The sequence below is a fragment of the Periophthalmus magnuspinnatus genome, chromosome 23, assembly GCF_009829125.3.
Source record: "Periophthalmus magnuspinnatus isolate fPerMag1 chromosome 23, fPerMag1.2.pri, whole genome shotgun sequence".
In the NCBI taxonomy this organism is placed as follows: domain Eukaryota; kingdom Metazoa; phylum Chordata; class Actinopteri; order Gobiiformes; family Gobiidae; genus Periophthalmus; species Periophthalmus magnuspinnatus.
Window position 1 is genome coordinate 19,414,259 of NC_047148.1, and position 139,571 is coordinate 19,553,829.

The 139,571-nt window shown below is 40.3% G+C and overlaps 6 protein-coding genes across 6 annotated transcripts; 5 read left to right on the plus strand and 1 right to left on the minus strand.

The window, feature by feature from the left end:
* The first annotated feature begins 482 nt into the window (after window positions 1-482).
* Window positions 483-80,391, plus strand: lamc3 (laminin, gamma 3). Its single transcript, XM_033989951.2, has 28 exons — window positions 483-954; window positions 5,525-5,829; window positions 16,594-16,724; window positions 18,457-18,623; window positions 24,590-24,778; window positions 25,344-25,461; window positions 29,002-29,100; window positions 29,755-29,891; window positions 30,838-30,957; window positions 38,951-39,149; window positions 44,737-44,846; window positions 49,445-49,672; window positions 61,842-62,030; window positions 62,182-62,427; window positions 62,989-63,142; window positions 63,233-63,375; window positions 63,515-63,693; window positions 65,083-65,263; window positions 66,304-66,566; window positions 73,856-73,932; window positions 74,217-74,351; window positions 75,807-76,026; window positions 77,049-77,201; window positions 78,420-78,522; window positions 78,621-78,823; window positions 78,908-79,048; window positions 79,138-79,237; window positions 79,876-80,391. Exons 1-28 carry the CDS (start codon window positions 597-599, stop codon window positions 80,136-80,138), a joined length of 4,911 nt encoding a protein of 1,636 aa, XP_033845842.1. The 5' UTR covers window positions 483-596; the 3' UTR covers window positions 80,139-80,391.
* A 9,041-nt stretch (window positions 80,392-89,432) lies between these two features.
* aif1l (allograft inflammatory factor 1-like) lies at window positions 89,433-96,886 on the plus strand. Its single transcript, XM_033990309.2, has 6 exons — window positions 89,433-89,580; window positions 89,741-89,802; window positions 91,372-91,438; window positions 93,771-93,812; window positions 94,310-94,472; window positions 96,065-96,886. The coding sequence occupies exons 1-6, from the start codon at window positions 89,562-89,564 to the stop codon at window positions 96,150-96,152; spliced, it is 441 nt and encodes a 146-aa protein (XP_033846200.1). The 5' UTR covers window positions 89,433-89,561; the 3' UTR covers window positions 96,153-96,886.
* Window positions 96,887-98,018: 1,132 nt separating this feature from the next.
* Window positions 98,019-105,690, plus strand: prkaa1 (protein kinase, AMP-activated, alpha 1 catalytic subunit). Its single transcript, XM_033989051.2, has 10 exons — window positions 98,019-98,074; window positions 98,152-98,436; window positions 99,222-99,363; window positions 100,884-100,977; window positions 101,173-101,317; window positions 101,832-101,919; window positions 101,997-102,221; window positions 102,294-102,792; window positions 102,866-102,992; window positions 103,542-105,690. The coding sequence occupies exons 2-10, from the start codon at window positions 98,340-98,342 to the stop codon at window positions 103,820-103,822; spliced, it is 1,698 nt and encodes a 565-aa protein (XP_033844942.1). The 5' UTR covers window positions 98,019-98,074; window positions 98,152-98,339; the 3' UTR covers window positions 103,823-105,690.
* Window positions 105,691-105,982: 292 nt separating this feature from the next.
* Window positions 105,983-111,896, plus strand: ttc33 (tetratricopeptide repeat domain 33). Its single transcript, XM_033989052.2, has 4 exons — window positions 105,983-106,489; window positions 107,770-107,851; window positions 108,971-109,102; window positions 110,519-111,896. The coding sequence occupies exons 1-4, from the start codon at window positions 106,263-106,265 to the stop codon at window positions 110,891-110,893; spliced, it is 816 nt and encodes a 271-aa protein (XP_033844943.1). The 5' UTR covers window positions 105,983-106,262; the 3' UTR covers window positions 110,894-111,896.
* Window positions 111,897-112,469: 573 nt separating this feature from the next.
* ptger4b (prostaglandin E receptor 4 (subtype EP4) b) lies at window positions 112,470-114,792 on the minus strand. The gene is made up of 2 exons (XM_033990253.2): window positions 113,809-114,792; window positions 112,470-113,054 (listed from the first exon to the last, which is right to left on the minus strand). The coding sequence occupies exons 1-2, from the start codon at window positions 114,589-114,591 to the stop codon at window positions 112,503-112,505; spliced, it is 1,335 nt and encodes a 444-aa protein (XP_033846144.1). The 5' UTR covers window positions 114,592-114,792; the 3' UTR covers window positions 112,470-112,502.
* A 10,273-nt stretch (window positions 114,793-125,065) lies between these two features.
* On the plus strand, window positions 125,066-136,751 carry map1b (microtubule-associated protein 1B). The gene is made up of 7 exons (XM_055231654.1): window positions 125,066-125,434; window positions 126,545-126,646; window positions 129,329-129,411; window positions 129,795-129,935; window positions 130,014-134,952; window positions 135,028-135,257; window positions 135,345-136,751. The coding sequence occupies exons 1-7, from the start codon at window positions 125,248-125,250 to the stop codon at window positions 135,498-135,500; spliced, it is 5,838 nt and encodes a 1,945-aa protein (XP_055087629.1). The 5' UTR covers window positions 125,066-125,247; the 3' UTR covers window positions 135,501-136,751.
* Window positions 136,752-139,571: the final 2,820 nt, after the last annotated feature.

Sequence of the window (139,571 nt, forward strand, 5' to 3'; positions counted from 1 at the left end):
GTACCTCAGAGTGTGTAGAACAGAGCAGCTGTAACACTAGACCAACAACCCCAATTAGACAGGCGGAGGTAGTGAGAGATAATAGCAGAGTGGAGCACACCTGGGACGGCAGGTGCGTCCTGCTGGTGCGTCAATCTGAGCTGTGTGAGATCGACCAATGACACGTAAGTACGAGTGTCCAGTCCTGACCCATCTGACCTGAGAAAGCTCCTCTTTCAAAAAAAATAAAAATATGACCAACACCATACTTCATGTTCCATTGTATTAAAAAGTAGTAGTACTAATAATCATGAAAAGAACTCCATTTTGCACCATCATCAGGGTGGAGTTCTGATGAGTACCAGTAGGTGGAGGAAATTCAACCCCCCCCATTCCCTTATTAACCCCAAAGTCCCTCCTCCGAGCGTCTGGAGGGAAAACTTCCCAAACAAACTTCTTTGCATGCCACAGAGGAGAAACATATGTGAGAGTTCACAGGCAGGAGAACAAAGCCTTTGGGGAAGGGGCCGTTTCTGACAAATTCCTGCCTAATTAAACACTATGTTTTCATTTTACTAAAGTTCATTCTGTCAGTGTAATTGCAGCTCCTTGAAAACATGGATAGATCTTTTTATTTGATTTTTATTATTTCTTTTCAACTTCCTTCTGCCTGGGCTGCTATGGACTCATGTTACGATGAAGAGGGCAACCCCAGCCGCTGCCTGCCTGAGTTTAAGAACATCGCCTTCAATCGCACAGTTACAGCTTCAAACGTGTGCGGCTCTCCACCTGAGGACTACTGCATGCAGACCGGCTCCACACGCTCCTGCCACACGTGCGACACCTCGGACCCCGCGCTCAGTCACAACGCCAGCCTGCTGACAGACTGGAACGACGACCCCACATGGTGGCAGAGCCAGTCCATGTTCTACGGCATCCAGCACCCCAACTCTGTCAACCTCACTCTGCATCTGGGTAAGACAAACATGAGCAGGGTTTGAGCTGAACATCTGAGTTTTTCACTGCTTGTTCTATCGGTCGCAGTGCATTCCCCAGTCAAAAGTATGTCTGTGTTGTGTTTCCACTACAAAAAGCCTTCAAAATCACAATGTTAGAGTAGATTTTGGCATAATACATGTACAATACTGCACACAAAGTAACAGCAAATATATTATACTAATTTAAGTGCCTGAGAAAATGTAAAAATGACATTTAAGTGACAATGTGAGACACTGACATTTGCAGTCAGTGTGCTGTACCATATGACCCCACTAAATTTATTGCCAGACTACACATTTAAAATGAAAGCAATTGTTGGCTGAAGTTCAAAGTAAGCACATGATAACCTGCCTAAAGTTATGCAGGAATAAGTCTGTGATAAGGATAGCAGGGCAATCTACAGGAGCCATTTACATAAAACACATTTTGAATTCAAAACATAGTCTTACTTAGGGGGAGGTAAATCTCATTAACCCCCAGCGAGAGTCCTTTTTGCATAGCCAAAGACTTGGTCAGCAGGTCTGCTTTTATTAAAAATTATGTTAATTCTACATTTATTCCACTAAAAGTTTCCACAGAACTTTGGGAAAATCCGCCTCATTAAAGCCGTCCCCGCTGAGTGATTTACTGAGATGTGACAGACGTGTGTAACAGTGTAAGTGTCTGTAACTAATGCACCAGTGGCATTGTTGTGCTTCTGAAACTGTATTCATTATTTGTTGACTAGTTTCAAATCAAACTTAAACGTTGAATACTACTGTAAATACAAACAGAGCAAGAGCAGATCTAGAGGATCATTTGAACTGTGTTTCATCTGGTGAAACTGTTTTCTTTGACAAAATGCATCCCTTATTGTTAAAATTGTCACTACTCATTTGGCCAAATTTAATGAAACACAGCTTGAAATATTAGCATTATTATCCCATTACCAGGCAGTGGAAAGTGTTGAAATAAGAACTGAGAACGTTTGTCATAAATTAAATTGCAGCAATTCGTTTTACAACGCATTGCCTCACATCTCTTTACAAAATTACCTTTTTCACTTTCATTTTGTCTTGAAATGTGTTGCGTAACTGTCCCGACTGAGGGCATGGACTTAATATAGGTCTTTTAAAATATCTTTTGATTCTCCCCATGTTTTAATAAACATTTTATTATGAGCACATCGAAATTCAAGAACTAACTTTTAGAATTAACCCTTGGGCTTTGCTTCACCTGGAAGTCGTCTTCATATCAGAGGATCTGAACAAATACAAACATGGGCTTTACAATAATAATCTGACATAAGCTCGAGTGCATATGTCTGTCACAATAATTACTATAACGACTTACCATCAGTATTTCTGGTGGGTACTTTGTCTTTGTACAAGAGAAGACATTTTTTCTGCTCTACAGTAACGTTTGAGCTGGATAAACAGAAGAATGTTTCCTCTTCTATTTGTTCCTCATAGTTTATAGCCATCAGTTCAGCCTGAATATTAATTCATCATTCAGTTCAAAAGTGATCACAACAGGTTTATTTGTGCATAAAACACAAAGTACACATCAGGTGTTTCCCCACCAAGACTAATGACCCATTTAAATCACAGGAAGAACAAGAACAACGTCTTACTAAATATTAACACATGGCCTTGGTTTATCTGAGAAGTTCCCCGTCACAGTTCAAATATCACAGACGCTGTAAAAGGGATTCTGTAGAGTTCTTTTGTGTAAGAATATATAAACCAGATGCTGCCAGATGTCATGAACACTTATGTTTTGTCTAAAAGTTTTGTTAATCCATAAACAAGTCTTCTAAACTTATAAGTGACCTTTGCATGTGTTTCTAACCCAAATAAAAATCACCTGTAGGTACATGCGATCAGACCCTCATATTTTCATACGAATCTGAACTCCTGAAACACAATGCCCTTTGAATAATACCCCCGTGCCACCCCTTTTGGTCTTCATGAAAGCTCTGTAACCCATCTGGAGCTCTGGTGGGAGGTGTCTGTGACATGGCTGTTTTCTTTTGCCTCTCCAAACAAAACAAGCTCCCCTCTGAAGGGAATGCAGGCCATCGCTGAGCAGATAAACACAGAGGTTTGATGCGTAGACACACACATCCTGCAGCCCAAACAGTGAGGGTCCGATGCAGGCTAGATAGAGAAAGGGGGGGCTTCACGGGGAGCAAACAAAATGGAACCGAGGAAGAGGCCGGTAAAAATGAACAGAAGTAAGAAATCGGGGTCAGATTCTTTCCCACAGAAGTACACATTCAAATAACACAGTGTCTGCAGATGGTTTTCATTGAGAGCCGTCAAAGGAAAGAAACATCCTGTCCCAGATGTAGAAGGACTGGTTTGAGGTGGCTTACAGCGCCTGTTAAATGCTTTTTAAAGTGGCTGCAGTACCACCAGATAAATGACATCGGATGCACGGTGTAAATATTTATACTGTCGCGTAGAGGATCACAGGAGTGTAGTTTGGCAGGCAGATGAAGTAGTGTTGAGTCTGCGTAAGAGATTTTCCCACTAACCTAAAGCTTGCCATTGTGTCCTCGAGAAACATTTGACCCACCACGCCTCCAGTACATTTCAGTATTTGTCTGACCAGTTAGTTCCTTCATGAAGCGTCTGGAATTGCCCCAACTATTCACCAGACGGAGATTTTAACAGCATCAGTGTAATTATTATTCACATTTTCATCAGTTGTTAGTGTTTCTTGTTTCTTCCTCGTCTCCCAGTCCACTCCAGAATATTGGATTTAAACTTAAACTTATTACGTGAACTGTTTTTTTCAAGTTTAGACATTCACACAGCAGGCAGAGTTGCAGCGCTCTCCCTAATTATTTGTTTCCTCCGGGTGTTTGGCCTGCTTCCTCCATCAACCAAAACACGAACAACAGGCTCCAGCAAAAGTCCAACCTGATTCCCGGTTTCCCCGCTGCTTCTGACGCGTTACCTGCAGCACTGGTCGGACTGTGCGCATCTATACAATTACAAATCTCAATGTTTGTTGTTGTCGTCGTCTACAATCATCTTTTTCAATTAGCTGTCTTTCATTCCAGGTGATGTACCCGGGGATACATCCAACAAATGTTTCATCATCTTCAGCTTTTCTCCTTTACACCAGCAGTCCCAGCAGAACAGAGCTCATCTCATGCAAGTAGTAAATAAAACCAAAATGATCTCCGAGCTCCTAGAGGAAAGGCACAGTTAAATAGTCCTGCAGAGACAAAGACTGTGATGCTGCCATGGCACAGAAAAGCAACAGATGTCAGGATGGTGTGTTGTGTTGAAGCCATGTAACAGTGGGGACGATGTGGCTCAGTTTATCTAATGGAGGAGAAAAACACAGTGAGACAGAAACAGAGAAGCCTGTTAATAGAGTTTCTACACAGACCCCTCACTGTGGTCAAGACGACTGGAGCTTGTGCTCTGCCCAGTTAATCTTTTATCAAATTGAGGCGCACTCTGCCACAATCTGTCTACGTCCAACAAAACACTTCTGCTCCTAACTCCAAAGAACACGGATACGTTCAGTGGTTTAGGATAAAAAGAAGACTTCATTTATATGTTAAGGATATTATACGAGGCTACGAGGGCTGATATACACAATCTATTTAACATAATGATTGTTTTAATGAAGCATCTCTTTCAGGTTTAAAATACACAACTGTTTGCATATTACAGTCATTTTGTTTTGGTCTTTTCACACATCACTTTAAGAGTAAAGCACTAGTCTAGAGTCAATATAGTTTAAAACTGAGCTGGACAAAAGGTCAGAACTGGGATTTAATAAGTTTTCTTCTTCCCACTCCTTTTCAGCTTAAATACCAAGAAATGTGTGAAATGTGCATTAAGTGAACTGGATAAATGTGATCATTAATCTGCTTGAAATAAATAAAATAATATAAAATAAAAAATAATTCTCTGAAATTACTGGGCCTAAAAAAAGTTCAACATCAACTCACATCAAGTGAATTATTTTCAAACAACCAATTTCAAACAGATAAGATTCACCATTTGTGGAACATAAGTTTGCATATTTATTTCAAAAACAATGAATCTTAGAGTAATATAGACCCCTGACGTCCACCTGAAATGTCTGTCCTAGAAAATGTCTGTCCTAGAAAATGAACACGGCCTGTTCTGTGCAGACTGTAACAAAAAGAATGTATTTCTTTTTGCATTGAGTGGATTTTTCTTTCCTCTAGTTACCGTTAAAGAATTTGTTTTGTCTTTTTCCCTTTGACCTATGTTTTACTTCTGGGGCCTATTATTATGTGGATAATGAGAAAATAATCCCACGTTTTATTCCTCTCCTGCAGGGATGACATTCATTTACCCTGTGTCAAGGCAGGGGAAATTAAGCCTATCCCCCATTGTTTTCCCTCTTCCTATAATGCAATTATTATATCAGATTTTTTTTTTCGCTTCAGGGCTTTTCACAGCTCTGTTTGTGTGTCTACCATTACATGGCCCAAACTGCAGCGTAACTACAACACACTTCCGACTGCGTGTTTCCTGCTATATTCTGACAAAATCATATCTGTCTCCCACAGGAAAGGCCTTTGTGATAACCTATATAAGATTAAAATTCTACACCAGCCGGCCGGAGAGCTTTGCCATCTACAAGCGTACGAAAGAGGACGGCCCCTGGATACCATACCAGTATTACAGCGGGTCCTGTGAGAAAACATATGACAAAGCTGCCAGAGGTTATATTCGCCCAGGGGAAGACGAGCGGACCGCTTTGTGTACGGATGAATTCAGCGATATCTCACCGCTCACTGGAGGCAACGTGGCATTTTCCACCTTAGAGGGACGCCCCAGTGCCTACAATTTTGACCACAGTGCGGTGCTGCAGGTGAGTCCGTCGTATGTTTTCAGGTTTAAACAGATTTCTGCATAAAGACAGGCTGAGTATTTAAACAAACTCCTTAAACGTAAAGAGTTGGGAATGAGTCAAAAGTGGCATGCAATTCTATGTATAATTATAATCCTAGGATTTAGTGAGTGGTATCTGGATTATCTGGATTAGGGATGGGTCATAAAATACATCCCCCAGCACAGATATGGAGAATAATCTAAGTTTTACATTGGGTGTTTGGACACAAAAGGGTTAATCTCTGGTGAGTGTAATTAAGTCTTTAACGTTTTCAATTAAATCTCTTTAGTGTTTGGTAATGTCTTTGCCTGTCCATTAAAATCCCACGAGGTAAAAATAAACATCATTTTAGACCAGGGGAGCCAGACTCATTTTCACCGAGAGACACGTCAGTAAAACAGTAAGATGTAACTGTAAGGCAGAATAAAAGTAACTAAATGTAATCAAATCGAATGTAAAATAACTTTCTGTGTTTATTACTGTATTTATTCAAGTTACAAGTATTACAGATGCAAAAGTACATCCACCGACAGAGTCTCAGCCACATTAAAGCAAGTTTCACTGCCGTCTGGATTTTGGTGGCTTTTGTGAACATATTCTTTTGTGATCACAGTTTCCCTTTTAATTCCTTGACAATTTGTTGTTTGTCTTGAAGGCTAACTTTTGCATACTTACCTTTGTGTTTGGTGTCAAAACACATAACATGCATAATACAAAAAGCATGCAAGGTTTAACAGAAAACAAAAAAAAAACAAAAAAAAAAACACAGATTTTTCTCCTTGAAGCACAAACTTGCATTGGCTTTCTCACCTTTCTTGAAACTGTCCTCCATCTGCATCAATTTTCCTCTTCCTGGACATTCTGGGATCATTATTTGTAAATATTTCTTGTTAGCAATGGTCATTTATGGTCAACGCGGCATAGACTTAGTTTAAAATGACGGTCATACCTTTCAACTTACCTTCTCGCGGGCCGCATAAAACGACACGGCGGGCCACATTTGGCTCACGGGCCTTGAGTTTGACGCATGTGTTTTAGACAGACATCCATACAGCCATTTTTCACAATCTAATCCAACCATGTGTCAAAAATGTAAAGTTATTTTTGCTGAAATTTAAATTGAAACTCTCGATAAAACACATAATGCATGAAAATCTATACTGCTCCAAGAATAAACTTAATCAGTTCAGCGTCCCAGCCGTTCGCATCAACATCTTACATATCCAAATATTGAGGATAATTCGAGCCTTGAAGCTGATTATTTCGACATGCGGCTATAGGGAATCTAATGTTATGTTTAGCTATGGTTTACAGTGAAAGGCAGGCAAACGCTGAATTAATGGCAGCCTCTAGAGGGAGGCTCTGCGGGGGGGCGGGTACAGTAAAGCAGGGCTAAAAAGAGTAAATAAGGCACTTAATGCAGGCCCTCCTTCCAGTACGTGACACACACACACACATTATCTACATGTGAGAGCGGATGAGCTTCATACTGAACACGCCTGGAGGAAATACTGCAGTAGAAAATATGCTCGAATAGCCAAGGATTAAGTCTGGGTTTATTGTTTGTACACCGTTGAATGACAAAATTTAAAATGCATGGCTGAGTTTAAGACTTGCATGTCAACTACACGTTACTGCAAAAACATAACGTAACACTAAACAAGATACAAGAAGATATTACCACAGATGTACAATCCCGTAATGCAAAATAACACAATACCGACTTATAGAAAAGGTATTTTTTCCATGCATCTTTCAAGTCGCTCTGATAACATTCTTTCCACTTCAGAGAATGGAGAAAACACGTCCACGCAATCCACATCCAGCTTCCCTTTGATGCCATTATTTGCATGATTGGATTTGTATTTTATCTCATAACAACAACTTAACCCAAACATGGACTTAAAAAAACACCGGATTACTCTAGAAAAGGGCTGTGCGGCTCTTTAAAACCTCTACTTTTGCACTTTAATTGAGAAAAAAAAAAGAATATTTGGGTATATTTTATTTATGAAGTATTGGACAGTGTTTGCAGGACACCAAAGAGTATTTACTCTGTTTAATTTATTGTTTATTTATTATATTTTTTGCTATTCGTTTGAGCAAATCCGATGCATAAAACTGGAAAAAATAATGGTCATTTTGTAAAGTAAAAAGCGTCAGAATGCATGTTCAAAACCCTCTAAAAACACTTCAAATAAGTCCACAAATCTCACATAGTTACAACATGTCACTTTATAATGTATTAATATCTGCAAACAGTTGACTTACTTCTTTTAAATTATAATATTTTAGCTGTTAAACATTGCAGACTTCTTCTCTACAACATGTTTTGCACCTTTTCCTTTAAACTCCAAAAAAACAACACACACAACAATGATTTCATGTGACCTTTCTCCTTAAAGTACAGTGTAGAAATATCCATCCATGCACAGCCCCGCATAAAAAACTTGTCCTCCTCCACATCATTAAATACGGAGGGGATGGGTGTATTTTGGAAGCAGCTGCTGGAAATGCAGATTCACCACAGCACAACTAAAAGTGAGTCTAAGGACCAAAGCAGGTAATCATTTCGGACGTTATAATTGTATGTTTAGGCAAATTGGCAAACTGGGAACTTTGCAATTAATAGGATTTAGCGGCTGTAATAATTTACAATGGTTAGGAGTCAATGTTATTCAGTGGAAGAGCCGAGCGGTGTAAATCTAACTGTCGTCTGATCCCTGTGACAATATGCCATTTTTAGCGCGATATTGTAATTCAGTGTCTCTGTTAGACACGGCTCTTTGCACAAACACAAACATTCACCCCACGCTGTCCTTTTTACACGTCTCAAATCCACAATTGAACCATCTTGTTTAGGAGTAAAGGCTCTTCATATGGATCCGGCAATGTTAAAAATTAGAACTGCAAGACTCGAAAGTGCAATTCGAAGGGTCGCAATTAGCAAATCACGTTTATTTATGTCCGTAAGTCCTTTGCAAGCGACAAAATATCTTATTATCTTCAAAAAAATCAAACAAACTGCTAAATCTGTTGTTTAGAGCTCTACAAACATGTGATTTTTGTTAGTTTAGGAGTTCAGTCTTTTCAATAATGTTAGGTTTTTATGATTCTAGGTGTGTTTAAAAAGAAATTTGAACAAAATCCAAATAATAAAATGTATATAAAAGTAAATATAATTGTCAAAGTTAGGAAAAAAATGAGAAAAAATAAATAAAAATGTGTATTAAGTGTCACGGTTTTACGTAGGACCCAAAAGCAGCACACAGCTAGTACGTAGCTCAACTGTTTATTGTCGAGGCTAGTAATCGGGTAAATGTGGGAAATATCAGGCTGAGAGGGGGGTCCCGGAGGTGCAGGTACGTATTGGGTTGGCTAGCAAGCAGGTAGGTAGACAGACAGGTAGGGGACAGGCAGACAGCTTCCAGAAATAACGATATCAGACACAGGACAAAGCGATTGTAGTACAAAACCACCAAAAAAAAGTTAACTCGTCTTATGGAGCCAAATGCATCTACTAACTGGAAGAGTATCAACGACGAACTGGCAAGGAGTGGATGAAAAACCAAGTGTCTTATACAGCAGGTAATGAGGGAAATTGGATCCAGGCGTGCCAGCTGTCAGATCAGGTAAGCCCACGCCCAGGGAGAAAACAGAAAACAGCAGAAGGGAGGATCCTGACATTAACAATAACACATGTTTCGACCCTGTTCAGACCTCTAACCAAAACAATTATTGACCTTTCCTGAAACTGTCGCGCAAATTCAACCAAAGACGGGCATTTAGTTTAGTTTAGACAGCAGACAAACAAAAGCATGGCATTTTAATTAGACCTTAAGACTGAGCTTTAATGTGGCCCAGGGCTCCGTACATGCTGCACATACCTTGACACTACCCCCACCGCACACACACACACACACACACACACACCCCTACACACACATGCCAGATGCTTCTTATAGAACTTCCCCTAATATCAGCCGTGACACTTTGGATGTGGGATGTCTCCAGCGCACCTCCCGCTGAGTAGAAAGTGCCAGGGATTGCATTTAGAAAGATGGAGGCTCAGGCAGCAGCCCCATCACTTCTGAGCCATATGGTAAGATGCACACAGTGGTATGAATATATTCACTACACAGCTGTTCAGGTCCAAATGGGTGAGAAAAGAATGAAATTGAAAATGATCCACCCTACAGAATTTGTCTCCGATAATTAGTTATGATTTTTTAAGGTGCACTGTGTTGTTCTAGTAGGTCGTCCATGAAAAAGCAGGTGTTCAGACTCCCATTCCAAACCAGAAATATACACATTTCACCAGGAAAATATTATGAAATGCTAAATATAAAAAAAAATTAATACAGTATAATTATTTTGTCAATTATTTAGAAGTATGAGATTGAGGTTTGAGTGCTTTACTTCGGAAAATTTGCTTGAAAGAAAACAAAAAACAGTAAACAGTGAGGTCAAAGTATGTATTTGTGCGACTCCATCTAAAATGTCTAGAAATTTTCCATGGGCTATTACTTTGTTGGAAATGATTTGAAGTACTTATAAGTAGAAGTGCAGTAGCCTGGTTTTGAAGTCTAGACTTAATCTTTTTTTATGATTAATTCACTCCCCACTCAGCTATTTCAGTTTCCCTATAACTCCATGTGCGAGACAGTGTTCTTTGTACATTATAGATTCCTACTCTATCGCCATCCTCCCACGACTTTTTAAATGTATTAAAATTCATTTATGAGTAATCAAGTTTTACTATTTCAGCAAATACAAGCAATGCAATTTAATCAACTTGTAATGCAAAAGAAAACAACCATTTGTTTACTGTCAGAGACGCATTACTTTCTGAGACTGCTCTTGTAAAAATGTGCAACCGTACGCTTCTAATTCAAACTACAGATTGCATTTGCAGTACACCGCAATTTACAAAATGTCTCCTGTACTCTGTCAGGAAATTGTAATGACCCTTCAAAAGAACAAAACGTTGTAATTATGGATGACTTGCTGGGCAGACCTAGACCTTCTTTTTCTTACGAGCTCACAGAACAACTGATTATGAAAAAGGACGATCGATAAACGCGAGATACATGGAATGGAATCTCACGAAAGGGCTTTTCTTCACGCCCTTTCGACCCCCATCGCCGGCCTACTCGTTTCCACGCAGAGACGACCCGTAATTGACTGTGATGTGTCCAATTAGAATAAAAAACAGATCAACCGCACCACTTCTTCTCTCACCCAACGCCTCATCCGCATTCCTCGATTTCGAAGACTGATGGCGAAAAAAAGAACATTAGCCATCCACTTTGATGCAAAAACGCAAGAGGTGTAGGGCTCATTTGTGTGGAACCACTAAAATAAAAAATAAAATAAAAAGTTTGTGTTGGCAGAATGGATTTTCACTCATGATCGAACGCATCAGTGTAACAAAGATAAAGAAAAACATCATGATGGATTCAGATATCACAGTTTTATGGAACGTTAAACGAAGGAGGAGATGAAACTGAAAGCAATTGGAAGCAAAATGATAAGTTTAAGGATTTTCTTTAGCGGTACTACTGTATATATGTGTCGTTAAAAAAATATACAGTATTTGGCAGCAGATAAAATACTAAATAGATTTAAATGATGATGGGCTGGTGCTACACAGCGAGTTTTCTTCTTCCTACTTCTTATCGAGCTTAAAACTAACCATTTATTTCGAGCTGGTGAGAAATGCACCTTTGTTCGTATATAATTACAAGTTAATCAACTAACCATTGAGAAGCGTTTATTCTAGATTCTGAATGTTCGTCTTGTTCGACATCTTCGTGCTCTGGGTCAGATTCTGGTTCAAATGTGTACGGTTGGACGGTAAAGTCTTTTTGTTGTGCCATTTTTAATCCATTGTTTATTCCGTTATCTAGAGGACTACAATAATGGCTGCCGGGGGTGTGGTGCAGGTACCAGGTGTGGGTGGGGTGTGACGTAATTTGCATTTAAAAGAGTTTACGCAAAATAAGTCACGGGCCGTTAGTGCTCTGAGGGCAGGACATGAGGCTCTGGAGCATAAATTATGAGAAATTAAGACCCTGGGATCTAATATCACAATTATTATACACCATACATGTTTTGGTATGTGCTAAAAACATAATATTTGGTCTTTAAATAAGAAAAACGTGAAATGTGCATCAACTGTACTGCAGGGGTGTCCAAACTATGACCCTCAGACCATTTTTTTTTTCTTTTTCTTCTGTTGAACTGGGCCAATTGATCATAATCTGCACTTTTTATGGCAAATTTGACTAATCCTGCTAATATAACTTAAATAACATGAGATTGCATTGTCAAACAGATTTAATTTTAGTATTTCAGGCCTTATTTAAAGTCTGTTAAATGCACCATCTGAATTATCCACTGTATTGACACTTGTTGAAAAAGGTTTGGGGACCCCTGGCGTACTGGATACATGTGTACTGACTTCTTGCGTTCATTAATCTGCTCGAAATAAATGCATAAATGAAATAACGTAAGGAAATGTGAGACCTACAACCCCACAACCCACGACACAATCAGTAATCTTGTAATGCAGACAGTAAAAACCACATCGGACACCCACCTTAAAGCTTTGATATCCGGTGTTACAGCATCAAATTCTCATCAGCGTCAAAATCAAAAGTAATCAGGAAAGTGTAATGACTGAAACGATCTGCAGCGTGATTTCAGAAGGCACCAAATAGCGATCACTTGAGGAAGTTTATTCATAGAGGGCTCATTTATCAGTGTTGTTTCCCGCAGAGAGATTGACTGGGCATTTGTGTTGATGTTAGAAGCACTCTTTATACGTACATTCTCAGCAGAGCATAAAATGATCCTTGTTACTCTTCTGTGGCATGTCAGTGTGCCATTTCCTCCTCATATGGCTCAAACAGAGTTATGCATTTTTCATGAGGCTTTAAAATCCCAACTGCATCCTGTCTGTTTTATTAGCATTTTAATCCCATTGCACATTCATCGCACATTCTTATTGGAGCGTTACTGACATAAGCTTTTCTCAAACTATAGATCTACTTGTCATTTTTAGAGGTCAAATGGTAACTCAGTGTGTGCAGTAGCAGAACATGCAATCATTTTTTTTTTTTTTTTTTTTTTTCAATCTCTCAATCAAATACGTGTCTCTATTGCTGTACAAATACATACCAACACTGAAATCAACTGAAAAATGAATCATTCTCCCACTTGAAGGGAGTACACTCAGTGAAATGTGTGCACGTGGATGATTTACAGTCCAGATATGTCTTATACTGAGTGAACTGAGAATATTACAGACAGATTTACAAACATATCTGATGCATTGTAAAAAATATAATCTCATTATAATCATGATGCTGCACTTCAGCGGCTGAATCGTCCTGCCCTGGAATGCGAGGAATTATCTGAGCTGCGGTCAAGATGCACTAGGAACATGTTTTAGCTTTTGCCATTGCCAGAGTAATCAGCCTCAAGTACAACATTATTATTAATGTTTTACAAGGCTCAAACTTCACTTAACACAATATATGTTTTCTTTTACGTTAAAGCTGCTTCTGTTGAGCTTGTAAAGGTATTTTTCAAAAATAATCACACCAAAGATGAAAATTTAATTAAATTAAATTAAAATTTAATTTGTTCAGTCATCCATTAAAATTGTTTGTCTGTCTCTCCTGGCACCAGTTTGTCCTCTCGCTCCCTCTCACTCCCTCTCACTCCCTCTCACTCCCTCTCACTCCCTCTCACTCCCTCTCACTCCCTCTTCACTCCCTCTTCACTCCCTCTTCACTCCCTCTTCACTCTGTCACTCCTTCTCGCTCCCTCTCACTCCTTCTCACTCCTTCTCACTCCCTCTCGCTCCCTCTCACTCCCTCTTCACTCCCTCTTCACTCTGTCACTCCTTCTCACTCTGTCACTCCTTCTCACTCTGTCACTCCTTCTCACTCTGTCACTCCTTCTCACTCTGTCGCTCCCTCTCACTCACTCTGTCGCTCCCTCTCACTCCCTCTTCACTCTGTCACTCCTTCTCACTCTGTCACTCCCTCTCACTCTGTCACTCCTTATCACTCTGTCACTCCTTCTCACTCTGTCGCTCCTTCTCACTCCTTCTCACTCCCTCTCACTCCCTCTCCGCTCTGTCACTCCGCCTGCTTCTCTTAAAGGCTGTGTGGCCAATTGGAGCACCACTGTTGAATGACAATCAGTTAAAGGGGAAAATGTATATTGAGGGCACAGTGAACTTAGGCAATTAAATTAAAAAGTTATTAACTTTGGAATGAGGGACACTGCACACTCTGCCTGCAGCCAGACGTTTTGGAGTTCAAGAAAATACATGCTAGAGGAAGATGACTGAAAGAGGGAAATGTGTGGAAGGTGTAATAGGATTGGCACAAGGTCATTTCAGAAGAGGAGGAGCCTCACAGCAAAGTTACAGTCTATATCTCTGTGGCTGCTTAATCATCATGATTTTGTGATTGTCTTTATATAAATCAGCTAATTGCCAGTCTCATCACCCGAGCCTATTCCAAAGTCAGCATCACTGCAGCATCGTGCGTCCAAATTCCATAAGAGTGGGAATCAAAGTTAATTAAGCTTTTGCTGTGGTTTGCACAAATAATAAGTAATGGGCTGACTGCTAATTAACCTTAAAAAAGTATTTCCTTGCAGTAAACTAATATTTGCCAGTATGGCTGCTCTTTCCAACACAGTTAACAGTGGCTCTTCAAGCAAAACTAATAAGTTCTGCTCTTGTATGTTCTTGTCAGTGATGAATAAAAAAGGGACTCATGTTGTACAGTAACAGAATTTAACTGAATGTCAATGCACTGAGACACAAAACAAACCTAAAGTTACTTAAAGTTACATTAATATCTCCAAACGGTACATTCTGCAGTCTACTTATTCTCATCATTTATAGTGTTCAGCGTAATGGTACAAAAAGATGAGCTGGATTGGGTTTGTATGCTGCATTTTTAACATCTGTTCAACTTACTGGGAAAGAATTTATTGTACTGTTTAGATTACTTACAAGTATTTTTTTAAACAACCAACAGGAAAGTTCTGTCAAACTTTTGGTGTGGGTGGCTGTGTGCTCTGCCCAGGTGTTGTAAGACAAAGTGTAGCATCAACATCAGTTTTCTTTGGCTATTGCAGCGCCTCGAGGTCACCCGCCACCGTCCAAACCCCATTAGTCCACAGAGCTGTGTCAAGTGAGGCCAAAGTCGATAAGGAAGTACCGTAACAATGGCATGGCGGCCAACTGCACTCAATTTTGTAACACTGTATTTACGCTTACGACCAAATAGCAGTTCTATAAACCTCAACATGAACTGTCTGGAATTGTGAAAGCACTCAGAGCGCTGGGGAAGGGCTGGTTGAGAGAAAAGAGGAAAATAAAAGCAGATACAGGATGGTCACTTGAGGTTAAATTAAACAGCCAGTGGTACGTTTCATTGTAAATCCAAATTATATTCATTTTGAGACTGCTACACAGACTAATGTGCACCAAGCAGAGTAAGTGCGCAGAGAACATGAACGCAGGCGACGTGGAGAGGAACATGTGTGAGACATTAACACCAGATGTTCGCCCCAGAAGCTCTGACCTCTTACCTATCATGAGGCGCCGCAGGTGGTCCCTCACTTCACAAGCTCTGTTCAAGCAAGACTGACGCAGCGCTGACAAAAAGAGACAGAAAACTAGTGCGGCAACATGTGTTTACGGCACAGCACAACGGCGTCAATAAACTAAATCCACATATAACCAATGTAATTACTCAGACCTGAAATAAACGTGATGCTTATTTGTAATTCAGGATTTTTTATTGCTCGCTTCATTTGACTAAAGTACAAAAATTACAACTTTTAATAAGTTTCTTAATTCACGATGTGAACTTTCTGCAGCCAATTAGCGCGTGAGTGAATAAGCGCACAACAGTGAGGTTAGAAAATCAACAGTAAATCTTTAAAGGCTTTCCCCAAAAAGCATTTCACAAAAATAAATTAGTGCTGGAGGTATTAGCTGAATAGGTCTGTTTATTGGCAACTGCGGCTCATTCTAAACCGAAACATTTTGTGAACGCTGTGAATTAACTCTGAGCACATTTTTAACTCTGAGGTCGTCTGCTCCTGTCTCTCTTTTTCTCACCAACCTTTCCCACATCAAAGTGCGCTCAGGGGAGAGGCTTCAAAATGTACAGCCTTGCAGACTTCTTTTCAGGCCTGCCACAGAGCACACGCACACTCCATACACAATCTATTTGTCTTAAACTAGTGCCTTTGTCATTTCTCCTCCCTGCTGCCTGGCCTCACTTTCATCTTCTGCCCCATAGTGCACTTCCTGCTTCCTCTCTCCCTCCTCACTTTCTTCTCCTGCTTTGCTACACCTCGTCTTTACCTTTGCAGCCAGTTCAAACTGACAGGCTGAAATCGTAACTCAAAGCTACACCAAGAGTCGTACAATGAGCAGGAAATGTAGTTCTTTTAATGATTTCCCTTTGTTTTTCTTAATCCACTGCTTAAACAACAACTGTGTTTGGGTTGTGCATACCAAATTTTTCGAAAGCTTTTGCTCCGTCAAAGTCATAACAGCTTCATTGTCTGTCTCCAAAGAAACACCCATGACTAACGCAGTGCCTTTTCAAAGTAAGCCAGACATTTTAAGTGTTGGACTTCAAAAGCCATTTGGGGACATCATTCTCACCCTCATCTGGTCTCTTTTCATCTCTTGTCCAGGACTGGGTGACCGCCACAGACCTGCTCATCTCACTGGACAGACTTAACACTTTCGGAGATGAGTTCTTCAAGGACGCCAAAGTGTTGCGTTCGTATTTCTATGCCATTTCAGACTTTTCTGTTGGTGGAAGGTAAGAGCCAAGACTCGAAAAGACCCATTTTGTCTCTTAAAAGTGACACCTTTAAGCACCACATTGTATTTAGCATTAATCCATCATTGCATTGTGGTATCATAGACTGTATATATAAACGGACATAGCTAACCTGCTAGCCGCCGCCGCCGATGTATTCCAAATAGGAAGTAATCATGTGGCGCGCTGCATCGACTCAGACTCCAATTCACTTTACATTAGAAAACTGCTGCCCCGAGGCTCGTCGTGTTCGTATTGATCCGCTCTACATGATCCCGGTATGTTTATTTCGCAATTTGGCCTGTAACTCTAGATATGAACATTAATAAGAGACAAATCAGGCGCCTTCTTTCCCCCAAGGTCACTCCCACGTTAGCAACAGGTCTGATTGACAGTGTTGCTAAGCGCCCATCTCCTGCTAAAACAGCGTTGCGGGTGGGAAGGGGTGTTACCGTCAACAGCGTCACTCCGGATTGGCTCTTTGGTTGCTATGATACTTGCAGCTGGAAGTCCAAATATGGGACTCGGCTCCAAATTTGCCCCTATAACGGCGAGTTTTGATGAGCTTCATTTGACCGAAACCGAACGCTACGTCACACTCACTTAGTCCACTTATGTATACAGTCTATGGTTGGTATATTAGCAATAGGAGTTTTTTATTATTATTATTATTCTTATTGTTATTGACATTAGAATTGCAAGGATCCCATTAACACTATCGGTTAAATATTTCTGTTTACGGACATAAAACAGACAAATTAAAAAATGCAGCTAAAAGGCATGAAAAATAAACTATTAATGGACACCCAGTACAGTAACGTTGTGTGAGCATGCTAGCTTTAGAGGCTAATTTCCATCTGTACAATCCTCACGTGTAAAAACTGACAAAGACAAACATTTCAGCTACAAAATACAAATCCCAAAACCCTACGTCTTTGCTCTCTATAGTTCTTCCTGTCTGTCTAGTAACTATCACACGCAAAAACTGTGGGATAATCTTGCATCCTCTTTGGAGTTCTTGGGCTTTATTACTCACAGTAATGAGATAGGACATGGCGCCAAGAACCAGGCTGCACTTTAGCACCGCAAAATAAGTTCACGATTAACTAGTCGAGATGAAGCCTTCAGGAGCAATATAAACTTGATCTGACACCTGTCATAAACACTTAAGATCAGCACAGCAGCAAGACAAATTACCAGACAGTGTCACAACACCTGAGGGAGACACTGCCCATGACAACACGTTGGCCATGTAGCAGAGCTTTCTAACCGAATACTTTACACCTCACCAAGTCACTCAGTCCTGCTGGGGCTCAGAGGATCAGACATTTTACATACAGCATGTGCTAAACACTGGGGCAAAACACATTTTGTCACCTTTTACTATAGTAATATTTTTTTATGGCTTTAATGAAAATGAGTCAACAGAGCGGCGGGCGATATATCATCCCCGAGATAATATCAAAATGGCTGCAAATGAGAAAGTAGAGTTTACTTAAAAAGTTATGAAAGCTCCAAAAAGAGTTGATAACTTGCAATATAACAGTTCAAACAAGGGCATTAGGAGATATCTCTGAACATAAATATTTAATTTTTGCAAAAATATGATCTGAATATTTTATTTTGCAACATTTTAAGCTCATTGTATTCACCAGCAGAGCCTCTTTTTCTTTTGCTCCACTTAAACGTGCTTGTGTTTGAAGCTGAGTGCCCTGTCTGTGTAACCCCTCAGATGTAAGTGTAATGGCCACGCCAGCGAGTGTGTGCAGGGGGAGAGTGGAGACCTGGTGTGTGCTTGCCAGCATCACACAGAGGGAGTCGACTGCCAGAGATGTCAGCCCTTCTACCAGGACAGGCCCTGGGCTCGGGCCACAGGGGACTCGGCCAACCAGTGTTTGAGTGAGTTCTGCTCCTGGGACACTGTCACACATCAGCACTGCCAAATCCCCAGGCACTGTGAAATTCAACTGACACAGTATAATTGCCTTCAACCAAGACGCCTTATGCCCTGCATATGGAAAGTCATTTATTATCAATATTAACAAGAACCTTATACACACTATGTCACACTGGATGTTATTGCAAGGGACATTAATTACACAAGTGATATAAATATATTTTATCATTTCAAATGATAAAACCCGGCAGAGTGTATTTCAACACTGTGATGTCAGTGGTTAAAGGCAGAGTTAGATCATACTCAGACACTTTCTCTGATTAACATTTTATCTTAGAACCCACAACATCCAGAGGGCTCAACAATGATACCTGGCATCACCTCTAAACTATAAACACTTTCATCTTCATTTTTTGATCTCATTTCTAAATAATCAGAACATAGCTGTTCTTTTTCTGTGGCACATTCCCCCAAAGTATCACATACTCAGACGTGAACGACAACTCGATTTAGATATATGAGCAAAATCCCAGGCACGTGCATTTTGTTGGGACATTTTCATTCAATAATTCTTCATTTTCTCAGAACATACAGGACACATATGAGGATATATTAATCAATAAAACTAAACTATACAAAATCGTACAAAATACCAAATAACCAGGCTGTGCATTTAAGGTGAGGCCTAATCACTCCTCCAATTACAAACTGACAAAGGATAATCATGTGTCTTTTGTATCCACGTCGACTGGAGAGAGAAACTCGCTCACGCTCCTTTTTAAAGCACTTTCAGCTTTAATTATGACGACACAATATGAGATTTTGAATGGTACAGCGGAATCAAAGACAGGACAATTATGGTAGTTATTTAAAAGGACCATTATTACTTCTCAGTAATCCAGCCAGTATTTCAAAAAGATGTGGCCCAAATGTCAAGTGGCTTTAAACAACTGCATACCACCGTCCCGGATAAACCATATCGGACGCGTGACCTTTTTTCAGACTTAGAAAAAACACCGAAGCAAACAAAAACACAAATGAGTGTCTGCGTATGATTAGCGTTGACATACAAACTATTTCACTTTTCCGATTATATTTTGCTATTAACCGTTAATGTCACGACGCAACAATGGCTCATTTGCACAATTTTGCATCAGCGCATTTCGATTCAGCGCTATTTATCATTTACTATTTACTTTCGGGGGAAACTGATGGCACGTAGAGATTTCTAGAGGCTCTTACATGTCTGGGATTGTGTTTTGTAGGTATGATTGAGTGACAATTCTTTCAGACAGTTCACTTTGAGACCGCAGTCGTTCTCGCGGAGGCAAATTGCTCCAGGTCTTCATGATTTCCACAGTTTTGTTTGATGTGGTCGTGGGCTTAGCTTGAGGCTGTTCTAAAAGAAAAAAAAAAAACACTCTACCCTTTCCTAGTCACCGCTGATTTAAGCGAAGGCTGCGGGTTTAGCCGGCGGGGATAATGATCGCAGTTTCTTCTTTATACATTAAGACCAACAGCGTAGTTATCGCCGGGTCAAGCTGAAAAAAACACAAGAATGTTCTGTGAGTTAATTGCGTGTGTCGATAAAGCGGTGACGTTATCTGCGTTCTTTGCAAAACTGTAAATTGGCACCTGTCAGTACACTTTCCACTTTCCATTAAAGCTGTTTACGCTTCCTCTATAAAATAATGTGCCTTTGAGCGGAGCAGGGATGGGACGATAAACAGAGTAGAGGAAAGCGCAGGAAAAAACTACTTTTTCGTGATGATCTTTGTTCAATCACGGTTCAATTCGATCTTTATTAAGAACACAAAACATTTAAATAAAATACATTGCACGTTATGATGCATACAAACGCGAACGCTAATGTCTTTTTGTTATCACTTATGACAAAGTACAGTACGATAACAGATGTTTAAATACTGAACCTACTCATAATATTTAAGTTTAACAATTATCATGACATAATCGTTAATCGCAAATCACCAAATTTCAATATCGTCCCGTGTCTAGTGCACAGTCCACAAACAAAAAACGCTAAAATATGACTGTGTATATTAATTAAAAGCATATTAGTTAATGAAGCGGATAATTTGCCGCACAGAAATGATCATAAATGTGGAACAGTTTCGTAAACAAAAGCGAAATATCCTTGCACTAGTTTGTACATGCTGCTGTTGTTTCCTTGGGCAAGACCCTTCGAACACCTTGTCTGTGACTGTGGGCAGACAGAGAGGTGATCGGTGCGGTCAGTCCAGCCCCGAGGTTAAAGAAAATCACTATATCAACTTATAATTCCATATATGATAGCTGGAATGATATATATTTGGGCTCAGTATTTATCACGTGTACATTTTCTTTGTAAAATTGAGGAGATTTGGGGCGTTTTTGTTTATAATACAATGACATTTGAGCTGTAAGAGGTCGAATAAGCGACTTCTATTGCTAATTAATGACCAATAATAGAACATTATTTGTGCAGCTCGTGCCTTTTAATGATACCATCCTTTAAAAAATAGTTTACTGGGATTATCTTGCATTGTTATTATTGCGGCAGTGGCATCGTTTATCACTGTAAATCTTTGTACCAATATATCGTGCTTCAAAATGCGTTATCTTGGCAGGTCTAGCTACAGAAATGGGCTACTACTGTGTCCACCGCTACCCTAGAATTACAAAGACACTGCAGCCCGTCTGTTGCTCTCCAAGACTAAGGTTTGATGTGATATTTTGTTTAGATTGTTTCCGTCTTAAACACTTGTACAACTCAAAAAGCCGCAGATGTTCAATGCTTCCTACGGCTTAATACATTCGGTATTCTATTTCTGAGCCCGGCTGGTGTTCTGCTATCAGAGCTGATCTCATTTGTTCAGTAAAATTTAAGTTAAAATAAGAAATGATTGAGCCCGCAGGGTGTTTGTGCTTTTTGTGCCGTTGTCGCAGAGGTTCTGTCCAACGTTTATTCTTATTGTTCGAAGATGACGGCAATAAGTAAGAGTCGTTAAGTGTCGTTCTTTATACTTTATACTTATTGGAGCAGTGGGATTTTGAAAGAAGTGAATTGAACAACAAAATCCAGGGCTACATAAACAATTAGAGATAGACCAAAACATCAACTGGGTGATATATCGGACCTTTTTTTTTTTACTTTTTAGCGTAACGGCTATTGGCTTTAAATCTCCAGCACAGGCCGATTTTTTATTTTGGTCAATCTGCTGCCTAAAAATACACACAAAGCTTTATATTAACTCTTTATTACGGATGTCTGTGTAATTCCTCAATCGTCCAGGTAATCGTCCATGATTTTTGTCCAGTTGACGGATTTAAAACGGAGAGAAAGCTGCACAAAACGTGATTACACAGCTCTCTTATAGATTTGTGGTTAAAAAATTGGCTTTGGGGGAGTTTATAGTAAATTTAAATGACATAATTTGAGGAAAATCATCAAAATCGTCCTTGTAAATCGGTCCAAAAACATCGGCAGAGCTTATCGGTCATCAGTTGCTCTGGTATCGGCATCGGGTATAGAAAAATCGCTAGAAATTTCGGTCAATCTCTATAAATAATATGTTTGATATCGTCACTCCGAAGGTAAAAGGACAAGGAATAAAATGGCAACGTTGCAAAAAGTTGTGCAAACTGAAAGACTGAGAACAGATAATCCAGCGAAAGTGAATTTAAGTGAGTCGGTGTCACCACAAAAACATGACGTGGCATAATTATTTTTCATCCCAAGCCTCTGTCAAAGGTCAACCCCACTGAGGATATGGCAAGTATCAAACTGCTGCTGTAATGGTTTATGTAGGGCTTACTTTGACTTTTTGATTTTCACTTTAACTCTGTCTTGGATGTACAGAAGCAAGATCGTTTTACAGCACTTGTTGCACTTTAAGATGCACTAAAACTGACACCTGATAACTTTCTACATAGGACTATGGCAACAAAAGTAAAAGTATTATTCTTTACAACAGCTTAGGACTGTGCAATCAATCAAATTTTCAGTCATTCAGTCGTAATCGTCAATGATATGCTTGTGTCTTTTAATAGTAGGAAGAAATTTATACATTTTCATGCTAAGTGTTAATGGTTAATGTTAATGGTTAAAGCTTGTTTTGTTTATTTTAGGGAAATCAATACTGAAAGCCATTACTATCTGACAAAACGAAATAAAATAGAAATGAATAACAACAACAACAACATGATCGATAAAGAAAGATGTGAAAAAAGTGATAAGTTTCTTTTTTTTTTTCATCATATTGCCCAGCGCTAGTACAGGATTTGTCTTTCTAAGCTCAAGAAAATAAACACATTCCTTTTCATAAATAGAGAATCATAAAATAATGTGGGGGATGAATGAGAATTGCAAACTATATATGAAAAAGCAAGGAAAAAGCACTGTATTTTGCTGGAAATTATAAACAGAACATTTTTAAATCCATACCAAATAGAACTGAGAATGAGAACAGGTCATATGTTTCGGTAAAACTAAAATCATTCCCTGTGCAGTGACAGGCAACACACGCAGTCAACACCTATGTAAGGAAACTTGACACAGTCTAGTTTGTTGTTGACAGCATTATCAGCTTACCTGACCGGCAGTGGCAGCACCACAAGCTGCCACAGCAAACACACGAGGAATGAGAGCTGACACGTCCTACTGGTGCTCCCCTTGTCCACCGGCATCAATCAGAACCCAGTCATGCTGCAGCAGCTCTCCAAAAATCTCACTTTCTGTCAGAACAGCATCTATGTATCACAAGAAAAGCAGACGCCAGCTATTGCCACAAGACACATGTAAGAAACGTAAATGAAATCAGCTATTATTATACTTTTAGCTTAAATGCTGGAAAAAATTGTCAGTCGGTGAAGCCAAATGAAAAGCTTAAGTCCGTGTTGCTCATATTTCACATAATTTAGCTGTTTTGCATTCAAAAAGCAGCGACTCCCACCTCTCTCACCTTGAAGTTAGCTGTAAAACCCAGACGCCAGACAATATAAACAACTAAATGATATGCAAAACAGTTTACCGCTCATAAACCTCAAAAAAATGTCATAATGAGAAGTAGGAAATCGCAGCTCACATTCACTGACCTGTTTGAGATGAAACTGCTAATTCCTATAGATCAGGGACGTCAGACACATTTTCACCAAGGGCCACATCAGCAAAATGGCCACTCACATGTAAAATAAATGCACCTTTTTTAACTCGTTCATTAACTACCTCTGTATTTATTTCTTATTCATGTTACAAATATCACATATACATTTCCATAGATGTAAAAAAAAAAATGTCTGTACAACTGCATCTCCTGATAAACTGACATTTTAAGACAGTCAAGACAGTTAATTTATCTTGTTGTGGGCCACATAAAATAACGAGGAGGGCCACATTTGGTCCGGGGGCCTTGAGTTTGACACATGTGCTATAGATTATCCAAGTTATGAAATGCAAAGTGTTTATGTTCCGTTTCATCGGTCTTTCGAGTGGGTTTAGTCCAATGGGACACTTTATTAACATGGGGAAATATTCATCTCATTCCAGAACAACACAGAGAAGGGTTCATAATAAAATCTGCAATTCTCACATAAATCCGCCCTCCGGGTAACGGGTAAACTAAAGAGGGATTTGATTTGAAGGGTATGAGAGCTGTGATGGTGCGTTATCAGCTGAGTAATTTTCTCTTGTATAAACATGAATTACTGTTATCTAAGTGCCCCCTGACAGCCGATTGGCTCCTCATTAGGCCTGCGTGAAATGAGATTAGCAACGAGCCTCTAAATTATGATCCAATCCCTGAACACATAATCTCCCTCACACACATATAGCCTCGCTCTGTCTCCGTGTGAATCTATTTTAGTCTGATGAACCTTGTCCTTTCTTTCCTCGTGGCTGTTCACTCTTCACTTGACCTCTTCCTTTCTTCTTGTGCGTCCTCTCCTCCGCATCTCTATCTCCTCCTCCCAGAGTGCGACTGCAGCGGGAGATCAGACGAATGTGTGTTTGACATGGATCAGTACCGCGGCACGGGCAGTGGGGGGCGCTGCCTTAACTGCAGAGATAACACAGATGGACCCCATTGTGAACGCTGTAAAGAGGACCACTACAGGAGCTCCCCGGAGGACGTCTGCCTCCCGTGCAACTGCAATATCAACGGTGAATGCGATATTTACTTAGATTCTAATAGCTGCAAATTACTAATACCTAGTCGTCATGGAACATTTAAGGCTAAGCTGAAGGTACACTTGACTTTACTGTCCCTGTTGGAAAATTTGTCCACATTCGACCAATCTTATAATACTATGGGGCAACCTGGGACTGCCTTAGCTGAAAGATTTGACTAGTGCGTGCTCAGATTTGATGAGGAAAAGTGGAACGCCCTGAAGAAACCCACCCAGACACCATTATTTTTGCATAGAAAAATATGACATTACCCAGCGCTGCATCTGTTAATCAAATCCCATGAACAATATCAATATAGAGTGGTCATTAAATCTGAACTGTAACAAGAGACGCACACACGATTCTTTATTTTACAAGCTGGTGTGCATAGGGTGATGGTTAATCAAGATTGTGCAGCCAAAATCATATATTGCTGTACAGTATATGTATATGAAATGTTAATTACAAACAATATAGATAGAGATATGGATTTTTGAGTTTACCATTCTTATCATCCTGTTGTTGTCCTCTGCCTGTGTGTCCTCTACTGTCCTCCCAGGCTCAGTCACTCAGCAGTGTGATCAGACGGGAAGCTGTGTTTGTAAAGAAGGAGTGACCGGAGAGAAGTGCGACACTTGTACGCCCGGCTTTCATTCTCTCGGGCTCGGCGGCTGCAGGTGAGCAACGTGCATGACCGTATTACACCCGATAATCCAATCCCATCAAGAATAGAAAAGTTAATCAACGTAATTGTGCACGCGCTAACCTCGAAAAGCTTTATGAACTTAGCTAGCAAATGCCATCAAAAATATTTATAGTCCTATTTGTTGTGCGACACTGCTGTGAATCTGTCCTCCTTCTTATCAGGGAGATGTGACAACGTAACGTTTAACTGCAGAGCTGCACTGCACACAAAAACAAGGACTGGGGAAAAAAAGAAACCCATTCAAGACTTAAACAAAGAAATCAATCATAAGAGCAGAGCAGTGGGTGTTTTGTGGAAAAGCATATTTCCATGTGTCACAATATATTACACCTTACCCTACACTTTTATGTTTGCTAACTGTGTAATCAATATTCATTATGCATGCTGCAATTAATCACTCTTCATTCAAACACGGCTGAAGTTAAATCATCACGGTTTCTCAAAACAGTGAGCAATGATTTTTGTGAAAGCCAGTAAAAGCTATTTTGTGTCCAGCCAATACGCATGAACAAGACAGTATAAAAATATAGCCATATGGGACAATGTGTACACTGTGTATTTCAGAGTAGTTCATCTTGTCTCTAAATTATATGGAATAGACAGCCCTGCATAGAACTTGATATTCATAATGGTACATCTGAATGGTTATTAACAGTAAACTCATTTCTTGAGCACTTGTGAGTGGTTTTATTTCAAAACTTCTAAGCATTTTTTGAACAGAAGACTCACTAAACCACACAGACGCCAACAAGAAACTAACAAGGATTAGCCATGGATTAGATGAGCAGTACTTTACCATATAACGCAGTACTCTGATTGGCCCATGTAACAGACTGTCACAAGAAAATGAGAAACATCATTAAAAACAAATCCTACGGAAGTTTAATTGGCGATACAAATGAGAAATGTTATAAATAAAACCATTAGATCATTAAGTGCATTCATTTCCACGTGCGCTGTGACAGTCGGGTCGCTCCAGGCGGATGCAGCTGAACTTTGAGCTCGCGCAGATCCATGATGCAGGGTCAAGGTGACCGGGCACAGATGCGCTATGTTAAGTGCATTGTGGGAAATATAGTGGGCTGAGTACTGACCAGGTAGGACAAGTCTCCTCTGATGTATCCCCGGTAAAACGAGCGCCCACGGATTACCAGAGGATTTACCGAAAAGCGCCGTTTGAATTGGAATAGCACTTGGGCCGTGGAGTGTGATGTTTAAAAAGTCCACAAGCACAAGTCTGCACAAATACAAGTCTGCACAAATACAAGTCTGCACAAATACAAGTCTGCACAAATACAAGTCTGCACAAATACAAGTCTGCACAAATACAAGTCTGCACAAATACAAGTCTGCACAAATACAAGTCTGCACAAATACAAGTCTGCACAAATACAAGTCTGCACAAATACAAGTCTGCACAAATACAAGTCTGCACAAATACAAGTCTGCACAAGCACGTGGAGAAATGGCCCGAGACAAAATAGTCTGGAAGCTGATCTCGAGACCAAGATGGATCCTACACACTGCCACAGGCTCTGGAGAAAAGTACACTTGGTGGTAAATAACTTAGTGGTAAGTATATAAGACAGAGGTGCCCAAACTTTTTTTTTTTTTTTTTTTTTATCGCGGGCCACATCTCAAAACATATTCAAAGTGGAGGGCCAAGGGCCAGTGATCAATGCAGTGCGGTGCTTTAAACACAGCTTTGACAGAGCGTGTGTATTAATAAGACTTGAAACGCACTCATTTTAGGTCTGTATCACAATGCAATGTGATGTTTGAGGTTATAGTGGTAGAAATAGTTTAATTGTTAAAAGTACTGCTTATGATCAATTGGGCCGGTTCAGCAGGAGGTCTGAGGGCCAATAAAAACTGGTCTGAGGGCCGTGTTTGGCCCCCGGGCCATACTTTGGACACCCCTGATATAAGAATTTAAATATTTAGATAATCTTAATGATAAGTGATTATCTTCATTCTAAAGTGGACCAGGCCCATTGACATTTGGCATTGCACTCACCAGTGTCAGCTTTTTGTACCTCATTACACTTTTTCCACTCCAGTTAGTTTTTAATACATCCAATTTTGGCTGCTTCCTTATTCAAATCTTATTTCCTTTTAGTCTTTTCTGATCAGGATAGCTACATATACATGTGACTGAGCTGATGATGTGCTTCTTATGATCACTGCAGGAGTCAAGTGTCACAAATGAAGAGTTTAAACCATACAGGACAGGCTCTTTATGCACTCAGCCTCCAAACAACTTGTCCTTAGCTGATCAGATGAACGTTATGATGTTGTTTCATGGTGTTTTGATGCTTAACTTATACATTTACCCCAGGGTTTGTTTGTTTTAAAGCGTGGTCTTTATTGCAGCTGTAAGGGCCACTGATGAAAAGTGCATGAACTGACTGTGGAGCCGAGAGCCGTGATGTACAGGAGCATTAGTCTGAATGTAAATGTTTAAATGCTGTACGTGTGTGTGTGCGTGTGTGTGTAGTCGGTTTGATATTCATAAGAAGTCTATCCTAGCTCTCTCTGACCCTCTCTACCTACTGCATGAATGCTAATTTGTGCCAGTGTTGAATTGCATATCAATGACTGTTTGCCTTTTTATCATTTTTATCACTGAAAATATATTTTAAGGGAAGCGGAGGGAGGGTAAAGACGCCTCGAACAGGAACACCAGCCAAGCAAAACCCTATAGGCCTATAATCATTGATTTTGTGATTTCTTCAAAGATAACCTCTATATGTCCAGCATGTTGGTACATACATTATTAGGAAAACAACATCAATGCTGCGCGTGTATTTTAACCATCCTCAGAGTATCCACTTTACGTCCAAACTGAAGGGAGACCACACAGCCTCACATACAAACAGACGGCACATGTCTGATTCATGCAGAAAAATGTGGTTGTTGAGTTGAGGTGTGAATTACACAGTCCACTGGAGCACAGCCAACAAGAGAGGGTTTGCCTTTGGATAATTAAATTATTTGTATTAGCACCTCATTATGAAATAGCCTCACTAAAACAGGCACTAAATAAAAGTCATTCATCACTGAGCGTGGATAGAATAGATTTTAACAGGTAATATTAAAACTGACCAGCGATGGGGCGAGGCGAGACAATTTCATGCCACAATATTTAGTAAGATGATTTGATCAGTAGATAATCTTTTCTACAGAGAATTCACTTTTTTCTTTTTAAATTTGCCGATTGCCACCAGTCTACAAGCACGCTAAGTTACATTCAACAACATTTGCCAGAAAACTAGGCATAAGACAGTGTTTCATTATACAATTAATAGAAATATCTGATGAGTTTATCGTCTGTCTACATCTGTTTTATCTTTTTGTCCCGTATACCCATAATTAACATGTTCTTGTGACAGATTTGTACTTTTTTTTTTCATTTTCTTACGTGATCGTTTCATATTTTCAATCATCTGTAATAGTCCTTATGTTTGTATTCTCAGAGCATGTTTGTGTCGTGTAATGTTGTTTTCTTCAGGCCATGTGGGTGCAGTCCTGTTGGAAGTGTGGGACATTGCTCTGCTGTGGATGGACATTGCAGCTGTAAGGCAAACGTTGAGGGACAGAACTGTGACAGGTAAGGGTTCACATTCAAATAATTGCGGCAAGCTGTAAATTTGGGGTTTAAATCTACCGTTTGTAATTAGACTGGCCGACCTGGCTCGTTGTTTTCTCCCATCTGCCGTCTACTGGTAAAATATATCAGTTAAACCGTGGTACTTTAAGTGTCTTTTCACATCATTTTGATATGCGAGTATGATACTAGTGTCACTTTTTCCCTTTGCCTTTCTGCTTTTTCCAGTTCTATGTATACAAGAGGAGACAAATACTTGGTTAAAACAGAAAATGAAATAGTCCTTCGTTTAAACAACGGAGCAATTATGTTCACCTTGTTTGTTGAAGTTTCAGCCGATTTTATGCCTCATTGAGCAGTGTACTCCCCTTGGCAATGTGACTAGTGTGGCACTTGTAGAAAAGCTCTTGAATGCTGCTTCATTTTCACATATTCAGGCCACAAGTCAGGGGACCCAAGTTATAGATTCAAATTGGCTTGAAATACTACCATCCTTATTATCTTTATGTTTAATTGTAATAAAATCATAATTTTGTTTGATAGAATATTACAAAAATAACATTTATACTTATCTATGGCAAATAAATGAGGCGTACTTCATGATACTTGTGTCTATGTTAATATTCTTGTATGAATAGTGTTTTTGTCTGTCTGCAGATGCAAACCAGGCTCTTTTGACCTACAACAAATGAACCCAGGGGGATGTCAGGCATGTTTCTGCTTTGGTCATTCATTAGCCTGTTCCTCATCCAGCCACTACAGAGCTTTGAACATCACTTCTGACTTCACAGAGGGTAATGTCTGTAATTGTACCGTCTGATATGTTTTCATCAGACAATCTACCTGTTCTGTGGCTGATATTAGGTTCATGCATCTGCCATATAATTGTGTCGGATAATAGTGTATTATATGGCAAATGCATGAACCTAATATGTGGAATAGTGTATTATATGGCAGTGTATCCCACATGGCCCTTTGGTCTTAATAATCCAACCCACTGAACGTGACCAAATTATATTAAAATACCTAATGGTAAACCTTGTTCAGTTTACCTTTTCAACAAGTTCTTGATCTTTTGGCACTTTATAAAACTGAATGTGAGTTTTTCTGCTGTGTTTATTTAACTGAAATTTAATACATTAATTATTAATTTAATTAGTGCATGTAGAAAACATTTTGTACAATGAGTCTTGCATATTCATGCTTTGCTACATGTTAAAGGCCAAATCTCTAATGTAATATATACACACATATACATATATACACATATACATATATATTCTGGCCTGGCCCTTCATTTTGCCCACCCCTGGTACAGAATCACTTTTGACTTCATATACATATATATGGGACTCTTAGAAGGCTGCAGTCAGAACAGATTTGAATATCTGGTTTAGATTTTTTGTTTACTTAATGTGTTATTAAATGAATACATTTGCCCTCAATGCCAAAACAGCGTAGTCTCACTTTTTGCCTGAAGCTTAAATGAAAAGAAATAGAATGGACGGTCAACATAAAAATTATGTGAAATAAAAATCACTGCATACAAGGAACTTAAGTAGGAATTTTATTTAGGTATCCTTACTTCAGTTGTAATAAAATGTGGGATTTGATTTGTTTTATTATTTTTAAATGTGGGAACATCTTAAATTCACATGAGCAGTGCCTACACTTGTATTTTATCATGTTTATTTACATTTATAAATAAATAGCAGAACTAACTCATCTCCTGTTCTGCAGATCAGGACGGCTGGGTCGGGTTATTCTCGGGGGGACAGGAATACCCCCTGCAATGGAAAGAAGGTGAAGTTTACCTGCTGCCGCTGAGCCAAGAAGATACTGGCTTCTACAAAGCTCCTGGTGAGTCATAAATTAGATTAGAACTGGAAGAGATTGTTACCTCGGGTTGGGTCAGATGTATATGTATTCCAGACGGAAAATTGTTTGACATTTGAACAAACCGTCCTGATGGAAATCGCTGCAATTATTATTTGACTAATGAAAATTTAATTAACATCAGAAACGCGTATAATAGCCACAGCCTACTCATGTTGTTTTTTAATCAGGGCATTTGGCAAGGAGTCATACAATAGTTATTTTGACACCATTTCTTACAGCTTCTTATCCAGAGCTATTAGCCGATAAGGGAATAAGCCGGGCTCGCCACAGGACTTAGCGCCCATTTCTATCAAGTGGTCAGGCAGCAAAGTCCTGATGGAATTGGATGTTCTGGCTGTATTGGAGAGGCAACAAAGTTAAAATTGGCTTGGTTTCTTCGCATTGCCACTAAGTCGGTTTCAAGACATCAAACTAAACAGCCTCTCCAGTCGCAGCACAACCCAAAGCCCGAAGCAAAACAGAAGCAATCCCATTAACAACTCATCCTAGAGATTTAATACCCCTCAAAATCAGAGACAATGACTTCAGATGATCGGTACTTTATAGAAGCGTGAAATAGTTGCTGGAGTAGAGCCATATTGTACATTTGACACATTTATATAGTAAGACCGGGAACACATTTACACTACGATTTACATGAATAATTACATATGTCTGGCGCAGTGTTCCAAATAAAGTGCATGCTGTATTTTCTGGACTATAAATGGCACTTTTTTCATAGTTTGTCCAGGACTGCGACTTATATGTGAAATTATTAAAGTATATCATTTCACATCTTTGTTATTGTCACACTTAAAACTGTTTGATTTGGAGTGAGATCGAAAATAAACTAGTTAGCTTGTTTTTTAAGCTTTAGTTATCAGATTAACTGTTAATATTTTGCGTTAACAGACCAGACACGTGTTCAGTTCGTTGTCTGTGCTTCATGTATCTGAATAAATATGTGTAACGGTTGATTATACATGTTGCAGTTCACTTGTTTGAGCACTAGATGGAGCTGGTGTGTTTGTAATACCTGTAAGAAAATGTACTTGACTCATTTTCTTGTATACATTTCATATTTAATTTCCCCTTATTTATTTCCCCTTCATTTACAAGACCATAAAGGTGATACATTTTCATTTGGAACAATACTGTAAATGTTTAGTTTATCATAAGTCTAGTTTAAGGTCACGGAAACTACTTCCTGTTTTCCGGTTCAGCCTTTTTGGTTTTACACTGATATGAAGTCTTACCCGAGAGAGCACTATTTAAGAAAGAATTGAAAAGTGAAATAAAAAGTTTTAGGTTCACCGGTTTGTTTACTAGCCGGACAAAGTGGTCTGTATATGCAATATGAGCCAGAGCTTTATATTATATTTATGTGTTTGCTCGTTCTACTGTGATGAAGTAAGACCACAGTAAACATCAGTGAAAAGAACTCTCCTGTCTCTCGTGTTTGTGGACAAGCCGGTATACGTTACGTTAGCGTAGCACATCTGATAAACCATTAATATCTTACGTTAACATACCAGACACATATTCAGTTCGTTGTCTATGTGTTACGTTAGCATGTTGTACTGCTATTTTACTGTTATAACTTGCCTTTAAAGATAAAATGTCTGTTTTTCGTCTTGGATTTTGTGAAATAAATGTCCCCAAAAATGCGACTTATAGTCCAGCGCGACTTATACATGTATTTTTCTTCATTATTACGCATTTTTTGTCTGATGTGAGCGACGTATAGTCCAGAAAATACATTACACATAATGTTGATTAGTGACAAAAGTGTTGGACATAAGCAATACGTGCAGCTTTCTTATCTTAATTCAAACTTAGTGCGTTTCAAAACATAATTGATCGATAATTGATTGCTAAAAGCACATTTTCTTCTCGCTATCACCTATTAATGACCTACGGAGGCCGACGTAGCTGTTTTGAGTCTACTTGCGAGTACACAAAGTCACACATAATTCTGAGTGACAGTGTTCATGTCCAACGTCAAACCAAACGCTTTTTTAAATGGAATCCACATAACAGCATTCATTACCACGGTGCATGTTCTGAGCAGGAGCTGTCCCAAATAGAGACAGGATTCAATCATTTTCTTTTTATATCGGATTTGGTGTATAAAAAAAAATACAGAATTCAGCCAGCACTAAAAATATCAGCTTATGCCACAATGGACAAGCCGTCACACACGTTCGCTGACACTTTCTGAACTTGGGTTGGCAATTGTGTCGGATAAAAAAATCACATCACGACGAAACCAGTGACACCTTTCCGCGTCCTACGTCTTCTCATACTTCTCATCCCGCTAGTTTGGCTAAATCCAATCAGAACGTCACTCATGTTGTCATACGATGCTCCGCGTATAAAGCCCCATAACGCGGCCTTCCCTCGACGCCGTTCAATATCATGAGCGCGGGTCACGTACAGACGCAGGCGATGCGCTTATCTTCGAGAGGCATGTGCAGGGTTCTTCTTATGGATCCCAGACATCTGCTTGACAGTTGACACGCAGCGTGGCTCGGGTCCCCGTGGTGACTCGACAGACTGAACGCTCGACTGCATCTGCCAGACGCGATCATAGGCAAACATGTAGCACCTCGCTAAACAGTTGCTTTGACTCTGCTCCAAGATACTCCATCGCCACAAGAATCGGACAGTCGGACGGAGAGGCTGTCTTGGCTGAGTGTTGTTCATGCTTAAGGGGGTGGCTGCTGTGGACTCGCAACCATCTGTTCAGAGGCTTGCTACGTGACTCTATTTTAGATCTTCAGGAGGGATAGTTTGCTCCTTTCTTTGCTTGTTTGGTTTTTGTTTTGTTGTTTTGCAAAGGAAGGGTAACCGGGAGTAGGCGATTGATAGATGTTTAGCAATATTTCATTTTTTAAAACAATATTTCGTCCGTTATTATGAATTCAGTTACATGCAAATGACTTTAATATTAATCTTTGATGCGTGTCGTGTTCTACCAGAGTTTGAGTTATAAACATGTAGGAAAATGTGAGTTTATATTACAATGAATCATGTATTTTTCTGCACAGCTGTCGCAAATAATATGCATAAAGAAATATAGCATAAACCAAGGGCAGCCGCTGCTCTTGTTTCGAGTTAAGAAGTGGAGGAGTCAAAGAAGAGTCAGTATCCACTAGAGCAGCTCCGGGCTACCTGTCATTCTGACTCAAGAGGCAATTGCTGCTAAGAGTTTCACACAAGACAAGTGCTACCCTTCGCGCCACATGCAATCGACTCCTTTGGCCTTGTCCTCTAAAATGCAGCAGTCTGAAAAGGGGAAAGGTAAATAAAAGGGAAAGAGTCAGGAGAGGTTACAAAGAGGTAGGGCCGATCATATAAAAGAGAAAGATGGAGAAAACAAAATGGAAGCACTGGCACTTGTTAACAGTTGGATTTATTATATTTTAGAATTCTCAGTCTGTTTATTTATTTATTTATTTATTTTTTTTATTTACTGTTGCACATAAAAAGAAATATTTCATTAAACAACCCTAGGTTTGTGGCGATACTTAAAAACAGAACAGTTAATTGTATATATTTTGTTTGGTCTTCTCATATAAAGTTTCTAGTTTCCAGGAAAAATACTTGGCATAAAAATATATCAACTGTGCTGTGTTGTGAGATTGAACTAAAATCTGCTTTGCTACTGAAATTATCGTAATATTGTCAATTCTTGCTAAACCCTGTGGCATCCACATTCTTTTATTAAACCAAATTAGGAGCAATGTGGCATTTCTTCTGTCTCCAGCTCAGCTCTGTGTGGCTTCCAATGATGTCCGAGATAAACTCCTTCAGCGCCTTGGCTGAATGTCATTAGTATGTGGAACAGTCTATGCATAAAGTAGTGACTATTCCGGTGACTATGTGATAGCTGGTGGCCTTCAGGAGATGGGTTTTCTGCTCACGTACAGCGCCTGAAGGCACCACAGATTAGTGCCAGACAGTATGTCTTGACACTGCTGGACCTGTTTGAAAGTTTTAAGTTTGCCCATGCAGCAGTTGCCCTCAAACGGCCTGCAGTAGTCGATGTTTGTGTCTTTGGGAGATTTTTGGAAGGCAGTGATTTAATTGAACTAAAGTTGATTAATTGATAAATTTTGTCAGGTCCCAGTTTAAACCAACAGATTTATAGTGAACCTCTCCATCATCCTCTATAAGTTATAACAGTATCTATCACTCACTGTGTGAGCTTTAGGGGAGTCAACAGGGACAGGAGCAGTGAACCTCAGGTCATGCAAAACAAAATTCAAAGCTTTGGGTTATTTGAGGCCACACCAATCACATATGGCTGTTTTACACACAGTAATCCAGTGTGTACTAAATGTGTTCCAGCCTAGTTTCTAAGTCTCTAAAGTAACCCCATTAGGGATATACAGAAGTATAATAATGAACAATGTATTTACAGTGGTGCAATATGAGGCCTCTAAATAGTAATGGTGAAATAAATTGTGTTTTGTTCTGTAATGCGGAGGACTAATCAATCACGATAGATATTTTCACATAAATAATCTTTTGTTGGGCATATGATTCATTAGTTTGGGAATATCAGATCTCCAGTGGCTAGCTCCTAACTAATTACACCTCTGCTGCTCCCTTTAAAAATAATCATAATAAAAATAGACACAGACATGAAAAAATAAGTGGAGAAGCTGTAGTAATAAAAGGCAGACTCCAGCAGAGTAATGGCCGTGGAGTTTTAGTTCCTCTGAACGCGTTCTCACTTGTAACCATAAGGGAGTCCTTCAGAGGACAATATTAGCTTAGTCACACAATAGTATTACTGGGCTCATTACACACCGTTATGCAACGGGTGTGCTGTGTATTTCCTATTAATCACTTTATTGCCTGACTTTTATTTTCTTTGAATCAGAGTTTTGTACATTACTCATTGTTATTGTGTTCCCCAAATGTAATTATGCACCTTATGCTGTATCCAAAATGGAGTCTCAGCTGAGGCCTGCACTTAAATGAATAGTGTAAAGTAAATTATGAATGATTAAGGTGTACACACCAGCTCCCACTAGAATTCATTCGGATCCACATATTACTTTAAAGGAATCATTATATCTTCACTCATGAAGACCTGGCACTCAGTCAATAGTGCAAATAAAACTATTCAGTAGGTTAACAAATGAACCTTTTGGATTCTGCAGATCGATTCCCTTAATCTACACTTGAACAGCATTGAAATGTGAAAACCAGATGGAGAAAAATGCCTACACCAGAGGTTCTCAATCTGTTGTACGTGTTTCAATTTAAATATTCCATTGAGATCGACACTGTGTACATGTGTTGAATAAATCTTGTACATATTACTTTGATAAGAATTAAGCTCAGACATATGTAGGTATAATTTGCACAATAGAATTGAGTTCTACACATTTATCAATCTGGACAGGCCCCTGCTGAACACGATGGTGAGAAGGTGGAACATCATGAAGAAGCTGAAGAGTCAAAACAGAGGAACAGCTGAAATCAAACTTTAGTGAAGTCTCCCGTCCACAAATGCACAAAATAGTCCATATTTTCCTTGGTTGGTGTCACGTTTTTTTAGTTATTAGTTATTTAGTTACTTATTTTTTGTTGTTTTTGCTTCACCTTTGACCTCCGCCCAAATAACAAAGTTGATCTGTGATGAAATATCGTGAGAATTCATCTTTCTGGCCAAGTTTAAGGTAGATTATTTATTTCTTGAACGATGAGGTAAATTTTATCAGCACTTTTCCATAACTGACTTTAACGTGTATAAATTCTCTTATTTTAATCATTTCACTTTAATATGACTTACGTGAACATGTTGTATATCAAAGAGCTTTGCAAAGTAAAGCACATTTAATTGGATTTATGCGAAGCCTCGATGGCTGAATGTGTCTTTTTATTCCCATCAATCAATAAGTATTGATCAAGAAAAACGATGTTATGTGTTTTATTCAGTCCTGAGCTGAATAGACTGGGTTTCATCTGTTTCTATTGATTACAAAGTCCCATTGACACAAATACGGTCATATTTCATTAGGAAGAAAAAGCCACTGTCTATTAGTTATACATATTCAAAATATTTCTTTTTAAATGGATGAATCTCAAAATAAGATGTACTTCCGTGTTGTATTGTAAACAGAAATCAAGCTTAGGGACCTGTGAAAAGCTGCAGCTGGAATTTAATATTCAGAATATTTAAAATCCTGCAGCAAAATACTAAACATTTGTGTTCGTTGAGCTTTCAGCACAAACTGAGCAGGTTTTGGCTTCATGCCTTGACTTTGGAGCTTTATTAATTGTGGAAAAGTTATGCTTGTCTTCATTTTAAAAGTCAAAAAATCGAACAATTAAATTAAGTAAATATTTCACCTTTATGGCAGTATCATAATTCATTTAAACATAAACTTGACTTCTACATTTGGACAATAAGCTGCAGGTGAACGGCCAGGTTTTTTTCCATCGTATTCTTATGCCAGTTGAATTGCGGCCAAGTAATTATCTTTCTCCAGCACCACTTGTGTTATATCGGCCAGGTTTGAAATGGAACACTTCTCTGAGATTATGTGTCCTAATACTTTATTCAATACTAGAGTCTCTCCTTCCAAGAATGGCTCTCTCTGTGAGTGCACCGACAGACAAAAGACATGATATGTGTCCAAAAACACAGTTGTAAGAGATTTGCCTTTTTAGAAATGACGTGTGTATTTAGTTATTAGATTATAGGGGCGTCCATGGTTTTCAGAACGATGAAGAAGTTGGACCATAGTGATTAATATATATGTTTTGAATAGTCCTCAAAATGTTGCATATAACGGGAAGGCGCTCCAAAAAAACGCACATTACGTTCAGTCCATCAGCGAATTTAGTCCTGACCTGCCTAGCAACAAGATGAGGTGCCCCACTGTCAAATCCAGAGGACAAATTTCCCTACGGGGACAATAAAGTGTACCTTAATCAATATCATATTTAATAAAACGCTGGTTTCAAAATAAAGCTCCAAACACAACTTCCTAAATGGCGTCTCTGGTCAGATAAATAAAAGCTGGTGCGCTGAAGGATGTCATTGCGTGGGCTGCGGATGTCAAGGGGGCACAGCAGTGATGATCAAGGATGCTGTTTGGGCTGCTATTACAAAAGCACACAGAAAGATCTCAGTGAACAATGCCACAGGCCCCTCACCACGCAAAATCGCCCACTCAAGTCCTTAGCCCTTGCAACCCCCAGAAGAGCTCGGGATGTACTTCACACACGATTAGACTCAAAAACAAGAGAGCAGTCAACCTGTCAGGCGTCTTCATACCCACCCAGATACTTCTCCACTTTGTCAAGCGTTTGTCCAAGGACGTATTAGCAAATTGACCCGGACAGGGCAGTTATAGCTGTGTGTTTGTTTGGTTTGTTATACAGCACAACAAGAAAATAAAACAAATCTGTAGTTTTTAAATGGCTGCAGTTCCTTTTTTTTAGTCGACGGATGCACTTAATGGTACAGTATGTGACTTTCTGCATGATCAATAAGGTTAAAACGTACTTCCGAACACTGTCCATGCACATAAATACAGTTTACATCATATTGTGGAATATTATAGACACAGGAACAACATTTCCATGGAAACAAGCAGGAGAACGGTAAGCGAAACCAGGTCAAGTTTGCGGAGATCCAGTCCTTCTCGGTGTTTTTCAGTGCAATAAAAACTTGAAATGAAAAAATATATATGTTTTTTTTGTTTTGGATAAAAAGTTACAACCTGAAGTGACTTTTGCAGTTAAAAATAAATAAATCTGCACACATAAAATAGCTAAATATTGATTTGTCTCCGTCTTTAATACCACAATTATATTAAGAATTATGACTATAGCCTATATATTTGTAAAAAGCGATGAAATACGGACAGAATTTAGTCAGCGAAAGCCTTCATCTGGTTTGTATAATTGGTCTGGTAATACACTTGCCCTTTGACCTTTTTCCCTCCAGAGAAATTCCTGGGTAGCCACATCCACAGCTATGGCCAGCCTCTCGTGATCACGTTCACTTCAGAGACGCCCGAGCTTCTGCCCGAGCGAGTCACCCTGATACTGGAAGGTTCTGGACTCACCCTCACCGCTGACCTTTCACCCCATCCCACGGTCGACCTTCTGCCCGGCCTCGCACCACGCAGCTCCTTCACTGTCAGGTAAATTGTTAAAATTGTAGGATTTTTTTTTTGTTTTTTGTTTTTTTCCCCCAACCTGCTTGCAACCTTTTGACTCATGAAAAGCACTTCAGAGGTTTTTGAATTTTTTGTTGAATCGTCGGGTGTAATCCAATCAATTGCACAGTTCCACTTTAAACTAGTTCACGAATGTAGAATAGGAAAATGCACCTACAAGCACACAAGTTTGTCCAAATTATGAAACCGTCAGACCAAAAGAAAATCAAACTACTTCCACATTATCTTAGAACTTCGCCGCCATATGCTGCTCTACGGCGCTGTACGTTTGAGTGATTAAAATTCCTACATCATTTGCGTAAACTGCAGCAATCAGACGCTGGATATTGTGATAAAATTGTAATCAGAATCAAGCAGTGAAGCTGTTCCTTTCACGCAGAGCTGATGCTGTTTACACTGTTAAAAGATGGGAGTCTGCTGCTTTTGTTTTGGTCCCGACTACTGTTTGATTATAGAAAGTGCAGGCGTGTAACTCTGTATGTTTGTTTGTGATGGAGACAGACAGCTGATTAACATCTCATCTTCAATTTGAGATGCACTGCACGTAAACTGAATTATCTTCTGCCGGTCGTGACGCAAAATGTTCGGCGTGAGCAGTTTTCTGTATTGAAATGTATTGAAGTGCAGTACAGTATTAAGTAGCACGTTAAAGATTTAGGCTTTTGCTTTTGTTTCAGACGCTTTTCCTTACAGAACCTTCTTGATTTATCCAAGCTTCGGAGATTGAAATAGGCAACTTCAAAGGCTCTACTGTACTACTAGTTCAGTTTTACGCCGCAAAATATTATTTACCGCTTTTATTTAGAGTCGGTTATAGAATATTACTCTGTTATTGTTCCACTCTAATACTGAGAACTATCATTTTACGGCCCTTGTCCAACCCAATCCACACAGCTTTTAACCAGCCCTATATATCGTTCCCTTACAAGCCATTTCATTCTTCCTGCCCAGTCCAATTTGGCCGAGGACTTTCTCAGCGGGAATCCTTAACTTATAGCCTCTCTTTCAACTAATACCAGGCGTTGAGATGTTGAAACGCTTTGTTCTTCACCTGACCCCCGCAGGCTTTTTTTTCTTCTACCCTTCATGTCGAAATGGTCAGTCCAGAGGCGGGCGTGAGCGAGTGAAAAGGTCTAAATCGTGGGCTTTGAGAGGTGAGCTTGCTGCGCGTCTATAGGGAGAAATGTTCTGTAATCAGTAACATTGTTGTACAGCTTTCTCGTTAAACGCGTCAAATTATGGACCAAGACCTCGCACTGAAAATAGAAATACAGTCTCTACAGTCTCTAGTTAATTTTGGTTCCAGGTCTTTACTCGTCTTGGCCTGCTGTCTTGCACGCACTAATCCTTTCTCTTTCCACTCAGCAGCCCCTTTTGTTAAGTTTCACACAATTTGTCTTCAATTCTGCCCTCTATTCTATCTTGCATTTTCCTCAGCACGTTTTTCCTCCCAAAAGTCAGACCCAAAAATCCCTTTACCCAAAAGGAGGTTTAATTTCCTTTGTTAACATTTCTTAAGCTCAGCCACAAGTCTTATAATCAAATTAGCACCTCCACATTCTGCAAGAGAGCTCTGCACCGTCCCTTGCACAGCTTCCAAGAATGTGCTGCGGCCCATTTGCTCAAAACATTACTGTGGAGCCTCTGTACTTGTGGGATCACATTTATCCACTCCAGTAACAACGTAACGCTAGCTACAGGGCTCTAAAAGGACTAAAAGAAAAGGTAGCTTATGGGGCTGGAGGCAAAGTAGCAGCAGTTCAGAAGGGAGATGATTAAAGCATGAGCTGGAGCAGGCCAGTGTCAGGGTCCGGCCTGATGGGAGAGCGAATACAGCCGTCTGATAAAGGCCGGCAATTGAATTAGATGTGTTAATAAATTACTTTTCAACTTAGTAACAAGGACATAGCCTTTAGGGGCAAACATTTTTTATAAGCCCTCTTTTTATAAAAGTAAGGGTTTTTGAGCTGGTAATGAAGATGCATGCATCATTTTAAGCTGTTTATAAAATATAGCTGCAACTAACAAGTAATTTAGCGGGAGACTAGTCAGCAATCTTTTTTGTTTAACTGAGATTTTTCAAATATATTTGAAACAAATGTAGGTGAAAATATGGTGGCTGACTAAATTGAGAATGAGAGAACAAATAGTTAATTCTTTTTGACATTCTGTATAAATGCAGCTAGCTTTGTTAGAAAAAGTTCTTTTAGCGTGTTTCACTCCAGGCTCACACCGCACACGGTGCAGCTCCGGTGCAGCGGCCACAACAAGGTGGAGGAGGTTAGGATTATATTTTCACTGGATACCAGAGCCCAGAGTCTTTTCTCTTAATATTTATCACACACGTGAACATGAGGTCTGCGTGTGCAACTTCAAAGGCAGTGACTGCAACAGCCCAGCAGTGCACTGCTCCAAGTATCAGTGTCACACCACAACAAAACACTGCAGTCGCAGCTGGACAGAGTGAGCTGAGTCCAGATTATGATCATCAAGATCATCATGATTGTTTTAATAGTCGACAAATCAGGATTATTCCAATTGTTGCAGACTTATAAACTACCAAAGCTAGGTCCTGACAAAACTGAAAAAAAACACATCAAACTAAACTAGTCACTGGGCAGAGTCACCAGCTCAATGTCATGTCGCCCCTCTCCTCCTCCAGTCCCAGGCCTGGGACATTTGCTGGGTCTTGTGTCGCTTCTGGTACCTCCAGTGCTTTCTCTGGTGAGTGCACACAACTAATGAGTTTCCCCTAGCTAAAGGAGCCCCTGAAAAGCACTGGAGCTAGGGACCAGTGCTATCATTAAGTGTTCCTGTCTCTGGAGAAGTTCTTCACAAATCTCATTACACTGTACATGTAAACGCACAGATGCACCTCACCACTTCCATTTCCTTCTCTCATATCCAAGCTCATATCTTAAATGTATTTGACGATGATCGCCTATACAAAACATATTATTTATATCACCATCTGGTGGTTTGCCTTCAACTCCTCTCCAATGCATCAAACATGTTTTTTTGATTATATGCATGAATTGAAGTGCTTCTTTAAAGGAGGGGTGCACCATATGTCCCTTGACTGACAGCATATGAATTCAGAGCTGGTAAATATGTTAACCAGTTAAGTGTTTGTGTGTTCCCACCAGGAGGAAAATTCATTTCAGAGTTAGATAAAGGAGAATAGTAGAAAAGCATTGGGATTTGAGCTAAGGGGACTGATCAAAGGGGAGGTGAAAGCTTCATACGCTTCACTCTGATGTCCCTGATATCCTCAGTGCTCCCCTGGACACAGAGGGTTTAATTGACCTCTTGTACTCACACAGTTTGCATTTTTTACACTCAGAATATTATTTGTCTTAAACCACAGTAACAAACAAACACATTGTTACGTTTATGTCATGTCACTTTTCTACAGAGGACAAGTAAGTCATTAGTCTTTAGTCTTAGAGTCCCCAGCCTAGAAAATGGGAGGTATAGGATTTATTTTCCAAGAAAGAGAACAACTGTAAAAGCTTTTTTAAAACTTAACGGCTTCTCAGTTAACAGTGATAATTAGGTTTAGGATTTCTTACAGCTTCTACTCCATATGCTACTTCTGATATGTCTAAAACTAAACTCTGCCCAGTTGCAGCATGTGTTTGTATTGTGCAGTATGAACATAACTTTATTTTAAATCTTTCTTCTCTAAACAAGAATGAAGTGTGGTGATTTATTGGGTGTGCGTGGTTGTCATAAATGCAATACATCTTGTTGAAGCTCCACATTAAAAGTGTAGTACAACTCCATGTTCTGCAAGAGCGAGTCATGTTAACATGATGTTTCTGCTCTCATTAACCGGCCTATATATAAACATCCTGGAAGAGCACATTATTAGTGTGCTTATCCCGACATAGCACCTGCATCTGTCCGTTCATATTTCCTGAGCAGTTCTTGTGCCTGCTTTCCCTTATGCCTGTATTTATTTATGGTTTGTGTCATTTGTGAGGCCAGTGTTGGGCTGATTCTCTCCTGATGATCTGCTCTGATCCTCGGCAGAGGGGCTTAATTACAGCATGGCTCTTTGTGCTCTGCTTGGTGCTGATTAAAAGGGACACTGGGCTCCATAGGGAAAGCATGGCTGGGAGTTTGTTCACTTTCATGCACACACTGCTTATCGCTGTCTGACCAGCTCCATTACCATGGCTTTGAGGCCCAGTTTGTAATTGCCTCTCTTTATTACTGTGCCTCCATGTCAGGCCAGGGAGCGGGGAGCCCCCGCATCACTGGAGCACCTCTGTGGCAGCCCATGAAGACACACACATATCTTTTATGAACAACTGTAAATGTGAGGAGAAGACAGAGGCCAGGCACAAAAAGGCGTTTTAAATGTGGTGTTTATTGACACACTGAGAACAATTGAACTAATAAAAGGGAGGCCACAACATCCACAGAAATGTAAAGGCTGACGGGGGTAGAGGAATGGACAAAATGAAGATTTTTCTCAGACAATTGACTTTAGTAAAAGGACTTGCACACTTGCCACAACTTACAGCTTATATAATAAGTTAAGCTGCAGCTTATTAGATGTTGTTATCACTTTTAAATGTTTTAATATTTCAGAGTCATTGTCAGGGTATCAGACTGAGGGGTTAGAGGGCATTTGTTTACCCAGTGCATGAAAGGAGCCTCCAAAAGCCTGTAATGTGTATTTATCATAGAGAAAATGTGTAGTGTGGGCTCACTCTTGGCCACATGGGATCAGAACAGTCTAAAAATTCTAAAAAAGTGTAGTCTTTGTGTCGCTCATATTGAATTAAAAAGTGTCAGAAAAGTTGAAAATGTTAAAAGTTTAGTTTGTCAAATGATTAAGCAGATCACTGCACCTGGAGGCTGGCGATTTGCTGTTCAGGCCTTGGAATGGTAATGTTGAAAATAAACCAAATAAAATTACAAGTGTACCAGTGATATTGCATCAAAAAATATTTAGAAAATCACTGGTCATAAGCCTGTGCTGGTGACTGTTGTGTTGTATGACATTTATTAGAAGCAAAAGTAGTTTCTCTCAAACCATAAATCCACGAAAGTACCATTTTGTCCTTTTGGTGCCTGCATACCATGAATATGACTGATCCGCTCTACAACAACAAGGTGCAACGCTAACCTGTAGTTGGCAGTGACATTATTAGAGCCTGGTGTATAAGTCCCTTCACACTTGGGCTGGCTCCCTTTGGGACATTAACTTGATAGTAAGGGGACATTTCCTAACATAACATGAGCGGAGTGGAGCTGACGCAGCACCTGTCATGGAGATGGAGCAGAGTTTGATACCTGCAGCACAACGGGCAGATGTCAGCTGTGCACAACCTACTGCAGCAGATGGCAAAGCTCAATGATCAAGACCCCCTCTGTTTGCCCGAGTCAGCATATTTACATCATGGCCATACGCAGCCTGTTGTGCCCAGACACGTAAAAAAAAAATCAAGCATATGGCAGTTACATTTAGTTACATGTACAGAGCTTTAATTACAGTGTAAAGCAGACATTAATATTGACGTGTGTTTGTGTTTTACAGGCTACACGAACACGAGACGAGATTTATACCATCGCTGTCTTCGTTTAACTTTCAACTTCTGCTGAACAACTTGACTGTGTTCAAGATTAGCAACGCAGGAGGACACAACTGTAAGTCAGAAGAAGTAAAAGTAACACTACACCTTAATTAGCCACCATAAAGCATGGATTTGTAATGAACAAATAGGAAAAAAATCAGGTTTTGTAGCTACTTAAAGGTCTGTTTCATTCACACATGTTTGCGTTGCCCTTTATTATTCGTTTTTCTACATCTCCGAAGCTCAAAATGCTCTGTTCCACCTTGTGATGTCATGTAGTGCTAGTTTTCAAGTTAACAGCTACTTTTTTAGCTTTAATACAGTAAAGATTGACAATTCCAGGGCTGAAAATCTAGTTAAATCTGGAGTTTGGAGTGTAAAAACACAGTAGAGCAGTGCGTTTTCTGTTTGAGAGAAGAACACAGCCTAAATTTGTAGGGTTTTTGTGTGTTAAACGTGTGAATGAAACAAAAGACAACGCCAGGAAAATCAGAAAATAGTGTAATATGGGCCTTTTAATGAATGATACTAACCCTAACCCGTTAATTAAGTCTTTCTTAATGCTTAATTAAGGCTGTAGATAGTCTCATTATTATTGTTATGTTATAAGTTTTACCCAAAATTATGTAATATTGTGTTGTAGGAATGGGAAAGTTACCCAAAAAAAATGGTATTAGAAGTTTTTGTGATCACGGTTCTGCTGCTATCACACTCCCTGTGCACTAAGTATATCAATATTCCATTTGAGAGGCAACTTTAAGTTCTCTTCTACTTCGGAAAGTTCTCTGAGAGCAAGCTGCAGTCTGACCAGTAGCATAGTGAGCGAAACATCACAGGGATTAGATCATGATGAGATTTTTAGCCTATATTGTAACCGCAAACACAAAAACAACTATTCCCATTTTTTGATAATACAGCCGTAGTGTCCTAGTAACATCCCCAAAGTTTCACTGCTTTTAATAATAAAAACTGTCAGCACAAGTACGAGCATGAATTGTTAAAAAGTGCAGTGGAGCCAGCAGCAAAAACGGTGCCAGCGTTTGTAGTTAGGGAATAGTTGAAGTGAAACTCAAAACAGGACATTTATTCCCAAATGTAACTAACTAGTTCTTGAAACCTTCTCTTATTTTTATATCAGCCTGTTCCTTGTATCATCTGTTGTGCTTGAAAAGTACAGGATCTAAGGCAGATTAGAGGGCCCTGAAAACACAACAGCTGGTCTGAATTACCATATTGCCACACATTCACTTCGCTTCACTTTAATCAGTTTATTGCAGGCCATTGCGACACAAAATAGCCATGCATATTCCATCAAACAACTCACCCTTATGAAGCAGCAAACAATTTACTCAAAAAAAACAACAACATTGCATCATGGGAATAACGTCAAAGTCATTCGAAAATATTGTTAGAAAAGAGAATCAGGCTGCTACGAATGTAATTATTTACCAACTTATTGTGTATCTATGAGCTATGAATAATTATCATCTATAGACTTCAGAGATAATAATACTTTACATGGTATTTTTCAAACTATAAGTCGCTCTGGAGTATAAGTCGCACCAGCCAAAAACGCATAATAATGAAGAAAAACACATGTATAAGTCGCGCTACACTATAAGTCGCATTTTTTGGGGGAAATTTAATGTGAAAATGTGTTTTTATCAATCAATTATTAATCAATTATGTTTTAAAACGCACTAAGTTTGAATTAAGATAAGAAAGCTGCACGTATTGCTTATGTCCAACACTTTTGTCACTAATCAACATTATGTGTAACGTATTTTCTGGACTATACGTCGCTCACATCAGCCAAAAAATGTGTAATAATGAAGAAAAATACATGTATAAGTCGCATTTTTGGGGACATTTATTTCACAAAATCCGAGACCAAGAACAGACATTTTATCTTTAAAGGCAAGTTATAATAATAATAATAGCAATAAAATAGAGAACAACAGGCTGAATAGCAGAACAACACAGTAATGTAACACATAAACAAACTGAATACGTGTCTGGTATGTTAATGTAAGATATTAACTGTTAATCAGAAAACTACGCTAATGTAACATATGCCAGCTTGTCCACAAACACGAGAGACAGGAGAGTTCTTTTCACTGATGTTTACTGTGGTCTTACTTCTTCATCACAGTAGAACGAGCAAACACATAAAATATAATATAACCTCTGGCTCATATTGCATATACAGACCACTTTGTCAACAAACCGGTGAACCTAAAACTTTATATTTTACTTTTCAATTGTTTCTTAAATAAGGGTAAGACTTCATATCAGCGTAAAAAGCTGAAAGTAGTAGCAGGAAGTAGTTTTTTGTGACCTTAAACTAGACTTAAACATTTACAATATTGTTCCAAATGAAAATGTATCACCTTTATGGTCTTGTAAATGAAGGGGAAATAATTAAGAGGAAATTAAATATGAAATGTATAAAAGAAAACAAGTCAAGTACATTTTCTTACAGGTATTACAAGCACACCAGGTCCATCTAGTGCTCAAACAGGTGAACTGCAACATGTATAATCAACCATCACACATATATTTACATATTTATTCAGATACATGAAGTATAGACAACGAACTGAACACGTGTCTGGTCTGTCAACATAAAATATTAACAGTTTATCAGATCACTAAAGCTTAAAAAAACAAGCTAACAAGTTTACTCTCGATCTCACTACAAATCAGCGCGACAATAACAAAGATGTGAAATTATATACTTAAATAAATTCACATACAAGTCGCACTCCTGGACAAACTATGGAAAAAAACGTGACTTATAGTAAAAAAAAATACGGTACTATTTTTACTGTGTTATATTGATTGTAGCACTCGTTATTCCAGATATTCCCTGAAGTACTACTTGCCTCAACACTTTCAACGTGATTAAAACATCTCCAAGCACTTTCTCCACGTGTTTATCGCAATATAGCACGTATCAGACTTCAAAATATGCTACTGAAGGCTTTAAAATGTTAGATTACCATCAAAATATCCAATTCTATTAATAACATTGAAGTTAAACTGAAACTATAAGGATGGGTTTTGTCAGCAGTCAAATGATTTGGGCTCTCTATCTTTTCCCCATAAAAATGTAGTTTTGAAGTTGGCGAGTATTCATACGCAGATTTTATGAGGAATCAATGGTTCAATGGCTTAATAAACTGCTACTTAAATTGACCTAAACTGCCACACACCTCTGCAGTCAGCCATTCAGAGAAATTAAAATCCCCACTTGTCCCGACAGGCGTTCTCACGAGCAGGATTGATGGAGAGGGCACAGGCAGTGTGACGTAAAATGAAATATGTTTAATTTAACCAGGAATAGGGTTCATTTTCTAAGAAGTCATTTTAATTGCACATTTTCCCCTGTTGAATGGGCTAATAGAATTGCTTGGATAGAGAAGGGGCTAAAAGGGTAGAAGCTAAGGCGGGGAGAAGTATGGATGTGCCTACTGATGGTCCTTCTGAGGTGCAAATGAACCGGTTTCATCAGCGCTCAGGCAATTTCTCTTATGCTCTTGTAAAAAAGTCGATGTCCGTCCACACTCTGGCCACTCTTACTTCTTTCACCGCACTTTCTTTATGTCGCATTGGCTCCACTGTGCTGGCTCCCTTTGTAAGTGATGTAACAAAGCAGCCCGAAAAAGCAAAGTGAAAGAGTTGAGACAGTTTTATCATCTAATCCAGAGCGTAGTTTCAGAGTAGTCTGGTGGCAGGTCAATAAGCAACTATTCATTTCTTTGTTGTTTTTTGTTTGTTTTTGTGTGTCAATATGAAACACAATGGACTGAACACATTATAATAGATTTTTGAACATTGCAGGACAGATCTATACATATTTATTCTTTGAAATTTGCAGGATTTTTTATTACTAGAGTCATTTTAAACACATATGTTTATTATGTTTTTTTTTTTAAACTACATAAACAGCAGAATCCATTTTGTGCTCATTATTCCGTAAATGGAAACGTGCATAAATCAGCTGCACTTTACTATTCTGTGTACCTGTCTGTCTATCGCTCTCCACCTGCCTCCATCTCTTCTGAGAGCACAGCCTCCGTAATGAAGCAGGAACAAAAGTAATTTAGTGTTTGCAAGGCTGTGCTTTGGAGAGTGGAGAGTTAGGGGGATTCGGTTCAGGACGGGCCTGGCCCCATCACTATTCATGAGAGTGGAGAGGAATGTTGAAACCCCACAGGAGCTGCACGTCTGACATACCTCCGCCAAGCCTCCTGTCTTCTTTTCTTCTTCTCGTCTTGCTCTGCTGCAGTGATTTATTCATTTGCTATATCAAAGATTCCCCCGGTGACGAGCGGACGTGTGTGGGCACATGTGGCATGCCCACGTGTGTGTGCAAGTGAGCATTAAGTGTAGCATTTATGGACTGGTGGGTGGATAAATGTGTTACTGCCATCCATCGATGAGAGAAAAGAGGAGACTGTAAACACTGGCCCAGTGCTTTAATGAGACAGGGAGGGAGGGGTGGAGCAGCCCAACATGTGAATAGCACACTGTTTTACTAGCTGTGTATTCATAAGTATTCACACGTTGAATGAAAATCATGTTATTCAAAACTTCATCCAGCATATGGATGTTGTTTAGAGCTTTTTTTCAAGCGTCACTTTGCTCTAACTTTCATTCTCATTGCAGACACGGCACAGCTGGCTGGGGTGATCCTGACCTCAGCTTTCATCTCCACTGGGGCAGAGAGTCCCCCTGCCCCATGGGTGGAGTTCTGCTCCTGTCCAGTGGGCTTTATGGGTCAGTTCTGTGAGCAATGCTCCCCAGGATTCACCAGGGAGCAGCCTGGTAGAGGACCACTCTCAGCCTGTGTCCCCTGCAACTGCCACCATCACGGGACATGTCACCCGGAGACTGGTAAGACAAATATGACTGTAAAATGCCATCAGTGCCCTGGGCTTTTGTGTCACATTAGAGAACAATCAAACCTGGGTTTAAAAAGCCTCTGTTTGATTTACTGAGTCTACTGCAATAGTGTCTGTGAAAGCCTTTTTATGACATTTTGAGTCGCTATGCGAAGTTTGGTTTAGTGCAATAAGTGCAGCTATAGTATCACTTGAGTACCACGGCTCTGACTTTGAGACCAGAAAATATGAAAAGAAAAACTGACTGGCCCTGGATTTTAAAGAGAAGATGAGCAAAGGCACTTTTACATTCAGTTCCAGGATTTGCACTGTAGTCTCTAGTTTTGTGCTTTTTGTTGCATTTTATTCATGGTTTGGTGTATTTACCATCCCAGTGCTACTGTATGTGTACTTTTAGCTCACTGCAGTTTACTCAGCATAAACTTGACATCACCAAGTCATTAAATCAGTTATAGTTTAATCAAGTAAAGTATATGTCATGTTATATTAACAGGGTGCAGAGCCAATGAACAAACCACATTTACACAGTCCACTTTTTGAGTGGCTTAGAGGATTCTAATACTGGATACTGGATAGTGCTGCACTATCCACACACTACTTAAACAATTTTTTCAGTAAGGCTGGAGGAGCAAAGGGAGCACAAATGACATACTGAGGCATTTTTGTGTCTTTCTACAACTGACATCCCGTCATCACCACTTCAAGGCTGCGTAACCGTGTCATCCCTCAGGAACATTGGCAAGCCATCACTCAGACTGAATAACTTCACTAACACAGCTACAGTATCATTGTTTAAGCACCTCAAACTAGCAGTATAAGAAAAATGATTTTAAAAAAGCCAAATACAGTTTTATTTCATTTGACTCTCACTTGGTGCATATGACGGGTTAGACTCATTTTACTCTTTTCACTAAAACATAGTTAACATTATTATATTCAAGAATTTACTAAGCTTTCCTAGGTTTCTTTTCTAGTTTTTAGGTTTACTTATGATAACTATTGCCAAGACCTACCTACACTACACAGTCGTTAGCTCAAACTAATAAAAATAAATGACAACGCCTTTATTTTGCTGAAAAGTGACTCTCGTATTTTTCTTCTCACCTTTTATCCCCACACACTGACACTAAAACAGGCGTAAAACTATGCTAAATATTTGCAACACGTACAATCTCACCGAAATTAGAAAAAAAAACACGAAACCTCTCATATCTACTTTAATGCAAAAAGGAGAACTAAAGCAGCAGACAGTAAAAAATAACTTCGAACGGCTAAGCAAAATGACTCTTCTTTTCCTTATTTAAACCTCAATCTCACCAAATACACCCCATTGGAATAAAAAAATCCTACACCTTTTATCTTTTCTCAATATCTCTTTTCCACTCCGCTCCTGCTTTACCCGATACCTTAAACTCTCAGGGATTTGACCTAGTTACAGGGTGCCCTAAGCTTCAGCTGGAAATCTTTAACTGACTATAAGTGTGTGTGTGTGTGTGTGTGATCACGTATTGGATGAAAATGTGTGCAACTGAGGTCCGGAAGAGGCTGGTGTAATTGTCTGGCTGCCTACGCCCCTAATTGGACTTGTTAACCACCTCTCGGCTAATGAGGTCTGATGTGCTTGCAGATTTTCAGTGTCTCTCATGTCTCCACTCATTCTTCTGATTCGGTTTCTTACATCACCAGCTCCTGCTTCATCACCTTGCCTTTCTTTAAACGCTCCTCTGCAAATCCGTGCTTGTTTTTTTGCGTACTTTACGTGCAGATATTTGCGTAGAAGAGACCGTAGCGTATAAAATGGCCCGTACTATTCCGTTTTAAGTGAAATAGTGAACATTTGAAGCACTTTAACCATGATTTTTATACGTCTGACCCAGTAATCCTGCAAATTATAAGCCGTTGCATCACGTAAGATCATTTATTTTTTATATATAGTTCGTTGATTATATATAGATTTGATTATTAGTTAATTATTTCGACTCGCTGTTGCGTTCGGTTCATTAACTAACCCAACGAAATTGAATCCATAAGTCCAGGTCAAGGGGAGTTATCAAGTCATTTATAGACACAGTGTTGATCATTTGTCACCGGGAGGGCGGACCAACCTGCTGTTTCTCCTATCTGAATCTTAATTGCTGTATAATTACCTAACGGCATGGATTATGATGCAGGGTGCGCTCGCAGACAAGAGCCGGGATGCAGTTAGTTTACTCGGTGGCTACAGAGGCGAGCGGCAGCCAACAATGGTGCTCTATAATCGTGATTTATTAACACTTTTGAAGTCGCGGCGTTTCTGTTCACCACGGCGCTACACAACAGATTGCAAATGTTATTATTATTCGTGGTTGGACTGGGATAGTATATGCAGCAGACTTCAGCATTTGGGTCAGTGAAATTAAGCACAAGCACAAGCGCACTGTACAAATGTTTTGTTTTGGGTATGGAAAAACATCGAATCTACAACCTATTTCCTCTCAGCGTGAACGAAATGAACAGGTACAGATTCACAGTCATTGTCTTTCTAATTGGTTTGTGCTGCACCTGTTAGTCCCTCCTCGAAATTACAGTATCGCGCGTCTTTCTATTTAGAATAAAATGCGAAACTGTTCATCGGTTCCTCGCTGAAATTCCACGCAAACCAAGTAAAGAAATAAAGCTTCCTTCTCTGTAAAAGCGACGCTACGGCTAGAGAGTGATGCCATCTTGCGCTGATGACTCTAAAAGCTACACTTTGACTCTAAAAGCTAATTATTTGCGCCGTATAAACCTTAAGATTTTCATAACTGGGACACACTTTCATTTTCTCTGCATATACCCCATATATGTGCTAATTGTGTGCATACCATCCATTAAAGTAGCCAAGGCCATTTGTAAGCCCAGGGGAAGCGGGAGAGGAATGAGGGAGATGATTGTATTGTATGTTTAAGATGGCGACACTCAATTTTCCGTGCAGCCCAGCCCATAGGGAACAGTTATTAATCACCTATATGAAACGTACAAGCTGGATGTTAGACACAAGCTGCAGCGTTAGAACCGCTTAACCCAGCTTCTGTTCTGCCAATAGCCAATGTTACACTCATTTTGTTCAATCAAAGTCACCTGCGCATTTTTCAGTATCAAATAATCCCCACTAGCTCCGAAATCCCATAACAAATTGTAGCGTTCAACGAATAAATAGTACAGCGATATATCTTTTTTCGCTAACCGTGCCCTCGTGTTAAAAAGGTGCGAACGCCGTAGAGCCAAGAGAAGTACGGCGTATTTGCACTAAGCTAAGTGAGGGTAAAAGGGGAAATATTACAATGGACATTTATAGGCAAGCGCTAACAGAAAATGTATCGTTCTGAGAGAATAAAACATTAGTCTGGATTATTTAATGTTGTATATATATATTTGAAGCACTTCCTTTTGCAACCGTGTGAATTTAAACGAGAGACATTATGCAAAATTGACTTTTAACAGCTTTTAACTATATTATAATGGTTTCTCCTCATCATTAACTCAGTGCAAGTTGTATTTAGTGTCTTAAGCATCTTGAAGTAGCTTTATTCTCTTATAATCAACATGTTATTGCTGTGAATATTCTGAAATTCAAGCCTTAAGACGTCACTGTTGTTGTGATTTTGGGCTTTACCAACATAAATTTAATGAAAGTATTGAAAAAAAATCTTGTTTTTCTTACTTCTGTTTGCGTCCTGACCTGTACTTAGTTCATTTAAGTCTTTTTTCCGCTCTGAAATAGTAATACATGTAGGATTCTTCAGCGTCGCATAAATCCACTGCTTGCTTCGATGAGTTTTTGATTCTGAGTTTCTGATTATATTCACAGATTTTAAAACTATTCATCTCTCTTCAAAATGGGAAAGGTTGAGGTCTTTCTAAAACCAGTGACCCTTGAAACCACAGCGTGTGCTCCGCGTGTGCACATGGTTCATCTTTCTGTTTACTTTTATGCAAAATAACCCCACTGACCATTGTGCTGGGATCATTAAAGTAAGCTGAATTGGATAAACAGACAAAATTACATGCTGAGACTCATTCTGACTGACGACATCTGTCCTCTCTCTGCTTTTCTCTCACTCCTCGGATGCGTTCATGCCAGTACTGTCCAGGCATCTGGGGGCTTACCCTGCAACAAACACAGCTCACCAGAGAGATTAAAAGGCTGGAGAAGTCTGCTCTAGAGCCAACTCAACTCTCTATCATTTTGTCTGAACCAACTTCCTCCCACAGATTCTTAAACTAATGACCTTTGAGAGCTGAAGATGGCATTTAGACAGGCTTTGGGGAACACATGCCCTGGCTAAATCATTTTTAGGTCTATATGTGGTACACACTGACACATAATATCCTCCATTTCTGAAGTGGAATTGTGTATTTGTTATAGTTAGTTCCTGTTTGATGCGATGAGACAGGTACTATATTCACTGGCATTTATTGGAGCCATTTTAGTGTGTCTTGCTGCAGGAACCCCCACGGTCCGTTCACTTCACCAGTCAAACACAAAAAGTGCTTCTGTTTCTTCTCCTCCTCTGCCAGACTGCAGTGGGCGTGACATTTAGTTATGCAAAACAACTGTGCATTGTTCACAAAATTTGGCCTCGTACAAATGTCAAAGGGACAAACAAGCATATGCTATTACGAAACAAAACAAGCCACACAGAGACCTTCTGTTCTGCTGCGGTTAAAGCTTAAAGCACGTCTTGGCCCGGTCATTAAATGTAAAACGCCTTTACTTTCAGATTTATACTCGTTTTTTACAGTAATATTCGCTGGACCGAGGTTACGACGACTGTGAGGTGAAGTGGATGATTGATGCTGGATGATTTATTCGCGTTCGTGTCATTTCCGTCGCTTGGTTCTAGGGCTACGTTACATTACATTAATCTCTATCGAGTTCTCCGTGATTCCATATTGCGCAATTATTTACGGAACACCAAATTCCCCCTGTGCATCATGGAATCATATTACGTACAAACCAAACTACAAACTGTGCGAAAAATGTGTGCAATTATGGTGTTAATTTAGCAGCTCAGTTTTCAATTTCTCAAGTGTTATTGCTGCTGGACGTAATTAGTTTTAAACGTGTACTCGGAATAAATCCTGATTTTGAATGAACATATTTATCCTGTTCATCTTTAGCTTTTTTCCCCATAGATTATATTGATAGAAGTAGGTTTCTAAGGTAATAATAGGCACAAATGTTACTCTGAAAATGTTCCATGTTTGTAGGTAAACATAAAAAAAGCACTGCACTCTCTACTTTGGTCTCGTTCTGCAGAACCCACTCCCGACATGAGGCACATCTGCGAGCCCACGCTGCCAGCATATCTGTGTTAAATTAGAGAGCATCAAACAGTCCCGCCAGCAGATTTAGCCCTGCTCGTGCCCCTCAGGCCCTGTGAGCTGCACTCCAAATTTTTCTCTCTGTCTGGGCCGCTCTATTTCGGTTTTGTTTTCATTCGGCTTGTTCATTAAGGCTGGGTGTTCACATGCATTAGTAAATAGGTTTCCTTGGCCCAGAGCCTTTTTAATGTTCCACTGGGCAGAAGATAGAAGTTAAGCCTTCTGGAAAAAACATCTTGAAAAGCAGAGCATGACTGTGCATTCACTGTACATATTTGTGTCGTTTGTGTATCTGCAGCTGGTACCCCGTTTCTGTGCGTGTCAAACCGTGGAGCAGGTACTTGTTTCGATCATCACTAGTGTTTTGGAAATGACTTTTTAGTGCAGCAATGGCACAATCAAATCAAGTATGGAACAGTATGGATGGAATTAACAAGGTAACTGGGATAATAATGAGGAATACATGCATTTTACCACCACGTTTTCATATGATTCCTAACAAAATACTTACGATTTCTTTGCTGCTGGCTATATACAGTCTTTAGTTAGGGCTTAGGCTCAATTATATTAACGTGATATAAAGTGGAATAACAGGTGTGCTCCTTTCCAGTGAGTAGCTACTAATTAATTCTCGTAATTACATTTAAATCCCATGCTTTACTATTACTGCTAACATTTAAAATACGGGCTACATTGTGTTACTTGGTTGGGTGCGAACGTATTTAGTTTGACGCTTGTTCACTACAGTTGAAATCAGAAGTTTACGTTACATAAAAAGACACAGACTTGTTTTCACACTGTCTGACATTAAATCAGATTAAACTCGTCCCGTGTTTGTCTTTAAAATCAGAAGTTTACGTATTACGCCTTTGGAAAAACCCAGATGATAATGTAAATGTCCTGTTTTTGGAAGCTTCTGATTGGTTTACCGACAATATTTGAGTAAATTAAAGACGCATCTATGGCTGTATTTGAACTCACATCTGAAAAACACTCCTGGAAAAGTTTAATCTGATTCGTGTTTCCAAAAAGCGCATGAGTCTTTTTATATTTTGTATGTAAACTTCTGGTTTCCACCGTAACTCTAGCTCATTATGATCGTCTTAATATTTGTTTTCATTTATTTTTGCAGCTCATGTTTGTTTGGGTAAGGACGCTTTTCATTCAGACCTCCCAGAACACAGACAAGATCCTGCAATTCAGTAAATACTCTCCCTATTCAATGGAGGAAGAATAAAATAATAACAAGCTTTGATACATGTCGAAAGAAGTTTTGTATCTCAAGCAACTAAAAAAACGAAAAACAATGACAACGCCATTTTTAGCAGAATAATCTCAGCGGAACAGAATGATTCACGACCGAGCAGATGTGAGAGAGCTGTATTTATTTTATGGCGAGTGTCCGTGCCCTTGCAGCTATCACTTATTGATGTATTCCAATATATTCCATCTCTCAACAAGAGGTGTGTGTTAATGAAGTGCATTAGACACGGAGGCGTTGGAGACTCTACAATACGAGATGGGAACGTAAAATGAGTGGTGGTAGAATGAGGTCTTTGTGTTACCGCTCTCCTCGATGGTGTGTTTGTGCGTAAAGGGACCTGCAGAGGAGTTTGCACTGGGCTGGAGTGATATCTGCAAAGATATAGGGTGGCTGCGTTGAGAATTGAAAAGGTGCGGAGCTGTCAGGACTTAAACCAAGTGGAAGTATGTTTTTTTTTAAAGTGCTGTAGGTTTGTTTCTCTGGAAAAAAAAAAGAAATATTAGTTGGTAAATGTAAAAAAAAAAAAGTATACAGTGGTCTCTCGCTATATCACGGTTCACATTTTGTTGTTTTGCGCATTTTTTTTGTTTTTTGTGCAATTTTACAGCGTGTGAACGTGTGTTGTGTTCAGATTTATGTAAATGTTGGATCGCAGTGTGACTCTGAAGTGCTGTTTGTTTGCAATTTGTTTTCTCCCCGACAAAACCCACAATGTCGATGAAACATTCTGCACCGACAAAGACACCCAAAATGCGATGATAAAATGCAAAAAAAGTTGGACTTCTGGACGTGCCGAGGGAAGGCAGAAGTTACGCGGCTGTAGGGGGCGTCATCACGGGATAAATTAATCTTCTGTTCGACACGTAAAGGAGGAAAACAACATAAGGACGACAGCAGCAATACGTTTTAACAAGGATGCAAAAAGGGTTGTAAATGCAGCAACAAGACCATCGAGGGAGTGGATCAGTGACTCCAGGAAAAAGAACATTACTACAGCGGAGCGGCGCCAGAACGAAAAATCGCGGTCAGAGGAAGTGTGAAATACGCCTGAGTCACTATTAATCACTTCTTATGTGTCCAACCTCGTAGGTCGATCATTAACATTACATTTGTTACGGTATTTCTAAAAGCTGCAATTTTTATTCACAGTACAGTTTAGTATTTGGTTTCGTTCTATAATACTTTGCTTATTTTTGAAAATCGACGAAGGTTTGAACTTTGAGAGAGTTTAAACGAGAGAGAAATGTGAGAAAATGTTAATGCCTGTGTGAGAAAAGTATATAAAGTGTGTGGTGAGGGGTTTTACAGCTGCAAAACATATAGAATTACGCGGCAAACAAGGGATAAACGAGGGACCACTGTGTATAGAAAATTAAGACCGTTCCAAGCCTCATGTCAATACAGTTTATATGAGTATTATGGCATGTTTTCCTCATTTTACAGCTTGTTTAATCTCATGACATGAAATACAATGAGCTGTAGAAATATTGAATTAATAACTATAATATTAATGCAAAATATTAAAAATTTTACTCAAGTTACAAGTGAAAATCAGTTGCTTATAAGGAAATTGTTAATAGACTATTACACACAAACTGATTAAACGTAACTAATTTTCACTGTCATTTGAGGAGATTTCTTTGAGTGTCTTTCTTTTTTTTTTTCCTGTGCAGAATAGGACTGTGGCAGCTTAAAAGTGAGCCGAGTTCAGCAGAGATGTGCGCCGGGGTGTGGTCCTCCATAACAGATAAGATACGGCTGTATTGAGATTTGTCACACGGAGGCTCCGCGGAGATCGCACTTCATTAGGGGGGGCAAATGAACGGCCATTGATTCATTGATAAAACGATACTGCGGGGATGTTACAGTATATGTTGTAGAGTAATAACACTGATTAGCACATCCATGAGGGGAAAGTCGTATGAACAGCCAGCGCCCCAGAACATTCATTCATTGGAGCACGGTTTGTGATGCATGCCGTTAGCTTTTCTACGCCGCAGCCGATGGAATGATAATAGTGTCGAGGTGGTCCTGCGTGGCGCCGGTGCCTCATATCGCAGTCAGTCATCTTCACACCCGGTAAAGTCAGCACATTTCAGCGGACATTAAATTTGGCACGGCTCATTGGGGATCGACGCCACGCACCATCAGTGTCATTGTGAAATCCTGGAAAGATTCACTTCTTTATTCTCGGGATGATCATTAACGGCATAAATACGGCAATGAAATGACTTCCCGCTTAATCCCGAGCGCGTTCATTCACCGGGTTTGCGTTGAAAGAGTGAAACGGTAAAGAATGTGTCAAACATCAAGAAGAATCGGATATGCGGGGATCAAAGAGGGCCTCTTGAAGACAAAGCTCTCTAGTGACATTTGTCTTTTTAGTCAGTGTATAAAAACGTATTGATAAAAGTTGGTAAAAAAGCAAAATATATATATATACCTGTAGGAATAGCACTGAGACCCTGTAACAAAGCCAAGTTTGTCACCAAGTTAACAGCAACTTTCACTATACGCACTTTAAATCGCACGTAAAATCCTGTAAAATTGCACACAGCACTTTGAACATTATTTGCACAAAAATACAATTGCACAAAAGGATTTTAAAATATTCATTTAACTTGTCTTCTGCTTTTACCCAATTTTAGATCTAGAGCAGGGGAGTCAAACACATTTTCACCAAGGGCCACATTAGCAAACGGGCTGCTCTCAAAGGGCCAGATGTAAAATAAATCTAACTACTTTTTTACCTTGTTACTTAACTGTTTCTGTATTTATTACTTATTCAAGTTACAAATATTATATACGCATTTGCCTAGATGTAAAATATGGCTCTGTAACTATCTCCTGACAAAATGACATTTTAAGACCATCATACCTTTTAATTTACCCTGTTGAGGGCCACATAAAATGATGTGGAGGGCTGCATTTGGCCCACGGGCCTTGAGTTTGACACATATGATCTAGAGGAACAGTGGCACTTTAATTTAAGCTGCAATATTAGTGCAATGTTTGTTTGTGAATGTTTTTAAGTGTTTGCAGCGTGTAATTTGTAGTGTTTTAAGTGAAAGTGTTTTAGAAATGTTTAACTTACCACCTCCTTGTCCTTGTGTCCGGGTGTCAAAGAGGTCCCCAGGGAAACGAGCTCCCTTATAAAGGTTCCGGGGCAGGACCAAGGCGGGGAATGTGTAGGGGGGAAGCATGTTGGTTTTTTTTTAATGATTTATGGGTTTTAAGTATATTTGGTGTTTGGTTTTCGGGTTTATGTGTTTAATACATATAAAATTTGGTTTGATTATGGGTTTATTTGGTTTTATGGAGGCTGGAGTTTTAAAGAGCTACTGTTATTTTTTAAACACCCCTATTAATTGTAGTTTAATCCAGTTAGTGGGACAGGATAAAAAGTGCCTGAAACAATCATACCATGTTCTGCTGCTCCTCTAACCTCCATTTGCACTTTGCACTTTGATAATTGATGAAAAAAAGAAATAAAAATTATGGACCACACCCATGCTGCTGTCTTCTGTCCCATCCTAGCGCTAACGGCCAGACCCTTTTACATTTTTAATCCATAATTCCCCTAATTGTCCATATTAAAGGCAGCCCAATTAGCTTGATATTTCTCATTCTTTTGTATACGTCGTTCTACTTGAAAACGCCTCAGTTCGCGAAGGGGGACATTGGTCGCAGTGACTCCCATAACTTAAGGCGAGAATTTTCTTTAGTCTGATATGTGGCGCTGTGAGCTGACTTACTAATGCAACGGCAAAGAGCCTCTTGCTGAATCACACTGTAGGCTATGAGGGGAGTAATGGAGAATTTTAATGAGAACTCTGTAAAATTGCACGCCCCGGGATTATTTGTACTGCGCTGGAAACGTGTCGGTGTTGGTGTTCTCTTCAAAATCTCCACTATTGTTCTGGTAATCATTTGAAATAAAAAAGAAATTTAAATTAGTTGTACATTTTCTGTTATTGGATTGTGAAAACACGGGCAGAAATGGATCGTTGCGATGTTGAAATACCGATTTGCAGCACAAAGCTCTGCAAAACCCGTTATTATTTTCGTAACAGTCTAAAATGCATAAATGTTGATTAAAATTTAATGAATGTCTGCTCTTTGTGACTCAGTCTAAGCTTCTCAGTCATACATTAGCTCACACAATTATGTTTTTCATTGGGATTTTGCTGTTCAGTTATTGCTCTTCTCGTGTGGTTTAAGCTTTAGCCAGTCAGTTATTAAATTAAATGCCTTCACAATATTTGACGTTAAATTGTCTGCTTTGAAGCTGCGGAGCTCGTTTGAGATTTCACGTGTGCGAGTAGCTAAAGCTTTTAACTTAAATTTCCCAAGCCCTTCTTCTCTGCACTCATAGTACCTTTTGTTTTGTTTACTCGCATGGTCTTTATGGGCAGCATTATTATGTTATCCTGCGCTGGCTGCTGAACTGAATTTAAATTATGTGTATTGGCGAGGAATGAAAGTTGGGATTTGGTAGATAAAAACGCAGAAATCATACTGTATTTTTTTTTTTTTTTCACTTCATACCAATCCTTTCAAGTAATTTACGCACTGAAGACTTGCTTGAGAAAACAGTTTGTTTTTAGGACTTCATAGAAATGCTAATCTCTCACACATGGGACGGGAAATGCTTTACTACTTGAAGGTTTCTGGACCACATTTCCCAGAGCAATTATACTCGGGGTGAATCTAGTTGTCTCATGCTCTCTGTGGTGGGCTATATGGGATGTTTCCTTATACCAATGTAGCCCTTGTATCTGCAAAGAGCCACTGTGGACATGGACACAGAAACACAGCGCCCTCTGGTGGAGCTGAGGGAAACGCCAGCGTAACCATTCATGAAGTCCTGGTCTTTACAGAGTTCATTTTGCTGCTGGGCCCTCCATTTTTGATTTGGTCCAATCAGTCAGTGCCACTCTTTTGAAGGATTTGTGTTTAAGAAACTACAATGCAACAATCTACATATATTTCAGTGGCAAACAAACATGTAGAGCTGTCCATTTTTTATCTTTGTGACTATTAAAACAAATATGCATCTGTAAGGGCCCAAGCGATGTATTTCTGTCTACTGTTATTGGCCATTAACCAATCTATTTTCATCATTCTCATTCATAATTTCATCTAGTTCATGTAGTTTTCATGTAGTAGGCGTCAAACAAGTTAGACATTTCTTTTAGATTTTCACCATTTGGGCACGATAAATAGTTTTACATCAACCTGCAGAGGGTCTGAAGAGGGAAATTGGCCACATCGGCACTTACACATATACACTTTACATATTTACATTTTGAATTTTCATTACTATGTGCTGTCCCTTTACAAATAAATAAGAAACTGTTTAAGTTTTTAGCCTACATAAGTGTCTGCATACTCTGATGAATGTGTGTGTGTGAATGTGTGTGTGAATGGGTGAACGGGTGAGCGGCTGACCATTTATCAAACCCTTACAGACGTTTGCCTGTATTTGAAACTGTTCACCAACAAACTTTGGACATGTCGGATCTAATTGTGATCTTTCGGTCTGTTTCAGGTGTGTGTGACTGCACTGATTTCACTACGGGCCTGACCTGTGAGCTGTGCCTCGATGGTTACTATGGCAACGCTCTGATTGGCACTCCTGGCGACTGTCATCCTTGCCCTTGCCCGGACCACACCAGCTGTGCTCAAATTGCAGGGACGGGACAGGTGGTCTGCACCAACTGCCCTGCAGGACAGACAGGTGAGTTCAGCAGCAGAAACGTCAAATTATTATGATGGCGCTCCGCTGTGATGTTACGTACTAAAGGAGAAAACCATATTTGATGAAAGGCTTTGGACGCCCGCTGTTTTCTATTACATTATGACAAGTGTTCATCTCTGCATTTACATAGGAACCCGCTGCCAGATGTGTGAAGATGGTTACTATGGTGACCCCCTTGGACAGTCTGGACACGTTCGACCCTGCGTCAGATGCGAGTGCAATGATAACGTAGACGTAAACGCATTAGGCACATGTGACCACATCACCGGGAGATGCCTTAAGTGTCTTGGACACACAGAGGGTGACCACTGTGAACGATGTCAGCCGGGTTTCTACGGCGACGCTCTGAATCAAACTGTCTTTGAAAAATGCAAACGTAAGAGAATATGCTTCTCAATTATAAATGTTTATTGTTTATTACAAAATAAACTGGGCAACTAAAATGTCATTACTAGAAACGAAACGAAAGAAACCTTTATTAAAAATGAAACTCTGATATGCAGATGTATGCATATGTTAATGTCTCGATCAAATAGCCATCACCAGGATTTCAGAAAAACTTTTATTTATGCGGCGCTTTGGACTGAGTGACAATGTTCTGAATTTCTCTTGCCAGATATTGTGATTATTCATATAAAAAATACAAGCTTTTAAATGTCTCTGCTGTATGTTTGACACCTTCCATTAAAAACATCCTAATGGGCTAATTAATTCACAAGTTTAAATATAACAGCGTGCATGAGTCATACGACTCACAGGCTGAGAAAGCTCACAAAGAACAGCCATTATTAAAAGTCTGAAATCATAAATTTGTCAAATTAAAAGCAAACAAGTCTTTACCTATAATTATTATCTTGATTTGGTGACAGCCTTTTCTTAGGGACAAGTCATTTGTGACACCGAGCTCGTAATAATTAGGTGCCATCAATGTCTGTAGCCTGCAGGTGCAATCCTGGTGGTACGTTTGGACTCGCTAATGAATGCCACCCACAGACTGGAGACTGTCTCTGCCTCAGTCATGTGACCGGACGCGACTGCAGCTCCTGTGAAGTGGGATTCTTCAACCTACAGCCAGGTTTGGGATGTGAAAGGTAAAATTCACAATATAAGCAAAAGTGCTAAATATACTCCCCAAACAGACGTGTGAACTGTGAAACTGCTTTTACTCTTCTATTTTTTAGATGTAAGTGTAATCCAATTGGCTCATCATCATCTGCGTGTCATCCAGTCATGGGCCAGTGTGTGTGCAGAGCAGGAGTAGAGGGGAGGCTGTGTGAGACTTGCCGCCCGGGTTTTTTTGGATTCTCCTCACGCGGCTGCAGAGGTACAGGACTGCGTGGAGAATCACAACTGCAATCTAATCCTTTAATGCATTGTCTAATACAAAACACACATAAAACAACCTCAGACTCCTTACTCGTTTGTTCCATGACCCGACTCCTCTTGTCCTTTCCTCTCTGCAGCTTGTAATTGTGACCCGATGGGCTCCGTGTCCATGCAGTGTCACAGCAACGGCACCTGCCACTGTCGACCGGGCTTTGTGGGATACAAGTGTGACAAATGTGAAATGAACTACTTCCACAACAAGGTTACTCACCAGTGTGAGGAATGCCCTGTTTGCTATGGTCTCATCAAAAAACAGGTAAGGAGAATCAAAGCAACATACACTACAAACTACAAGATTCTGCAAAATTCTGTTGACAGTTAAGGTTTTTTTTTTAAAGATAAACTATTTCTAGAGTTCTTCTGTGAGAAAACGCACTATCCTTGTTGTTATTATTTTAATTTGTATTTATTTAGCTAGCTTTTTTTAATAAAATAAGTTCTTGTGAGTCTGTTTCTCCTGTTGTAATCTTGTGGCTATGTAAGAATAGCTGGATTTTCTATATTTCTTTCCTACTATTTATGCAGCATCTACCTGATTGTATATGAGGTACATTTTCCTCTCGTAAAAACATGGCCCATATGGCTCTTTTAAGCAGATTGCTGGAAAACAACGGATGTGCATTGGGTAAGAAAGACATTTGGCCTAATGATCTCCTGTGCTGCAATTCTGTCCCTTCAGATTTGTTGCCGACTCGGAACGCTTGTTAAAGTGCTCCACCTATGCATTTGCCTTGAGAGACCAATCTAATAACACGGACATATTCTGTCTTTTGCCCCCGCTAAACCTCACTGTTCCTTTTACCTGGCGGAACACAAGCTCTGATTTCCACAGCGTTAGCAATTCTGGCTACATCCAAGACGTGTCTGCTGTGAATACCTGCTATTACTCTGACTGTCCTCAGACTCCCCTCGCTCTCCTCTTATGCTGTGCACATTTTCTCTTTGCCTCACATACAGGAAGCAGGAAGACTAACAAGCATAGTAACACAAAGGTGGAAATTGTAAGAGATGTGGGATCAATCATAAAAGATATGACATTGAAACCTGAAATAAAACGCAATGGATATAAAAAATAATGAAATCTTATATTATGGTTCTTGGTCCAAGGTAATTGTTATAAAACAGTTTTGGACGTCGTGAATCTCAGATGAAAACATTACAGCTACAAAGCTGGACCCAGGCAGGATGTGAGCTTGTTAAGCCATGTTATTTCAGGTGCAGTGCATTTTCCTGTTTGATACAGATGCCATGATTTTGTGCAGAGCCAGGGTCAACAAATTGTTGTCAGTTAAAGATACAAGTGTGTTTGCATGTTCAGACAAGGATTTCAATTTTCTTCAAAAAGTCTAATCAGGTTTTCTTGTGCTGGCTATGCACAGAATAGTGTGAGTAAGCGTGGCTATAAAAAAGCACATTCTTCCTTTATCTTGTTGTTGATATTCATTTATTCATTGCTTTTTGTAGAAATACTACATTTTGATGTTATGGTGTACCAAGAATCAGAGTCTTATCTCAATCCTGGTGTCTGAATGAATGCACGCACATTTTGATAGATTGATTTGTTGTGGTTGCAGACGTGTTTTTATATTTGGGTTGAGTATTTTCATTGTGGCTGTGAGGGTGATAAATGTGGTTTCTTTTATAGGCAGAAAAGCTGCAGACTCAACTGCAGGATTTGGAGAAGCTGCTGGCTCAGTTTGATTGCAGAGGTAGATCTGGGAAGCAGCCTCACCTGCTCAAGTATCACAGAAGCAGGCTTTATGGGCATGAGCACCAAGGGGAGGATACTCTTCCCAACGCTCTGGAGGATTTCCTGGCTTTCCAAGGTGTGTCACTCTTTCATTTAACTACGGAATGTTAGAAGACACTACACAAAAGGGAGATATAGTATGTTTTCATAAGGGCCCTTAACAGTGGAAACAGTGTGGAGGGTTAAGAATAATTGATTGTGGAGCACGTCTTGGCCTGTGTTGCTCAATTCCACAAAAATCTACTGTCTCAGCTGTAGGTTATGCTGCTATTTGTGCGTCAAAATACACACTGCCTCATTTACGGGCTGCCTCACAACCTTTAGGCAAGAAGTTATATTGTTAAGCCTTTGTCTGCAAGGCAATAAAACATTGTATCGTGACTAAGAATTGTAGCACCTCTGGCGTTTTCTCCCCCTCAAAAAAAAAGAGATTGAATAAGGAGGCGGCAACGCAAAACCTCCCCCAATTACTTTAACACAATGCTAATATATCCTCATTATCTTCAGGACCAAAAGTGCTCACAGGCTCAGCCACGCAGACCAAATGGAGACAAATCATAACAATATAGCACCAGCCACCATGTGACCACTTCTATGGCTAATCGCTATTATGATCACAGCTGTATTAACGTTATATCATCACATTAAAGCATTAAAAGACACAAGACCACCTCCACTATTTTATTTTCTGTCTTGTAAAATAATGAATTAATGCGCTATGTAATATATAGTAATGGTTGTGTGGGCTTACTCCTGTCAAACACTTTTCACTTATTCACTAACTCAATAGATGTTGTCAAAGTGAAATAAAATAAAATACAGTGACAACCTTTTCCAGCATATTGTTGAAACTGCTTTATATTGGCTCTACTGCCAGTCACTCCGCATACAATACCAAATAAAAGGAAATCCATTTGGCACAAACATCTGGACATATGCTTTCTGTTTGTCAATTCAAAACAAAAAAGATCAACTTTATGTCTGGATTCCCACAGCGAATTAAAGAGCTGTTTTGAGAACGCAACCACAAAGAGAAGCCAGACAAATGAGCTGAGTGAAATAATCCGTGAAAGACTTACTGTGAATTTATTTGCCATGTGTTCATTGTTCTCGCAGAAGCTCGGGAGGCCTTCATAAAACAATTTGCCTCACTGGAAGCGTCCGCGGGAATGCTCTCCGCCCAGTTACATGGCGTTACGGCGACTTTGAACTGCACCGACGCCAGAGGTCTGACGCAGAGGGGAGAAGAAGGGTGGAAAGAGATGAGAGAGAGTGAAGGAATTAGAACTGCTCTGTGTCAAACGTTCACGAGTACCGGGGTCATGATCGCGGCATCACAGAGGCGACTTAAGCAGGCGACGCTGGACATGGATGACATGGTGGTTACATATTTGTCATGATGTCAGTTTCCCTGTCCTCCCGTGCTCTCTCCCCCTCCCCTACCTGTGTGTCTGGAGCTGGGTGGAGTGCCTGACTCCTCCCGTGCACACCTGGGGTGCATCAGCCTAATCACCACCACCTGCTGCTGAGTACAAGAAGGCTTGGCAGTCTACACTCGGTGCCAGACCGTCCGCGTGTAAAACGTGAATGTTTCTTGCTAAGCTTTGTTATATGGTACTTTCCGGCAAATGCTCATTTGGATTTATGCACCCTCCAGATTCCTGCCTCTACTCGCCCAGCTCCTGCCGCCACGTTCCAGTCCCGGTATCGCTTCCAGCTCGTCTTGTCTCCTGCTCGTCTCGTCTCCTGCTCGTCTCGTCTCGTCTCCTGCTCGTCTCGTCTCCTGTCCGGTCCTGGTCTCTGGTTTGTCACCCGCTCCCCGCTCTGGTCTTCGTCTGATCCGCCTGCCCTGGTACCGCACCTGCTTCTATCCCCGTCCTGGTCCTGTCCTGCCCGCCTCTACCTGCACCGCACCCGCCTGACCCGTCTCCCGCTCCCCGGTTCCTGTACCTGCTCTTGTGACCTGTTTAAAGACTGCATTTTCACCGCTGTAAATAAACACTGTTAAAACTGCTCTGGTCTGCATCCTTTGGTCCTATCCGCACCGTTACGACAGAACGGTCTGGCCACTATGGACCAAGCAGGCTCAGATCCGGACCAGACGCGCCGCCTCACGCACTCTCACCCCGAGGCGGTGCTGGGTCAGCATGAACAATCCATTCGGACTCTATTGGAGCTAAATCAGACATTGTCCCAGCAGGTGGCACAGCTTAACCACCAGGTGGCCGCGCTCCTCGTCACCCCGCCTGCTGCAGCCGGAGCGCCGCCACGCCTCCCGGAGCCGAGAGGCACGGATCCGGAGCCGTATGCTGGACAACCTCACCTCTGTCGCGGATTCCTGTTCCAGTGCGAGTTCATGTTCCAGCAATGCCCTTCTCGTTTCAGCTCGGGGGCCACCAAGATCCGATATATATGTGGATTACTCCGGGGCAGAGCTCTCCAGTGGGCAGAGGCGCGCCTAATGAAGACGTCTGTGGATAGCCTGGATTTTAATGAATTTGTGTCCACGTTTAAGCTGGTGTTTGACCACCCGCACTACCAGGACAATGCTGCCTCCCGGTTATTGACTCTCAGCCAGGGCTCCAGGACGGTAGCGGATTATTCCATTGAATTCTGGACACATGCGGCGGAGCTGGACTGGACGGACAGCGCGCTGCGGGCTGTGTTTGTGCGGGGCCTGAACGAGACTTTGAAAGATGAATTGGTTTCCCGGGACGAACCCCCCGACCTGCGGACCCTCATCTCCCTCACTCACCGTATAGACAACCGCCTACGGGCTCGTCGCCGAGAGAGACGCCGGTCACCGGTCCCGCCGGAGCCACGCGCTGCCCCGCCCCCGCCGGATGAGCCCATGCAACTCGACAGGACCCTTGTGTCGGCCGAGGAGCGTCAACGGAGGCGTCGTCTGGCCGGGGCTTGCCTCTACTGCGGTGAGCGCGGACATTATGTGGTCACTTGCCCAGTTCGGCCAAAAGGGGGGGCCCACCAGTAGCACTGGGAGTACTGGTGGGCGAGCAACACATCCTGGACTCTTCTAATAGACTGCGGCTCAGCGCCACCCTGTGCGTTCGCACAGAGACCTTATGCGTTTCCGCCCTTATCGACTCCGGGGCTGAGAGGGACTTTATTGATGCCCAAGTCGCGGAGCAGCTCGGGGTCTACCTGGAGCCCCTCGAACGCCCCTTAAATGCCCAGGGGCTCAATGGACGTTTTCTGGGGCACATCACTCACATCACAGAACCTGTCACCGTGATTCTGTCCGGCAACCACCAAGAGAACCGTCAGTTTCATGTCCTGTCCTCCTCCGCTTCTCCTCTGGTCCTTGGTTACCCCTGGCTACGCGCCCACAACCCTGTTTTCGATTGGGCCAGGGGCGGAGTTTCGGGCTGGAGTCCCGATTGCCACGCCAAGTGCCTTCGGTCCGCCCTCCCTCCGGCCGGGAGGTCCGTTCCTGTCGCTGATCCGTCCCCAGACACCCCCAATCTGTCCTCGGTGCCTGCTGAATATCACGACCTGGGGGAGGTTTTTAGCAAGAGCAAGGCCCTCTCTTTACCGCCCCACCGTCCATATGACTGCGCCATTGACCTCCTGCCGGGTGCCCCACTACCATCTAGCAGGCTATATAACCTGTCTAAACCTGAACGCGAGTCAATGGAGGACTATATCCGTGGGTCCCTGGCTGCCGGAATCATCCGCCCGTCCACTTCACCCGTGGGAGCGGGGTTCTTCTTTGTGGCTAAGAAGGACAAATCCCTGCGGCCTTGCATTGATTACCGGGGTCTGAACAATATAACTGTAAAGAATAAATACCCGCTTCCCTTACTGGACTCGGCATTTACGCCCCTCCACGGTGCGACCATCTTCTCAAAGTTGGATTTGCGGAATGCGTACCACCTGGTGCGCATCAGGGAGGGAGACGAATGGAAGACGGCCTTCAAGACACCCCTGGGACATTTCGAATACTTGGTTATGCCCTTCGGTCTCACCAACGCCCCTGCCGTATTCCAAGCCCTCATCAACGATGTGCTCCGTGATTTCCTTAACCGATTCGTCTTTGTTTACTTGGATGACATCTTGATTTTCTCGCGGTCCCCCCAGGAGCATCATCAGCACGTTCGCCAGGTTCTCCAGCGCCTCCTCGAGAATAAACTGTTCGTGAAAGCTGAGAAATGCGAGTTTCACGCAGAGGAGGTCAGCTTTTTGGGCTTCATTGTGGGGCGGGGCCAAGTAAGAGCTGACCCTGAAAAGATCCAGGCTGTCACTGAGTGGCCCGTTCCTACCAGCCGGAGACAGCTCCAGAGATTTATCGGCTTTGCCAATTTTTATAGACGTTTCATCCGGGATTTTAGTAGGGTTATCTCGCCCTTAACTAAACTCACCTCTCCTGCTTTGCCGTTTGCCTGGTCTCCTGAGGCGCAGACAGCCTTCGAGAAGCTTAAGAGACTATTTACCTCCGCTCCCATCCTGCACCAGCCCGACCCTTCACGGCAATTCATCGTGGAGGTCGACGCCTCCGACTCGGGAGTGGGGGCCGTGCTTTCGCAGAGGTTCGACCCCCACAACCGCCTCTGTCCCTGCGCCTTCTTTTCCCGGCGATTGTCCTCGGCCGAGGTCAATTATGACGTGGGGGATCGGGAGCTCCTTGCCGTAAAGCTGGCCTTGGAGGAGTGGCGCCACTGGCTCGAAGGGGCGGAGCAACCATTCATCGTCTGGACCGACCATAAAAACTTGGAGTACATCCAGTCCGCCAGGCGCCTCAATCCCCGTCAAGCTCGTTGGTCCCTCTTCTTCAGCCGCTTCAACTTTCTCCTCACCTACCGCCCCGGATCTCGGAACGTCAAACCCGATGCCCTCTCCCGCCAGTTCGCCCTGGAGGATAGCCCGGTCACCGCAGAAACAATTATTCCCTCCTCGTGTGTGGTGGCCGCGGTCCATTGGGATATCGAGGACACCGTCCGAGAGGCCCAGACCAACGACCCCGACCCAGGTAACGGCCCTCCAGGTAAACTGTTTGTTCCCGATTCTGTCCGGTCTCAGGTGCTCCAGTGGGTCCATGCCTCCCGTTTCGCCTGCCATCCTGGTGCCGGTCGCTCTCTCTCCCTCCTCAGGAGACGCTTCTGGTGGCCCACGATGGACACAGACACCCGGGCTTATGTCGCCGCCTGCCAGGTATGTGCTCGGGCCAAGGCCTCCCACTCACCCCCTTCTGGTCTCTTGCATCCTCTCCCAGTTCCTCGTCGCCCTTGGTCCCACATCGCCTTGGACTTCGTGACGGGCCTTCCCCCTTCCCAGGGGAACACGGTGGTTCTCACCATTGTGGACCGCTTCTCCAAGGCCGCCCATTTCGTTGCCCTGCCTAAGCTCCCCACAGCCAAAGAAACTGCCGACCAGCTGACCAGTCATGTCTTCCGACTCCACGGCATCCCGGTGGACATCGTGTCCGACAGAGGGACCCAATTCACCTCTCAGGTATGGCGGTCTTTCTGCGACGGTTTGGGGGCCACGGTTAGCCTCACGTCCGGGTTCCATCCACAATCTAATGGGCAGACGGAGCGGGCCAACCAAGACCTGGAGTCGGCCCTACGGTGCACAGCCTCCGCCAACCCCGCGACCTGGAGTACTCACCTGCCCTGGATAGAGTATGCTCACAACTCCCTCGTGAGTTCCGCCACTGGTATGTCCCCCTTCGAGGCATCGCTGGGATATCAACCCCCTCTCTTTCCCACGGAGGAGAGGGACCTCGCCGTCCCGTCTGTTCAGCGCCATCTCCAGCGCTGTCGCCGGATCTGGAAGAAGGCCAGGGCGGCCCTTCTTCGGGCTGGAGCGCGCACTAAGGCGACGGCCGATCGCCACCGTGTCCCGGCGCCCGTATACCAACCTGGCCAGATGGTTTGGCTCTCCGCCAAGACGGTCCCGCTGAAGACGGACTCCCGTAAGCTGTCCCCCCGATTCCTGGGACCGTTTAAGATCATGAGGATCATAAATCCATCGGCGGTGCGCCTCCAGTTACCCCCGTCTCTCCGGATTCATCCGACCTTTCACGTCTCCCAGGTTAAACCAGTCCGGACCAGCGACCTGTGCCCTCCGGCCGATCCCCCACCGCCCGCCCGAGTCATTGACGGCCACCCGGCGTTCACCGTCCGCCGCCTGATTGACGTTCGTCGCCGTGGTAGGGGCCTCCAGTACCTCGTCGATTGGGAGGGTTACGGTCCGGAGGAGCGATCCTGGGTGCCCAGGGCACGCATTCTGGACCCCGACATGGTGAGAGACTTCCACCGCGCTCATCCTGACAAGCCTGGGGGTCCACCAGGAGGTGGACCTTAGGGGGGGGGTACTGTCATGATGTCAGTTTCCCTGTCCTCCCGTGCTCTCTCCCCCTCCCCTACCTGTGTGTCTGGAGCTGGGTGGAGTGCCTGACTCCTCCCGTGCACACCTGGGGTGCATCAGCCTAATCACCACCACCTGCTGCTGAGTACAAGAAGGCTTGGCAGTCTACACTCGGTGCCAGACCGTCCGCGTGTAAAACGTGAATGTTTCTTGCTAAGCTTTGTTATATGGTACTTTCCGGCAAATGCTCATTTGGATTTATGCACCCTCCAGATTCCTGCCTCTACTCGCCCAGCTCCTGCCGCCACGTTCCAGTCCCGGTATCGCTTCCAGCTCGTCTTGTCTCCTGCTCGTCTCGTCTCCTGCTCGTCTCGTCTCGTCTCCTGCTCGTCTCGTCTCCTGTCCGGTCCTGGTCTCTGGTTTGTCACCCGCTCCCCGCTCTGGTCTTCGTCTGATCCGCCTGCCCTGGTACCGCACCTGCTTCTATCCCCGTCCTGGTCCTGTCCTGCCCGCCTCTACCTGCACCGCACCCGCCTGACCCGTCTCCCGCTCCCCGGTTCCTGTACCTGCTCTTGTGACCTGTTTAAAGACTGCATTTTCACCGCTGTAAATAAACACTGTTAAAACTGCTCTGGTCTGCATCCTTTGGTCCTATCCGCACCGTTACGACAATATTTCAGTTTATTCTTTATTTGACGATGACATGTGCAAATTTATTAAAAAGAAAGAAAATAAAATGGTGCTACTTTGCATCTGCAGTCCCTGGGCAGGTGCACACACATTAAATACACATTATGTTACAGTTGCTTAGCTCATTATTAACATTATTTCAGTAAATCAAACTGTATTTAAGGATGTTGAGTTTGTATTTTTTGTGTTTGGTAACTTAAAGGGCTCATATTACGCCATTTTCTGATGTTATAATGTTGTTTCCTCATCAAAAACATACCCGGAGTTTTAGTTTTATCCACACAAACCTTGCATATTTAGCCTGAGTTCTTCTCTCAAACTGAAAACACTCTGTTCCACCTTGTGATGTCATCATGTGGTAATACAGGAAGTGCTTCATTGTGTTTTTAAACTCCATAAACACCGTCACTAGAATCATTTGGATGATTTCAGCTCCGGAACTGCCAATTTCTACTGAACAAATGGTAAAATGCAGCTGTTAACTCGAAAACAACCACTTTGTGACATCATAAGGTGCACAACAGAGCATTTTAAGCTTTGGAGATTTCAAGAGACTAATAATAATGGACTATTCTGATGATTATGTGGAAGCAGCAACATTATAACACGGCTTAAAGCTCATAAAGAGTCAGTTTTGCATTATATAGGACCTTTAAACACTGACGATTTGCTTTTTTTTTTTACCTAAACCTTTTTATTTCCACTATAACAGCAGGTAATGAGACATATTCCCTTATTTACCTGTAATGTCCAGCGTTAAAACTCTACTGGACCCCACAGGTTGCATGTCGTGTGGTGGTCTCATACGCTCTGCACACTAGAGAGGATTGTACGACCATCGATTTCTTGTCCTCATTTGGGATGCTGCAGTTTAATACCGTTCGCAGAGCTCCTCAGTATACCCCTATAGACCCCCAAAGCAAAACAATATTTCTTCCTCGCACCTCACCCCTCTCTGAGAAATTGTCTTCATAAGAAAGTGTTTGATGGACGTTTAAATTAACAGCTTGTTCTTTCCTTTCTGCGAGGCCTTTCTTGTCGTCTTTTGGGACACTGTAATGAATCCTTGCCATTTTTTTTTTTTCACAACGAGAGGGATGAGGGGGCACATTTTGGAAATATATCCGCATTTAGTATGTGTGTGTTGACATACCTTCCCAGGCCTTATCACTTGGTTAAGCCCGGAGCTGCAGCAATTTAATTCCATATTAAAAAACACAGCGGCACACCAAAATATTATGCAGTTCTGTTGTTTATCCCATTTTTTCTTTCCTTTTATTTGCATATTTCACCATTAAATGTCACCCTGGGAAACATTCTGTATGCATAACATTTATATTTATTTGGGAGTAAACTAGACGGCCGATATAAACTGGGTGTATTTTCAATAGCTTCACCTATGAACTATGTAAATGCACACAATATATTTGAGTTAAAACCCATTTATACTGCATTTCAAAAAGCCATTCCGACGATTTAAGCTGCTCTCATGTAGATTATTTATTTGCAGGTGAACAGGTGTTTCTAAATAGCCAGGTAGACGATGACATCCATTTGTTGTACTTTATAATGATGAGGATTGAGACGCCACTGGAAAATGTATATTAGGAATCAGATCTCCTCATGTTTTTTGTGTGTGCATGTGTTCCAGGTCTTTCCTTTCGAGATGCCGTCACTCCCTAACAAGTGGAACGTTATGGTCAATGATTCACATGAGCTAATGAAAAGGTACGGTGCGTCTCATTAATTATTTAGAGCAGACGATTATAAGCAAATATCACCTTGGCCGTTACCTCAATTTCCTGGAATTTACTATGCCTGACATTTATTTTGCTGCCTGGCCAACGGTATGCCCTCAGCTGCTCTGGGAATGTTTCTCTGTGATGTGGTATTTAGAAAAAGCCGGACAGGCTAAAGAAAGTTGTCAGTGCCCGAATCTTCCCCTTCCATTCCTCCTCGGGCTGTTTAACGACTCCCCGTTCACTCAACTTCAAATCCGTCTTGTCTCGCAGTCACAAAGACGCAGCAGACCACGTTGAGGCCATCGCTAGCAGTGCGCTACAAGCTTCAAACCGGACCTTCGTTCTCTTGATGGATCTTCTAATGGACAGTTCCACAGAGGAGTACATCAGGAACCTAACCGAGCAGTAAGCACAAAGTACACCAACACTCGGAACAAGCATCGCACTCGTACACATAAAACATGTTTATTGCCAAATTCTTACACGCTCCATGACTCCCTGGATTATTGCTCCTTCTCTATGTATATTTTGAACAAAAGTATACCTATCGCAGTACTACAGTTCAAGGTCCCATTCTTCACAAGAGCCTTATTGCATCCCAGTGTTCAGAAGTAAGACATTTAGCCACAGGGGGATAGCTCCTCTCTCCACTGTAAGCCTATTGCTTTCCTGGATTTTCTGCACTCCTACTGCATCCTCTAGCGTGAGATTGCTGCGAGGATTATCCCAAATGCCAGACAGAATGATGCAAAATGCCCTCCAGTGGCCATGATGAGAAGAAGAAGCGAGACACTCAAAATTGATTACCCCTCCCCTCCTCTGCCGCCATCACAAACAGTAGTTTGTTTGGTTTAGGACATTTGAGCTAATCTCTGGAGTGACAAGTCTATATTTTGTGCTTCTTATATAATGCCACTCAAGTTATTAGCGCTAAAATGGGTAGCGTAAAATTGAATTCCACATGCATTCTTATTGCTATTAGTGCTAAGAAGATCAAATGAGTTTTATTGACATGATGCAAACTAGTGGCATAAATGATTAAGGCGAGATGAAGTCCAGAATAGACCAGGCTTTAGATAACCCCATATGGAGCTCGATTTCCTCCCACACACTCGTAACTTATTTTGCAGATAGCGGCTCTCTGGGATATATTACAAATAGATGCTATTAAGAGCTTTGTTTCGTTTCTGAAAGCAGTTTACAGTGGAAACGTTGTGCCCAGTTGTATATTTTATGTGTAGCTAGGTAATATTTGACTGGATCTTTTGCGGTAAGATGTTGTTTTAATTTTTTCCAAGGATAAACACACCGTCGCTACATTAAGCTCCTGTCACCCTGTAATACATTTACTTCATTTGATGCTTTCCTCTGCGCCCAAGTGGTTTAGATTTACTCTGTCCGCAACTGTCCTGGGGCAAACTAATGGAAATGTGGCAGCCAATTGGCACTAACAGCCCTCTACCACCACCACCACCACCACCACATCTTGAAGCATCAATGACTCACCAATTTAAAGTAGCTCAGGATCCTATAGTATTGTGACTGTCGCCTCCATTTATATCAATGACATAAATGACTTTTCTTTTTAGTATACGTGTCTATAGAGGCTTGGTCTATACGCCAGCTATATATGTAATACTTAATCATTATGCAGAGCTACATAGTTGGAAAAAGGCGCTCTAATGGTTGCTGCTGCGCGCCGTTAAATCACGCTCTTTGGTACATAAATGGCCAATCTTACTCATATAATCAAATACAATCAGGCTGCTCAGGGAAAGTCAATATATTTGCTTTACATATAATTTCAGAATATGCGGCTCGGTAGTGCAGTTTTAATGACATTTTTCCAACTGCACGCAGAATAACCGGAATGCAGCAGTGGAAGGAGGATCTAGAGGTGCAGGTGAATGAAACCGCAGCCGCACAAACAGCCGTGGAGGAGGAGGCGGAACGCTGGAACGCCGCTCTGGGAAACCTAACATCATCCTTACATCAGCTGGGCCCGGCATCTGTCAACACATCAGCGGAGTCAGGCCAGGCATCACTCAAGCAAATACTTCAAAGCAACCGAACAACAGCGGTCAGTGTGGATATTACAGAGGACTACCGAGCACTTTGTAGTCAATTTTAGGAAATACATCTTGAAAACTGTACTCTTTACCCATCTAGATTATTAATTTATGTTTTTTTTTTTCTTTACCACTGATTATTTCATGGCTGTATTTATAAATCCTGATCCTGGGCTGCGCTTCCGGCTCTATCAGCTCTGGCTTCAGTTCACTTTACATTAAAAAACTGTGGTTCCTCTCTCCGTAAATGCTGCTGTCACGCTCGTCATTTTGATCTCAAATTGTTCGTATTCATCCGCTGTACATGATCCTGCTATTTTCATTTTGCTCTTGTGTCCGTAACTCAACATATGAACATTAATAACAGACAAATCAGCTGCTTTCTTTTCCTGAGGTTGCTCCCGTTGGCGTTAGCAACAGGTTTGGTTGTGTCGGTTTCTGTTTTGTTGCGTGAAGAACAGGCAGAGGCACAGGGAACGTTCTGTAGATGTTTATTGTCAGTTTCAGCAATACAGCGGGTTAAATTGAGGAGTCTGAAGAAGGTTTTATATAACTCGAACGTTTTACACCATTATAAGAAAGTAAGCAATATTACATTTATATATTGTCCACAGTTGACAGCGTAGTTAAGCACCCGCCCCCTGAGAAACCAGCGGAACGGGCTGGACAGGGCGTTATCTTCAACAGCCTCACTCCTGATTGGCTCTTTGGTTGCTATGATACCTGCAGTCGTGATTCTAAATATGGAGCCCGTCTCCAAATTCACCGCTATAAACGCTAGACTAGCTTAATTTGACTGGAGCTGAACACCGTGGGTGACGTCACACTCACTTTGTCCACTTCTTTATACAGTCTTGTTCTTTTTTTTTTATTTTGTATCATCATAGGATTCGATTATCGCCATATTTCTGACTTTATCCTTTATATCTGCAGAATAATTGCGCTTTACTCTGCCAATATGTGTACGTATGTGTTTTATTTGAGTGTTAAACTACTGCATACACATTGGTTGTAACAGTATATTTTTTCTTAGCTGGACTTGGAGAAAAGGGTTAAAGCTCTGGACTTTCGCGTTGAGACTGCAGACAGCCACATCAGTGAGATCAGGACCAAGATGGAACCACAAACACAAGCTGCTAATGAGAAATTAGACACGGGAGACAAAGTGGATCAATCAATCTATGAGGTATGTTTACTAGGACTCACTGAGGCATGTGCGTGTGTGTTGTGTTCTACCCTTGGATCGTTTGCCCTTTAATGCGTCATTTTCTTTGCAAAATTATTTTTAAAAATTCAATCAAACATTATCAAAGGCAGGGAAAATAAAGGCAAGGCAATTCGTACACAAAGTAATTCAAAGTGCTTTACAGAATAAGAAAGACACTGAAATCACACAAATCAAAACATAAATAATCACAAATAATCATCATAAATTTACCATTAAAACAGAAGAGTGCAGAATAAAAACCTTAAAGCATAAAAGTTGTCTCTTCGTCATAGTAACAGCGCAGTGACATAACAGGAGTGTTTTGTCTGACATAGTTGCGCCTGTAAAAGTGTGAAAATTGTGACTGTAATACAACTTTAGCATCTTTAAAACGACTTGTGTTTCCTTTGTTTACTCTTCTGGTGATAAGGGATGTCAGAGTGAATCCTGGGCTATGCAGTCACTTTAGCTCAAGTTATATTCAGTGGTGCAACTTAACGCAGTAAACATTGTAACGCACTGTACTTACGCAAAGTACAGACACCTAAAAATTCTACTTAAGTCAGTTTTACAGTGGATACTTTTACTTTTTCTTCACTACATTTGAAAGCAGTATCTGTACTTTCAACTCCACTACATTTTTGAACAGGACAGACAAGTAAAAAGTACTTTTCATACGATTTTTTGAGGGTTGTTTTGACCATGTTTGTAGTAACATCCTGACTAAAATTTTCTAGTTCAAGTTTTGGCTTTGAGCAACAAAAATAAATACAAAAGTCATAAGAAAAATGTAACAATTAATTCATAGTGCAACTGTTGACCAAAATATGTATCATGAATAATCAAAATTACTACATTTAACACTTTAAATGACAACAATTTAGCAACACTTTTGTGAAATACTTGTACTTTTTACTCATTAAGTACATTTTTCAACAGGCACTTTTAATACATTCACATTTTTTACTGTGATACTTTTACTTGAGTAACTTTTTACCTCTGTAATTGTACTTTTACTTAAATAACCAGAGTACTTCATCCACCGCTGATTAAATTAAGTGGTCCTTTCATGTAACATACTAATACAATACAAATAATCAGCATACTACTAACTATTTATGTTTGTGTGTGGGTTTTTAATTATTCCTGCCCTACATTATCTTATTTTAATTTATTTTCACTGTCCTTTTCCTCCAGCTGCAGGCTCGTGTACAGGAGGCGAAGATTACAGCACTGTCATCTGTGGTGTCAGGCAAAGAGGTGGAATCGGAGGCAATCGCCCTGCGCCGAGGACTGGAATGTGAGTCTTCTTTTTTCCACATTTGAATATTTCTCGTAAAATTGAACTGTCAAGTGCAAAGACAAACAGTCCAATTTGTTTGCGCTACAATTTCCCAGACACGGTGAAGGAATGGCCCCGGCAGCAGCTCCAAACCAAAGCTGTATTGAAGAAAGAGAGACCACTGCGAGAGAAGGTTCTAGCCGAAGTGAAAAGAAAGGTGGCACAGGTGGAAGAGATGCTTCAACCAGCACTTAAGAACTCCAGTGACGCTGCCAATAGCTCTGCCACAGCTGAACAAATTGCACAATCTGTCGCTAAGGTAGTATGACTTATTTCTTTTGCAGATTTTGGCTCATTATTTTTAGTTAATAGTTTTTCAGATACCACTTCCATCTGTGCGCAGGAATCGAAAAACCTTCTGAGTCAAGCCAAGCATACAAGGACAGCATCCGCTCACCTCAGCTCACATATAGATTCGGTAATGCGCAGGTTGACTGAGCAAGAGTTGTTAAGCCGAAAAAACGATTCCCAGCTTTTCACTGAGGTACACATGACACAGACCCACGCGATCCATGCATATCGATCGTTTGTGTTTCGATGAAGCGTTATTCATTAGGTTTTCTGTTTTTCCAGCCTGAAGTGTCGCTGAAGAAAGTAAAGGAGGACATGAAGTTGGCTGAGATCCAGTTGAAAGCCTATTCTGCTACACTAACCGAACTAATCAGCAAAATTGGTATGTATTTTTTTTCCCAGAGGATTTCCAATATGGCCAACTTTTAGTCTTGCATGCCTAAGATGCCCATAAATCTTCATTATACCTCAAATGTCATATCACTAAAGATCTCTGTGCTCTTTAATGGCTCATTTAACATGGAAATATTTCCCACACTTTTATCCCCACGGTAAAGTAAGAATAACTGCTGGTCACGGAGACCTTTGCTTTGGAATTTAAAAGTGCTGAGATAAATTAGATTTTACAGCCTGACCTAAACATTAAAAGTCATTATCCTTAATAGGGTAATGCATTGTATAATTTGAGAAATTAATAAGGAAGTGAGAGTTTTGCGCATCTTGACCATTTTCTGTAAGATTACACAACATATTAGAAAAATTAATAGGCTACAAGAAAGATAGAAAAACAAATTAAACTAAAATTAAACCATAAACTGTGCTGAAATTAGTAATAACATAACTGGGGTTCATTTAGTAATATAATTTATTCAAGGATTTATTATATAACCATAGACATAGTACACACTAGAAATTTCATCTTCTGTATTATAATATTTCTATTGGATACATTTTGATAACTGAAGTACATGTTTTTATGTTTACTGAACAGAGCTGTTTTGTCTCTGTGTTTGTATGTAGATGGGAGCATACCCCTGGAGCGTTTTGACCGCATTTTGAACAGCACAGCACAGCGACTGCACATGCTCCGTGGGAGTGTGGACAACCCCGCGCTGACCCTAAAGATCCACAAGTTGAAATCAGCTGCTACAGAACAACAGACTCACCTGTCTCTCATTGAACAGGACATACATGAGATCACAGTGGAGAGAGACAGTCTGAGGGACATCGCCTTGACTTTACCTCAGTCCTGCGCTCAAATCTCAGAGCCAGGGAAGGTCTAACTGTGGAGGATGATGATGATGGTGATGATTTCTATATTAAGTCACTGCAGACTCACAGTTCGTCGGATTCGCTTGTGGAATTTATAGACTTGTGATTTTATATTTTCACTATCACTGAGTAAAACAGTTGCATAATAAGGGACAAAGTATGAACAAAACCAAATATAAACAAAAGGAATACAGGGTGTCCATAAAGAAAACATTTATTACAAAGACAGTTTATAAGATATCTGAGTCAGACTTGTGCTACTGGACTCTGGAAGTTTCTGGAATGTCTGGGAATGTCTGAGGAAAAATGCAATGTGATTAAAAACTTTTATAACTACTGAGTACAACAGAAAAAATCTAATTAATATACCTTAGCAGTTGCTTTGTAATAAAATGTTTAAATTGTGAAGAGACTTTCTGGACACACTGTATAATAAACTGGTTCTAGGACTCACCAAAGACTAAGTAGATATACAACAGCACAATTCTTTATCACATCGTTAAAATAAAAACTTTAGCAATATGTGTATGTGTTTAAAAAATATGGAGTTAACATTGTAATAAAAGAACTATTGTCTATTTAGGAGCAGCTGAGTTTTCCTGAGTTACACACTGGTCATATCGGCTCATCAGACTTTATGATTATAACACATAGTCTGCTTGTCATTATTGAAACACACAAAAAAGTCTTTTCAGTATTTTGATCCAACTTCTTATAGACTCATTGTACCTGAATAGAACAGACTTGACAAGCGCTCACATTCACACCTAACACTGTCATGTGAGTGCACCAAATAGAAGTAAAAAGTATCAAACATCCTCATTCTCATCGTGCAGAGGTGTGCATTCATTTTCATCAACTCGGTACGTTCATTTTTACTGTTTCATTTGTCCAGATTAATAATTACCTCTGTAGCCTCAAAAGGGTCGGGTTCAACCTCAGACACCAGAGTCTGTGTTTAAGACCCAGCACCTCCCAATAAATGTTTATTTTAACCCATCATTTTCAGACAGTTACAAACATAGTTCACTGGTAAAGAGTTTGGGATATTTGCAAGTGTTCATACTTTTTATTGCATATTTCAGTTAATGGTTCACACAATGCAATAAAATGATTATTTTATTTGTGATGATTCTGTTTTACAGTCGCCTGTTACTAAAATATATTGCCGTAGTTGCTCTGTGTTTACAAAATTTCTGATTCTCTCGAGAGGGGGTAGATTTCATTGGGAAATATAAATAAAAACGTGAGCCTGACAATACCTCACATGCTGGTTAGATGTATGCTTGTGAATATTTACTATCCCAGTCATGCTGTTGGTAACTGTAAACATGAGCTTGAGGTCTCAAAAGCTGATGCTGCAGTGTGCACAGCCTGCATATATCACGCACAGGCTGCCTCTCTGCCTGTGATTTGTTGCTGCCCAGGGGCTTGTACTCTCAGTGTTTATAGCCAATATTGCCAGGTTACCAGTTCAAGCGTCAGCACTGCTCGTGCTCCAGTCATTTGTCAAATGTTGCAGACAAGAAAAACTGCTCTCAGATCTCGATGATGTGACACAAGTGTCAGAGTTATGCATGTCTGCCCTAACACTCTATAAACGTGTCTTTGTGCAGTGGAGAGGCTGAGATCAACTTGAGTGGTCTTTTCACAACTTCCATTCTGACTTTTAAACATGTCTCCAAGACCTAGAACACTCCATTAATTTTCCATGTAGATTTCAAGTTAAAATAATCTATTTTTGTAGACAATGTGAATCTGGGCTCATAGTTTATTTCTGAAATAGGTTCAATTGTATTGAGGAAAACTTCTATTTCTATTTCTATTCTAGAGAAATACAGTGCCCAAACAGATCTGAAATGCTGTCTCCACACAACCACTTTTGTGAAAGTAAAGTTGGAGTTTGTGTATATGTAGAACAACATATAACTTGTGTAGTTATCATTAGTTACAAAAAGCACTGGCCCTACTCCCAACAGTAACATGACCTAAAAAATAAAAATGTTCAAATATATCATGATATTTGATCCACAACCAAAATTGTCTCAGGTCACCCAGTAAAGAAGTTTCAAACCACATATTCATAATATCCAACCTGCAACTGCAGTTTGCTGCAATGTTCCCTTCTGAAAGTAGCTCCTCACATTTATGACTCAAAACAGCAGCTCCACAGAAGGCCTCCAACTCGCCTGAAACAAAACAAAAGAATAGCGATTATGCTATTCCACTTCCATCTTTATGAAGGCATTACTTCCCCATTAAGTATTTGCATGTCACCACTGCTGTTTATTGCTTACTTTGCTGAGACTATAAAAGCAATTGTGTTTATCAGCTATCAGCAGAAGATAAAACCCGGTGTGTGCATTTTTCCTGGTATTTCACCTTTTCTACGTTGCCTTGAATCACAATATGAAATGTTCAAGGGTGACGTACAGCCTATAAAACATTTTACATTTAACAAAAGCTTTCGGTATTTGCTCTTCACAATATTTGAAGGTAAAATATTGTTTGATTTATAGTTGTGTAGAGGACTACTTTTGCACTCTACACGAAAAAAAAGTGCATGCGAGAAAAGTGAGTGCTGTGGATGAGTTTATAGCCGACACCTGCCTCCTTCTGCCCCCCTCCCGTGTTCAGGTGCACCCTTGAAAACCATGTCAGATTACTCAGAACGGGATAGATGCTGAATTATTAATGGATGCTATGATATCTGTCAAATTAGCAGATTTAAAACCCACTCAAATCTGTGTGAAAATGTGGCAGTAAAAGCAGCTGTCAGGGAGGACACAGCAGCTCAAATCCTTAACATCAAAGATAGTTAGTGACATAACCCCTACTGCGCCGCTCTCCCGCTGCACAGCCGGTCGCCAAATGAGAGCAGGAATGCAAGCTAAATTTAAGTGGCCCCAAAATCTGTTCCCCGCCAGGACTACCACTCTTCATGCTCTGGAAATATAATTGTTGACTTTCTCATTATTTTGTTAGACCCAATAGTGCCACGGAAAACAGGAATCTGAATGAGGATAAAAGGCATCGCATTTAAATATAGATTCTCCCTGTGGTTTCAGGCTTTGTCAGGGCCGTGTGAGAGGAGGGGAATTAGAAACTTTGTAAAATTGTTTGTTTTGAGAGATGTAAGTCGACATCTAGGCAGCATTAAAACATGTTTACCCCTATAAATTAACTGATAATTGTTATTTTAATAGTGTTTTTCTGCAAATTTGTTAAAAAGTTATCAGTGAATATACAATCTGGCTGAGCACTATTGGGTTTAAGATGTGGAAATACCCTTTAAGATATACTTTAAGCTTTACTAGAGCAGTAATTCCCAGCACTTTACCTCAGTGAGCCCTTGTTTACCAGATCCAAACTATAATCTCATGCATAAAACAATTAAAGATAGGTGATTATTAAATATATTATCAACAATATTCATTTAAAAACGCATCTCCTCATTATAAAACATTTTTCTTGTATTTTTCTGTTGTCTTTGTGCCAAAAATACTCGTACGGCCCCACTTCAGGTCCAAAAAACAGGTCCCATGACGTCCTTAATCTATTATTAAACTAACAACATGGTTTAAAGTTAAGATCTGGGTTAAAACAGGACAACGCTGATACTGTGCAACATGAAACATTAAATAATATTTCTTCTCTGCGTGATAATGAAGGTGAAATCACAGTACCTCACTTTCGCGTCTTGCAAAAGCGTTAATTAGGCGGTAATAATGTGACTATGGTTTTCTACAAATGAGATCAGGATTTGAATGCAGTAAATGAAATGAATGACAAACGTAAAGGCAGCATCATTAGACTACACAGCGTCGCTTTTAAATTTGATTATTACCTTCCCGTTCTCTCAAGTCTGTGCGAATCAACAGAACTCTCAGTCGGCTGTAGTTTGAAGCAGATTGGCCTTCAGTTCGCTTTCAGTTATCTCAAGTGTCTACTCTGAACCGCTGCTGCTTTATACTGTACGACACGATATTTACTCCGTCTCCCATTCCTTCTGTTGCCTGTTGTAGCGAATAATAATCATTTTTCAGATTAAATGTAGAGCCTACTTCAGCGAACAACCTCGATGTGCTGATTTGGAGATGAGGCTACCATCTGTAATTACAATGCCCCGACCTGCCCCTGGTGTATTCTCACATTTCACCACTAGATGCTATCTGCGTTACTTCTGTCTGATGGTGTGCCGGGTTTGACCTGACAGAAGAAGAGCAGAGAGCGCAGCTGGACCTGAACGAAGGCCAGGTCAGCGGAGGGGGAACAGGTTTCATATCTGCTATCAAATCAACTCGCAGGTGGTGGCTTTAAACGTAGAGAGCGGTTTTAAATACATAAGAAATGAACCCAGGTTTTATACATTTATTCTCTGGCCCCACAGGGAAATGTCTGTATTTGACTTATCCCTCTGAGCTGCAGGACACAGTGCACCTTCTTGCTGTGAGGTATAACCAATGTGCTTTGTGCTTATCTGAGGCTTAATACATTTAAAAAGTTTGAAGAGCACCAGTGTAAAGATGCCCGGTAGGAAGCGGATGACTCTGGAACGACAAAGCAAGCATAACAAAGAATACCATGAATACAAAAACCCCCAATGTTCCCATTCTTGTTCATTTTTTCCGGCTCGAATGTGCCGTATAATGAAGGTGGGATATGCACCAGGTGAACAGCCAAGCTAATACCCACTTAAAACTCCACTTCCCACTAATCCCTGCGTGCTCTCCACATTTAAACTGCGCGAGGGGGGCCGCTCTGCACCTATACGGACACCAAGAGCCCCTCGCAGCAGCACAGAGCCGAAACACACAATCATCCGGTGTGAACAAAAGAGAGTGAGTCTGTGTGAGTCTGCACTGATCCCCATGTGCTGCATAGAATCAGGAATCACTGCTGTCTTCAGTCAGGCTTTTCGCCGCTCACTATAGCAACAGGTGATGCAAACTCACATGGGACTGGCGGTGGAAGCATGTGACTCATTTGTCCATTGCTGAGAATAAAATACTGTCTTTCATAAGGAGCTTGGGAAATGGAATTGATCATCGGTGTATCTTAAGGCAGAAAATGAGACTATGAGATCGTTCAGTCTGCAATCCTCAGATGTTCTCATTGTGCACTATCTGGGTAAAAATCCTGCTTATTTTCATGGCGTGTCCACATCGCTCACTGTGGATGTGGTGTGAGGATGTTGTTGGTGGTGGTCAGTGCGGCCGATGGCGTCGTTTGGCTGCCGTTGTCAGTCTACCCCAGGGCAGCGCGATAGTAGTTTGCCACCAGCGCGTATAAAAATGGGAGTGAATGAATAATGCATGAAATTGTAAAGCGACTGGAAAAAATTGTTATATAAGACTAATGCATGAAAATGAAGGAATACGACTCTGGGGCTCAGCTGCTGTCCTGATGCAGAGGACCTTACATTTAACTAGATCTACTAACAACTCAATGGATAGATATGGATAGATAAACGTATTCTCAAGATTAGTTTAGTCAGGATTCTGTTAGGATTTTATGATTTTTGCATGTTAACATAAACAAATGTTGGTAAAACCAGCATCCAGTTCAGTAATAAATGAAGCACAGGACCAACACTTTATACTTGTAGACTTTTTGTCCTTTGCATTTGAGCCAACGAGTTCCTAAAGTGCAGGGTCAGGCGACATCTTTCAAATTGTATCAAAATATTGTTTATTTCTACAGCAGTCTGTTGCTTCTCTGTGGATTCTGTACTTTTTGCTCATCTCTGCGGTCCATTCCCCAGCCGGGCTCCAAAGATGGGCCTCTGGTGTCTCTGTCTGATATTGTGTGCCCCTGGTGTCTCTTGCAGCAGCTCATGTTCTTGAAAACAGTGTTTTCAGGGTCACTCAAAGCAGACACACACATCCCTGAACCTCGCCAAGCCTGAGATTCAAACAGCCACTGAACAAAACCACACGTGGTTTATTCAGCGCCATCAATAAGACAGACATCTTTTAAAGAGTTGAGGAAAAAACAAACTTGAATCAAACATGAACATGCAAACAGCTGAGGAAACCATGTACAAATGGAGAGGGCTGCAGTGCAGAAATGAAAGTGTTTTGTACTTCTGTGATAGTAGGGCAGCGGGAGCGAGGTTACAGACTTCATAAATGTACAACTTCGCAAAATGTGCAGTGTTGAAAAACTCGAAAGCTCTGTTTTAATGTGCCAGGCACTGATGCCAGAGATAAGTGCTGCAAAGACATGCTCTGGTGTGAGAATAATGCTGGATAAATGAAGTCTAATTTTTATGCTCAAATGAGTAAAGGGCTGAGACAATATGAACAATAAACAAAAGCTCATTTTTTTGCACACACTGGACAATTACAATTTAAATCAATGTCAGAGCAGAAACGACTAAACTTTTAAACTGGGGAAGAGCTTATATTTTCTTCTTATCATATTCTATTATTTAAGGAATTGCAAACTGTTTCAATTTCATTTGTAATGATATGTAATCTGATTTTAATACTTTAAAATGAGTTTGTTTTTTTTTTGTTTTTTAACAATACTAATTGTTAAATGCATGATAACTCTGCTTTACAAGTAAGAAAGGATAGGAGTAGATATGTTTCATAATAATCCTCGAGTTCACGGTTTTGCAGTATTGGTTAATAAAAATATAACAAAAGTTAATTGAATGGATTTGAATTAATTAGAATTAATTAGATTAATTGCACTGTCCTGAAACAGCATATGACAGATGTATGTAAATATAAAGCACATTATTCTCTGTGTAATCAAACTCGTTACACACTCAACTGTACATGAAAATGTGCATTAGATTTAATGTACATTGCGTTTATACTTTGGCCATGACCTTGTAACTCAGTTTGTACAGTTAAACTGATATACTCAGATAAACTTAGAAGAATCTTTGTGGGCAGATTTGATGCAGTGTCTGACACTATAAATGATGCATCAGGTGAAAAATACGATGTTTTGTGTGACATTGGGGCATTTAGAGGGCCCCTCTGTGTGTTCCTGTCACTGGACCCTGGATCAGCAGATGTGTGATGGATTACACAGGGACTGGACGGATGTGACTGATCTCAGGAAAAAGACACAGTGCAATATCTGTTAAACTGTATCAACTGTTGTGATGGTTGAAATGAGAAGGAACTACGAATATACAAGTTTGTATTGTCAAATAGGTGCTAATTGGATCAGGAACTGTCTGTTTAGGGCTCAGTACCAGTGAGCGACTGCAGTGTAGCACCTCCTGATACTGAGCTACAGTTTAGCCTCGGTCAGGAGAACTCAACATCCACACCTGCAGTGTACTACACCACACAATACTTCTAATCATGAGGAGAATGTGTCCTGAGGAAGAGAGAAGGAAATTTTCCCTTCATGTACATTATATGTAAACTCTTCTGAACTCTGCATATAGGTTACCTGTTAAAATACATTTTACTTTTGCAGCTGTTTTGTCGCCCTGAGACAGTCCAAATGCATTTTCCTTCACTCTCTCAGTCTGTCACGGCGCTGCACAGACACACTGGACTTTACGGTGGACTACATCTTCAGTGCACTCTCTCTGAAGCATTATGTGCACCTTTCTCTGTGCAGTCCCTTAACAATGGTTTTCAAGAAGGGTTTGAGTTCACAAGGTCTTGGCTCTGCTTCATCTTTAATTTAAGCACAAGCAGTGCAGAAGGGCTGGAGGGTGCACAATATTCTCTTAGCCAACTCCCAATCTAGAGTAAGGTATACGGGCTATTTGAAAAGGTAAAACTTTTGCGATACGAATCGATCTCGTTCAGAGTTTTATTTGGCTATCCATCATAAAGCCCATCTCTGAAAACAGTGTTAGAATATTTTCTGTGAATCAATACTGCCCTCATGTGGCCAAAGTTTAAAACTATAATAATTATTATCCAAGACCTTGTATAAATATGTGGACACTCCAGGACAGGCCTGGTGTTTAAACCACATGTCACCAGACAATCACATGTCTAATAAGAGGCCCTGCTCTTTCTGCTGTTTTTCTGCGCTCTGTTTGTGGCCACGTTTAAATCTCACTTAAAAACGCCACTGCTGTCTGATTATTATTGAACAGGTTTTAACAGTGATGACTAGACATAAGACAGCTTTAATGTCAATAAGAGCAAGATGTTAGTTTGGGATTAGGTATCAGTTCATGTATCATGTTTGATTTGCAGCTGTTTTATCTTTTATTCAAGGCACTGTGCCACAGTGCACTGGATTAACTCACCATAAGATACAGATACAGATGTACTTCACCTCTGTGTCCATATACACTTAAAACAGGGTAACACAGAGAGCCACTTCTCCTGACCTGATATGTTATAGTACAGAGCTTGGTTATTAAAGCAGTCACTGTGGCATTGTGGGTAGAAACATGGCACACATAAAGATCTCATTGATGTCTTTAGTAAATCATCAATGAATATTACATTTCTCACACACAATAAAAGGGCCACCTGCAGGTGGAAATTTACTGCATAGGCTCAGATATGATCTCCTCTTACACCTACAGAGAAAACAAATGGAGCCTATTGCAACTCACAACCGCGAGGTGGCGTCAGAGAGCCACACTGTAAACTACACCTGCCTACAGATCTAAGTCTCCTCACATGGACCTGCTGCAGACTGAAAAGACTCACTACTACTACAACACACAAGTACTAGCTCTACGTTATAGTGGTAGAAGTAGTAGTAGATGTAGTAGTAGTAGCAGTAGTGGTAGTAGTAGTAGCAGTAGATGTAGTAGTAGCAGTAGATGTAGTAGTAGCAGTAGTGGTAGTAGTAGTAGCAGTAGTGATAGTAGTAGCAGCAGTATATATATGCACATATATCTATATATCTATCTATATCTACCCACCAGGTACACACACACACACACACACACACACACACACACACACCCACACACACACACCCACAGAGGATACTCACACACACACACACACACAGTCACACCCAAAGCCGTGCGTCTGTCTCCTCGCGCACAGCGGAGGATGGGGGGGAGTTTGCGCCTCTTTTGACCAAAAAATCACCAATTAAATTTGAAGGAAGATTAACCGGAAATAAACAAACATTAAAAACATATCACAGTAATGTCCAAAATGACAGAGTAAACCTACACGCGCTGGTTTTAGCTCCACAGTGCGCAAAATCACCCTAAAACACATCTTTGCAACTTTGATTTATTTTAGATTATGTTTAAATAAAAGCAGTTTCAGACCAGTGTACTTTATTTTGAAGGACATTTCCGGATGAGCTGCTGCCAGTGCGTGCGTTTGACTTAAATCCAGAGCGGTATTGGCTGCAGCTGCTGAGCTCTCCACACCAAAGAGGAGCAGAGTGTCGCCTTGCCGTGGTCAGTGTGCGCTTGACCTGTGCTTGAGGATATTTTACCTGTCCATAGCAAACGGGGAAATACCATCATGCCTTCCAATGCTCAAGGTAAAAACTGCAAAAAGGCTCTTGTTTTCCGCGCGCATCCATTATGTCCAGTGCGCTATCCCCGGCTTAGAGCGCACAATAGAGCGCGTGCAGGCCTAAGGTGCCGCTAAGCCAAGAAAAGTAGCTCATCACTAACATTAACCTCAATATCTGTCTTCAGGTGGGAAAGCATTCGGTCTCCTAAAGGACCAACAACGACAAAAACTGGAGGAGGTAAACCAGGTGCGTGTGCGTTCGCCTCATCTCATTGTCTTTTTTAGTGCACCTCATGGGAATGTGGGTGTAATGAGGGCGCTTACACTTGACTTGGCAATGGCCTTGTTTCTAAGCCTGTGTCTTTCCAAGCCTACTTTATCCTCTCATCCTGGATTCATTATGTCACTGTGGTTTTGGTGTTTTTGTTATTGATCTTTGCAAGGGTGACCTCTTGTCCGTTGACACTTGTTGCATTTGGGTTGATTGGGCTTGGACTTGAACCTTCTGTGCGGGTTGTTCTTATCAATGCAGGAGCTCTGGACCTGAATGCAAGTGTTATCAGTGAGTTTGATACCGGATAAGGCCGGTTTGTGATGAAACAATAGGGTAACTCTGCTGTTGGCAAGCCTAGACTGTTATTAAATCTGTTTAATATTCAATAATGCCTCAATATGTATCATGTTGAATCAGAATATTTGGGAATGGCCTATAGCAGGGGTGTCGAACTCATTTTCACAAAGGGCCACATCAACAAAATGGTTGTTCTCAAAGGGCCAGATGTAACTAACTGTATCACTAAATGTAACCAAATTTAATGTAAAATAAATGCATTTAATCACCGTTTCTATATTTATTACTTATTCAAGTTACAAATATTGCATATGGATTTGCACAGATATGAAAAAATGGCTGTTTAACTGCGTATCTAATGATAAACTGACATTTTAAGACAGTCATACCTTTTAATTTACTTTGCCACGGCCTACATAAAATGACGTGGTGGGTCGCATTTGGCCCACGGGCCTTGAGTTTGACACACATGGCCTATAGGGTTTACTCGATACAAGTGGTATTCACAAGCTTCTATAGGGTCTAATCAAAATGTGATGAGGAAATAAAACAAGATGTAATGAGACAGGAGCACATTTAGGACCATTTTGTGCAATATTCTGTTCAGTGTTCTGTCAATACAAGAATTTGGGTTTATCCAGTGTGTGTGTTCTATTGTCTCACACATCTACAACATTTAAAGTGATCTGCACTGAAATATTACATGCTGTGGAATAAAATAGTAATAAATTTAGTTGGCATCTTTCCTGTACGTAATATAACCGAGGCTTTGCTCTTTGGTCATCCTTGTTCTCCAGATAAACTGTGAGATAGGACATTCCTTTGTGAAGGCTGTAGCTGTGGCTCATTTGGTTGAGTCATGCAGCCTCTGTACACATCCACACAAGAGGAGTTTATGTCTTCACCCTTAATTATAAACTACAGACACATCAGGGTCAACAAGGAAAATCTAAACTGCTTAAGTCCTCCTCTTTTCCTGTTCTGTGTGAAGATGGAGGCGACTCCCACAGCAGATTGCTCCATTATAATTTCATTAGCACTGGTTCCTCTGGGTATTATGTTCTTTCCATTTTGCCTCTTGTGAAGTGTTCCACTTAATCAGCAAACACATTTACAACACTAGATATGAGATGAGGTTTAGATTTGGCTTTATTGCTCATGTATATACACATTTTGAACCAGCTTGATCAGAGAGATGTTATCTTGTTTCATTTTTACAGCTTTTTTCTTCTGTTTTCTTCCTAGGAATACTTGGAAGACCAGAAGTACAGTGATGAAGAGGATTTGGCTGAGAAATTGGAAGGTTTTAAAAGTAAGTTTGCTGCACTTTTTTTGTTCTTTCTTATCCTTTTCTCTTCCTGTCCTACTTTTTGGGAGCGTAAAGCCTAAAGTATTTTGTTTTCTTCTGTGGTCCTGCATGGTCTGAGAGGAATGTGCCGCTGGGCGCGCCACAGCCTTTTGTTATACCATTCCATTTTTTGTTTAAACTCTTCTCTCTCCTGGGGATAAGAAAAAATCAGTTTGGATGGAGCGATTAAAGGAATATTACACGTTTTATTTCTATGTGAAACCGTTGATGTGAGACGGACCTGTAGCAGGCTGTGTTCTGTCTTTTGACCAAATTAAACAGAACAGAAGAATGCATATTATGGGACACATACTTTAAAGTTCTACAAATAATCTTGTCGAGCTGAAGGAAACGGAACAGTAATGTAAACATCAAGCCCATACATCTTTTCCCCTTTTCTGTGATCCTGTCCCACTGACCCAGAGGTGGTGGGAAATATTTATGTCTATCCTCTTGTCACAGCAGACCTCCAGCCAACAAAAACACGCCTGGATAATGCATAAAAGTGACTAACAAAACTGTAGGAATATTAGAAATCGTTATTGTTATTTTTTTTATTTCTGCCTTTTTTCACTTTATTAAGAGATGACTATGCCCATAGTCAGAGCGATATCCTTTCCTTCTTGTTTTCTAATGAACCTGTCAAACTAACTATACTGGGAAATGTATTGAGGAAAAAATATATAATCTCCCTATTGTAGCTTTGGAGAATTGCAAAATTACAATATCAAGTGTATTGTCAATAATAAAATCTATACCTAAGCCAAGCAAGAAGGTTCTGGGGTCAGTTTCTGGGTCGACTGGCCCTTGTTTGGGTGGGTTTCTTCAGACACTCGTCTTTAGTCCCATCAATCCAAACCATGTACAACAGATCAAAACCTCCAGTGAAGGTAGTCCTGACCAGGCCTAGCTCGAGATCATGAAGGTCCTAGAACATTGTTTGGCAGCAATGGTTCTGTTATGTCCTTTGGCAAGACGCTTCACTCATAATGCCCAGCATAAGCGCACGTGTGTGCACACACAGGCGCAAACCAGTGATTATTGGTGGTGGTCAGAGCGCCTGATGGCACAAATTGACAGTATCGCTTAAGTCAGTCTACCCCAGGGCACGTACCGCTTTGACAAGCGTGTAAATGTAAAGCATGTGTGTTACAAGTGTAAGTTATTATTATAAATGAACAGGAATTTTCAGTGTAATGTCCCTAACCAAATGAAAGTAAAACATGTACACTCAAAGTTGTATCAAATGATTCTAAAAACACAAAATTGAGTATTGTGTTCATTGTCTGGACATCTGGATACTGGATCCTTTCAAGCCCTGCAGACAGGAAAATGCTTTTTTATCTGACAGCTAAAGGTTTCAGCCATTTCAGACTATTAAAACTACACATTCTCTGATGTGTTACAAATATAATCAATGACTTGTAAGCACTGACTTCCTCCTTTCAAGAACAGTTAAACATCCCAGTTGCTTAGAACAGATGCCCCTGTCATTTCACGGCCAAAGGTCATTGAAAATCATATAGACTTAAGTTTTGTCTGTTTTTCTGTGGCTGTAGAAGATGATAAACAGGCTGCCCCCGGACATCTTTCTCTTGAAAATATGCTCTGTGTGGGTGTGTGTGTGTGCGTATGCGTGTGTGGGGGGGGCTCTCTTCTGACTCGACGAACAGGCGTAGCATTGTCCTGTCCCATTCCCCAGGGCTTCAAAGAGTTAAGTTTCCTCCTCTCTCCCTGCCTCCCCATACAGAGCTCCCATTGTGAGATTGAAAATAGCAAGTGTAATCGGACCAAAGTGGCCCAGAGAAAAGAGGTGACGAAATTTAGGAAGACGCGGGAAAAGGGTCCCCCACTATCTGCCTCTGCCATTTTGAAAGTGTGTGATTCACGGGCTGCATTTGCCATAACTAGATGTAACTTAAGATAAATCTGGGCATTTTGATGTTAAATGTTTGAGTTGCCCCTTTAAAAATCTGTCAGCGCTCTAGTCCTCCTTTCTTTTAAAATGCTGCCAACTTCAGCTGTGCCAGTCTCAGCTGCGCACGGCTCACTCACACCTGTCATTATCGGCTGTGGACTCTCCCTTTTGCTGCACCAACTGTCTGACATGACTGCAGTGTTTGTGTGGCTGCCAAAGATTAATTGGTACCCAAATATGAATCAAAATGAAGCAATGTCTAGAGATGTCTTTACTTCATTTTTAAACATAGATTTAGTAAGTGTTTTTTTTTTTCTTATAAGCATGTTAACAGGTCTTTCCAAATAAGTATTCCTTACCCAGTCTGTGTTTTTACAGATAAATATGCTGAATTTGACCTGAACGACCAAGGAGAGATTGGTGAGTACATTTACATGCACAGCGCAGCAGCTCTTGTACACGTGTACTGAGCCATGTGAAGGCCCTCACCAAAACACAGTAATTAAACACGCATGTATTATCTGGGCCATGAGATCACACCACTTGGACTGGCCTAAATTTCAGGTTAGTGTTGTTTGTAAAATGACACCAGTCTGTTACAGACATGAGGTTAACACAAAAGACACAAACGTAATTGTTAAAAAATGCTTACATATATATTTTAAAACTAATAAATGAGGCTTAATTTGCATTGAATAGAGTGTGCTATAACATAAATATCAATCTTCTTCTTATCAATATTTTTTAATAACAAAGTACATTGTTTTTCATTTGCTGTAAGCCACAGTCGTCATAATCCACAATTATACGCAAATACGTTTTGAAATGTGTAACTGGACATGTACCTGCAACCTAAGTTTTAACTTTAAATTTACTTAAATTGTTTCTGGCTAAATGTTTATTGATTTCCCTTTTAGATTTGATGGGTCTGAAAAGGATGATGGAGAAGCTTGGAGTACCTAAAACTCATCTAGAACTGAAGAAAATGATTGTTGAAGTAACGGGAGGCAGCAGCAACACTATCAACTACAGGGACTTTGTGAAGATGATGCTCGGGAAGCGCTCTGCAGTACTTAAGCTGTAAGTTCACTTGTGCATAACATTTTTGTATTGTCCTGTTGACATTATATATAGACCATCTGCTGTCAGTGTGAGCCAAAGCGTTTTTCAGTGTCAGCAAAAGGATTTGCAGCCGTTTGGGGAATATAATGATGTCACTGGCCACATGCTTCAGTAGTATTCTGTTTGTTGATGGTCACAGTCTTTCACTCTGTCTTAGGATCATGTGCTTAAGTCACTGATTACCAGGCGATTAAGCGACTCACAAAAGATTAGAGTAAATACAGGTTAAACTTTCTAACCATTTGTTTGTGAAATTCTGGATAATTTCCACTGTGTATTGGGCTAGACACTTAGACAAATCTCTCAGATTTAATACTGTAATATTTAAAACCCACGCTCAATCTTTAAGTGGACATCTTCACAAATAGCACACAAACATAATACCTGACCGACTGCACTGAAAACTGTCATCAGGGCCTGACGAGCCTAGATTTTGTGCCAGATTTTTCTCACCACTCTCGGGCTTAGTGAAGCTTTGCTGAAGTTTCCCAAAAAAGGAAATTAAAAACAGTCAGCGTGACTAGCTCCTGTCAGATGCCTCACTCTTCTCAGCCGCACCACTTTATCAACTATTTTCTTCACTTCTATTTTGACATTACTTTCCTTTCTTTAAATACACTGCGCAAAATGTCTCTTGAGAGCTTTATGCCATGTCAAAACATGCCTGGAGTTGTGTTTTGTTGCTTAAGTAATACATTATTATTATTAGTCTGTCTACATTTCCAAAGCTCATAATGTTCTGTTCCACCTGATGATGTCATGAAGTGGTTATTTTCACGTTAACGGCAACAGTTTAACTTTTGTTTGGTAGAGATCTACAATTCCTGGGTTGAAATGAGCCAAATGATTCTAGCAAAGTTTAAAAACACAGTGGAGAACTTCAAGTATTACTACATGTGCTTTCTGTTTGAGAGCAGAATTCAGCCTAAAAATGCAGGGTTTGTCTGTTAAACATGTGTAAATTAAACAAAACACAACTCCGAGCATGTTTTTGATGAGGAAACAACATAACATACATCATAAAATAGCATAATATTGCCCTAACTACAACTGACTTACTTGGTTTTAGAAGACATTTCAAAATTAAAATAAATGTAGAACCGTTACAGGCAGAGTCTAAAATAAACTCAAAGGAACAATGCTATAGTGCTCATTTTCCAATTTGGCATCATTTTCTTCCTTTTGGCCTTTCCATGAGATTACGACAGAAGGTTGGGAGGTACTTAAGGTGCCCTTTTGTTATCGAACTCTATTTATCTGGACAAGGAATCTGTATGACATTTAGTTGTGCTTAAAGTTACAAAAATAAACCCGTAAGAATACACATTTAAGGTATTTTTGAGCAATAAATGTACTTATATTTGAATAAATGTAAGAAATTTATCAGCAAAGTTACAACATCCAGAGAAACGCACCAGAAAATGACCTAATGCACCTTTTTTTTAAGTGACATTTTGTATCTATGTCTAGTGTGTTTTTTGTGTTTCATGACTGTATCTCATCTCATACGCTACTGTATTTTTAACAATCGGGATTCAAATGTTTTTCAGTGTCTTAATCTTCGAGGACAAGGCCAATGGCTCCCCGTCCAAGCCGTCAGGACCCCCTCCAAAGCGGGACATTGCCAGTCTGCCTTAAGCCCAGAGTCTCCAGCCCACAGTAGAAGGACTGTTAGTCGTCGTGTGTAAATGAGCCTTTCTTCTTCCATGATCTTGAGTGTTGTGTTGCGGGAACAGTCTGTGAGGATTTGAACTTTGTGACTTTTATCATAAATGGCCCCAGTGTTGTGTATTTGAAAGACACCTGGACTTCATGTTGGACTGTGAATATCTTTTACCCATTTATTTTAATATGTAGCAAGGCTAGTTGTGGAAGTACATTTTGTGTTTTATCGTTGCATTTTAAGGGAACTTGTCATTGTGTTATTTTACTATATACTTTTTGAATAATTTAATCTCCAGACACATTTTTGTCACTGTGCTCAGTCTTTTTGATAGGCTCTTTTTTGTAACTATGCTTCAGGTTAGGCACAGTTGCGCTCTCTATATTTAGGCCCATTGAGAAGCATGGAAGAATACTGATCCAATTGGCATGGGTAACTACTGAATGTTTTAATGATCACTTAAGTCTTGTGGATCGTCTTCAACCTCAGATGGACAACTTGGATGACAATGTTGATTTCATGTTGAAATGTCAGTAGTTGCACATATAAGTAACATTATTCTCTACAATCATTTTCTCCAAGTGCCTCAGCTTGCAACTTGATTGAGGAAATGCATAAGGTATTGAATTGATAACATTATTGTTATAACTTTTTAACCTTTGTCTTTTTAAACATACATTTATTGATTAAATTCTGTATGTTGTACATATATTTAATGTGGATTTTCTTAACATCTGACTTTTCTAACATTGTCTTGTTTCCTTAAATATTAATGAAGTAATTTAGTTTTAGTTTTTTTTGTTTTTTTTACACTGCATTCCCACTCATTGTTTTATCAAATTTTATATTTTGTTTTGTTGTTGTGCCTCATTTTGTCTTTCTTTTCCACAGTTGTGTGATTTTTGAAATTATTTTTAACCCACCTATTTTTATAGGTTAAATGCAGTCTGCTTTACACATTAAAGATACATTAAGTGCAGGCACCAAAGTAATAAAAAATCTTTCACTGCAGAAGCGAGTCATTATTCGGTGGCACTGGTTGATTGTTTAGCTCTTTGCCCTCACACCAACAGGTCATGGGTTCAACTCCCAGGCAGTGCAGGGCCTCTGTGCAGTTTGCATGTTTCTCTCCCTTGTCTAGGAGGGTTTTTGTCCGGACACTCCAGCTAAGATGGTCTTGACCTAAACCAATCACAAGATCTTGAAATGACTGTCTGCAAACATATGACAGGCGGCTCCAGCTGCTGCATTGAAGTATGTGTCTAATTTCCCCACAGGGATTCATATGCCTATACACAAAATTAAAACATTTCTGTTGATTAAAATGCAGCCACATTGATTACAATAAAAATACTGTGCAAGTATAAAAACATTGCAAAAGAAAATTTTAATTCTGTCAACTGTACAAACGTTGACTGCCAATTTGGGAAACTTTGACTCTAAAACTTTTGTCCAATTGACAAAATTAATTTATTTTGCCCAAATACCTGTAGCACTGAGGGATTACACAGAGATCTATCAAAACGATAAATGACACAGTAGAAAAGCAGTTTAACGGTTGTGTTAAACCGTTATTTTTAACAGATCCATGGTTAATCTCCATGGTAACACGCGGTTTAAGCTCTGCCCTGTCTCTACAATTCTGTCACCACACTGACATCTACTGGTCAAAAACTGTTTGTAGAAATCAAATTTAATAGACTACTGTTATATTTATAATAAAAGTTAGTTAATCTTTAACATACACGCAAAACATATACATGGAATATTGTAACAAGATTTTGTAAAGCCTCTAAATTTGTAGAAGGAATGACACAGCCTAGTGCTAACAAGCAAAGGCTGTGTTTAATGCTGATAAAAATGCAACAGATTCACTTCGCCTTGGCCTTTTTTAAATGTATTTATTTTTTGTAAGTAAATTGTCTGTTGTTTACGTTTCCGCCATATATAAATCTTGCTAACTTTATATTTTAGTCCCAATGAAGTGGACCGCGTCAGATTACGTGGTGTGGTGTTTGTCGAATCACGGCCGCGCTGCACTGCCTCCCTCCAGCCGCCGTCCTCCGCGAGAGGCACCGCGGCTCAACTAGACACGCACGTCGCCCAGCCTGGACCATCTCTACCCGCCGCATAAAACCCTGCCGCAAGGCCACTGCGGGAAGATGGCGACAGACAAAACGAAACACGAAGGAAGAGTTAAGATTGGACATTATATTCTAGGTGACACGCTCGGAGTGGGAACATTTGGGAAGGTTAAAGGTATGTTTCAACTGCGTGCTGCTAACTGAAAGATGGTGGCTATTAGCTCATTGCTAATTTAGCATCAGGAAAGCTAACTTGCGCCGCTTGAAAGTTAACACACTTGTTGTCTTGTCGCTTGTCTTCTCAGTTGAATAAAAACGGCGTGTGCATATTTTTACTCATAGGGGATAGATGTTAGTGGTGTCAAGAACATTTTTGCTTGTTTACAACAGGATGTTCATTGACTGTGTGTAGCTCACTGCGTATTGAGCGAAACAACGAGCCACAAGTCGGTTCAAAGCAGGCATCAAACCGGGAAGTGAGTCTACATCTTTAACCCATGCTCTGAACGCAGACTGGGTACAAATTAACCAAGGTGTCCTCCCACTCGAAGTTGTCAAAGTAACTGCCACTCGACTTTGTACTCTTCAAGTTGCATTTGTGTAGCTGAGCAGACGCTTGGATGGCACAGACAGGACCGTGCTGTGTGAACCTGAACTGATGCCCCGGGCTGTCATTAAACAGGAGGCACAGTGCGTCTCAACAAGGCCTAGTTCTGTGTTTGAAGCACTTTTAGACGCGTTTATCTAAATGACCTGACAGCCACATTTGGGGTTAATGTGATTTGTCATTGCCACAACCACAGACCAACGTGAAAATGTGTGTCATGGTCATGTCAGTGTCTTTATGGACTTTCTCTGTCTTTCTCTTGGCACATAACTATTTACACTTGACACTCCCTTGTATTAATCATTGTTTTGGGCAGTTTTATCACGTGTTTTGCTTTGCCTTTTATTTCCTAGTGGGCCAACATGAACTGACCAAACACCAAGTGGCTGTGAAGATCCTGAACAGGCAAAAGATCCGCAGTTTAGATGTTGTGGGGAAGATCCGCAGGGAGATCCAGAACCTCAAGCTCTTCAGGCATCCTCACATAATTAAACTGTAAGTGCTTCATTACACCTCTTCACTGTACTGTAATCCCAAAAATGTGCATTCATGTCTCCCACTGAGCTTGTGTTATACTTCTACATTATAGCAAAAAAATAAGGCAATGATCTGCCAGAGTTTGCCATAGTAGTTAGAATCTATAAATATATGTATCCTTAAAAGTAAATGCTATCATACAAGTATGTTAGTTTTTGGAATCACTGTCTCCCTAAAATAGCAGTTTCATATCGTGCATGGAGAGGAATGTAAACTGTGTTTACTTGTGTGAGAGTGAGAGAGATACCATCTTGTACAGTTTCAGTACAAAACACTGGGGCAGGGTCCAGGCTGAACCTCACCTCCGCTGAACATGGTTTATTATAATGGGGTCGTCGTTCTTTTTTCATATTTATGATATATTACCAAATGATGTTGATTCACAGTTCATATGTAGGCAAATAACTTTTAAGTATCAATAATACTATATGAATATGATCAGAAATCACATTTGCATGAACTGTAGGCATTATAACTGTTGTCTTGTGATTGGTCAATGGCCTTTTTATGTCGTTGATTTCGAGCTTTGAATGCTTTGGATTCTGAGTTGTAGTAGTCAATCATTAATGTCTGGCAAAGTGTTATTTCTTTGCTGTTGTTGTTAGTTGGTGGGTTTCTTTTTAGGATTTAAGTGAACTCTACACACTTGTAGATCTAATACATGTAGTCATATAATATCAATATTCTTTTACCATATTTTTGTATATATTTGCCATCTTACCCATTTAAATGAAACTGAAAATTCAAATAAAAAGTAACATGAGGCCTCAGTGGTAAATTTATTATGTTGATTATTTTTACATAAATGAGAATAGAGTTTAGATGAAGCTTTTTCAATATTCGTAATCTAAATGTGTTTAGTGGATACTTGTAACCTTGGTTAGCTTAATGATCTGCTGGGGGTTGACAGCACATTTGCCTTGAAAACTGAGTAATGACCAATGAGACGTGTGCGTTTGACCTTACGTACTTTTTGCTGAGATATATATATATATATATATATATATATATATATATACATATACACTATGATCCTGAAGCACAATACATCAATTGCCTGGCGCTGGCACCATTCAACCCTAGTTTTTCATGGTTTGTTTGAAAATACCTTAGAGCTAGTGTTCCGTCTGAATACAGAGATTTTGTTTACAAAAGAGAGATCTGGGAAAACCATATGCTGGAAATGTTTGGGATTTTGGATATTGACTAAGTTTTTGGGAACTAATGGATGCCATATTATTTTATGTAAATGGGTTGACAGAATATCCATATCAATAAAAACAAAGTAAAAAATAACGTGGCTTTTTCCTGTTTTGATGACATTTAATTTCAGCATCTCAAAATAGTCCCCGTGTGCTTCACTGTCTGCTTGAACCTCCTTTTGAGAACACGGCTGGTGCCAGATCTACACCACTGTATCCTGAGTGAAAAGTGTTCCTTTACATTATATTATTGATATTTGTTGTTGTTTTGTGCAGCTATCAAGTTATCAGCACCCCCACTGATATCTTCATGGTGATGGAGTATGTGTCAGGTGGAGAGCTCTTTGACTATATCTGTAAAAATGGAAAGGTAAAGCCTCACCTTTTACAGTTTTTTCTTTTATAGTACATATGACATTTTGTGATATTCATTCTTGCCTATAATACAGCTAATCTATGGCCAAACAGTGACTGTGAAAAATCTCACCATGATGTGCAGAGCAGTCAGCTGTGGTGCGACGTGTTGATGAGTCACAGAAATAATAGGCCTCCTCTGTGTTGACAGTTGGATGAGAAAGAGAGCCGTCGCTTGTTCCAGCAGATCATTTCAGCCGTGGATTACTGTCACAGACACATGGTGGTGCACAGAGACCTCAAGCCTGAAAATGTTCTACTTGATGCACATATGAATGCCAAGATCGCAGACTTTGGTGGGTGTTGTGAAACTTGTGAATATCAGAAACGACTGTTTTGATTCCAATTATTTAATGTAAAATTAAATGACAATATTCATTAGAAAACCCCTTTTTCCCACTTGCCCAATGTGTATGTGGTTCCCTGAAACAAGACAAGGCACATCTACCTCTCCTCTACCTTCCAAGTCATCTTGCAGCCCTAGCTTAGTGTCCGGTCCTGACCTGCAGTTTGGGAACAACTGTCCTATACAAGTGTTAAGCTCAGTACTATGCATCAATCCACCCTCCATCACGTACCTAATGGATGCAAAGTGGCCCCACTGTCGCTATGCGTCTCATCTTGCTTTAACCAAGGTCCAAAGTTTTGTGCATGCACAGGACATGCTCACAGTCCCCCTTGGAAAGCTCTGACGCGATTGTGTGATTGAGCCGTTGTGTCATGTTCATGTCTCTGGCAACAGAGACAGCTGTATGTGAATTTTTACTTTAAGTGCTTCTATATAATGCAATTTGTTTATATTGTTTTCAGGGCTGTCAAACATGATGTCAGATGGAGAATTTCTGAGAACAAGTTGTGGTTCTCCAAACTATGCTGCTCCTGAGGTCATATCAGGAAGGTAATGTGTAAAATTTTAAGTGCATTTTTAAGTTTTATTTTCAAAACAATATAATAATCCAATGATATTGTCTTCAGATTATATGCTGGACCAGAGGTGGATATCTGGAGCAGTGGGGTCATTCTCTATGCTTTGCTTTGTGGCACTCTTCCCTTTGATGATGATCATGTGCCAACACTCTTTAAGAAAATCTGTGATGGGATCTTTTTCACACCACAGTATCTGAACCCCTCGGTCATTAGTCTGCTCAAACACATGCTGCAGGTCGACCCCATGAAAAGGGCCACCATCAAAGAAATTCGGTGGGTATTTTCAAAAACACTATTCAAATTTTATTCAGATTTGAGAGATTACAACATTTATCATTCCAACAGGGAGGACGAGTGGTTCAAGCAGGATTTACCAAAGTACCTGTTCCCAGAGGATCCTTCCTATAGCAACAACCTCATTGACGATGAAGCCTTAAAAGAAGTATGTGAGAAGTTTGAGTGCACAGAGGAAGAAGTTTTGTCCTGTTTATATAGCCGGAACCATCAGGACCCACTTGCCGTTGCGTACCATCTTATCATTGACAATCGTCGAATAATGAGCGAAGCCAAGGATTTCTACCTTGCCTCTAGCCCCCCTGATACCTTCTTGGATGATCAGCACTTTGGTGTGGTTATAAAGCCCCACCCCGAGCGTGTGCCCTTCCTTTTGGCAGAGACGCCTCCAAGGCCTCGCCACACTTTGGATGAACTTAACCCACAGAAGTCCAAACACCAAGGGGTCAGGAGAGCCAAGTGGCATCTGGGTATTCGCAGCCAAAGCAGACCCAATGACATCATGACAGAAGTGTGCCGTGCCATGAAACAGCTGGACTACGAGTGGAAAGTAAGAGAGACCAACACAATCGCTGGTTGAAAATAATTATTGATGCTTATCTCTCTCTTTTCCTTTCAATTAGGTTGTGAATCCATTCTATTTACGTGTGAGAAGAAAGAATCCAATTACTGCGATGCAAACCAAGATGAGCCTACAACTTTACCAGGTGGACAGCAGAACCTACCTCCTTGACTTTCGTAGCATAGATGGTAAGATGAAAAGTTACAATATAACTAAATGTTACCGGAGGTCAGCTTTATTTTAAGTTGTGTGTAATAGCAATTGATATTAATGCTACCACTAAGCACCAAAATGAACACTCATACTTTGGTAAGGAGGGTGAAGTCTCTTGCCCAAAAGGCAGAATGACAGACAGTATGTCATAGTTTTTTAATATGGACTGGCCAAAGGGAAGGGAAGTTAAGTACATGGGAATGGCACTAGATTTATTGCCACAAGATGTCTCATACTAATGGAAAACAATCTTGTGAAACCCTTTTTTTCTTCTCTTTTATACCACCTTTCTTCTCCCATATGGTTCAGATTAGATTGCTGAAGAATGCACTAATATTAAATTGGTGCAACTAATGCATTTATTGAAAATTAAATAATCTTATAATAATCTTTAATACAAAGGAAATATTCAGATCTCACCTTGTGTATCGTCCTTTGGAATTTGTGCTTTGTTCCATCCCAAAAAGTCAGTTGTCTGTTCATATGTCCATTGTGCCAAATCCCTTATTACCTGTCTCCTGCAGATGATATTTTGGAAACAAAATCTGGAACTGCTACCCCTCATCGGTCTGGCTCTGTGGGCAACTATCGCACCACTATGAAGACTGATGTAGACGGGGCGGAGGCCCCTGGCACTTCTAGCACTGTGCACCCTCTCAAGGTAGCAGAGGGCTCTTTAGCGTCATCACTGACTTCATCCACTGACTCAACGGGAGCAGACAATGCGACTATACCTCGACCTGGAAGCCACACCATAGAATTCTTTGAGATGTGTGCTAATCTTATTAAACTACTTGCACGATAGCTTACAAAACCTATTGCTAGCCTTTTCCTATTAGTGTCTTTACAGCAATAAGCATGCAACCATTTAATGGCTCAGCTCATCCTGAGGATGAAGCAGGTGGATGTCCCAGAGCTGACAGGATACAGTGCTTGCAGAAACATAACATTCTGTCAGATGAACAACAAGCTTAATATAAGCTTAGACAGGTCAGTCAGCAACTGTCCACAAATTTACACTGAATTTGCTGCACTACCTGTGAGCACTGCTATTCAGTACAACATCCAGTGTTGTCAGCAGAGAGAGGTTTACAACAGAGAATTGGGAATGAGGCGCTAGATGTATAGGATACAGGAAGCACTTTTGCACAAATGTCTTTTATTTCCTGCTGCTCTTGTTCATTTGTCTCAGTGGAGATGAGAGTAGTGGTGCAGTTGTGTTGGGGCACTGCTGAGGTAAGTCAAGAGTTACCCACCAAACTCTTGGACATTACAGACCGGCAGATGCCCCTGTATTTCATGTGTGAGTCAGGGACAAAAGAATGCTTCATCACTTTTGTTTCTCTTATGTAAATTTGAGCTATCATGCTAAATTTCCATGATGTCCTTGTTGTAAAATGTCTCTCCCTTAAATTTTTTTATATATAAAGACATGGATATATTTATCAGTGCGTGCATTGGTTCCATTGGAAAATATAACTTTTTTTTCCACCCTTACATTTATATCTATTGCTGGATAATATGTAATATCTTTTTACTGTGTCTTTTTAATCATTATTTTGTTTCTTCAATCACATTGATTTGTCATACTTGATTTTCTGTCCAGACAATTTAGACTGATTTTACAATTTAAAGGTGTTTTCTCTGACCATCAGAACCCATATCATTAAGAGTCCAATTAAAATTACATTTTGATTGAGCTTTTTTGTTTTCACATTTTTGTCTTTAATTCTCATTGAATTTGAGACATGCCTTTGCTTATAGTCTTGTTATTTTTTAAGATTGACACACCTTTGAACAATTAAAAATGTTTAAAACAGAAAAACAACCATTTTAAGATTGTAAAAGGTGTCTTATGTTGATTGTGCCATTATAACAGAAACACAGGCAAATAGTCCCGAAAGCTTGTAGAGCAGCAATAATATTTTGTCCCATTGTTCTGTTTGTTATTGAGGTTCAGTCATGCGATCCATGTTTTTGTTGGGCTTAGAGAAATGGCAACAGTTGATAAAAGTTTTTTCTATGTTTTCAAGTCTTAACTTTCAGGTTCACATGTAACAACAATGCTTCCCTAAGAATTTATGCGTCTCTCCATCACAGTGCATTATTCCTGAATTATTTTAAACACAAAATTATTGGTGTTTATGGAGTTATAAAACGTTTATTGTTAATTAATGCTCCTATAAAGTCAGAACTTGCTACAATTGGTAATTTTATGATCATATACACAAATAGCTGCCTTGTATTTCTTATCGACAGCATTTCTTTTCCAAGTCAGAGGCGTTGTTCATTGGCACTGAATATAATCTGTTTCTTATTCTAAACAAGAATTAAAAGTTGAAATAACTAATTAGGAGGTGAAACAAGTGGTTGCCCATTGCCTTTGAAAGCACAACTATATTTGTGTTCAGTCTTGTTATTAATATAGGGCTGGGCATTGACTATTTGATTAAATTCTAAAACATTTTGGTTTTTGTATTGTTTGTTAAGCATTAAACAGTGGGAACAGTGACTGCTCATGAATGTCTGACATTTTAAGTTAACAAAATAGTGTAAGTTGGCTTGATCTATTACTAAAGGGACCTTACATGATTGTCCAGTGTAAATTTTAAGTGACAGTGTTGATAAAATTTGTATTTGCGATGCCTAATAAACTTCTGAACAACTCATCTATGCATCTTGTCCTCTAACCTTTCTTTCCTAGAAATACCTAACTTGGATTAGGTATTATTTTCCATAAACGTTAGTGGCTAAACTCGCATGAAAATGTCACCTTATATGGAATAAGCCACAAAAGCCAAATTTCAAGCAAAATGGGCAGACCAGGTTAAAAGGAGGCCCTTGTACACTCTAACCAGTGGAAATGAGGCTTAAAGTTCACTTGAGATGAATGTTCCACTCTGTATTTGACTGTCCTGTCCCTTTAAGAAGCGTTGTAAACATTTCCACTACTTCCGGGTCAAATGTTCGCGTTTAGCTCATAGTTCAGATCAGACCATGGTTTATATTTCCATGGATCACACTTAATAACATCTATGTTGCATATTACATTGTTATGTATCGTGTACTGCATTTAAAGTGAACATTTTGAGTTGTTAGATTTGTAACAAATGGTGTAATAGTCATAAACCATAAGTGTTTTTTTTATCCAGCTTAGCTCCGTTTATTTACCAGAGTGAGAGGCTAACTGCTATTCAGAGCTAACAAACCTCTGTTTTTAGTAGTTATACAAGTTTAAATACAGGATGGCGTCTTTCGGGTGGAAGAGGAAAGCTGGGGAGAAGGTGTCCAAAGCTGTGCTCCAACAGTTTGAATCTGAGGCAGAGAAAACTGAAGAAGGAGCGAAGAGACAGAAGGAGGATGTGGACTGGCTCCACGCGACCAAGAGGCGGAGGGAGGAGCTGCTGGAGGACTGCGCCACCAGGAGCCACAGGCTGAAGGAGGAGGGCGCCCTGCTCGCACAGCAGGAAAGGTACAGCTCTTATAATCATGTTTGTTTCATGGAGCATGTGTAAACTATGACAATAAATGGCCAAATGTAGATCCACACAACTGGTCTTTGAAGCAACCGAATATGATCATAAAAATACTCAAACGTTACATCTCAGAGAAATTATGCGGATTTCTCTCCACAAGAGGGCGCTAAAACACAAAATGTCAAGCAGTTCAGTACATTATAATGAAGGTGCATCGTTTGAGCTTCACTTACAGGGGCCCCAGGGTTCCTGAAAAGAAGTTCAAACTGATTGCATGACATATTATTGCTTGGTATTATAATATGTATTAATCACAAAGCCTCTGTGTTTTTGTAGCTTGTCGTGTAGCCAAACGTTGTTGCCTGTGTATCCATGAAAAAACAGTTTTGAGATGTTTAATAAAAAGTAAGTTAGGTGATGTTCCTCTGTGATGCTTATGATCTAATAAAAGTCCTTTAATTGTTTCCCATTCACAGAGATGTTTAGTCATGGCCCTTAGTCATTGTCTATAAAAGTGGATTTTGTTGAGGAAATGAGGCCTTGTTCCTTCGTAATGGCTGTTTAGAGGTTTGAGACGGTGTCTGGTAAAGCATGCCAAAGTCCCACTCTAATGTGACTGACCCTGACCTGCTCATGACGTGAGACACGATCAACCACCAGACTATTAGAAACAGCTCATTCAATAACATAGTAGGAGTTCAACATTTTTCTTCAGTGGCGTTTGTGTGTTCGAAAAATCATTGATATTAGTAACTTTTTGGTATGTCTGATATATGAAAGAAAGCAGGTTGTAACCTTCACATCTGTATGTTATAGTCACTTCCTGTTTTTATTTTTGGGAAAAGTGAATTTATTTTATGATGACTGTTGTGATATATGTCATATATTGCCTAACTTCCGGACTGATTTTACAGTCTTTGCCTCAACTGTGAACATGGATTACAACACTGGGTACTTCCTTTTCCACTTCCACCTCCAAAAGAAGCTTTAATTTGATAAACAGTACTGGTATCTCCCATCAGTGTAAACCACAAAATGGAAATATGAAGCCATGTTTAACCAGACGTAGTGGGACATTGTGATGGAGAGTGTACGTTCAATATTCTGTAAATATGAAATCTGAGCCAGACAAACAAAACACGCACATCTCATGGATTAGCCCTTAACAATTAAATCAGTATTATCACCAGAACTCTTATTTAGATAGAAATTCAATGGGTTTTTTTGTTTGTTTGTTTTTTACTTATTTTTTTATTTGTTTGTTTGTTTTTATCAGGCATTGGGAGGCCATTAAGAAGTGGGACGAAGCAATACAACTGACACCAGAAAACCCATCATTATATGAGATGAAGTCACAGGTAAATACTTATTATTATGAATAGTATTTTATTTGACCTATGATCTTGTGAATTTAGATGATTGAAATGACTTACAGACTTAAAGCCTAGAAGTATTCTCTAGTTTATCTCTGTCTTATAAGATATTTATAGATGTTTTTTTCCCCTGTCAACAGTCACTGTCACATGCCATGCACTTGTAGGTCGGATAATGCACATATCACTGACTTGTGCAGTTCAGTCATTTGCTCCAAGTTGCCACTGGTCCATTTCCCACTTCCTCATAAACTCTATAAACACACACTTTAGTCAGTTATTTTTTACACAGGCATCTACAGTTGGTTGATTGGTGTATTTATTTATTATTAGTAACACAATAAAATACATTCTTAGGGTCCAATGTAGTCAGATTACATATAGAACTGTAGGCCTAATAGAATAAAGTCCATTATGAGACATTTGAGAAGGAAGCCAAGCCATTAGAAGGCCATGCACAGGAAGGACCCAGGAAAGTTGCTATGCACAATGAAGCAAACATTTGTAGTTTTACTCAATATCTGCTCTAATGCGCTTCACAGTCGATATTCTAATATTATTACTCTCATTGATTAGTCTAGATAATGTCATATTGCCATTACAGGTCCAGATGACTTCATTGTCCCACAATGGCAGCTTACTTCCCCTAATCCCCTTTCTTAACTCAGTTCTAGATAATTAGTTTGTGCATAATGTGTTCAGTTTTACTCTGTCAGCCTGTGTTTCCGCCATGCTTTGTTTTTGTTCTATGGGACATCACCACATCCTGCCTGTGTGGCTTGTTTGTGTCACTCTTTCTTCTTCTGTGACATTTACGTCAACTAACTCCACACCAGACTGGACTGAGCTGGTGAAGATTGAAATGGACCTGTTGTGACTAAATATTTGTCAACAAATCAGAGAAAGCTCAGTATCAAGTGGCAGGTTTAGTGCAAACTGCTCACACACCGTATGCATTTTGTTAACAAGCTCATTTTTACATTGCTTTATAATTTAAGATGTTTTATTACCTGTTTATTCAAAATATGTTCAAACCAAACCATTAAGACAATTAACTATGGTGACTGCAGAAAGCTTTGATCTGTTTTATTTTTTAATCCACAGGTTTTAACCATTCTCCATGAAGTCTTCCCAGCTGTGAAGGCGGCTGAGATGGCTGTGAAACTCCGCCCTCTTTGGTGGGAGGCTTGGCAAACTTTGGGTCGAGCCCAACTTAATCTAGGAGAAGTAGATCTGGTAAATTAGCTTCTGATTCTGATTAACACATAGTTTTTAATGCAATAAATCAGACAACATTGTAATATGCTAATAGGTGTGAGAGCAGCCATTAAGAGTCTGAATGATTATGTGAAATATGACTCAGGCACAGTACACACTTAGTGTAGCTCAACAGACAGCTCCTCCCTGCAGACAGATATAAGGCAGTGCCCATCAGCAATCTGACCAGAACTGAAGAAGCAGCTTGGATGAGCTCAAAAAACTTTTTGTCCAGTCAACAGATTTGAATTTTTCTTTTCCTAAACATTCAGTTCCCTTTTAGTGTTGAGTTAGCTTTGCAATTTTAACAAAAACATACCAGAGCACGCAACCGTCAGTGGTTTAAATAAAGTTTATCTGTTTTATTTCTTTGAAGCCATTTTACATCAGATATTTTTGTTTACTGTTTTCTTTTAGTACTTCCTACTTGTGCACAAAGGTGCCTTGGGCTCGAGTGATTCCTTAAATTGCCAAGTAGCACGTCTAGACCTGTGATTGAATGAATACTTGATGATAGTTACACAACCCATCTTAAACCAACATGCCTTACCTCAAAAATCCTCTAACTATTGGCGGTGTGTATAGAAGGTACTTGTCCCAGAGCACTAGACCTGTCCTTCAGGTCCAATATCAACAATAGAGAGTGATGAAAGCTGATTTAAACACAAATAGAGACACACCTCCTGGTATAATGAATCTATTCTTGCAAGATAGAAAAAATATCTCCTATTTATAGCTAGACTTGTTTGGTCGTGTTCAAGAGCTGCGTCTGCATCAACATGTTTGAGCAGTGCTTGTTTGTACAAATGGTATAGTAGTCATTTAATTTTTTTGTTTTTTACAAGCCATTCTTTGATTTCGCTATTCATCTTTGTTTAATTTCAAGTAAACATTGAAGGGAAAGCACCCAAATAACATATAATTTAACAGCATTCCAACAGCTAATTGAAACCTGATTATCAAAGTCGACAAAATCTCTCCTTTTTTTTTTTTGTTTTTAAAAGGAAAAAATGTATTATTTTGAAGCATTCCACTTTTGGATGTATCATAGCGTTGAGCAATGGTTAGTTGTGAAACCAACATAGGACCTAGGATTTGCAGACTGCGTTTGAGGATTCATGAGCTAATTATAAACCAGTGAGTAAAATCTGAAAGGTTTGTAGTTTGTTTCCCTGAATTTACCGTGAAAATAACTTTTATATTGATTTTCTTGTCCATTGTCAGCACATTTCAATTGATGCGTCTGTAATTAAAAACTAAATCATGCTGAAGGAAGAAGAACTGGTCATAGCATCAGAGTCTTAAAAAAGCAAAGTGTATTTTATTTGATTTATTATTATTGGGAGTTTCTATTCTTCTATTCTTTTCTAATGTTAAATTGTTAATCTCTTTCAGGCTGTCAGGTCCTTCCAGATTGCAATTCACCTTTGTCCTTCAGAAGTCTCCCTGTGGCAAGACGATCTGCAGTGGGCATGCAGACTACAAAAGCAGCATTTAGCCACAAAGGAAAAGAGCCAAGAGGAGGAGGAGGCTAAAAGACAGATTTTGAACGCGCCCGAGTTGGAGCAGGACTTTGATTTTGAGTCAGAGGAAGTTGTGGCGGCCTGTGAAGCTGTAGCCCAGCGTCAGAGCCGTTATGAGGAGCTGAAGAGGACAGCGCTGGTCGTCGACGCACAGGGAAATATGCAAAACGTGCTGGCAGGGGAGGGAGGGTCAGAAGGGAGTGCGTCGCTTTCAACGGAGCTATTTGTAAAAGCGAGGGGAATTTGAATACCATCAAAACAAGCACTGAAAAAATGTATTTTACTAAGATATGCATAACTATGACTATCTCTGAAATGAATGAATCTCAAACTTATTCCTTAGGGGTAATTTTGTTTCACTTTCTTATCACGGGGGAAGTATTAGCATCAAAGGGCTGTAAAGAAAAGTTAAGATAAAATCACAATGTTAATATATAGATTAGTGTGTTACTCATATCACTCACTTTAAAGTCATTCTGTTAGCAGTGGTGCTGGGAACTGCGCTTTGTTGAGGAATGAGTAAACCACCTTTAAGAATAAGTAAAACACCAAAGGTTAAAAGTAAAAAACTGGATAAAAAGTTGTAGTAAAGACGTCGCTCATCCAAGTCGTTTCTTCAGTTCTGGTCAGATATTACTGGTGGATACTGAGTTATATCTGTCTGAAAAGAGGAGCTAACGACATGGATCAGACCTGGACGACTGAGGGATTACACAGATATCATCTCAAGAAGTTAAATAATTTGACATGAATCTTCGAAACCTGAATTTCAGATCACACGAGAAGGACACGGTGATATTTCAACATAGCATCGCTTTTTGTCAATCCGTTCTACTTTACTATGTTCTGTTTAACTATTTACCAGATCCCCGATGTTAAATTGCCTTTGGAAGAATAAAGGTACAGTGTTTTACGCTGTGGCCTGGAAATTTTACCGACCACAAACAGACACAAACTCTCCAACAATGTGCATTAGTATTTTTAACCAAACTCAAGATTTCAGTCATGTTTTCAGTATTTTTGTCAAGAAATAACCGCACATAAAAATACTTCTCTTTGAATTAAGATTACAAAAAATTACACTCTACAAAATGCTCTTTATTTACTCACTTTAATTAACCATGTTGTGCTACAATCTCAACTGGTTTACAAGTTTTTTGGTAAATTATTATTATATATAGGAAGGATTATGTCACATTAGGTTGTAAAAAGTAAAGCCGGAACAACTGGCTCTATTCACATTACATTAAGAGAACAGAACAGTGAAAGAGTTGCCTGGGATCCTGAACACACACTTCTTCAATACTTAAAGAAGATGTGAGTCTGGTCGCCCGTGAATCAGCTCGTTTTCAAATGGATGTGATTGACAGGTGGATTAGCGAATCAGGGTCGGATTTCTGCAGAATCAATGGACGACGCACTGAACTCTTTTGGTGCTCTTCAGTGTAAGCATTAGTCCAAAGATCAATGAGCTTCTTTGTTTTCACACCGTCACTGAAGAAAAAAAAACTAATCTGATTCCACGACCACATTTAACCGAGCTTGAGACGTAGCGGAATATGTGGGGACCAGACTGATGTCAATCTGTGTGAAAAACTACAGAGAGATGTCATCTGGATTTGTCAGGCAAGTGAAATATCGTAACATTGAAAACTATATGACACGTGATATCACCAAGTGCAGTAGCTGCCGATTTCATCACCATGTTTTAGGGGAGTTATCCATAAAAGTGGCGTACTGGCCTAAAACCTTCTCACTGAGAAGACACACTGTTTTATTTTAAAACTTAATTAATAAAAAAAAAACACACAACTCAACTTTCATCAGTGTTCTGTTTGCATCATTCAACTTTGAGCCTAGATGCACTTTTCCTGAACGTCGTTGGACTCATCAGTGAAGGTGACATACAGCATGGAGTCAACAGGAACTTCCTTTATGTGGAATGCATCCTCTGTGTCCTTTCCTAAAAACCCCCTCCCTACGCCCCTGACCTCCTCCACAGCGCTGGCCTTTGTGTCTGTTGGTGAACCAGATGGTGACCCCGCGTCTCCGGCCGTCCCTCCAGAGCATGAGTGCAGTGAAGTTCTCTCCAGGGTGTGCAGGCAGATCTGTGAGGTGCTCGCAAACTCCCTTAAGTCACGGGTCACTAGAGACGGAGAGTCCCGGGAAACAATGGAGGAAGAGAGGCGTCCATCCTCACAACGAAACCTGCCACCTCCTCTGCGGCCACGGCCCCCCATTTTACAGAACACGCACTTTATTTTCTCCATGAGTTTGAGAAACACAGTCTTCCGTAGCAGAATGTAGACCCAGGGATCGAGAATAGGATTGATGGACGCCATGCGCACGGCCAGAAGGTCGAAGCGAGGATTCTCCTTTTGGTGCATCTGGTTTTCAAAGATCCGTAGCTAATGGAAAAGAAGTGTTTTTATTACATCTAGAGGTATGCCTAATGCAGAGATCATAAAAAAGATCAAAAAGTCTATAAACATTTGTGTAGACCTCATGCTTAAAGGTGCACTGTGTAACTTTTCTGGTGGAGGGTTTGCCACTTGCCTGTCTACGTGGAAATGGAAATGTTATCTCTCTTTTCAAGTTGGAAAAAACACAAAAAAAAAGTCAATTTTTAAAAGTCTATACATTTTTTGTTTGTTTGTTTTTTTGTTTTGCTTTTTTTTTTATCTTTATTTTTTAGTCCCTGCGTTGAAAAGCACCAAAGGGACAATCTTGAAACTTCTACAGGTCCAGACACTCCGGCCATTTAAAATTCTGTTAAACTTATTTTTCTCATGGAGACAAGAAGATGATGCCACCAGGGCTTGTTACAGGTCAGGTCTGTGGAGCGGTGGTTCCACTCCATTCATTCAGGGCTTTGTGCCAATAAAAACATCTGTACTAAATATCAGCTCGAAAGGTTTAGTGCCAGAGTCAAATTTTCCAGTCAAAGCAGTGACATCTTCATGAAGCAGGTGGTGAAACCAGAAAAGTTACACAATGCACTTATGAATGAAGTTATCAGCAGCAAAGAAAGAAACACATTAAAACAAGATTTCGTCCTGGAACATGAACAACCTGCAATGTTGGTGAAGGAATATTTGGCAGATTTTTTTTACAATTACAAATCTTATATCATGTCAAAGAAAGTGTCAATGTGTGTCTTACCACTAAAGGTATGGAGCAGATCAAAACCACTGCAGATGTGGCTATGAGGAGAATAACCATCTGAATCTCAGCCCCTGCCAGTCTGCGAAAGCTTCTCCTGCTGCTCCTGATCTCCGCTGCGCGCCTGGGGTCTGCGCCCAGAGATGTGCGGCGGATGAAGCGCTTGTGCATCACAATGAGCGCGCCGCACACGAGCACGTTACAGGTGACAGTGGCCAGCACTATGACCGAGTTCAGCCCGGCGTACACCAGGTTATAAGTGGCAGTGGAGGTGTCATTACTGTGCCAGTCTATGAAGCACCATGTCCCGGGTGTTTGCAGTTTGACCTGTCCCAGCCCCAAACTGGGCATTGCGCACGTGAACGCGCTGAACACGTAAATGGCCAAAAGAGTGACCGCAGCCAGTTTCTGGTTCACATACTGGTTGTAGTATAGTGCGTGGTTAATGGCCAGGTACCGCTCAACAGACATAGCAAACACGATACCGAGCTGCACCAAGAAGAAAAAGAGCAGAATAAACGCGTAATATTGGCACAAAGGCTCCTCTCCGGGCCACGCGCCCTTCATGTAAGTGGCGATGGTAACGGGGCTGACGAGCAGCGTCCCCAGCAGGTCTGTGACCGCCAACCCGCACACCAGAGTGTAGAAAGTCGTCTCCTTCTGCTCCTTGCGGGATATGCGGAGCACAACGATGGCAATGACGTTTCCTACCACCCCAAAAATGAACATTATGGACGGGATGGTCGGCGGCTGGAACCTGCGCGGCGCCTCGGTGGGGTTCATGATTTCAGATGCTCCAAAGTTTTCACTTTAACTCATTCCCAGTCACACGGTCTTCTCAGGGCGCAGGAGATTTCCCATTTTGTTTTACGCACAGGTGCAGCTTTACGCGCAGAGCCAGAGACGCAGTAAATCCACAAAACAGAGAAATGATCAGGTGATGATCCTCAGCAGACGCGCTCTGCTCTGCTGTCACTGTGCTCTGTCAGAATTTCTGGTTTGGCAGCTCCTCCTCTGCTCCACGTTCAGACTCTTAGGTCAGTGTGGTTTCACTTCTTCACGTAGAGGAGTTCCCACACATTGAGAGATAAGAACAAAATGTTCATCTATCACGTACATAGCTGACAAAATACTTTTACTGAAGTTTAAATTATTATAATTAACATGTTTTGATGGTCACTAATATCACAAGAAAGTTTATAGCACAGCATTAAAGCCACTGACAGTGACACTGTTTTTATTTCATTGATAATACAAAGAAAACATACAACATCTTTTTTTTTTAAATCAATAAATGAATAACCTGTTTAGTTAGTAGGTCAAAGTGAACTATTCCATACAAACAGCAATTTATTTATTTTTTTTATCTAAAACACTCCCATTTGTAATCACAGTTTTGTTATACAAAAGTATGATTTAAGTATCCATCCATATCTTATAAAGACAAACTTATTTGACTTAAACAAAATTAATGGCAATGTAAAGCTATTCTGAACAGCACTGCCTCTAATACCAACAAACTTTGAGACTGGTGTTTATTTGTGTGTGTATTTGTGTGTGTATTTGTGTGTGATCTCATGGGGTTTTACTCCACATCCATCGCCTGATGATACTCTCAAGGTGAGGCTCTAGTTTACTCAGAGATTATGAGGTGGAGATCTGGGATCCATAAAGACATTTGTCGTTTCTTTTTTCTTAAATGGATTGTTCTGGATGGAGTTTTATATTTTCAAGTTATACAAGAATGTTAAAGTAAAGTCCATTAGATTCTGATCAGTGCAGGCGGTGTTTTTTAATGTTTAACTGAACTAAAATGTAGTGTTAATATTTTACCTACACACACAAATCTTAAGCTTGAGTAAATTTACATGTACACATACAGTACACATACACATACAGTACACATACACATACAGTACACATACACATACAGTACACATACACACACACACACATACACATACACACATACACATACACACATACATACACAGACAGTACACATACAGGTACACATGCATATACACATACACATACTCAGATGAAAATAATGCATTAAATCAAAATAAAAAATAAATAAAAATTTCAGCAGTAACATTGGAGAAACATTCTGTGACTTATGTGAAAGAAGAGTGTCTTTATCAGCGTCAGCTTGAAAACTACAGTGTGCTCGCTGCAGATAAAATGGAACATCAGAACAGGAAGAGGGAGCGCTGCACTCTGTGTGAACTGTCACATCCTCAAACTGTGACACTAAACTTGTCTTTGTGTGTGATATTTATATGTCTCAGAGGATTCCCACTTTATCAGTGTGTTCACGAAGACCCTGACACACGCCTTTAATTATTGTCAACAGCTCCCCTCGGTGTGGTTTAACATAAGCTTTAGAGGAACAAGTCTCAACAGTAGCAAACTATGCCCCTCCGGCAGCCTTCTAAGCAAACATCAAGAACATCTTGTGCCACTGTTTTCCAACTATGAAAGAATGAGACGGCACGACGTATGATATAATTATATCATTAAGATGTGTGGCAGAGCCTTTCATGCACTTTTGCTCCTGTTCATTTACTGATAACAGCTGTAGAGCTGCTGCGATGGCCCAGAATGCAACACACTTCAGCAGACACACACACAGTTCACCTTGTCTGACCCCAATATTTACACTGCTCTTCTGTAGCTTAAACATAACTTTAAAGGTCAGGTGGACTTCCATAGTGCCCCTTAAGTACTATATGCTCCATAGTTAACAGTGTAAGAGTTCATCTGGGTTAATTATTTAACATTCCTAAACCAGGGGGTGGTTTTGGATTTGTGACTCCAGGCTCATATGGCTAACAGGATGAACTATGCAATTCTCTTTCTAAACCAGATGACTGTAAGAACGCTAATTTGATTGTACTTTTTCACAGGGGATGTATAATATAAAATCATCCCATATAATGAAGAACTCTGGGCTGGCATATGGTTTATTACAAGCTTAATTGAATCCAGTTGCAGGTAGATCCTATCGTCTGTGCCACACCTGTCCTCTCACATGTTTACATTTGACAGTGTGGCAGTTGGTCCAATCTCACTGCTGTTTTTGATAAATTGCGATAAGTGCAAGTGCAACAGAGCTACATACACACCTGCCCGTCCCCTGCCTCTGTCTGGCACTGCTATGAACCTGCTTTTGTCCCCGGGCATATGTCAAGTTTCAAAACAAAAGTGTAAGTGCTGCCACCGAAGACTCAAAGGATCCATTGTCCACACACAGAGTTTCATTATGGTGCGAGGGGAACTCTGAACATAATCATTTTAATTTCACATTCCTTTGTAAAGTATCCCGAGGGCTTTTTTAGCACATCCATCAAGACATTCAGGCTATAAAACATCACACATACGCACGTTCTGGATGTCTGAAATGTATGGAGATGCTTTTGAAATTAAATTAAATATATGTTGCTAAAAATGTGGATAAATGATTGTTAATTTTAAGACATTTCCTTCCTTTTCTTTATCATATTTTCTTCTCTGGCAAGCAGGGACCATGCAGAATAATTACCTTTAATTGTTAAACCACTGATAAATTGTGAACTCTATAATGAACACAATATAATACGAAGCAAGGCAACAAGCACGTTCATTTGTTGTTGTAAAATATCCAAAAGACCCAACTAAAGAGCAGAGTACTTACAGTGACTGTGACTTCTTTGTTTGGGATTGGGACAGCTGCAGCGATACGTTATCTGTGCGACTGCCTGCCCCGTACATCACACGTTACCAAAACTCAGACAAATCTCAAAAGGTTGACGTCATTTGTTAAGTGCACATATCGTACTCTCTGCGTTGCATTTGATCTTTTTCATTAAAGGTGCACGCTGGAGCTTTTCTGGCTGAGAGTTTGCCAGTTATTAGTCTGCTTGAGATGTTATTGACAGCACAGTGTTAAATATCTATCTGCAAGGCATGTTTTTTTGTTTGTTTTTTTGTTTGTTTGAGCCAAAAAAGTAAAAAAACAAAACCTGTAACTGGATAAATGCCATATACAGCTAATGCCACACTGTGAAAGAGCCTCCATGGAGCAAGTAACAGACCCCTGACCAGAAAAGTTACCTACTGCACGTAAGAAACCAGAATAAAACAAAACAGTGTACAGGGCCAGGCAGATTTGAGCAGGTATCAATCTTTTAACCTGAAATACCCAGAGTCAACCTCTTGACCGACCAACCATTTTTCTACAATGACCAGCCTTTGCTCCCTGTAATGACAAGTGTATTAACGCCCTGTTTTGAGTCTAATCTGTGTCAAGATGGTGGTGCAGGTTAGGCGTGAAACATAGAATGATGGAAGAGAAAGGTGTAGAATGAAATCTCATCCATCACGATCGAGCAGCAGGAAAGCTCTGTGAAAACAAACAAACAAGGAAACACAAAGATAAAGAACTGTAATATGAGAAACCTGCACTGTCGTGTTGAGTGAAACCACTGTTGAAACTATAGATTTTTTCCTCAAAATAGTTTATACATACATACATACATACATACATACATACATACATACACACACATTTACGTATTTGCAGATGTCATTGTACGTTTTGCTTTTGACTTAAATGTCCAAATAAGAGCTGGACTTTAGCTGACGTGTCTCTAGGAATGTTTCTTTCTTTGTTGGTCTAATGATGTTTGTATTACATGAGTCTCTGACTATGAAGAATGAGGATGTCCATAGGAAAGTCGACCGAGGCAGATTATTGTTCTGATTATCTGTTAGCAACACTTTGAGATTTAATTTTGATGGTACCTGATGGACGGTGGACATTAGGCAGATGAGAATTGTACCCTCAAAGACTTAGACTTAGGAACAAAGATCTGAGCAAGTCTGGCCTCATGCTGATGAATCTATGCTTCATTACACGGCACAATACTCTCGCATATGGCTGCATTTTAGGCTTGTACACAACCAAACATACTAGCCAATAATAACAGGGTCATGCTGCACATTGGAAAGATTCAATCTATGAAAGTGCTCATTGTTTTAACTGTAGAAAAAATGTAGATACAATGCAATTAAAACAAAAAACAGCAACAATAATACAATAATACTTTCTCGCATTCTTTGGAAAGGGGGAAATAGCATTTCAACCATAGCTGGGGAATTTGTTTTAACTATGTTCAAAGAGTGCAGTTATCTATTTGAGAGGAAAATCTGAGTCATTCAAATGAAAAACAAAAGCAGATTATTTATTATTCATCCAATTATTAAGTCTATGAATCACAGCTCACCTCGACGGCAAAGGAATGAAATACTTCCAAAACATGAAAATAGTGATAAAACTGCAATAAAGACACTGAATAAAGCCAGTTCAAGATTTCTGAAGTGATCAGTGTTAGTGGAAAATGCTGTGCACTTCAATCAATGAAACGTGTTAATATCACAACCCTGGAGAGGATTAAACTTTATAAAACTCACTGAAATTCACTGGAAGGTTATCTTTGTACAGTCAATTGCATGGAAGTCCATGTGTCGTAAAGAAAATGAGATTAGGATTAGATAAAATAATGGACATAGGGGAAAAAATATGACTTAATGGTGTGTATTTACTACTGTCTTGTTTATTATTTCAGCGTTGTTTAGTAGTTAATATTGGTGACATTAAAACCCATATCTCACTGGGAAGACAGACTGTTTGTTATTATTTCTTATCTTGGGAAATGGCATTTAGTTAAACAGGAATGGAGTAAAGTGTAAAGACTAGAGGCCAGTCTCAGAGGGCACCACGGTCCAACTTTTAAATCTTTTCCCAGAAACTGTAACAAAGCTTCCCTCATTTGCTGATGATGGTGATGATGGAGGTACTTAGTTTCAATGTGTTCCTAAGGTTCTCACATATATTCTGGTATAAAATAATTGAACTATTGATGAATGAGGCAACAGCTGTACATGGGGAACAGCACATTTGTTTGTCTGCATTGTGTGCTGCAGACCAGTCTTTTCAGTCATTACATTTCTGAATATCCTTTCTCACATTACCTCACTTTAAAAACACACACACAAAATATCCATCCATCTTCTTTCACTTATCTGGGGCCAGGTTGCAGGGGCAGCAGTCTATGCAGGGACTCCCAGACTTCTCTCACCCCGGACACTTCCTCCAGTGGGATCCCAAGGTGCCCCCAGGCCAGCACAGAGACATAGTGCCTCCAGTGTATCCTGAGTCTTCTTCCGGTGGGACATGAACACCTCCCCAGGGAGACGTCCAGAGCCACATCAGCTGGCTCTACTACGAGCGTCTCCCACATGACCGAGCTCTCTATCTCTGAGGGATGCGGAGGAAACTCATTTCAAATGTATTTATGATCTTGTGGAAGTGGAGAACATGGTCCATTTGTAGTCCATGTCCCCAGCCTCCCCCAGGATCTGGGAGAGTTTTTTTCTGAGACTTGGGTTGAAGGCTCCTCTGACAGAGGGCTCCACCATACATTCCCCAAAGATGCTCACAATACACTTGGGTCTGCCAGCTCTTTCCGGCTTCCTCCTCCACCAGTGGACCTAACTCCACCAGGTGGTGATTGGTTAGCAGCTCTGCCTCCTTGAACTTGATCTTACTTGATCTTAAAGTGGTGGAGGGGTTTCATGCCTCTGGTAGGGCTATGGAAAAAGGTTCTAGGTAATGGGACAGACTAAGAGCGGTTTGAAAACTCTTTAGCATATCAAGGCCAGTTATGTTGCCTGGATTGGCATTACTGGGGCCCTTCCTTGGGACCAGACCTGGGGTCTGGGGCACAGCCTGAAGGGGCCATCCTCCCATGGACCCACCACCTGGAGGAGGCTCCGTAAGGGGCCGGTGCAGAGAGATCTGTATGGCAGTCGAGGGTAGGGGCCTTGAAGACTGGATCTCTGAATACAGAAACACAGAAATGTGAGATTGAATAAGCAGAGCTGTGGAGGTAGACTCGTGTTTCATAGATTAAAATAACATAAACCAGTAATAATACTACTATTACAAGTACTACTTAATTCTGTACTGAATCAAAGATGAGGAGAAAGTATCACACAGTAAATGTGACATTGCACTGTATATTTAGGATGTCCCCTGGGTCATATTCATTGGAAATCCCAAGGCTGGAATATATATGAGTAATGAGCATTCCCAAGGTTTTTTGCCCCATGGCCTCGCTCCTGTAAACAAGCCAAACCAAAACAGTGATCACCCATTTTGCTTTGGCAAGAGCAAAGATGGTTTGATGTGACAAGGACTAAACGTTTTGGCTAAGACAACTTAGGCTATTTTTCCACATTTCTTTAAGATGATGGAACTTGGACGTATACAGTGTTTGTGCTAAATCTTGACTTGTGTGTCATATATGCTACTGTTCTTGAAGATGAGGTGAATCATACGCACACACTGATGGGACAAATGTGTTATGCCTTTTGAAGATGAAACATAATAATGACATTTATTTTGTTATTTATGATTTATTTTATTATGTGTCACGATTATTTGTCAATGCCAAAGGCTGTGGCATTGACTCCAGGGCTTCAGTGTCAGTGCTCACTCCTGGAATTTATGTCAATCTATCAGGAAGACTTTTAGTTACACATGTACTTCCAAACAAATATGAAAATTATTAAATGATTCATGCCATAAAATAGAAAAGCAAAAACAGCATTGGTCAGCCACACACATGAGAACAGTTTAACCAGTAATTCTGTAGGGAATAGAAATACCAGTAAGTCAGATAAAAAAGACTAAAAAGGAGGTAATTCAGTAGCACAGACCAATGACTTCTCTTGAAAATGAGTCAATGTCCGCTTTTAAAATAAATCATGGACTACAGCCTAATCCCATTGTGTTATAATAAGGCCAATAACTGAGATTATAAATAGGAAATATTTGCTGGCCCCACATGTTGGTCTTTTTCTTAGCACTGATCCATGTTTGATACATTTTTTCCATATTTGGCACCATTTGCAAAGACTTTGTTGATTTCTACAAACTGTCTAAATGTTTTCTTAACTGTGGTTGACAAAGATTTAACAAAGCAAACATTCAAACATAATAGATATTTGCAATTTACTTTTAGTATATTGTGACCAGATTTTCAAAATAAAACTGGGACACAGCCGGGTTGAGGTGTTTAACAATAATAAAATAGTGAAAAGAGTGATTTATTAACATATTTTTCTTGTGAGTGAGAGACTTTAAATGCAAATGAGTACATATTTTTGTGTTTTGGTCATGTTCAAACACGCTTTTTCTGTATTTTGGTTAGACAAATGACAATTTAGGCCCCTCTTTACTTTTCAATTAGTATCAAATTCAAAAAGAGGGACATTTGGGACATTTATTGTGTAAAACCGGGACAAATCATTAGTTTTGGATAAATCTGCTGGGACAGGGGACAAAGGGCTCAAAACTGGGACTGTCCCCTGAACAGTTAGGCGTGAATTAAACGTTTGTCACAGCACTACATCGCCACCTGCTGTTTAAAATGTAACATTGCGCTATAGACATGTGTCGTTAAACTATATAGTCAATGTGAAAATCCATAATTTTGACTCATGAAATGTTCTTACATTCTATAGCTTCTAAAAGAGATCATTGATCGTAATAAATAAAAAAAATCACACTGCAAACAGCTGATGTCTTTGCTGTCCTGTGCCATTTTGAGAGTATAGGCTCCCTGGTGCCACTAGAGGGCGCTGTGCTACAAATCTTCCAAACTTTCATGAATACAACATAAATAAAGGGCAATAAAAAGTGCAGGGACAGCTCAAACAAATCAAATCAAGTCACACAAAATAAGTGATTGATGATTAACTGAGATAAATGCAAAACAATACAGACTATTTCAAATATTTTCTTGGTAAAAATTGTAAGAGATTGTTGCAGACCTGCACATTGTGATTTATTTTATTTTAGTCTTTCATCACTGGTCTTTGTCTGGAAAAAGGAAATGACACAGTGCAAGGTAATAGGCCCTGCACATTATATCTTATTGTTCACACTATTCAGATTTGTAAAAGACATTTTCGGTCTAGCTGTTCCAGACCTGGAGCAATGTATAAAGTTGCATCTTTGGGGTGGTTCTATTTCACATTATCATGCAAAATAATCAATTCAATCAATATTTGTGGAGTCAGTGCATTGTCTGTATTTGACATTTCTATACTAGGCAAGGCAAGTTTATTTGTAAAACACGATTGGTACACAAAGTAATTCAAAGTACTTTACAGAATAAGAAAGACATTAAAATCACAATACAACACAACAAAACATAAATAATCACAAATAAAATCATCATAAAATAAACATCAAAACAGAGGAGTGTACAATAAACCTCTTTCAGTCGTATGCACAGACAAACAGAACCGTTTTGAGCCTGGATTTAAACATGGCCAAAGTAGAGGCCTGTCTCACATCTTCAGGAAGACTGTTCCAGGTTTTAGCTGCATAAAACTGAAGTCCTGGTTTAGACCTGGTTTAGTCTTGGTTTAGTCTTGGTTTAGTCCTGGTTTAGTCCTGGTTTAGTCCTGGTTTAGTCCTGGTTTAGTCCTGGTTTAGTCCTGGTTTAGTTCTGTTTTAGTCCTGTTTTAGTCCTGTTTTAGTCCTGTTTTAGTCCTGGTTTCATCCTGGTTTCATCCTGTTTTAGTCCTGGTTTAGCCCTGTTTTAGTCCTGTTTTAGTCCTGGTTTAGTCCTGGTTTAGTCCTGGTTTAGTCCTGGTTTAGTCCTGCTTTAGTCCTGTTTTAGTCCTGCTTTAGTCCTGCTTTAGTCCTGTTTTAGTCCTGTTTTAGTCCTGCTTTAGTCCTGTTTTAGTCCTGGTTTCATCCTGGTTTCATCCTGTTTTAGTCCTGGTTTAGCCCTGTTTTAGTCCTGGTTTAGTCCTGGTTTAGTCCTGGTTTAGTCCTGGTTTAGTCCTGGTTTAGTCTTGGTTTAGTCCTGCTTTAGTCCTGGTTTAGTCCTTGTTTAGTCCTGGTTTAGTCTTGGTTTAGTCTTGGTTTAGTCTTGGTTTAGTCTTGGTTTAGTCCTGCTTTAGTCCTGGTTAGTCCTTGTTTAGTCCTGTTTTAGCCCTTGTTTAGTCCTTGTTTAGTCCTGCTTTAGTCCTGGTTTAGTCCTGGTCTAGTCCAGGTTTAGTCCTGGTTTAGTCCTGGTTTAGTCCAGGTTTAGTCCTGGTCTAGTCCTGGTTTAGTCCTGGTTTAGTCCTGGTTTAGTCTTGGAGTGTGCGATGGTTCACATGACACTAACATGTCAGAGATATTATATTTTCTCTCTATCTTTTTCTAATGTATGAAAAATTACATTCTCTCTAAAACTGCCAGTGAAAACGAGACGCTACAATCCCTCGATTTCACCAAACAGCCACATCCCCCACGTCTGTAAGGCAGTTGGTGACGCCCTTTTGTATTTTTAATGCACTTTTCCCAGTTGTGTCTGCTGAATGTTTGATATGATCTGCTACAGCCTCCAGCGAATCAAATCTATGACCACAATCCCTGAAATATACACCACTAATGGCCACGTGTGCATCCAAGATAGTTCATTTAAAGTAAATACAGAGCCTGAACGATCCTAATCAATAAATGCAGCTAAAAGGGAGATACAAAGATACGATAACAGAACAAAACAGCTGTTCCCAGTCACCTCTGTCTCAGCTCTAGCTTTGTTGTATCGTTATTGTCTTTTCAAGGATGGAGGCTCTTTGAAGGAGTCTAGGATTGTTCGATCTTTTATCTTAACATCATACACGGCAAAACCTTATTGCACTGTCAGTCTTGTTTTTACAGAAGAAAGAAGGGAGCTTCCAACAGAATGTGAGGGATTCCTGTGAACGCAGTTTCTTTGATTTGAATCTTTAACCTGTTGTGTTTGTGTGGTCCATTTTTACCAAAGCTTGTTTCATCCTCATAGTGATTAGACAACTGGGTCTAAAATAACAACAGGTTTTGGTTTATATCTGCTTAAATATGATGACTGTACTGCTGTGTGTCCATGTTTTTGTGTCTGCCTCTATCAACTACAAACCAAATCAATAAATAAACACTAATAATAGCAGAATATCATAATCTGGTCCAGGCCTATTTTAACCCAAAAGCAGAGATTGATATAAATTTATTGTAAGCCTCATAAATGATGACAAGCAGGAGAAAGTTGCCTAGAGTTTTGACTTCCGGAGTTTTGATTTGTGGCCAGTGACATCAGCTTTGGGGTGAGTGTGCAAAATAGTGGTAGGGCTTCCTCATCCTCCCCGGTTACCGAGGATGACACACTGTCTGCCGGTATAAAAGGCTCGAGCCACTCCTCTCAGGCTCTTGAGTGTGGTCCCTGCTTGAGCGCATAGATTTGAGAGGAGGGAGGAGGCTGTGGCTGTAAAGCTGCTGCTGCTGTAGGATACACAGGATACACAGGATACACAGGATACACAGGATACACAGGATACACAGAGCACGGGGAGATGGCCACCCTGGTACAGTCCGCGGATGCGATGGAGAATCTGTTCACTCCAAGCAACATCGAATCCACGTCGACGTCCTCGTGTCCCTCACAACATTTTAATGACAGCAAATTTTACTTGCTGGTGGTGATCGGGGAGGTGGTCACAGAGGAGCATCTGAAGTGTGCTATTGCGGACATAGAGAAAGGTAAGATCGAGCAGAGCGATACTGTGGGTGGAGGCTGAGGGTGGAGGCCAAGTTTACAGCTGTAAGTTAGACTTGAATGATAGGCCCAGTACAATGTAACAGAACCCGCAGCTGCTGAGCGTCAGCGCGGTGTTATGTCATTTTACCCTGTCTAAAATGCAGGCCTGATGCATTGTGTCTTCATATAGATTCATATATAGATGTGTCAGGGCTGATATGGCCCCTCCCAGTCTCCCAAATCCATGGGCGACCCATCCCTTCAGTGACTGGTACGTCGCTCCACCTGCCATAGTGCCCCAAGCGTCACTGCGCTCTTTTACAAGTCCATTTAGAGTAAAAGACCTGTTGTATCGCACATTCAGCCATTTAAATACTCGGTCTGTTATAAGATCATTAAGACTCTTTCACCGCAGTGATTCAGCATTTGTCCTGAGCGTCAGACGCGCAGTGTGCGCCTGTGTTTGGGTTGGTTGCCCTGTCGTGGACGCGTTTTCCCGCAGCAGCAAGTCCTTTCCTCACGTTAAAATTGCGTGCGTCAGGCTTTTGTTTTTCCTGTACCAGTAGCCTATTTCAGTCAGTCAGGAGTAGCTTCTTTTGTCTGTTGTGTAAATACAGCCCCATGCGCCTGATCATTCGTGCAGTTTCCTCCTGCACAGAAAGTGGATCTGTATGAGACCTACTCAATGTTTATGTGCAATTGCAAAGTTTATTTCTCATCTCGTCCCCTCCCTCTGACAGCATCCGCATCCAGCTCCCTCTCATCCCACATCACACCGGCTGGTGGGCGTGGCCAATGCGCATTGCGGCCTCTATAGCAGCCCATGTGGGCCAAGTTTCACATCATGCGCTTTTTTGGATTCAGAAGAGCAGATGTTTGTTTGTCGCTAATGACGTTGTTGTCAAGTTATTCAGGTTTTATGCAGCCTGTGTGGATGCTGAACTGATGCAAATAAATAAGCCTAAATAAATAAAGTCATTTTAGTTCACTATTTGAGTCATGAGAGATTCATAAAAGCCTGTCACGTGAGCCTATGGTGTATTGTAGTCATTTTTTTTAAAATAGTCTTGATTGTTATAGCAAGATTTTTTGTTTTGTTTTTGTCCTTCCAGGAATCCGGTCATGGGACACCAACCTTGTCGACTGCAACCTGGACCAGGAACTCAAGCTGTTTGTCTCGAGGCACTCAGCTCGTTTTTCTGCAGATGTCAGAGGTAATGCCAGAGTACAGAGCAATGTCACTGATCTATCACAAGACCAGCCCGAGGAGAGCCTTAAAATATATTAGCCCATACAGCAGCCGATGCACACACTTTTTATGTTGTAACATCTCAGTCAGCACAGTGTTTTATCACCTAATTCCAGATACACCGATGGTTTATTGCATGGCACTTTGAAGGGAGTGGTCTCATAAAGTGGACTAGACCCAGGGAGGGGAGACATGTGGTGTCTCAGTGGGCAGTGTGGCCTTGATGGTCAGCAGTAACCAAGCCTCGCCCATATTATATAGACAAGCATGACTATACAGGACAAGGTTACTTTTATTAAAACAGATTTACCTCAAATGAAACTTAATGCAATTGAAGAAATAATACAGTGATTTTAAAATTCTAATCACATTCTACCATTTGTCTTGTTTGATCATTCTCCTTGGTGCTATTGCCTTGCAACCTGAAGAAGCACAGTTGCTTTGGGAGTAATTAGCAACAGGAAATCCCCAGTGGCAAATGGCTGTAAAAATGAGGTTAGAGGAAGATGAGACAAAGATAAAGTGATAAGAAAGAGACTGGACGCTGAATAGATTCAACATTATGCTGTGCATAAAAACAGTGGCAAGTCACGGAAAGAGATTGAAGCATTAAACTGTGTAAACATGTCCATTTCTGAGCATCATGTTAGATCACTGGGTCAGAAGACCAGGTCACATGCATTAAAGACAATATTGATTAGGGAGTGTCGCAGATGGACACATGAGACTTCATGTGCTTATTTGAGCCTGGGGTACTGTCAGATAGAAACAAAGAACCAATGAATCCAGTCATTTTAAATGTAATTACTGAGGAGTTGTTTTTGAATAAAGAAGCAAAAACGGCTCTAAAGTATATTTATCAGATTAAATCTAAATTGTCTTATTGCTGAAATTGCATTTCAGGCACACATTGAGTAATTGATGACACAAATCAATCAAAGCCCTCGTGGCATCTTTGTTCAACAATCTGCATTTGGCCATGGCTTTTAAATGCTGAGCCAAAAATAACTTAATGAGTGTAGCTCTGCACTCTTGATGCATTGTTGTTGTTGTACAATTAATAATATCTTATTATATTTGTATTGTACTATTTTTGAATCTTGTTTTTGGGGATGGTGCCCTCAGTGACTCTTCCCTTTCTCATCTGACCTGTCTGTAACAGAAAAGGCTGCGTGATTTGTACTTGTCAGAACAAAAGTCATTGGTGCATGTCACATTGGTTCACCTCTACAAACAGTGGGCTGCACTAGAAGGACATCTGTATTGATTGTAGATAATTGTATTTTATGATCAAGTAGTTTGTGACCACAACCACAATTAAGATCTATGAATATTATCCAAGAAATCTTTACAACAGTAACATATATTCAACAAAAATGCAAAACAAAAAATTTGCAAAAAAGGATAAACTGACACGCCCATAATGTAATCATAAATTTAACTACAATGCACATTATGAAAAGGTTTAAATAAGCAACATATAGTATGCAACTTGAAGTTAAGTTGGTTACTGTTGTTTTCCAAAAAGGGTCATTTGGTCTTCTTTTCTTCAAATGACTTTTCTGTTTTCCTCTAACAGACCATTTTGTTTATTTATCTTGACATGTTTCGACAACTGTCTGTAGTCATCATCAAAAAGGTCACATGATGTTGCTGTGACGTGTCTTGTCGGCTGATTTACACTTCGGCACAGCCTTCCTTCTGGAAGAGCAAGGACGACAGCAGATGAAAACAGAACAAGAGCTGCCATCTCAGACCACTGCAAAAGAGAGATCCAAGTTATGGACTGAGATGGAGCCAAAGTTATTGGGACAGAGGACTATAAATATCATCGCTGGATAAAAAGAGACAATAGAAATCTGGAAACGTGTTAATCATACACTAAACCTAGATGAGGGGGTGTTTTTGCTTTCCCACACTTGGGAAGAAGGTGGTGTCGTCCTTTCTCTCCCGGAGGGAAGGCCACGCCAAAGACTGTATAAATCAGCAAGACACATCACAGCAACGTCACGTGACTCTTCTGATGATGATTATAGACAGTAATTGAAACATGTAAATAAGAGGAAAATAAAAAATAGTAGTTTAAGGTTGGTACATTAGCACCAAGCCTCTCCCCAAATTTATATTTCTGAAAGTGTATTTTATATTTGGTGCAAATCTCCCTGGTTAATGACCATGTGCTCAACACTGGGAATTTGTTAGATCAAACATGAATGAGACCATGCAGTGACCAAATAGTTACCACCAATAGCAGGAGACAGGAAAATACTGGCTTCAGAAGCGTTGTATACGGTACACTCACTGTAATGCACAAGAAACAACCAATTGTTTCAGTCACAGAGGGGCACATTTTGTTCTGTGGAAAACTACTGGCTGCTTTACTCTTTTGATGTTAGATGAAAACTGGAGACAATCATCTAATCATAGTGAGTGTAGAAGGTCATGTAACTCCTAATGTCTGCGGACAAAGCCATATTCAGTCAAAAGTTAATATGATTGATTATGAGTCTGTCACACAGGTCACATTTCAAATGAACTGTTCAAAATGATACACATCTTATATTTACATGACTCACATTACGCACAATACTATAATGAAATGATATTGACTTGGATTGTGTACTTACTCTCACTTGTTTTGATTTAGGGCAGAGAATCCTTCACCATAAAAGCAATGTCCTGGAAACAGTGGTGCTCATCAACCCTTCAGATGAAGCAGTCAGCACTGAGGTGACTCATACACATGTATAAATTAATATATATATTAAATAGAAATGGGAAGTTATCAAGGTCTGTTCTTTCAATTATAATTATATTAAAACACGTGTGTTATAGTCATTTTACTTGGGTTAGTAATCCATAGATTTTGCTTGCTACTTGAAGGCTGAGGTCAAACCAAACAAAACACGCATTATTAAAATCAGACAAACAGAAGCTGACAGCAAATGATTTTGAATCGAAATAGACAATTCTTAACATAGAATGACAAGCAGCTAAACCCAACCCTGAGATGCTTAGTTGTCTATTTCCAGTCCAGCAAATCAAGTCTTTTCAGCTCACTTTCAGAATACATGACCTGTTATGCAAGTTTAATGTTATTTATTATTTTTCAGGTTCGTTTGATGATTTCAGATACGTCTCGATTCAAGCTCCTTGTTCTCTCAGGACAGTGCTCTGAAAACACTGGGGAGCTTATTCTTCAGTCTGGATCATTCTCTTTTTACAACTTCATTGACATTTTCACTGACCAAGAAGTAAGTCAATATTAAAAATCAATCTTTTTTTATTTTTTATTTGAAGTACAATGAACATTTTTCTTGTTCTCTATTTAGATTGGTGAGCTCCTCAGCACTATTCACCCTGCGAACAAAGCAAACCTCACACTCTCCTGTCCAGATCAAGGTGACTGGAAAAACTCCAACCTGGACAAACACAATCTACAAGACTTTATCAACATGAAACTGAATTCCGCGCTCATACTTCCGGAAATGGAGGGTCTCTCGGAGTTCACAGAGTATTTATTTGAATCTGTCGAGATCCCAGCACCATTTGACTTGTTAGAGCCGCCAACATCAGGTGGTTTTCTGAAGCTTTCCAAACCATGCTGCTACATATTCCCTGGGGGTCGAGGTGACTCAGCTCTCTTTGCTGTAAATGGCTTTAACATGCTCATCAACGGTGGCTCAGACAGAAAATCATGCTTTTGGAAACTTGTGAGGCATCTGGACAGGGTTGACTCCATTCTTCTGACTCATATAGGAGATGATAACCTACCAGGCATTAACAGTATGCTACAGAGAAAAATGGCAGAAATTGAAGAAGAACAATCGCAAGGATCCACAGCAAACAGCGACTGGACAAATAACATGATTTCGCCCGATATTGGCGTTGTGTTTGTAAATCTGCCTGAAAACCTGACTAATGCTGAACCAAACTCCAGAATGCGCAGGACTCTTGATGAAATTGCAACGACACAGCAGTTACTTGCGAAACTGAATTTGAGAATCGAGTCTTTACAAAGGCCTGTTGGAAACATAATTGAGCCGGTCATACTATTCCAAAAAATGGGCGTTGGAAAACTTGAGATGTATGTGTTGAATCCAGCAAAAAACAGCAAAGAGATGCAATACTTCATGAAACACTGGAAAGGCACTGAAAAGGACACTGCATCTATTCTCCTACCAAATGGGAAAGAGTCTGAGTACCCAGTTTCGTATTTGGCATCGATTTCCTCCCTCATTGTGTGGCACCCAGCAAACCCTTCTGATAAGGTTGTACGTGTTCTCTTCCCTGGTAACGCGACCCAGCAGCACATCCTTGAAGGGCTAGAAAAGCTGAAGCACTTGGACTTTTTAAAGCAACCAATTGTAACTCAAAAAGGAATGGCTTCTAGTGTGCCCTCAACACCTACTCTCAAGCAAACCAAAATGAAACATAGGGCAGACAGCAAGGAGAGTCTTAAATCTAGTGCAAAACCATCACCAGTTAAGACAGGAAGGAAAGAGTCTAAAGAGGAAACTCCAGAAAAAGTCAAAACAGATGTAGAATCATCACATGAAAAAACACAGAAGATTGAGAAAAAAGACAAAGTTGTTATCAAAAAAATGTTTGATGTAGAAGCAAAGACAAAGGTAGCATCACCAGTGAAAACTCATACCCCAGAAAAGAAGAAATCTGAGATTAAACCGAAAACAGAGAAGGTTTTAAAGAAGGAACCCAAAAAGTCACTGGAAAATAAGAAAGAGACCAAAAAAGAAGCTGCAAAAAAGGATGATATACCGAAACCAGCTAAGAAAATTGTCAAAAAGGACATCAAGAAAGATTCATCAGTGAGTGAGGACAAGAAAGAACAAAAGAAGGATTTGAAGAAACCCTCCAAAGATGCAAAAAAAAGTGCAGTAGAGGTGAAGAATGTCGTATCAAAACCAAAAACACAGAAAAAAGAAACAGGGACACAATCCAAACTGAAGGAAAAGAACAAATCAAAGGTGGCAAAGAAAGAGTCCAGCACAACCAGCAGCAAAGCAGAAGACATTACAGCTACAGTCACCGAAGATCCAGAAGTGGAGAGGTCACTGATGTCCTCACCAGAAGACCTAACTAAAGACTTTGAGGAACTCAGGGCAGAGCTGCTAACCGAAGATGAAGCTGCAGTTCAAGAACACCAGATAGAAGAGGTGATGCAAAAAGAGAATGTAACACAGACCAAAGAGTCGCCAGAAACATTAGAAAGTGTGGATGAGGGTATCACCTCGACTGAAGTTGAAGAAGACAGTGGTGTATCACCAGAAGAACAAATGATTAAAACCAGAACCAGTGAAAAGTTTGAAGATGAAGGAACTTGTGTGGAAGAGACATCTGAGGGAGGAGACTTTGAGGAGAAAGTTAACATAGAAGAAGTTTGTGAACCACAAAATGATGAAATAAACAACCAAAAGCCACCTATTACTCAAGATGAACTCCTTGAACATCCTGAAGAGAAATGTGAAAATACTGAAGACAGTGGTGATTTGAATAAAAATGTAGAAGTTCAGCCTTTAGAGGTTGTAGATGTAGAGCAACAGTTAGCACCAGTTTCACACAAGGTTTCTTCACCAGTTTCCCCAGCAGCATCAATCAAAGATGAAATGATTCCAGTTGGCTTTGAGAGCTCAGCTTCTGATGAAGATAGGGACGAACAACCAGAAGATTTCACTGTTACATCAGGCCTTACTCAGTCCATAATTGAGATCTCCAGTGTTCCCACCCCTTTGGACGACATGTCAACTCCCAAAGACATAATGAGTGATGAAACTGCTAATGATGACTCACCCACACAGGATGCTGTAATCCTGGAAACATCACAATCTGAAGAGGTTGACAAACAGAAACTCGCTCCTCTTCAAAGTGAGCCTGAAAACAAGAAATCCCTAAGTGATGTCACTGAAGGACATGATTATAATATCTCTGCTTCAACAATATCACCATGTTCATTATTAGAAGATGATAAACTGATAAAAGATTTTGAAAACAAAACCGAATGCTTTGTCTCAGTACAAGAGTCCAATGATCAAGATAATGATGGACCTGGTGAAGCCCATTCCCCTTTGTCCCCTTTCATACGGTCCCCCTCTGTGGAAAGCAAGCAAAGTAAAGTGGAAAGTTCTTCAAATTTTGCAGCTGCAATAGAACTGTCAACTGTACTGACAAAAACAAGTTCAGAGGACAAAACTGTGGAAGAGTCATCTTCTCCTCAATCTTCTGGTCACACACCTTACTATCAGTCTCCAGTTGATGAGAAAGCAGACTCTATTCCTCTAGCAGGTGAAGAGGGGGGATCGCAGGGTCCTGTTATTGTAGAGGTCACTAGTGATCTTGAGGATTCCTCAAATAAAGTTACTTTAGAGCCTGATGAACCACCACAGTTAGAGACTAATGAAAATGTGACATGTGCTCCACAAAACATATCTCAAATGTCTCAACCAAAAGATAGCAAGGACGCAACACAAGTTCTAACTGGACAAAAGAAAAATGGAGAACATCCCCCTTGTGCATTTTCATCATCAATATACCGACATGAACCTGAAAATAATAATTCTACAACATTTAAAGAAGAAAGTAAAATGTCTATTTCTGAAGGGACAACATCAGATAAGTCGGGCACTCCTTTGGAGGAAGTGGTAGCAGAAGATACATTCTCTCATTTGGCTTCAGCCTCCACAGCTTCGTTAGCCACAAGCTCCCTCCCAGAGCCCACCACTGACTCTCCTTCACTCCATGCAGAAGTTGGTTCTCCACATTCAACAGAAGTAGATGATTCACTGTCAGTTTCAGTGGTTCAGACCCCAACTACTTTTCATGAAGCTGATGGTTCTCCCACTAAAGAAGACAGCCCTAGACCAATGTCCATTTCTCCAGATATTTCACCAAAGAATAAAAACCAAACCCATCTGGATACAAGATCACCAGAGCACTCGACTGCGTCTGCTGACTTTGGGCAGGAGTCACCTGATCATTCACTTGCTTTGGACTTTAGTAAACAGTCACCAGAGCATCCATCACTTGGGAGTGGCTCACATGCTACAGAGAATGGCCCAACTGAGATTGATTACAGTCCATCAGACAAAAAAGATATCACGCCAGCAGAGGAGAAACCAGTGCTTTTTGAAGAATGTGATGCCCGTACAACCTCTGCTACACCCTCAGAAGCCTCTCAGTCCACCCCTTCTGTCACTACCCCTTGTCAGTTGGCAGATTTGACACAAGATGTGACTGAAAAGATAGATAGGTCTCTAGATGTGCCAAAGACAGCATCTATGAACATATCAAATGAACCATCTTCAATGCTCATTGATCCAGCAGCTAAAGACAACCTCAGCCCTGGGTCACCTTCTGCAGAAATTGTTGAAACAAAGACAGATAGTCAAGAAAAGGATAAATGCCCCACATCCCCATCTTCACTGGAGAATAGTACATTAGAAAAACTTTCACCATCACAAGAATTGGACAAAAAGTCTCCTTCCATGCAAAACATTCCTTCCCCCACTAGTCTTCCTTTTAAATTTGACCAAAGCATTTGCAATGTTCCTTGTGGCTCTGAGGACCCAGCTACCAACAGACAAAATACTTGTGGTGCATCTAAAACAGATGTTGATCTCTGCTTGGTTGCATCTTGTGAGTACCGTCACCCAAAGACAGAACTGTCCCCATCTTTCATGAACCCAAATCCCCTGGAATATTTTATTAGTGAAGAAAGCACATTTGAGGAAGAAAAGCCGCTAGCCAAATCTGGAGGTGGTTCCCGACCTCCAGGAGGGAAACTGACTTCTAAGCAGTGTGAAGAGACCCCACCCACATCCATCAGTGAATCTGCACCCTCACAGACAGATTCAGATGTGCCCCCCGGGACAGAGGAGTGTCCTTCAATCACTGCAGATGCTAACATAGACTCTGAAGATGACTCTGAAACGCTGCCCACTGACAGGACCCTGACATACAGACACGCAGATCCCCCTCCAATGGCACTCAAGGACTCAGCTCCATCACCTGGCCAACATGATGTGTGTATGGTGGATCCTGAAGCTCTTAAGGCTGAAGAAAATGCCAACACAGATGAGAGTGAAAAGCCCAAAAAGAAAAAGTTTTCAAAAAAATCTGCACCTGCGAGTAAGACTGTGGCTCCAAAGGCCAAGGACACAAAGACGGTACTGCACAAGAAAAGTATAGGTGAAGGAAAAGATGCCAAAAATGCAACCAATACTTCAGCTTTAAGAGGTGTAAAAAGTGTCACTGGTGAGTATTCTAACTAGAGCTTACCCTGTTAGTCCATTTAAAATAAGATACATTATTATTTTTTATTTTTTTAAGGAAATGGAAAGGGATCGAGTGGAGCTCTGCTCAACTGTCCACCAATGTACATGGATTTGGTGTACATACCTAATCACTGCAGTGCCAAGAATGTAAACGCTGAATTCTTTAAGAATGTGCGATCCTCATACTATGTTATCAGTGGCAACAACCAGACTGCTCAGGAGCCCAGCAAGGCTGTCCTTGATGCTCTGCTAGAAGGAAAGTCCAAATGGGAACACAATATGCAGGTATGTCTTAAATTATTTTAAATATCAGATGTGCATTATAACTCATAGGATAAAAGAAAACAAACACCTGACAACTTTATTTTTCAGGTTACTCTAATTCCAACACATGACACTGATGTCCTGAGGGAGTGGTATCAGGAAACTCACGATAAACAACAGGAACTGAACATCATGGTTCTGGCCAGCAGCAGCACTGTTGTCATGCAGGATGAGTCCTTTCCAGCGTGTAAAATAGAAATGTAGGGTTTTTACTGAAAGTATGGAGCAGCAACATTGAAACATTTAGGTACAACTAAATTAACAAAAAATTGTAAGATTATTAAGATATCAATTTTCTCAAATGTGTGGAGTCAACTAACTTTAAATCTGATCAACTGATTGATGCAAATTGATATTTGATTATATATGATTTTTCATATTGCTGCTCACTTAAGTATTTTTTTTTTGTATTATTATTTATTTCATACTATTTATGTATTTATTTAAAATGTATGGTGGTTGTTGGAAATTTCCAGTTTTTTTCTGAATGTTTATGTGTAAAATTGCATAATTTCTCTACGACAGGCCTCTCCACAAGATGTGTCTTACTTTTGAATGTCTTTTTGATTGTTTAGAAGAAGGGAATCAATTTTTGTATTTCACCAGTTTTGCATCACTTTAAAATCTAAAGCACCACATTCTGTATGAACATAGGCCATATATGTTTCTGGGGAACACGTGCATGGCTTTTGAAAAATTATGACTCACACCTGTGTTAAATGTTTGAAGCCTTATGCATTTACAAGCTCTGGCAACATTTACTACTTTAGTGGCTTCTATTGTATCGTTGTACCAGTAATGGATCATTTGCTAGTTGGTAAGTGTATTCAGGGAGACTGCCCGTAGAGGTCTAGAGCACATGGTGGACCTAGATTCAGTGACAGTGCATATTTGAAGACTGAAATACTAACTGCTCTAAACTAATACAGGAATCACACTCATTACAGAAAACGTTTGGTGGTGTTCTAAACAAGGCACAAAGGTTTACTGAAGATCTCAGACATAGAGACAATAATCTATAACCTAAATAACCTTGCAACCTTTGAGAATGCCAATTTGAAATCTCTTGCAGCCCTATATATACAAACATGGCAAAACACAGGGAAATTAGCGTTCATTTTGGTCAACCTTACTATAATCAAAACCTGCAGACAAAGCGTGTCATTCACTCCACAAGGCTTCAGCAGCAACAACCCAACAGACTTTCCACAGACGATATGAGCAAAAATCATACTGTCTTTCACGAGGCCTCTCACCTCTGTGCAGATCTGGATTATCTGCAGCTGTGTATTTGTCCTGTAATCTTCTGGTCCCTAAAACCATTTGTAACTTAGAGCAATTGTATTTGTTAGCGCTTGATGTGTGTGTTGCAATATTTCCTTACTCAACAAATCTGTAAAAGGTCTCAAGTAAAGAACAAACAGTCAAACAGAATAAATAAACAATTTAAAACCCAATGTCTGGTGTTTATTTAGTTAAACAGCAGGTTATTATAATTTTAAATCACTAGTAATGGATGCAATCAATCAGAAATAATATAATCAAACGTGGTCTAGGTGACTCAGTTCAGCTGCACCTGACTGGAAGAGGAGGAAATTATTGTCTGGGATGCTTTTTGTCTGCAGTGAACTACACATCCATGTTTAGTTCCCTTTTTTTCTGCAGAAGAGACCTTCAATGGCAGAATTATAGTTGTAATGTAAACTACAATGCAGTGATGGTTGGAATGGTTTGAAATATTTTTTTTAAAGGACATGTACGCTAAATGGGAAGTTGGGGACTAAATTGACTGATTGAATATAAATACTCAGCTGTGAATTATTGTCCAAAATATATTCCCTTGGTTACAACTGGTTGCAAAAATATCAATCTGCAATTTTCAACATCAATAGTAGGGCAGAGATGTACAAACCTTTTTTCCAGAGGACACACATATTCCAAGCGGGGGCAACATATTGGTGGTTTATACAGTCAGTGTAACATATGTAATATAGCCACTGTACTGTTAATAAGATCTATCAAATAGCATTGTTATGTTTTCAAGGGTATAGTGGTACAAATACTTACATTCATCACAAAAAGCAGCACCTATAGATTACAATTACTTGATGTAATTGTAAAGTTCTATAGCGTGTACAAGCCCACCTAGAGGCTTCGCTATTGGTTACCTCTTTCTGGATCCAAGCCAGCCTCTGAGAAAAATCAAAGATCCAACAAAGGTAGACACAGAGGACCAGGAGGCAGCCATGCAAATCTCCTTTACTGTAACGCTCCTGTAGAGAGCCACAGAAATAGAGAGACCACATGTGGAGTGCGCCCTAATCACTGCTGGAGTGGGGTGACCACAAGCCTCAGTCGCTGCCATAATGTCTCCACTAATCCAAGGCAAAGCAAGGCAAGTTTATTTGTATAGCACAATTTGTACACAAAGTAATTCAAAGTTCTTTACAGAATAAGAAAGACATTAAAATCACAATAGAAACAACTCAAAACATAAATAATCATCATAGAAATAACATTAAAACGAAGAGTGCAGAACAAATATCTTTCAGTCACATGCACAGCCAAACAGAACCATTTTGAGCCTGGATTTAAACATTGTCAAAATAGAGGCCTATCTCACATTTTCAGGAAGACTGTTCCAGGTTGTGGTTGCATAAAACTGATTCTCCATGTTTATTCCTGACTCTGTGCACCAGCAGGAGGCCGGTCCCTGAAGTCCTCAGTGTGTGAGATGGTTCATGTGGCATTTAAGGGAGATGTTCTTTGGTGCTGGTCCATGGAGAGACTTGTTCACAAACAGAGCTGATTTAAAGTCTATTCTTTGAGCCACAGGAGCCAGAGACCTGAGCACAGGACACATGTGTGAAGTACTTCCTGGTTCTAGTCAGGACCTGAGCAGCAGTGTTCTGGATGTACTGTTCTGTCTTAAGGCTCGTTTGGAGAGGCCAGTGAGCAGGACGTTACAGTCGTCTAACCTACTGGAGAGAAATGCACGAATAAGTCTGTCCAAGTCTGGCTTTGGCAGTATACCTTTGATTTTTACAATGTTTTTAGATGGTAAAAAGCTGCAGATGTTAATGATTGGATGTGGCTGTTAAAGTTCAAGTCTCAGTTCATTATTACCTCTAGATTTCTAACCTGATTTGAAGGTTTTAGAGAGAGAGACTGGAGGTGACTGCTGACACTTTCTCTATGTTTCTGTGGGCCAAAGACTATGACTTCAGTCTTGTCCAAGTTTAGCTGGAGAAAGTTTTTATGCCTCCACAATATGATTTGTTGGATGCAGTGGCAGAGTGGATTCACCTGCTGCCAGTGAGATGTAGAGTGTCATCTGCATAGTTGTAGTAGGACACATTATTGCTGCATATGAACTGGCCTACATGTAGAGACTGAAGAAAAGGGGTCCCAGGATTGACCCCTGGGGCACCCCACAGGTAAGGGCCAAGTGATCTGAGACACAGATTAGATGCTGGGACTTTAGTTGGGCCCCATGGCCTCTGGTCTCAAAACCCACAAACAGGTCTCAGATGCATAATACACGGCATTATAAGTATTGAGAACACAGTACTCTGATTGGGGCCAAGTTTCCTTGAGTGACAGATTTAGGCCTGTTATTCTTATGCTTGTAGTAATATTATTTAAATAATTAATAAGTAATTTAATAATTATTAAAATAAATAAATAATTGGTGCTCACACAAAATATAGTCTTATAATGAAAACATCCAGATTTATTTAATTTAATTTATTCACTATTCAGATTGAGATAGTATTCAGTTTGTGGCTACATTTCTGGTGTACTGAAAAGCCTGTTGCATCTGTCCTTATATTTTATAAAACTGTATATAGTAAACCAATTAACTGTGAGGAAATGAAAGCCTTGAAACAAGGTTTATTCTGGTCAAGGTTCATATCTGCTACAAAACAAAGCTCATGTAGGTTTAATGGCTGTGGTCACTGAGGACAACGGGAATATTGGAAAAAATCTAATTTATATTCTGAGAGTTAAGTGTAATGTGAGGTCCATTACGCTGTTGGGTGGACAGTACACTGTACAAAACAGAGCGTTAATGTTACTTACTTTCAGCTTGAACCAGATAGTTTCATACACTAGATTCTCCAAGTTGTTTTCTTTTTTATAGGAAGATTGCATTTATAATAGATAATAATCCTACCACAATTCTCAACTCTATCTTTACGGATGAAACTGTAACTTGGTATTTATATATGTAGTTTGTGTGTGGTTGTAGTATCACGTGATCATTGTTCCTGT

Excerpts from the sequence above, each read along its gene's own strand:
- lamc3 (XM_033989951.2), top strand. The coding sequence starts at position 597 with ATGGATAGATCTTTTTATTTGATTTTTATTATTTCTTTTCAACTTCCT. Across the intron at positions 18,624-24,589 it reads CTCGGCCAACCAGTGTTTGA|AGTGCGACTGCAGCGGGAGA; the intron begins GTGAGTTCTGCT and ends TCCTCCTCCCAG. Across the intron at positions 63,694-65,082 it reads ATGGTCTCATCAAAAAACAG|GCAGAAAAGCTGCAGACTCA; the intron begins GTAAGGAGAATC and ends TTTCTTTTATAG.
- ttc33 (XM_033989052.2), top strand. The coding sequence starts at position 106,263 with ATGGCGTCTTTCGGGTGGAAGAGGAAAGCTGGGGAGAAGGTGTCCAAA. Across the intron at positions 107,852-108,970 it reads TATATGAGATGAAGTCACAG|GTTTTAACCATTCTCCATGA; the intron begins GTAAATACTTAT and ends TTTAATCCACAG. Across the intron at positions 109,103-110,518 it reads ATCTAGGAGAAGTAGATCTG|GCTGTCAGGTCCTTCCAGAT; the intron begins GTAAATTAGCTT and ends AATCTCTTTCAG.
- map1b (XM_055231654.1), top strand. The coding sequence starts at position 125,248 with ATGGCCACCCTGGTACAGTCCGCGGATGCGATGGAGAATCTGTTCACT. Across the intron at positions 125,435-126,544 it reads TATTGCGGACATAGAGAAAG|GAATCCGGTCATGGGACACC; the intron begins GTAAGATCGAGC and ends TTGTCCTTCCAG. Across the intron at positions 129,412-129,794 it reads ATGAAGCAGTCAGCACTGAG|GTTCGTTTGATGATTTCAGA; the intron begins GTGACTCATACA and ends ATTATTTTTCAG.
- aif1l (XM_033990309.2), top strand. Across the intron at positions 89,803-91,371 it reads AACTGGAGGAGGTAAACCAG|GAATACTTGGAAGACCAGAA; the intron begins GTGCGTGTGCGT and ends TTTTCTTCCTAG. Across the intron at positions 94,473-96,064 it reads CGCTCTGCAGTACTTAAGCT|TGTCTTAATCTTCGAGGACA; the intron begins GTAAGTTCACTT and ends AATGTTTTTCAG.
- prkaa1 (XM_033989051.2), top strand. The coding sequence starts at position 98,340 with ATGGCGACAGACAAAACGAAACACGAAGGAAGAGTTAAGATTGGACAT. Across the intron at positions 99,364-100,883 it reads CATCCTCACATAATTAAACT|CTATCAAGTTATCAGCACCC; the intron begins GTAAGTGCTTCA and ends TGTTTTGTGCAG. Across the intron at positions 101,920-101,996 it reads CCTGAGGTCATATCAGGAAG|ATTATATGCTGGACCAGAGG; the intron begins GTAATGTGTAAA and ends TATTGTCTTCAG.
- ptger4b (XM_033990253.2), bottom strand. The coding sequence starts at position 114,591 with ATGAACCCCACCGAGGCGCCGCGCAGGTTCCAGCCGCCGACCATCCCG. Across the intron at positions 113,055-113,808 it reads TCTGCTCCATACCTTTAGTG|CTACGGATCTTTGAAAACCA; the intron begins GTAAGACACACA and ends CTTTTCCATTAG.